Source organism: Mercenaria mercenaria, chromosome 8 (genome assembly GCF_021730395.1).
Source record: "Mercenaria mercenaria strain notata chromosome 8, MADL_Memer_1, whole genome shotgun sequence".
Taxonomy (NCBI): Eukaryota; Metazoa; Mollusca; class Bivalvia; order Venerida; family Veneridae; genus Mercenaria; species Mercenaria mercenaria.
In genome coordinates, this window is record NC_069368.1 from 70,348,221 (window position 1) to 70,492,399 (window position 144,179).

At 35.6% G+C, this 144,179-nt stretch overlaps 4 protein-coding genes across 5 annotated transcripts; all 4 read left to right on the forward strand.

Annotated features, from left to right (window-relative positions):
- The first annotated feature begins 4,151 nt into the window (after positions 1 to 4,151).
- On the forward strand, positions 4,152 to 34,787 carry LOC123566123 (SR-related and CTD-associated factor 8-like). Its single transcript, XM_045359997.2, has 18 exons — positions 4,152 to 4,501; positions 5,549 to 5,762; positions 6,462 to 6,607; positions 8,887 to 9,038; positions 11,076 to 11,278; positions 11,733 to 11,850; positions 12,551 to 14,108; positions 15,343 to 15,367; positions 17,688 to 17,764; positions 18,291 to 18,411; positions 24,099 to 24,178; positions 26,329 to 26,388; positions 27,226 to 27,335; positions 27,627 to 27,804; positions 32,082 to 32,179; positions 32,631 to 32,785; positions 34,078 to 34,207; positions 34,552 to 34,787. Exons 1-18 carry the CDS (start codon positions 4,399 to 4,401, stop codon positions 34,576 to 34,578), a joined length of 3,555 nt encoding a protein of 1,184 aa, XP_045215932.2. The 5' UTR covers positions 4,152 to 4,398; the 3' UTR covers positions 34,579 to 34,787.
- Positions 34,788 to 43,377: 8,590 nt separating this feature from the next.
- On the forward strand, positions 43,378 to 52,803 carry LOC123566121 (uncharacterized). Its single transcript, XM_045359996.2, has 2 exons — positions 43,378 to 43,517; positions 49,504 to 52,803. The coding sequence occupies exons 1-2, from the start codon at positions 43,500 to 43,502 to the stop codon at positions 51,925 to 51,927; spliced, it is 2,442 nt and encodes an 813-aa protein (XP_045215931.2). The 5' UTR covers positions 43,378 to 43,499; the 3' UTR covers positions 51,928 to 52,803.
- A 3,166-nt stretch (positions 52,804 to 55,969) lies between these two features.
- LOC123566120 (uncharacterized) lies at positions 55,970 to 77,350 on the forward strand. The gene is made up of 2 exons (XM_045359995.2): positions 55,970 to 56,071; positions 69,946 to 77,350. Exons 1-2 carry the CDS (start codon positions 56,054 to 56,056, stop codon positions 72,367 to 72,369), a joined length of 2,442 nt encoding a protein of 813 aa, XP_045215930.2. The 5' UTR covers positions 55,970 to 56,053; the 3' UTR covers positions 72,370 to 77,350.
- Positions 77,351 to 86,340: 8,990 nt separating this feature from the next.
- Positions 86,341 to 96,225, forward strand: LOC123566119 (uncharacterized). Of its 2 annotated transcripts, none has more exons than XM_045359993.2 (2): positions 86,341 to 86,476; positions 92,552 to 96,225. In XM_045359993.2, the coding sequence occupies exons 1-2, from the start codon at positions 86,378 to 86,380 to the stop codon at positions 94,973 to 94,975; spliced, it is 2,523 nt and encodes an 840-aa protein (XP_045215928.2). In that variant the 5' UTR covers positions 86,341 to 86,377; the 3' UTR covers positions 94,976 to 96,225. The 2 variants fall into 2 exon arrangements, with proteins under 2 accessions (XP_045215928.2, XP_045215929.2); XM_045359994.2 differs by having other exon boundaries at positions 86,438 to 86,563.
- Positions 96,226 to 144,179: the final 47,954 nt, after the last annotated feature.

A 144,179-nucleotide genomic window follows, 5' to 3' on the forward strand; every position in this document is an offset into this window, starting at 1 on the left:
TCGTTCAAACACTGGTTTCCGGAAATGATTTGTGGATACGGTAAATAAGCGTTAATACAGCAAGATCTTACCCCTGGTAATACATCTGTTTGTTTATTTACCACTTTATGACCGAAACGTTTTTAGTCAAAACATAATGCATTACATTCTTATATAACATAGTCCCCGACGACGGCGTTTATGTACAGAATACGCGGATAACTGCGCGTCCAAATATGTTCAGTTGGGGCCTTGTTTGAACGTGTGCGACCGATATGCTGTTAATCCGTTGGCAATGTAACATCTACTCCTTTTTGAAAAACAATTCCAGCAATATATCACAATGATTTAATGCATTCTCAGATTTTGAAATAAGGCTAGCAGTGAATACATAAGAAACAGTCAGACTGTCAACGATGATACTGAACCACTAAGTTAAAAAATTAGTAAAATTATAACTAATGTTGGTCATTTCTCTTTTATGCAGTTTTAATTCCTCTAAACCAAGTAATAAATGGTATGTTTCCATTGACATGCTCTTCGATGATTTCCCTTTGAAGATAAAAAACACATTGAATTGCTTTGAACTTGAGATTTCTTTCTTCTAAGTTCAGTTTCAATTCTGTTACTTCGAACAGGCTTAAAATCTAGCTATTTACTTATGATTAAACAGATTGACTAAATGAGTAAATGATTACTCCATATACAGCACTGTCTCCCAAATGGTAAAGAAACTGGGGTGGCGTTCGCTTGAGACAGAAGATATGCTGCCAGGCTACTCATGTTTTACAAAATTGCAAATGGACTGGTTGCAGTGCCAATGCCCTCTTACGTCACACCCCCATGTCCGCTTCACTACACACATGCATCCCTTGTCGTTCAAGCAGATTCTTACACCCTGTAACTATTACAAGTTCTCTTTCTTCCCAGCTACTAAAGTTATATAGAACTCTCTTCCGACCGAGGTTGTTCAGGTCCCTACCCTGGAACAATTCAAACAGTTTCCCAGCCAGCATTCTCCCAGATAGCAGACATGCGTTGGCCCAACGTTGGGCCAACGGCAGACTCTTCGTTGGCCCAACGAAGATTTCCAACGTTGGCCCAACGCCATTTTGCTAATTGGCGCAACGTTGGCCCAACGGTTGGTACACCGTTGGCCCAACGACTGGAATCCTACACATATCGTTGGCCCTCCGCTGGGCCAACAACTGGTATCCTGCACTTATCGTTGGTCCTCCATTGGGCCAACAACATTTTTTCGTCTATCATGGTTGGTCCAGCGTTGGGCCAACGCTATCCCAACGATTACGAAACTGAAAAAAAAAAGACTAAAACTAACATTATTTAGTAAGTATTTTATTTTCAAATAGTCGTGATTTTGTTAAACTTTAACAAAAAGAAATCTAACAGTTATTTAAAGTTTTTTTGCAATTTTCCTGAAGAAATATAACAGAATATTTCATCACTACAACATGTCAATTATTGATTCCAGCCTTTTATAAATCTAAATATGTTTCTTTTTACAGTCCCTTATTAAATCCCACTAATTTAAAAGTGAATAACTGTCTGTATATTAACTCATTATATATCCAAGTTCTGTTTAATTGTTTTCTTTTCTCACTGAAGTTGCTGCTTTCCTTTTTTTCTTCTTGTTTTTTCTTGTGCACCACAATGCTAGGCACTCCATTATTACTTTCTTGAACAGCACCCTGTAAAAAAAATCATAATATTGTTTAAACCATCTACGTCAAATTGATAACAATATAACAAAAGAAATGCACATAAACCTCTGGATATAAACTTGCGTAAAATGTATGAAATTTATTTTTGTCTGTATTTAACCGAGAAAAATATGTTAGAATTAACGAGAATATGAGTTATTTTATTTAAAGAATTTGATACTCAACACAAGTGCCATCCGCCGGCTTTAGATAAAAGTATTTAACGTATGTTTAAGTCACATGGATATTACTTGCATACAGGATTAAGAAATTCTCTGTTTACTTGATTCCAGTACAACCTTATAAAATATATTCAAAAACTTCTACTTACAGTTTATAGCTGGTAGACCGGGTTTTTGTTAAATCTAGATCTATCACATGTAGAACAGTTTCCTTTACTTCACATTATATGCAGCTAGAAATCTGGCCTAGAGAGCAAAATCAACCACATTTTCTGGGATTTCTTACATAACCCGGGTTAACGAGAGTTCATGTTCTGGAATACTCAACAGATTTATTGTAAACATGTATAAAATTAGATATTTGTTATAGAGTTAGTAGTGTTTTTTTTTTCTTTTTTTTAACTTTCTTTTTCAAGGTAGTAGATTTGAAATAGTTCAAAATGTCATTACGGCTGCAGATAAACTTTAGGTTTAATTAGCCCAGATTTAACTGATTACGAATTGGTGCAGAAAAGTATTTAATTATTAATTAAATATTGCATGTTACACGTACACAACGTGTATACCTGTAGGAGCTTGTGATAAAACATTCACCTGTAAAATATATAATTATTATATTATTATTTTTAATCGGCCAACGTTGGGCCAACGTTTGGCCAACGATGTTTTCTCTGTATAAGTCTTTCTCTGAAAATCTATATTGGGCCAATGCAGAGATATCTGTGAATGAAATTCAACGTTGGTTCAACGTTGGCCCAACAGCTGTATTTACAATACTTATTAATCATTGTTGGGCCAACATTGGCCCAACAACGATTATCCTTTGACGGTTTTTCGTCGTTGGCCCAATGACTTCATGTTTACAGGGCTATATCGGCCCGATATCAAACCGACGTTGTTGTCTATAACGGCCCGATATCGGCTTCAATATCGGCTGCAAATAGGAATTATGTCGGTCCGACATTGGAAGACGATATCGGGCCGAAATCATAATGACATTGGTCCGATATTTGGCCAACATCAAAATTATATCAGCCCGATATTGGCAGATCATATCGTGGTCGCGAAATAATGTGACACTCCGTGCTTTATCAAAGTTTTCTTAAAATATACACTTTTTAGATTCTCAGAGAAATTTCAGAACTAATGTGTATCGCATCATGCGTATGATGCTTATTTAATTTTATTGATATAATATTTATCACAACTTTATACTGCATGTTTTATACAATTATGTAAGCTTTCTGTATATTCTTAACACTATCAAAATTGCTCAATTAGAATTTTAAACATTTATATTTTCAATTTTTTGTAAAAATAAATATTTCTTTGGCGGCATTTTACATAAAAACACAAATGCATCTCATTTGTTACCACACTTTATTACATATAAAGTTTTGATAAATACCGTCTACAAATTTTGTTTGGAACCTAGTTTGATTTATTCTGGCATACATCATATTTGCTTAATAAATTAGCACATACAAACAATAAGATTACTTTTTCAGGTTTATCAGTAGTATTTTGAAAAATATAGTTATATCGGAGAATCCAATATCGGCCCGATGTCAATCCGACGTACGAAATAGTTACACTGATTGATGTCAATCTACCGATTTCAGGGGCCTCCGTGACCGAGTGGTTAAGGTCGCTGACTTCAAATCACTTGCCCCTCATCGATGTGGGTTCGAGCCTCACTCGGGACTTTGAATTCTTCATGTGAGTAAGCCATCCAGCTGGCTTACGGAAGGTCGGTGGTTCTACACAGGAGCCCGCTCTTGATAAAATAATGCACGGAGGGTCACCTGGGGTCTTCCTCCACCATTAAAGCTGGAAAGTCGCCATATGACCTATCATGTGCCGGTGCGACGTTAAATCCAACCAAATTTTTTTTACCGATTTCAATACTTTGCGACACTACAACGGCCCGACGTCGGCTATACATCGGCATATTTTGCCGACATTCCGACATTATACCTATATCGGGCCGATACAGTCATGCTGGCTGGGTTGTGACGAAATGTTCTATGTCTATATGTTCTACTGCTCAGACATAGACACAGACAAGAAGGCGTGACATTATCCATAGATAGATGTATAACAGAGCAATCCATTTTTTATACCTATCATAGTATACTGTGTCATCGGAATATCAGTAGCAAAATTTCAATTATATTCTGGTCGTCTCCGCATTTTTTCTGCCTTTAGGTTTTATTACTTTCCGTAGAAAAGGTTCATTTCTGATATTTTCGTTCCATTTCAAATCCGAAATGAAACCAGTCTATCGCAAAATGGACGAGTAGCGGAAAGGTTCATGGTCACTAGTGCAATTGTTATTAAATTTACTATGCTTTTCCATCATTAAAATTGAAGCAGTTAAGTAATGACAAGACTGTTAGTTGTACTCAACATGCGCTCGTAATAACGTTTATTTGTAAACGTTGAAATATCTGTTACTTGAGCAGATTGCAACTTGGAACCCAGACCAACTCTTGGACGCCAGAAGTGGCAGAACAATGTCGAAGCGTGGCCTCGGGTATAACAAATTCACGGGCCAGAGAACGGCAGGCTTAGGGTATCAACCACAGGAAGATGCTGGGAGTCGAATTAATCGGCCTGGTAATACGATTTTTCGCAGTGGAGTTGTAAGAGTAGCAACAACCTCCACTTGCTAGTTACGATTACAGATCTCTATAAATATATTTGACATTTTTGACATAGAATAAACCCCGTTTTAGGTATTAGCCACTAATAAATAACCATTTCCAGTTTTATGGAGAAGTGGGTATTGGCCAGTATGCTATTTAATAGCAGTAGTGTTTAGTATTATCCTTTTTTCAGGGTTTAAATTAGTCGAAGATTTTTGACGATGACATTCATGTGCATTTCGTCGTCAAAGCCAGTTGTTCTTTAAAATGCAACAGGTGTGCGACTCCAGTCTCGTTCATTTTATGAAAAAATGAATTTTTTCACAATTTAATTGTTGTTATCCCATCAGTTGGACCACTAAAAACAAAATGTTTGTGCAAGAAATACCATAAATTCTGTCGATGTTTCAAACCACTGCAAATTTGCTGTTATTTTTGTTGATCACCACTTTCAGAATGGACAAGAACAGAAATATTCCGTAATCCATGTGACTGATTTTTTACTTGCCAAGTTTTTCTGTGTCAAATTGAATCTTAATTAAAGAAATCAACTGATTTTTGGTTTTCCAAGTTTTTCCGTATCGAATTAAATCTTAATTTTAAGAAAGAAGTAAACTTTTCCCTTTTAAACTGTGTAGTTGCTGATGTTGGTAAGTATATTTTTAACTTAGCCTATTCTATTTTTAATCAAGGATTTTACGAAATGGTGTGTGTGCGCACCAGCAAGATTCTTGTTGGTGACAGTAAAATGATCAAATTCAAAATGTGATGCAGAATAAGGAAGCAATGAAATTTTAGCATAAAATCGTTATATGTATGTTTTATATCAAATTTTTTTTCGAAAAAACATTTGAATAATGTTACAATTATACGTAGATGTTACTTTTTGGGCAATATTCGAACAGCGAATTTACATTTTATGTAAAAGACCCTTATTTGAAAAATTCTTAGTACTGGAACTTACGTTAGTTAAATATATGTAACAAGATAATGTGACAACGTCTTTCTTAACTTGCAGTGAATAAAAATGTGTCACAGTCATACAGTGGTGGTACAGGATATTCAGTTACGACGTATCGAGACAAGATGATGCAGATGAATGATCAGGAGCGCATAATCGAGGAGAAAAAACGCGCAATTGAAGCAAAACTTATGGCCGAACAAATGCAAAAGTCAAAAGAGGCAGCTGCTGCTACCAGTGTTAAACAGCCTCCGATAAGTGCAAGTAAAAGGTTAGGTCTGTTAGACAATGTTGCTTATACTATCAAGAAAATACAAAACAATTGGTTGAAAAAGATAATTTTTTGCAAATGATTAATTCATAAGAATCTATTTGATCTTAAATTTAAAAATGTAATTTTAATTTGCCTTTGAAACTTTTATGACTTGATAGCACAAGTTTGATAGAAGCTTTCAGCACAGTACAGGTCTGTTTCAATTCATTTGATCTTTTTAATGCTCTACCAATGTTTCACTGGAGGAGACATATGCTTTGCCTAGTAAAAGACTTAACTACTTTTGAATATCATTATAATTTTAAACGAGTAGGTTTGTAGACCTGATGTCAGTTTGTGATTGTCTTTGTTTGGTTGTTTCTTACTGTTCATAAAGAAACGCTATTTTTGCATTCGGTGAAATGTCATCAGTGTTGAACATTGAAGCTCAGTATATTTAATTTTAAAGCGTAACAACCCTGGCAAAAAATATTTATCCATATATTCATAATTGAATCATCTTGCATCTTGGTCTCATTTCTATAATAATACAACGATGAATAAATGTGCTATGAACGTATATGGAGTTTTTGACCGACAAAAAGAAAATACTTCAAATGTTTCAAGTCCTAAGGTTTTCACTTTAACAAAAATTAGCATTGTTAACAATTGTATATAACTTAACAAAATCTTACCAACATGGTTTTTTAATTACAGCCTTGCAGTACGTAATGCAGAGAAGGCTAAGAAACCTGCTACAGAAACTCCAAAACCAAATCTCCTTGTGAATGATGGAAACTTCCTGGAAAGGTTCAAACAGATGCAGCAAGGGGCTACAAACAAAATGTCAACTCCAACTTCTGGTGGGGCTGGAATGAAATATTTTTCTCCTTCTTTAGGCTTTTTAGCTGGACTAAACGAAGTATACGGAGAGCTATCTTACTCAAACTGGTGGCAGTTATACTTACTTTTTGTGTAAAACTGGATAAAATTCAAATACCTTGATTGTTCCTCTTTCTTCCATCTAGTATATTCTTGATTCAGAAAAAGAAAACATTATTTCACAAAGGTCAATAACCAACCTCACAGGATCAAGTCCCGTAACTCTGACATGTATTTTGGGCAAATTATGCCCCCTTTTGGACTAAGAAAATCCTGGTTGAAGTTTTGCATGCAAGTTCCTATCTCCAAATCTAATGTAGATGTTGAATTGAAACTTCGCTTGTGTCTTAAGGGTTATCAAACTAGGTGATAGCATCAAGTCCCATAACTCTTGATGTGCATTTTGGCCAAATTATGCCCCCTTTTGGACTTGGAAAATCCTGGTTAAATTTTGCATGCGAATTCCTATCTTCAAAACTAATGTAGATATTGAATTGAAACCACTTCTGTCTTCAGGATTATAAAACTAGGTGATAGCATCAAGTCCCATGACTCTGACCTGCATTTTGGCCAAATTATGCCCCCTTTTGGACTTAGAAAATCCTGGTTAAACTTTTGCATGCAAATTACTATCTCCAAAACTACTGGTAATACAGATACTGCATTGAAACTATATAGATATTTTAACATTTAGGGTAATATTCCTGCTTCTGGGACAACAGTTGGAATAGTCCAGCATTGGCTGTCTTACAGACAGCTCTTGTTACTATTATTTGTTGAATATGGCGTACAAGAAAAGAATTTTATCATCATTTGCACTTGTAGATGGGAATATCTGGCTCTAGGGTAACTGTTTATGTATTAACTCTGCAGAGCCTCACAGCTGCCTGTAGTAAAATAATTACCCACAAACTGTATATTCCCATCTGCACCTACTATACAACCAGTGAAAGAATCACATGGTTCTACCCTGATGCCCGCTCAGGGCTTTCGGTAGGTTCTGAAACTCAAGAGTCATTGACTCTTCAGCCTAAATTTTCAAGGGTCAAAATCAGATTTTCAAGAGTCAAGATCAGCTTTTCAGGGGTCAAGCTACATGTATACTGTTATTAATGCAACTCCCACAGACTTTATCTAAAACTAGTACATTAGTCATAACAGATTTTCTTAAGTAATTCATATTTTAGTTGTCTTATTTTGCACATTGCCTAAAAGTGGGTGGGGTTTAGTGCTTTGCATGCTTTTATTATCAGCAAATTCTTCTAAATAAGAGCTGCTTTGGCAACAGTGATCATATTTTTCGTAAATGCAGACGTTTTATTGGCTTTTTATTAAGACTGTACTAGAAAAATCTTGTAAGAAATGATAAAAATGTCCGAAAATGGCGGTCTCGAAAACGAGTGACAAATACGGAAAACGAAAGTAACATTTGAAATTCTTGAAAAAATAACGTTTTAAATTTCATTTTCTTATCATACCACGTATAATTTCTGCTTATTTAATTTGTTTTGGCCCAAACAAAGCCTCGGCAATGATAATAAATTTGCTATAGACCGTGACGGCCGACCGGCTCATGTAATCGTATCGAGCACACAAAATAATTAACAAGTGGCACAAACACGATAATCTAAGGCTGCATTGTTTATCAATTAACTTTTACACATTGATCAATAAACACCTTTGATAATGACAAGGCATATTGTACTAAATACAAACCGCGAGATAATCACGTGTCATTTGGCGCGTGGCGTGACTGACATCTGTCGGTAGCTAATTAACATACGACGCTCCGCCTACTGCCATATTTCCGCTTGTACCGGCGAACAATATTGAAATTCACTGGGATTTTGATTGACAGGGGGCAGAACTATCAAACTTGAGACGCATCAAAGTAAATTTCCGCGAGTCAAGCCGACGCACGTGGCGTAATTTATGCGGGTCAAATACGAGTTTTTCTCGATTTTCGCGGGTCAAAACCCGGGACCTCGGGTCAACCGAACGCCCTGCCGGCGCTTGTGCCGGCAATAATGGCTTGAAGAGGGGACTGAGATCTTTCTCCACCCTCAAAGCTAAAAAGGTGTCATGTGACATGAAGTGTGTCATTGTGACTTTAAAACAAATCAAAAAAGACAAAGTCAGTTAAATCTGTAAGTGTAAAAAAAAGAATGTAGTGTTTCTCAGTTTAGTTTAATGCAGGCACTTTAACTTCTGAATTTATATGAGACATTATGAAATATTTGCATCAGTTGATTTTTTACAGACAAAAATAAGAAGGAAGAACCATCGTCAAATTCTGGAAAGAAAACACCAGATGTTAAAGCAGCTAAAGATGATTCCAGCAAGAAATGGTTTCAGGGCACCAGTTCTCCTAACACATGGAATTCAGGAGATATGTCCAGAAACAGACCTCAGGTATATAAGTTTTCCAGTATTGGCATATGTGTAGTATTTACTGTTGTTAAGGTAGTTCTGCACATTTTGATCACAATTTTTAGCTCACCTGTCACAAAGTGACAAGGTGAGCTTTTGTGCTCGCGCGGTGTCCGTCGTCTGTCCGTACGTCCGTAAACTTTTGCTTGTGACCACACTAGAGGTCACATTTTTCATTGGATCTTTATGAAAGTTGGTCAGAATGTTCATCTTGAAGATATCTAGGCCAAGTTCGAAACTGGGTCACGTGCCTTCAAAAACTAGGTCAGTAGGTCTAAAAATAGAAAAACCTTGTGACCTCTCTAGAGGCCAAATATTTCTCAAGATCTTCATGAAAATTGGTCAGAATGTTCACCTTGATGATATCTAGATTAAGTTCGAAACTGGGTCACATGCCTTAAAAAACTAGGTCAGTAGGTCTAAAAATAGAAAAACCTTGTGACCTCTCTAGAGGCCATATATTTCACAAGAGCTTCATGAAAATTGGTAAGAACGTTCACCTTGATAATATCTAGGTCAAGTTCGAAACTTGGTCACGTGCCATCAAAAACTAGGTCAGTAGGTCAAATAATAGAAAAACCTTGTGACCTCTCTAAAGGCCATATTTTTCATGGGATCTGTATGAAAGTTGGTCTGAATGTTCATCTTGATGATATCTAGGTCAAGTTCGAAACTGGGTCACATGCGGTCAAAAACTAGGTCAGTAGGTCTAAAAATAGAAAAACCTTGTGACCTCTCTAGAGGCCATATATTTCATGAGATCTTCATGCAAATTGGTCAGAATGTTCACCTTGATGATATCTAGGTCAAGTTCGAAACTGGGTCACGTGCCTTCAAAAACTAGGTCAGTAGGTCAAATAATAAAAAAACCTTGTGACCTCTCTAGAGGCCATACTTTTCATGGGATCTGTATGAAAGTTGGTCTGAATGTTCATCTTGATGATATCTAGGTCAAGTTTGAAACTGGGTCACATGCGGTCAAAAACTAGGTCAGTAGGTCTAAAATTATTAAAATCTTTTGACCTCTCTAGAGGCCATATTTTTCAATGGATCTTCATGAAAATTGATCTGAATGTTCACCTTGATGATATCTAGGTCAGTTTTGAAACTGGGTCATGTGCGGTCAAAAAACTAGGCCAGTAGGTATAAAAATAGAAAAACGTTGTTACCTCTTTAGAGGCCATATTTTTCATGAGATCTTCATGAAAATTAGTGAGAATGTTCACCTTGATGATATCTAAGTAAAGTTCAAAACAGGGTCACGTACCTTCGAAAACTAGGTCAATAGGTCAAATAATAGAAAAACCTTGTGACCTGTGTAGAGACCATATTTTTCAATGGATCTTCATGAAAATTGGTCAGAATTTTTATCTCGATAATATCTAGGTCAAGTTCAAAACTGGGTCACATGAGCTCAAAAACTAGGTCACTATGTCAAATAATGACGTCATACTCAAAACTGGGTCATGTGGGAAGAGGTGAGCGATTCAGGACCATCATGGTCCTCTTGTTTATACAATATACAATTTGATTTAATCCTGATTTTTCAAAACTTCAGAATATACTTAGAAAATTTGAAAAAAATTAAAAAGATAGGATTGTTTGCTTGATTTTCTGTTACACTTTAAAAACAGATATGCACATCGCACGCTGATTTTAAGTAATTATTTTGAATTAGTTATCATTGCCATTTCAATAAATGTACTTGTGAGTTGCCATTAATTCATACAATGATTTTCATTTCCGTATACTGAGTCCAGATTTAGTCTGAGTTATCCAGATAAATGCGGTTATGCCATTACTTTTGGTTCATCAAAAGTGCAGAACTACCTTAACACTGTAACATGACAACTTTACAAATATAGTGGAAATATGAAAACTGATGCTCAGATTTTGTTGGCATATGACCGCTGTATATAAATTATGTATTTAGAAACACAGCAATTAACCACACAGAAGATTGTAAAAAGAGATTTTGTACTAGAAAAACAGTTAATATATATGAAATGTATTAAACAGGATCGCAGTAGGTCAGAAAGAGATGACCGGGACAAGTGGAAAGAGGATCGAAGTAGGGAGAGGGATCGCTATTATCACGAGTCGCGATCAACCGGTAAAGAAACACGAGAGCTTGTACGAGAACCAGAAAATCCCATGCAGAAACAGTTCCGGGAACGCTGGGAAAGCCAGACAGGGAGATCTGAAAGACAAGACCTGTATAGGTAAGAAATACTATTACAAAGGTCTTCCATTACATATTTTTGTATCAGAATTTTTTAGAGACGCATTAATATTTCACTATGTCATTCAATGTTATGGAAGAATTTTTTTTTGGATTTGGAATGTCATATGCGAGGTATTATTGGACTTTCACATGTGATCATATGATAAAAGGAGTTTATTAAGGAGTTATAGCCCTTTATGTGTGTGTATCAAGCCATACATAGATAGTGTAAGCCTTTTAACTTACATTATTTGATTCCTTTGCCAGTTCATGTGCTCAGTACCAGTGAGAAAAAATAGTTGTCACTTGTGTCAGATGTAGGTTCTTGGGTGGAATTTGCTAGAACTTACAACAGGAGAGACTAGAAAACCAGAACTATGGAATAAACCACGTCCTAGCTTTAATACAGTTTGTAGGCATGATTTAAATGTTTGTATAAACCTTTATTTCAGGGAGGAGCGTATGAGAGGTGAAGAAAGGCGTAGAGAACGAGAATATGAACGGGAAAAAGACGAGCGTAGGAAAAGAGATAGAAGTAGATCACTGTCACCTGTCAGACGTATTACACAGGTAATAAACAAAACACACAAATTTTTCACTATTTGTACTTTATTGTGGTTCAAATTTTGTAAGATTTTCCACGTTTAATGTATTAATTTTTGGCTGATCTCCCAGTCCGATGGATCCAGTGAATGGTTTATGTCAGAAGAAAGGCCATACATGATGAGATTAGTTTCCAAAGATATATGTTAAAAAGGTCCTTGGGTAAAATTAAATATAGGAAACTTCTAACCTTTCATGGGTTGCTGATGCACTTGTAATACTGTCAGACTATGAAATCAGGGGTTGTGAGTTCCACTTCAACTTAAATAACTAACATTGGGATAAGGGTCCCTAGTATGTGTGCTTCACATCTACCGTGCTAAAGTACTATGGGAAGTTTCTGGAATTGGTGCATCTTTTGTATCTTGCACTGTCCTCCCATTGAAATTACGAACATTTTTGTTGAAGATTCGCACATATGAATTACTGGTTGCGACTAGAAATAAGCTTAAATACATTGATGAAATGTGTTAGTTCAAACTGTTAAACCACTTCTAAAGCGAAACCTCTATTACAACTTCCAGTGCTAATAAAGTGTAAGAATCCTAAACATGATAATAATTACACCAATGCGAACTGTATCTATAATAATATTTAGGATTTTAGTACCAAAGTTTGAAACAAATCTTACATACTTCGAGAATAATTTTCTTCAACAACTTTTCAGGAATCAGCCCTGGGTCTATCTCTCCAAGATAGTCTAGTCCTCCAGCAGTCTGTCACAGAACCAGTCAGTATTCTATCACAGCCAACAATGGACCAAATGCAGCTGGCTGCAACACAGCTAGCTGGTCAACAGCAGATCCAAACATCACAGGCACAGTTGATTGCTCTTCCAGGGAGTCAAACACAGGTTCAGCAGATGATTGTACAGCAACCAGGGGAGCTCATACAGCTCCAGCAGTTACCACCTGGTCAGGTTCAGGCACAACCACCATTGCAGCAGGTAGCTCAAGCCCCAGGGCCAGCACAGCCGCAGTTGCAGCAAGTTCAAGTCATCCAGCAACCTCTACAGTTGCAGCAGACACAAGTCCCGCAACAGATTATAGCCAGCCCTATGCAGGTTCAGCAACAACAGCAGCAGCCCTTACAAATGCCCCCATCACAACCAGCAGGACCCTTTACATCCCCGCCTCCTACTGTACAACAGCAAATTATTGTAGCCCCGCCCCCACAAGGTATGCCCCAACTACCACCCCAAATTCAAGCACAGGTTCAGTTACAGCCACCTCTTGCACAGTCACCCCAGCCTCCTTTAGGAGTGCCAGGTGCTCCAACCCCTCCTCCTGTATCACATGTACAATTAATCACACAGGCCCCTCCTCAGATGTCATTACCCCCACCTCCATTGTCATTAGCCCCACCCACAATGTCAGTAGCTGCTCCTATCTCTATGGGAGTTCAACCATTAATATCACAGGCACCACCAATGTCAATGGGAGGACCTCCACAGATAGGAATTTCATCATCATCAGGCATTTTTATTGCACAGTCGAGGCAAAATGTAAGCATGGCCCCTAATAGTGTAGTGCATGTACAGCCTCCTCCAACTTCAGTGACATTTTCAGAAGCTCCACCCCATGCAGTTCATCAGCAACAGTTTACAGTACCTCCCCCAGAAACTGTTGGTCCACCTCAGGTTATAGCCACACCCCCACAGGTGCTTGATGTATCTGTTCCTCCTCCTGCACAGAATCAACCAATGATGCCCCCTGTTAATCATAGTCAGCCTCCCACTTTTCTGCATCAGCCCCCTCCTTTGCTCAGTCAGGCTCCACCTATAGGCAGCCAAGCACCTCCTTTTGTCAGCCAAACTCCTCTTCCTTTTGCCAGTCAGTCAACAGTGGTTTATAGTCAAGCTCCTCCTGTTGTTAATCAAGCGCCACCCTTAATTCCAAACCCTCATCCGCCAGGACCGCCAAATATGCAGTTTGCTGCTCCCCCTCCAGGAATGATAAAACCTGAACCAGTTGATAACCAGTCAGAATTTACAACAGTGATGGGAGATTATGGACCTGTTTTGGTGAAGAAATTAGAAATTAAACAAGAAACAGTTGGTGAATATGGCCCAGGGCCATCAAGCAATAGTCAGTCAATAAATAATTATGGAAGTGGGACTGAAAGGGGGAAACAGGGGGAGGAGTATGATCCGTTCAGCAAAACTGACAGCAGCTTTTCTGAAGGGGATTATGACCCAGCAATACCAACAGAAGGTGACTCACCAGGTGGGTTATTATTATGTGGGATGATCAGAAAGTTTAATTTTTTTTAACTGTAAGCATATTTTTTCAGATTCAAAACTTTACTTGGTAGCCCTGACAGTCTTATCTGTAGGTGTCATTATTTTACTTTCGATTTCTAAGCACTGTGTAGAGTGATGGGTCTGACAATTACAGCATTTATCATGTGTCTTTATATTTTTTTTGTAAGCAATTTTCTGTCTCTTATGATTTGCATGTTCATTTTTAGCTCAACTATTAGAAGAATAAGTAGAGCTATCCTCCTCACCACGGCGTCGGCGTCACACCCTGGTTAAGTTTTTCGTACCAGTCCACATTTTGACAAAGTCTTTTGAGATAAAGCTTTGAAACTTTCAACACTTGTTTACCATTACCATGTCCAGTTATAGGCAAGAGTACATAACTCTGTCAAGCATTTTGACTGAATTATGGCCCCTTTTGACTTAGAAATCTTGGTTAAGTTTTCCGTACCAGTTCATATTTTGACAAAGTCTTTTGAGATAAAGCTTTGAAACTTTCAACTCTTGTTTACCATCACCATGTCCAGTTGTAGGCAAGAGTACATAACTGCTTCAAGCATTTTGGTTGAATTATGGCCCCTTTTTGACTTAGAAATCTTGGTTAAGTTTTTCGTACCAGTCCACATTTTGACAAAGTCTTTTGAGATAAAGCTTTTAAACTTTAAACACTTGTTTATCATTATGATTTCCATCTCTAGGCAAGAGTACATAACTCTGACAACTATTTTGACTGAATTATGGCCCTTTTTGGACTTCGAAATTTGTTCAGTTTTTCTTACAAGTCAGCGTTTTGTCAAAACTATTTGAACTGTGGCTTTGAAACTTTTAACACTAGTTTATCAACATGATTTCCATCTGTAGGCAAGATTACATAACTCTGTCAACTATTTTGACTGAATTATGGCCCTTTTTGGACTTGGAAATTAGTTTAATTTTTCATATAAGTCCATGTTTTGCCTAACATATAACTTAATATATTTGCCATCATGGTCACACATTGCCATTTAGTGCAAGACTAATCGAAATCCACAAATATAGGAACATTTTTTTGTTTAATCCATTTTTTTGTTTAGTCTGAAAATCTATGGAAATATTTTGACCCCATTTTTCAATCAGTTCTTCAAATAGTCGAGCGCGCTGTCATCCGACAGCTCTTGTTACATTTAGTCATTAGTCTTGTTTTACTTTCTGTTTTTCAGCCAAAGATGTTAAAGACAGCAAGGGGTAGGGATGAATTTTCTTGTTATTTAGTATTACTATGAAGAATATTTTAAAGGCATCTTGTATCATTAATTCAGTTTTTAGCTCACCTGTCACAAAGTGACAAGGTGAGCTTTTGTGATCGCGCGGTGTCCGTCGTCCGTCCGTCAGTCCGTGCATGCGTGCGTGCGTCCGTAAACTTTTGCTTGTGACCACTCTAGAGGTCACATTTTTCATGGGATCTTTATGAAAGTTGGTCAGAATGTTTATCTTGATGATATCTAGGTCAGGTTCGAAACTGGGTCACGTGCCATCAAAAACTAGGTCAGTAGGTCAAAAATAAAAAAAACCTTGTGACCTCTCTAGAGGCCATATATTTCACAAGATCTTCATGAATATTGTCGGGAATGTTCACTTGATGATATCTAGGTCAAGTTCGAAACTGGGTAACGTGCCATCAAAAACTAGGTCAGTAGGTCTAAAAATAGAAAAACCTTGTGCCCTTTCTCTAGAGGCCATATATTTCACAAGATCTTCATGAAAATTGGTCCAGAACGTTCACTTGATGATATCTAGGTCAAGGTCAAAAGGGTGGGTCACATGCCTTCAAAAACTAGGTCAGTAGGTAAAATAATAGAAAAACCTTGTGACCTCTCTAGAGGCCATATTTTTCATGGGATCTGTATGAAGTTGGTCTGAATGTTCATCTTGATGATATCTAGGTCAAGTTCGAAACTGGGTCACTTTGCGGTCAAAAACTAGGTCAGTAGGTCTAAAAATAGAAAAAAAACTTGGGACCTATCTAGAGGCCATATATTTCATGAGATCTTCATGAAAATTGGTCAGAATGTTCACCTTGATGATATCTAGGTCAAGTTCGAAAGTGGGTCATGTGCCTTCAAAAACTAGGTCAGTAGGTCAAATAATAGAAAAACCTTGTGACCTCTCTAGAGGCCATATTTTTCATGGGATCTGTATGAAAGTTGGTTGAATGTTATCTTGATGATATCTAGGTCAGATTCGAAACAGGGTCATGTGCGGTCAAAAACTAGGTCAGTAGGTCAAAAAATAGAAAAAACCTTGTGCCCTCTCTAGAGGCCATACTTGTGAAGGATCTCATAAAATTGGTCAAGAATGTTCACCTTGATGACAGCTAGGTAAAGTTTGAAACTGGGTCAGTGCCTTAAAAACTAGGTCAGTAGGTCAAAAAATAAAAAAAAACCTTGTGACCTCTCTAGAGGCCATACTTTTTTTGGGATCTGTATGAAAGTTGGTCTGAGTGTTCGGCTTGATGATATCTAGGTCAGGTTTGAAAACTGGGTCAACTGCGATAAAAAAACTAGGTCAGTAGGTTCTAAAATTATTAAAATCTTTTGACCTCTCTAGAGGCCATATTTTTCAATGGATCTTCTGAAAATTGGTCAGAATGTTCACTTGATGATATCTAGGTCAGTTTCCGAAACTGGGTCACGTGCGATAAAAAAACTAGGCCAGTAGGTATAAAAATAGAAAAACCTTGTGACCTCTCTAGAGGCCATATTTTTCATGTGGTCTTCATGAAAATTAGTGAGAATGTTCACCTTGATGATATCTAGGTAAAGTTCAAAACAGGGTCACGTACCTTCGAAAACTAGGTCAGTAGGTCAAATAATAGAAAAACCTTGTGACCTCTCTAGAGACCATATTTTTTAATGGATCTTCATGAAAATTGGTCAGAATTTTTATCTGGATAATATCTAGGTCAAGTTTAAAACTGGGTCACATGAGCTCAAAAACTAGGTCACTATGTCAAATAATAGAAAAAACGACGTCATACTCAAAACTGGGTCATGTGGGAAGAGGTGAGCGACTCAGGACCATCATGGTCCTCTTGTTTCTTTTTGTGGAAGGGAGATGAGAGAGTTATTGAAATTTGATGTCAGGGTTATAAAATGTATCAGTTGTTAAGGGAAATATAATATAGATATATTTGCTACATTATGGCCAAAAATTAGAAATAAAATGTTATTTATTGACAGTTTATAGTTAGGATGAACTTTTGAATATCAACATTTACAGAGACTTTGTTCAAATGTGTAAACTGAGATTCATGAATTTGTAAAAATGCATACCAGTGTATTTATTTCAAAATTCCATAAGGAATGTACTTTACAAAAGTTTAAGATAAGTTAGTTTGTACCGAAGACCACCTATAGTTAATGATAAATTTTGAAATCACTGCTGTAATGCCACAAAAAGACAAACAAGTTCCTTTAATAGGTTTAATGTGATAAAGATTTATGATTTTTTTGTTCCTTCTAGCAACTGTAAATAAAGTTACATTATGTAATTCTGTTGCTTTCAGGATCTCATTGGCGATGAAGAAAATAGAATTCAAGAAAGAGTCCATGACGACCAGCAATGTGTTTGAAGATGAACAAGGTAAATATCTAAAACATAACATTTAGATACAAACTTTCTGTTCATAGTCATCAAATTAGATTTATTGATGACATGTAGTTGAAATAAAGGAAAACTTTGTTTGGATTAATCTTGTGCTGTTGAAAGAAGTTTAACAAGCTGTCTTTATGTTGGGATGACTTAAAAAATTTGGCTGAAACATAGTGAGGAGGTGGGGTGCACTTAATTTATCTATACTGGGGTGTTGCATGCGTGCACGATTCATCACAATTTACTGCTGGGGTACTCCTGTTTATCACAGAATCAGGTTATTCAAGGTGTATTTCAACTTTTAAAAGGATTTTTGTAATAACAGATGAAAGCTATGTTTAAACTGATAAACTGAAAATTGTGCTGACGTTTGTTGAAAAAAAAGATCATAATTGTGTCAGCTGGTTGCTGATGTCCTAAATGACCTGATTCTCTATGGGAAAAGTATTAACGATTTTAGGGTTTAAGAAAAAAAAGGGGTAGATGAAAGGGCTAGGTACTGATTGGCTGCTTCTAGTTTCTCCCCCAGAAAACGAGACACGAGAACTGATTGATAACCTGGCAATGTATGTGGGGCAGAATGGAGACCATGCATTGAATCAGTTGAGAGAAGACCACAAGAATGATCCAGTTTTCAAGTAAGTATTTGCATGTTTATTTGTATAACTTTTTGAGTGATTAGTTTTGCCATGATGAAAATCGTTAATTACTTATAGGCTTATTCTCAAAGTCATATAAAGTGTAGTAACTATACCTTTTAAACTTTACAGGGTCACTTAGCACCACTTCAGAAGGATCCCTATTGTTTTTAGCTCACCTGTCACAAAGTGACAAGGTGAGCTTTTGTGATCACGCGGTGTCCATCGTCCGTCCGTCCGTGCGTCAGTGTGTCCGTGCGTGCGTCCGTAAACTTTTGCTTGTGACCATTCTAGAGGTCACATTTTTCATGGGATCTTTATGAAAGTTGGTTAGAATATTCATCTTGATGATATCTAGGTCAAGTTCGAAACTGGGTCACGTGCCATCAAAAACTAGGTCAGTAGGTCTAAAAATAGAAAAACCTTGTGACCTCTCTAAAGGCCATATTTTTCATGGGATCTTCATGAAAATTGGTCAGAATGTCCACCTTGATGATATCTAGGTCAAGTTCGAAACTGGGTCACGTGCCATCAAAAACAGGTCAGTAGGTCTAAAAATAGAAAAACCTTGTGACCTCTCTAGAGGCCATATATTTCACAAGATCTTCATGAAAATTGGTCAGAACGTTCACCTTGATGATATCTAGGTCAAGTTCGAAACTGGGTCACGTGCCATCAAAAACTAGGTCAGTAGGTCAAATAATAGAAAAACCTTGTGACCTCTCTAAAGGCCATATTTTTCATGGAATCTGTATGAAAGTTGGTCTGAGTGTTCATCTTGATGATATCTAGGTCAAGTTTAAAACTGGGTCAGTAGGTCTAAAAATAGAAAAACCTTGTGACCTCTCTAGAGGCCATATATTTCACAAGATCTTCATGAAAATTGGTCAGAATGTTCATCTTGAGGATATCTAGGTCAAGTTCGAAAGTGGGTCATGTGCCATCAAAAACTAGGTCAGTAGGTCAAATAATAGAAAAACCTTGTGACCTCTCTAGAGGCCATATTTTTCATGGGATCTGTATGAAAGTTGGTCTGAATGTTCATCTTGATGATATCTAGGTCAAGTTCGAAAGTGGGTCACATGCCTTCAAAAACTAGGTCAGTAGGTCAAATAATAGAAAAACCTTGTGACCTCTCTAAAGGCCATATTTTTCAATGGATCTGTATGAAAGTTGGTCTGAATGTTCATCTTGATGATATCTAGGTCATGTTCGAAACAGGGTCATGTGTGGTCAAAAACTAGGTCAGTAGGTCTAAAAATAGAAAAACCTTGTGACCTCTCTAGAGGCCATACTTATGAATGGATCTTCATGAAAATTGGTCAGAATGTTCACCTTGATGATATCTAGTTCAAGTTTGAAACTGGGTCACGTGCCTTAGTAAACTAGGTCAGTAGGTCAATTAATAAAAAAAAACCTTGTGACCTCTCTAGAGGCCATACTTTTCATGGGATCTGTATGAAAGTTGGTCTGAATGTTCATCTTGATGATATCTAGGTCAAATTTGAAACTGGGTCAACTGCGGTAAAAAACTAGGTCAGTAGGTCTAAAATTATTAAAATCTTTTGACCTCTCTAGAGGCCATATTTTTCAATGGATCTTTATGAAAATTGATGTGAATGTTCACCTTGATGATATCTAGGTTAGTTTTGAAACCAGTCATGTACGGTCAAAAACTAGGCCAGTAGGTATAAAAATAGAAAAACCTTGTGACCTCTCTAGAGGCCATATTTTTCATGAGATCTTCATGAAAATTAGTGAGAATGTTCACCTTGATGATATCTAGGTAAAGTTCAAAACAGGGTCAAGTACCTTCGAAAACTAGGTCAATAGGTCAAATAATAGAAAAACCTTGTTACCTATCTAGAGACCATTTTTTTCAATGGAATTTCATGAAAATTGGTCAGAATTTTTATCTTGATAATACCTAGGTCAAGTTCAAAACTAGGTCACTATGTCAAATAATAGAAAAAAAAACGTCATACTCAAAACTGGGTCATGTTGGAAGAGGTGAGTGATTCAGGACCATCATGGTCCTCTTGTTTGGGTTATGCTTCAGAGGTCAAGGTCACTTGGAAACTGAAAATTGTTTCTTGACTATGAAGTATAATACTATCAGTCTGATTTTTTTCAAATTTTCACAGATGAACAAGCTTGATGTGCAGATTACCTTAAAGGAAGCAAATTTTTGTCTGTGAATATTTTACTGCAGTTATGGCCGTTTGATAGATTTTTGCTATGTAGAGGATGGGGCAGTAAGTGGGGGCCTGTCCTATGGACACAATTTCTAGTTGTTGTTAGCTTACCTGAGCACAAAGTGCTCAAGGTGAGCTTTTGTGATCGCCCTGTGTCCGCCGTCGTCTGTCCGTCGTCCGTCCGTTGTCAACAATTTGACTGTTAACACTCTAGAGGTCACAATTTTGGCCCAATCTTAATGAAACTAGGTCAGAATGTTACCCTCAATAAAATCTTGGACGAGTTTGATATTGGGTCATCTGGGGTCAAAAACTAGGTCACCAGGTCAAATCAAAGGAAAAGCTTGTTAATACTCTTGAGGTCACAATTTTTGTCCAATCTTAATGAAACTTGGTCAGAATGTTACTCTCAATAAAATCTTGGATATGTTCAATATTTGGTCATCTGGGGTTAAAAACTAGGTCACCAGATCAAATCTAAGAAAAAGCTGCTTTACACTCTAGATACCACATTCATGGCCATATCTTAATGAAACTTGGTCAGTATATTAATCCTGATGATCTTTAGGTTAAGTTCAAATCTGGGTCATGTGGGGTTAAAAACTAGGTCACCAGGTCAAATCAAATATAAAGCTTGTTAACACTCTATAGAGGCCACATTTATGACCATATCTTAATGAAACTTGGTCAGAATGTTAATCTTGATGATCTTTAGGTCAATAGGTCAGTTGAGCAATACAGGGCCTTCATGGCCCTCTTGTTTTTTACTTTCTGTTCAGTTCATTGATCCTGTATCTTGGTATTCCTGATATCCCTCAAACACATTCAGCACAAACATACATATCCCAGCACCCCACTCTCTGTCCCTGTAATGTTGAATTATTTTTTGCTGGTAAGTGTCTAGATATTTCGTAACATGCCTCAAGCACACCCTGCACCTGCTGCTCCCCCTCTCCTCCAATGTATTTTAGCTCGACTATTTGAAGAATAAGTAGAGCTGTCCTACTCACCACGGCGTCAGCGTCGGCGTCACACCTTGGTTAAGTTTTTCGTGCCAGTCCACATTTTGACAAAGTCTTTTGAGATAAAGCTTTGAAACTTTCAACACTTGTTTACCATCACCATGTCCAGTTATAGGCAAGAGCACATAACTCCATCAAGGATTTTGGCTGAATTATGGCCCCTTTTGACTTATAAATCTTGGTTAAGTTTTCCGTACCAGTTCATATATTTTGTAAAGTGTTTGACATATGGCTTTGAAACTTTTATCACTTGTTTAGTATAATAATCTCTATCTGTAGGAAAGAGTACATAACTCTGTCATCTATTTTGGCTGAATTATGGCCCTTTTTGGACTTTGAAATTGGTTCTGTTTTCATACAAGTCCACATTTTGTCAAAATTATTTTACATATGGCTTTTAAACTTTGAACACTTGTTTATCATTATGATTTCCATCTGGGCAAGAGTACATAACTATTTTGACTGAATTTTGGCCCTTTCTGGACTTTAAAATTGGTTCATACATTGCCATTTAGTGCTAGACTTATCGAAATCAAAGAAATACAGGAACATTGTTTGTCTAATCTATTTATTTCTTTTCTGAATATCTGTGGAAATATTTTGACCCCATTCTTCAATCAATTCTTCGAATAGTCGAGCGCGCTGTCATCAGACAGCTCTTGTTTCCCTACTTGGTCCTAGTCTGCCTGCAAAACAATCGAATTATGGGAGGCAGAGCTGTTTTTGCTGGAAACATTTGCACTAAGCTGAAGTTGTGCATTAGTTACCATGTAACAGTTTCCCTGAAATGTATTCGTTGGCCAATGAATTGTTTACTGGTATTTACATAAAACAATCTGCCAGCTTGTTTGCTAATGGTTTATTACATTAAAAGAAATAATTACCTTATCTCAGCCAATTATGTATTGTGAATTATTCATTTATCATTGACTGCAATCATTTTACTCATGTACAATCATAAACATTTTCATAGCAGGATGTCTGCTTCAGTGTCGCATATTAGGTAAAAATACTTACTTATACAGTTACTGTAAAATCATTCAATTTCGTGGGCATGAAATTTCAATGTTTTGGTCAAAATGGTAATTACGTGGGGAAATGAATTGTGGATTTCAACTGAATGGATATTTTATTTGTTTGTTGGGATTAAATTTATTGGATTGACTCAACCACGAAAGCCACGAAAATTAGTCCCCCACAAATATTAATGATTTCACAGTAACTAATTCCTAGATAAAGGTATCCAGATAAGAATACTGGTCTGATACCTATTGACATAATTGTTTTGGTTCTCCAACAATAGTTGAATATTCAGAATAAATAGATGAACACTAAAGAAACCAAAATCTGCCCAATTGCTATTCCTGGACTAAACTACATACGAAGAGATTGCAAGTTTATTCTGCTATTCTTCAATCTAAAATTATACTGTGTAGTGTTGAGACTCATTTGTATGCATAGTTGTTATAAAGAATTATCTAGGGAAACTTCTTCTATTGGAGAGTCTTATTTGTATTCTCTACCCCAAAATAGTCCTCCTGGTGAAACGCCTGTGTACGTGTAGGAAATCTTGATACTTATAAATTTAGAAACTGTTTAGAATTTACATCACCTGCTCACAGCCTGTTCGTATTGTACTGACAGTTTAGAAATCTAGGAAGTGGTAACTGAGAATATTATGTCCCCTGTAAAGAAAAAGGAGTATATTGTTTTGCCATTGTTGGCCTGTCAGTCTGTAGACCATTTGGTTCTGGAGCAATATCTAGAGAATGCTTTGTCTCACATTGGTCAGACTTCATCATGTTCATAGAATGTCTTTGCTCAGTAGATGACCTTTCTTGTTATGGGAATTAGTAGGTCAAAGCAAAGCTGAAAATGGTTTCTTCTCAACAACTTAGGAACACTTTGTTCTGCAGTCAGTAAACTTGTCAGGATGATTGCCTGTTGTCGGTAGATGACCTCTATTGTTTTTGAGGTCATTTTATCAGTAGTGAAGGTCACAGCCTACAAAGTCATACCGCTTGCCTCCAACAAGCTATCATGGGTGACAAACAACTCTCGTTTTGGTTTGGTTTGGATGCAGTTTTAGGTCTCGTGGCAACTTTCCAGCTTTTAAATGATGAAGGAAGTGCTCCTTCAGGCATTATGTCAGCTATTGATGTGCAATTGAACCACTGACATTCCATAAGCCCGCTTGAAAGCTTTCTTGCATGAAAGAAATCTACAGTTCTTGTGAATTTTGGAAAGGAATCATTAAGTACTAGTGATTTGAAGTCAGCAGTTTTAAGCTTTTGGCAAGTGAGGCCCTTTATAGTTAAGTAAATGATCAAAATTAATCTAGTACATTTATGCTACTGGTATACTAAGCTAATTATTTAATGAACTTTTTAGATATTATCATAAATTCAGTTAAAACTGATGTTTAGTGCTGTGGTTTTAACATTTTATTGTTACCAATCATGTATTTCAGATTTTTGTTTGATGAGGAAAGTTCCGAGTACAAGTATTTTATGTTCAAGATTGATGTTGCAAGAGGGGTAAAAACAGAGGGTGAGTACTGGTTGCAAGGGTATAAATCTTTAGTTTGAAGGCCAGTCTCAAAATGTTACATTCCCATTTGTCTATTTTAAAACTGCTGGGGAACGACCAATCAGATGTTCGAGATTTCAGACTGGTCTCAAAGCTCAGTTTTTAGCTCGACTATTCGAAGAATAGTCTAGCTATTCTACTCACCCTGGCGTCGGCGTCGGCGTCGGCGTCGGCGTCACACCTTGGTTAAGTTTTTGCATGCAAGTACATACAGCTATCATTTAAAGGCATATAGCTTTGAAACTTATTTATTCTTTTTCTAGGTCAATTACCAACCTCACTGGGTCAAGTTCCATAACTCTAACATGTATTTTGAGCAAATTATGCCCCCTTTTGGACTTAGAAAATTCTGGTTAAAGTTTTACATGCAAGTTACTATCTCCAAAACTAATGTAGATATTGAATTGAAACTTCACATGTGTCTTCGGGGTTATAAAACTAGTTGATAGCACCAAGTCCCATAACTCTGACCTTTATTTTGGCCAAATTATGCCCCTTTTGGACTTAGAAAATTCTGGTTAAAGTTTTGCGTGCAAGTACATACAGCTATTACTAAAAGGCATATAGATTTAAAACTTATTTTTTCTTTTTCTAAATCAATTACCTACCTCACTGGGTCAAGTCCCATAACTCTGACATGTATTTTGGCCAAATTATGCCCCCTTTTGGACTTAGAAAATTCTGGTTAAAGTTTTACATGCAAGTTACTATCTCCAAAACTAATGCAGATATTGAATTGAAACTTCACATGTGTCTTCGGGGTTATAAAACTAGTTGATAGCACCAAGTTCCATAACTCTGACCTTTATTTTGGGCAAATTATGCCCCTTTTTGACTTAGAAAATTCTGGTTAAAGTTTTGCGTGCAAGTACATACAGCTATTACTAAAAGGCATATAGATTTAAAACTTATTTTTTCTTTTTCTAGATCAATTACCTACCTCCCTGGGTCAAGTCCCATAACTCTGACATGTATTTTGGCCAAATTATGCCCCATTTGGACTTAGAAAATCCTGGTTAAAGTTTTACATGCAAGTAACTATCTCCAAAACTACTACAGATATTAAATTGAAACTTCACATGTGTCTTCGGGGTTATAAAACTAGTTGATAGCACCAAGTCCTATAACTCTGACGTGTATTTTGGGCAAATTATGCCCCTTTTTGGACTTAGAAAATCCTGGTTAAAGTTTTGCGTGCAAGTACATACAGCTATTACCAAAAGGCATATAGCTTTGAAACTTATTTATTCTTTTTCTAGGTCAATTACCAACCTCACTGGGTCAAGTTCCATAACTCTTAACATGTATTTTGAGCAAATTATGCCCCCTTTTGGACTTAGAAAATTCTGGTTAAAGTTTTACATGCAAGTTACTATCCCCAAAACTAATGCAGATATTGAATTGAAACTTAATATGTTTCTTCGGGGTTATAAAACTAGTTAATAGCACCAAGTCCCATAACTCTGATATGTATTTTGGTCAAATTATGTCCCCTTTCGAACTTAAAACTCTTTTGATATTTAACATTTTGGGTAATAATTTCCTGCTTCTGTGACAATATTTCGAATAGTCGAGCTTGGCTGTCTTACGGACAGCTCTTGTTTAACTCTGGAAACAGCAAGAGTAAAATGTATTCAAACCATACATAGGAGAGCCCACATGTCTTTATTAACAAGTTACAGTAAACTTCAAATGTTAAACTTATGTTAAACTTTGAAATGAAAGTACTTAAGAGGTCTGTAGAGCCATGTGGTATCTGTTCACAGGTGATGTGTAGCAAAAGGCAGGGCTCTGCTTTAACGACTAGTGATTTTACCTCATTTCCAACCTGTGCCACCTGTATCTTTTCCAACAAAGCTGAGAAGTCACCAGTTGACATTTAAAATGTTAAGACTTGAATTGAAGCCCAGCAAAGCAGATAATTGTAGTTATGTTTTATGATGAAAAGGCAAGTGGAATAAACTTATCGAAACAAATGAAGATATATGTAGTAAGGTTGCAATTTTGAAAGATTTTGAAATTTTTTTATTTTTTTTAAGTCTTTAAGTTTTAGATAGATGTGTTCTTTATAACTCAATATCAATGAAATGAGTTACCCGTATGTCTTTCAGATGTACCAAAAGGGCAGAAAAGGAAACGTAGAAGTCGCTGGGGACCAGAAGAAGAAAAAGGTATTATTTATTATTCTGTTAATTATTTGGCCTCACCAACTTAAAAAGATGTTCACTGGATATGAGGTTTGTTTTCTTCTAGAAATACAAAAGCAAAAAACAGAAAGGAAAATACTTTTGTTGGCTTGACTTAAACTACAGTCAAATCTCGATATCTCTACTTCATCGGGACCAAGGGAAAAAAGTCGAGATATCGAAAAATCGAGATAAACGAAGTAAGGTCAACTTAGGTCGGTAGGTGGGGTAATGAAGTTTTGTGTTGATAAATATACATTTTTTTTAGAAAAACTGTATATTGGCGCTGATGTTTTTTTTACCTTGCACTTGTTTTTAAGATACAGCCTTGAAATTTGGATGACAAATACAGTTTTGCACACTGATCTTAAAACTGACTTTCAGTGACCATGAATTTGACCTACTGACCTACTTTCTAATATTTTAGCATAAGTTTGCCATTTTAAATGTGTGGCTCATATTACTCAGGTGAGTGATTCAGGGTCATGATGACCCTCTTGTTCACAATTTCAAGTTAATTTTAATGCAATTTCACCCTATCTCTGTTATTACAGAAAAGATTTGATTCAAACTAACAGTAGTTGTATCATATGGACAAACATCTATTTTTCTCTCACTGTAGTGTGATTTTCTTGTAATCTCTGTCATGGTAAAAAAAAGTGTTGTACTTCCTGTTTTAAGTTTTTCTCTTTTTAAACGATACTGAAAAGAAAATTTATTAAAAATGCTATTTGCTGCCAACCCCAGTATTTTTGTTTTATAAATAGTAAGATAAATATCTTATAAACTGCACTATATTCTAGCTTGATATTTTTGTTACAGCTCAGCCAGTACATGTTCATACAGTAACCCTGCAAGAATTTTCTCGACGCATGGTTGGGTCAGACACAATGAATGCCGAACAGATTGAGCAAATTCGAGAGCAACGTGAGGTCAGTGTTTTATCAAAATGTACAAAGAACTGCAGTATGCATGGCTAAATAAGATTAGTAAAGTTCATGTATCCCATAGCTGATGGGAATGATTGGTGTTAATGGGGACCAGTTTATATTTGGTTTACCTATTTGAATGGCAAATGACAGATATCAAATCTCTGTGAAAAGTATTTTCCGAGATTTCAAAAGACAAAGCCTGAATTTTAATTGTTGAAATATTTTGTATAGCAAAAAGTCAGGCAGTATTTCTTTTGAGCAAAAGATAAAATAGTTGTTACTGAATTGTAGATAAACATGATGTACGAGCTGATACTTGCACAGAAGAAAGCCCAGGAAGCTGCACTCATGGCAGAACTACCAGGGGTCAAGGTCAAGCCAAAATATGAATATGATTCTGATGAAGAAACGGACGAAATTGGAACCTGGGAACATAAAAACAGAACTGCAGAAATGGATGCTACTAAAGGTTAATTGACATTTGTATTCATAACGTAAATGACAAGCAGCAAAATAAAGGAATCAGACATAAACTTACAAAGTAAATGTAATAGTGACCTCTGATTTGATTTAGGCAGCTTTTTATTAGCTCACCTGTCACAAAGTGACAAGGTGAGCTTTTGTGATCACGCAGCGTCCGTCCGTCAGTCCGTGCGTGCGTGCGTAAACTTTTGCTTGTGACCACTCTAGAGGTCACATGTTTAGCTCACCTGTCACAAAGTGACAAGGTGAGCTTTTGTGATCGCGCGGTGTCCGTCGTCCGTCTGTGCGTCCGTAAACTTTTGCTTGTGACCACTCTAGAGGTCACATTTTTCATGGGATCTTTATGAAAGTTGGTCAGAATGTTCATCTTGATGATATCTAGGTCAAGTTCGAAACTGGGTCACGTGCCATCAAAAACTAAGTCAGTAGGTCTAAAAATAGAAAAACCTTGTGACCTCTCTAGAGGCCATATATTTCATAAGATCTTCATGAAAATTGGTCAGAATGTTCACCTTGATGATATCTAGGTCAAGTTCGAAACTGGGTCACGTGGGTTCAAAAACTAGGTCAGTAGGTCTAAAAAAACAAAAACCTTGTGACTTCTCTAGAGGCCATATTTTTCATGAGATCTTCATGAATATTGGTCAGAATGTTAACCTTGATGATATCTAGGTCAAGTTCGAAACTGGGTCACGTGGGGTCAAAAACTAGGTCATTAGGTCTAAAAATAGAAAAACCTTGTGACCTCTCTAGAGGCCATATTTCTCAATGGATCTTCATGAAAGTTGGTCAGAATGTTCACCTTGATGATATCTAGGTCAAGTTCGAAACTGGGTCACGTGGGGTTAAAAACTAGTCAGTAGATCTAAAAATAGAAAAACCTTGTGACCTCTCTAGAGGCCATATTTTTCATGAGATCTTCATGAATATTGGTCAGAATGTTCACCTTGATGATATCTAGGTCAAGTTCGAAACTGGGTCATGTGGGGTCAAAAACTAGGTCATTAGATCTAAAAATAGAAAAACCTTGTGACCTCTCTAGAGGCCATATTTCTCAATGGATCTTCATGAAAATTGGTCAGAATGTTCACCTTGATGATATCTAGGTCAAGTTCGAAACTGGGTCACGTGCGGTCAAAAACTAGGTCAGTAGGTCTAAAAATAGGAAAACCTTGTGACCTCTCTAGAGGCGATATTTTTCAATGGATCTTCATGAAAATTGGTCAGAGTGTTTACCTTGAAGATATCTAGGTCAAGTTCGAAACTGGGTCACGTGGGGTTAAAAACTAGGTCAGTAGATCTAAAAATAGAAAAACCTTGTGACCTCTCTAGAGTCCATATTTTTCATGAGATCTTCATGAAAATTGGTCAGAATGTTCACCTTGATGATATCTAGGTCAAGTTCGAAACTGGGTCACGTGGGTTCAAAAACTAGGTCAGTAGGTCTAAAAAAAGAAAAACCTTGTGACCTCTCTAGAGGCCATATTTTTCATGAGATCTTCATGAATATTGGTCAGAATGTTAACCTTGATGATATCTAGGTCAAGTTCGAAACTGGGTCACGTGGGGTCAAAAACTAGGTCATTAGGTCTAAAAATAGAAAAACCTTGTGACCTCTCTAGAGGCCATATTTCTCAATGGATCTTCATGAAAGTTGGTCAGAATGTTCACCTTGATGATATCTAGGTCAAGTTCGAAACTGGGTCACGTGGGGTTAAAAACTAGGTCAGTAGATCTAAAAATAGAAAAACCTTGTGACCTCTCTAGAGGCCATATTTTTCATGAGATCTTCATGAATATTGGTCAGAATGTTCACCTTGATGATATCTAGGTCAGGTTCGAAACTGGGTCATGTGGGGTCAAAAACTAGGTCATTAGATCTAAAAATAGAAAAACCTTGTGACCTCTCTAGAGGCCATATTTCTCAATGGATCTTCATGAAAATTGGTCAGAATGTTCACCTTGATGATATCTAGGTCAAGTTCGAAACTGGGTCACGTGCCTTCAAAAACTAGATCAGTAGGTCTAAAAATAGGAAAACCTTGTGACCTCTCTAGAGGCGATATTTTTCAATGGATCTTCATGAAAATTGGTCAGAGTGTTTACCTTGAAGATATCTAGGTCAAGTTCGAAACTGGGTCACGTGGGGTTAAAAACTAGGTCAGTAGATCTAAAAATACAAAAACCTTGTGACCTGTCTAGAGGCCATATTTTTCATGAGATCTTCATGAAAATTGGTCAGAATGTTCACCTTGATGATATCTAGGTCAAGTTCGAAACTGGGTCACGTGGGGTTAAAAACTAGGTCAGTAGGTCTAAAAATAGAAAAAACCTTGTGACCTCTCTAGAGGCTATATTTCTCAACGGATCTTCATGAAAATTGGTGAGAATGTTCAGCTTGATGATATCTAGGTCAGGTTTGTAACTGGGTCATGTGCGATCAAAAGCTAGGTCAGTAGGTCGAAAAATAGAAAAACCTTGTGACCTCTCTAGAGGCCATATTTTTCACGAGATCTTCATGAAAATTGGTGAGAATGTTTACCTTGATGATATCTAGGTCAAGTTTAAAAGTGGGTCACATGCCTTCAAAAACTAGGCCAATAGGTCAAGTAATAGAAAAACCTTGTGACCTCTCTAGAGGCCATATTTTTCAATGGATCTTCATGAAAATTGGTCAGAATTTTTTATCTTGATGATATCTAGGTCACATGTGCTCAAAAACTAGGTAACTATGTCAAATAATAGAAATAATGACGTCATACTTAGTTCAACACTGGGTCATGTGGGGATAGGTGAGCGATTAAGGACCATCATGGTCCTCTTGTTTATGGGATCTTTATGAATATTGGTCAGAATGTTCATCTTGATGATATCTAGGTCAAGTTCGAAACTGGGTTATGTGCAGTCCAAAACTAGGTCAGTAGGTTTAAAAATAGAAAATCCTTGTGACCTCCCTAGAAGCCATATTTTTTAATGGATCTTTATAAAAATTGGTCAGAATGTTCATCTTGATGATATCTAGGTCAAGTTCGAAACTGGGTTACGTACCGTCAAAAACTAGGTCAGTAGGTCAAATAATAGAAAATCCTTGTGACCTCTCTGGTGGTTATATTTTTCATGGGATCTGCATGAAAATTGGTCAGAAAGTTCATCTTGATGATATCTAGGTCAAGTTCGAGACTGGGTCATGTCCGGTCCAAAACTAGGTCAGTTGGTCAAATAATAGAAAAACCTTGTGACCTCTCTAGAGGCTGTATTTTTCATTGGATCTGCATGAAAATTGATCAGAATGTTCATCTTTATGATATGTAGGTCAAGTTTGAAACTGGGTCACGTGCAGTCAAAAACTAGGTCAGTAAGTCAAATAATAGAAAAACCCTGTGACCTCTGTAGAGGCCATATTTTTCATGGGATCTGCATCTTGATGATATCTAGGTCAGGTTTGAAACTGGGTCACATGCGGACAAAAATTAGGTCAGTAGGTCCAGTAATAGAAAAAACCTTGTGACCACTCTAGAGGTCATAGTTTTCATGGGATCTGTATGAAAGTTGGTCTGAATGTTCATCTTGATGATGTCTAGGTCAAGTTTGAAACTGGGTTACATGCGGTCAAAACTAGGTCAGTACGTCTAAAAATAGAAAAACCTTGTGACCTCTCTGGAGGCCATATTTTTCATGAGGTCTATATGAAAATTGATGAGAATGTTCACCTTGATGATATCTAGGTCAAGTACAAAACTGGGTCACATGCCTTCAAAAACTAGGTTATTATGTCAAATAATAAAAAAACCTTGTGACCTCTCTAGAGGCCATATTTTTCAATGGATCTTCATGAAAATTGGTTAGAATTTTTATCTTGATGATATCTAGGTCAGGTTCAGAAGTAGGTCACATGAGCTCAAGAACTAGGTCACTGTGTCAAATAATAGAAAAAACGAGGTCATACTCAGTTCATGTGGGGGCAGGTGAGCGATTCAGGACCATCATGGTCCTCTTGTTTTTTCTCTGACTTGTTGATTTCTAGAGATACATACAGTTCTTTCTTCCTTTGTGTAACCTGTTAAGAGATGTCTGCAATCTGTATTAAGCTTGGATATGGTCCGTTTACATAAAATGATAACCATTCCTGGCTTTTGTGAATGTTTTTGAAATAGTAAAGGCTTGTTCAAATAGGAATCTTGATTTGGAAGTTAGATATCTGATATATATTCTGTTTCTTGAAATAATGAGTTTTATAACAGGTGTTGTCTCTGTATGTTGTAGAATGGGCCGAGGCTCTGACGGAGGCAGGTAAAGGAAAGCATCATATTGGAGATTTTCTTCCTCCTGATGAGCTGGAGCGGTTTATGGAAACATTTAAGGTATGAACATCTACACTTATATTCAGTCATCTGGTTCATTAGCTAACTATTTAACTGCCAGGTCATGTTTCAGGTTTCTTGTTGACATTCAGTCAGTACTAGTAAGATGTCTAGGAAAACATGTTCACTTTTCAAAAACAGTCAAACTGTTGGTAAAGACACAAGGAAATTATAAAAAAAAGAGTTTTTGTAGTTATAGGTGGTCTCTCCACACATAAATTTACACTCTGGAAACACATGAAGAGAAAATGGTAGCCTTTATAAGCAGGTTTTATATTAGTTGCTGTTGGCCTCATCACAAATTTGACAACAAATAGCAGGGATTAAGACATATTTTCAGATGTGGTATTACATTGGGAAAGCATAAGCTTTACAAAAACATTGTTTTATGTAGTCTGAAGAACTGTGTTCAGAGCTGTCTGATTTTAACAAAGTTTTTATCCCATTTCAGGCATTAAAAGAAGGCCGGACACCAGACTTTAGTGATTATAAAGATTTTAAAATAACCTGTGAGAATATCGGGTACCAGATGTTGCAGAAACTTGGTTGGCAGGAAGGTGAAGGTCTTGGTCCGGAAAGTCAAGGAATTTTAAACCCGGTCAATAAGTAGGTTCATTTATCATGTTTTTCACTCACCTGAACCACATGTTCTACATAAATGTCACTTTTGTTGCTTACCTGAGACAAATGAAGGCTAAGAGAGCCAATGTGTTTTGTCACCATCCATTGCTCCATTTAATAACCCTGTTTAATGGAAGAGCTTATGGTCATATAATGTTTTATAACCCTGTTTAATGGAAGAGCTTATGGTCATATAAACCAGTCTGTCTGTCCTTCCATCAGAAAAACATATTTTATTTAATTGACTACAGTATCCTCTAATAATAAATTCCTAGAAAGTAATGGTTGGGCTTTGGTGTGTAGAGATGACTACTATTGTTGTTCTAAGAAACTTACGGGAAATTGATCATTAAAAACATACCTGTCATGAGTAAGTTTTCCCTGTTTATATGATCAATACTGTATCAAGAGTACTAACTGCAAAACTATCAGGGGTGTGATATAGTGTCTTGGGCTTTCTGAAATTCCATGTCCGGAGCTCAAGGTCTACCTGAAAATTCTGTCGGTGTACTAATTTTTTCAAAGAGGGCCCACTGGACTACTTTGAAACTCTATGGCTGGTAGTCTGGCAGTTTAGTGCTCACATCGATTTTATTCTTTGAAATTTAAATGACTCGCACAAAGGTTGACAGTTATTTAGCAAAAATCGACAAGTTCATACAGTATTTGGTATAGAAGTCGAACAGATTAGAGCAAGTTTGGTAGCAATATTGTGTATGAGAGTTTTTCAGGGGTCATGTTCTTTCATATAAGGTTTTTGCACAGGACTGATCAAGGTTTTGCTGTAACTCTGTGATTCCAGCAGGTATGCAAATTTGGATTCCATACCTCATGTTTTTATTTCGATATAAATGAGATGTGAAACCAAAATTTGTAGTCCTGTTTGGCGCCATATAACCTAAACTGTGTTTGTGCGCCGTAAACCCAAATAAATAAATAAATAACTGATCAAGTTCTATGGTCCTACCATGAAAACACAAGAAAGGATAATTTATGAAAGCATGAGTATGTCAATTTATAGATATATTGTAAAATCATTAATATTCATAGGGGTTTAATTTTCATGGATTTCTTTGACAAGTAAATCCACCAAATTTAATTCCAATGAACAAGTAAAATTCCAATGAACAAGTAAAAATCTAACTTATTTTACGTTTAAAATATGAAGTCTACGAATACAAGTTGCCATGAAATAACAGTTTACTGTGTTTTGTCCAAAAATAACAATTTTTTTGGCCCAAGAAATTAAGTAATTTCACAATATATGTTATTTTCAGGGGCAATGTGTCAGTAGATGGTAGAGGTATTGGTATTGAGAGACCAGATGGCCTTTCAAAGGAAGATGATGAATTTGATGCTTATAGAAAGCGGATGATGTTGGCCTACAGATTTAGACCAAACCCCTTGGTAAGTATCTTAAAGTTTTGTTCTTCTTCTTGAAGGAAATCATAAGGCATGGAGGGAACTTTCCAGAGTTACCACACTTTTCTGCTTAACCTTAATATATAGTTTTTTTCTCTTTGTAATCTGTGAAAGGCACAACTTATTTGTTCATTGTGCAGTTTCTAGGAAAGAGAAACTAGGATAAGTTTAAAAAAAATATATATTGTTAATGTTAGCACTGAAGAAAATGTAAAATTACTTGTGATATATGTCCCATTCTTCATTGTAATCAGTGGTACTAATTAGATTTATGAAAACATTTTCTATTGCTTGGTTATTTATTAATTATATGATGGTTTTATTTTCAGAATAATCCAAGAAGACCTTACTACTAGTGTTTTCCAGTGATGTACTAGTTTTTTTTATTTATTCATAATTTTAAATCTGGTAGACATTGTACAAGACATGATTGACCTCTTCCCATAACAGCAAAAATTTTGTAACAATTGTTATCGTTAGGCTTATTGAGAACTTTCTGTTCTCAACATAAATTTGTACATGATTTCAAGATTTAACATTGTTCTAATAAATGATTCACATATAAGACTTGTTGTTCATATGAGTTGTGTGAAAGTCTGTGGGTTTGTAGGTAGATTCAAACTTAAAATAAATGTTCCACCTTATCACCCACATCATATGACACAAGGTGCATAACTCTGACACCAATTTTTCATGAGTTATGCCCCCTTTTACTTAGAATTTAAGGTTAATTGTGATGCTATTTCACTATATCTCGGTTATTACTAAATGGATTTGATTCAAACTTCAAATACATGTTCCACCTTATCACCCGCATCATGTGACACAAGGTGTGTAACTCTGACACCAATTTTTCATGAATTATGTCCCCTTTTACATAGAATTTAAGGTTAATTTCGATGCATTTTCACAATATCTCAGTTATTAGGAAATGCATTTGTTTCAAACTTGAAGTAGTTGTTCCACATCATCACCCACATCATATGACACAAGATGCATAATTCTTACACCAATATTTCCTGAATTATGCCCCCTTTTTGCTTAGAATTATACTTGTATAGTGTTTTGATACACTTTATCTGTACCTCTCTTATTATTTGAAACTTCTTAACACAGACTCAAGCTGTTGTGCAATATTCATCCACCATTGGAGTCATTAAACACTCCAGTGACAGTTCTTGACAGATTTAAATGTTTTTGTTACACAGGTGTGACATCATAAAATACAGGTAAAGTTTGACTTTGTCTACAAACCACCAATTTTATATGTAGTTATGGTCCGTTTCCAACTTAAAATTTGTCAAACTCATGGTTGCCGGACAATAACTCACGAAAGGCTTGACAGATTTAGATAAATTTTGGTACACAGGTGTAAAATCATAAAATATGGGTCAAGTTCCATTTAAATTGCACCTTTTTGTGGTCATGTCTTTCTTATGGTTGCCATTCTTCTGACAAGACCTTATTGTGGGGGTATTCGTCACTCCTGTGACGGTTCTAGTTAGTTTTGTTGGCATTGGCATTATTCAGAATTAAACTAGTTTAGCTTTGTATGTTGAGAATGCTAACATTTTGTGATTATTCAAATTTGTGGTTGCAAGGGTACTGGGCAGAAGATGCCCATTTTTAGCTCACCTGTCACATAGTGACAAGGTGAGGTTTTGTGATCACCCTTCGTCTGTCATCAGTGTGTCCGTGATGCATGCGTCAACAATTTCTTGTCTGCACCATAGTGGTTTCATTTGTGATTTTATTTTAACCAAACTTGCACACAACTTGTATCACCATAAGATCTCGGTTCCTTTCTTGAACCGGCCAGATCCCATTATGGGTTCCAGAGTTATGGCCCCTGAAAGGGCCAAAATTAGCTATTTTGACCTTGTCTGCACAATAGCAGCTTTATTTATGATTTGATTTTTACCAAACTTGCACACAACTTGTATCACCATAAGATCCTGGTTCCTTTCTTGAACCGGTCAGATTCCATCATGGGTTCCAGAGTTATGGCCCCTGAAAGGGCCAGAATTAGCTATTTTGACCTTGTCTGCACAATAGCAGCTTCATTTATGATTTTATTTTAACCAAAATTGCACACAACTTGTATAACCATAAGATCTCGCTTCCTTTCTTGAACTGGCCAGATTCCTTTATGGGTTCCAGAGTGATGGCCCCTGAAAAGGCCAAAATTAGCTATTTTGACCTTGTCTGCACAATAGCAGCTTCATGTATGATTTGATTTTCACCAAACTTGCACACAACTTGTATCACCACAAGATATTGGTTCCTTTCTTGAACAGGCCAAACTCCCATCATGGGTTCTGTAGTTATGGCCCCTGATAGGGGGGTGGGGCTTCTTTTCCCTATATGGCTATATAGAAAACTTTGAAAATCTTCTTCTCAAAAGCTACTGATCTGTTTTCAAAATAATTTTACACAAATGTGCCTTGGATGACCTTCTACCAAATTCCTTGAGATAATTTTGATTCTTCGAAAAACATGGCGTCCTGCAGGAGACACTCATTATCCCTATATGGCCATATAGTAAACTTTAAAATTAAATCTTCTTGTATGAAACTTCTGGCCTGATTTGAGAATAATTTATTTAAAGTTACTTTAAGAAAATTTCAACTATATTTTCTCATAATTCTTTTGATTGATCTTCATTATGATATTTTGACCTTGAAGACTAATGTCCTTAAGTGCAGTGATAACAGGTGAGCGATATAGGGCCATCATGGCCCTCTTGTTCATTTTGGGATTAATTTAGACTGGGGGCAACATTTCAGTAAATTAATTTGTACTAAGAAATCGTTTTAGAATGAAGTTTAAGTAATGGTAATCTTTCCCTTCTATTTCGTGGTTTAGTATTGGATCTATTTCAGCATCAAGTGGTTCACAGATTAAAATGTTTTAGTAACTGGATCAATCTGTAACATAATTCAAATGAAAGCCACTTTGTATCAAGATGTGAAGCATTTACCTCATAATGATTTGTAGTTAGTTTATACTTATTTAAGCTCAATTGTGACGAAAGCTTCAAACTTATTTAAACCAGTACTGGTGTCCTATGAGAAGGCGTGGACGTGACACAGTGGGGATCGAACCCACGACCCCTGCGATGAGCGGGCGACACGTTAACCACTAGACCTCCACTTTAATTTTAATATGTAGTTGCGGACATGGCCAGCTGGACTTTTCCAATCTCGTGTAACATCAGACAGTTGCTTCTTTTTAAGCACGGGACCATCGTACACAGTCGTTCGCCACTTTCATCATTCATGAATGATGAAAGGTCCTACACACATCGTAAAAGAATGGTAGTTCAAGTATCTAATCGTCAAACAATTATTTGTATTTTTTTTTGCATACTGCAGAGTAACACCACATTTTTAACTTACAAAACAGCAAAGTACCCCACCACATGTAAACTGAACAGAACAGTAATGTATATAGCAACATATCAAATGACGTAATTATTTACAACATGCAGGCAGTCTGAATATTTTTTTTAAAAAATGGCATCGATCAACTTAGGAAAAAGCAGCTTAATGAGATAGTTGCCAGGGGCTTTATGCGAAGTGATCGCTGAAAAATACTGTTTTGGTGAGCAGAATTATTACTTCTTTTACAAATGTTCAGTGGAAGTTTAAATTTTAGGATCTTTTATGTCTCCTGTCACAGCGACATACAGTATATAAATCAGTTGAAATCGACGGATGAAAATGAAGCAACTTCTTGGTTCAGGATTTCAATCTGTAAAGGGCACCTCGTATCGCAATTTACGATGCTCAGTACCTCGAAGCGTAGGCACCGGAGCCTCGCACCTAAAAAATAAGTGAAATCTCAAAAACATACATTGTAAGAAAATATTTGCAGTTGTTTTACAAATGCTTGGGATTGTTGCTTCAGGTAACTTGCTACATGTTTCTTATGAATACATGTCCTAAAAGAAAATTTTAACCAGTAGATTGTATAAAATAATGAAAACAATTGACATGTGTTAGCTGATATGGCCGTACACATATTTTTCCGCATTCTTTTTTCCTCATTTTGTTTTCATTAAGGACATTTGTGCCAACACCGTCTTCCTAGCATATATAACTTCGATTACATATGACATGTGAGTCATTTGAACAGCTACAGCAAGATGTAATTTGAATTTTAATGAATTTGCAAATCGGAACCCTTTAAAACTACTGACCGGAGTCCTGTAAGTGCACTCCTGATACTACATGTACTTTCAAGTTTTTTTTTTACTTAGCTTGCATACATACAACACTAAGGTTGCACTCTTTCGGCGATATATGACCATTTTGGGTCGATTCGCCGTAAAAACCCAACTCACTAAGGTTGCACTCCTGCTGTGAGCTGCCTATTTTCCGTTTTACTTTCCTTTGGTGTATGCAGCCATAGGTGAAAACTGTTACTAACGCAGAGATTTTTTGAGTTAGAAAATGGTAAGACATATTTCTCTGTATATAGAACGCATTTAAAGTATGTCCAATTGATTCATGACAACGGCGCGGCTCAGAAAAGTGCCATCGTTCAAAAAGTTTCTGAGAGATGAAAAAGAGGCTTTTTTACTAGACCTTAGTCTTTGAAAGATGCTGGCTGGGCGCAAATATTTGTCGAATGAAGCACTTGGGTGTGGTACTTTTCAGTGTGATCGTACCAAGGGGAGACTTCTCTGCAGCATTCACCTATTGGATTTCTGCATGAATACTGTACACAGACTGTGTACCATATTCATTTATTTACAGAGTGGCCCTCGTACTAGCCATTTCTATCAAAATCAGAAACGCGCATGTAACCATTCGGATAATACTTGTATAATACATTTTAGGCACCCTCCCTGCATTAATGTGCTTTCACAGTTTAGTTAACCTATTTTCAATATAGTTTAACTACCCAACTATAAATTTAATAAATTTAAATGGAGCATAGGGAATTCAACATTTTTGTAACTTGTCAAAATCTAAATATTTCACGCTTATGTACCAATTACAAATTAGCTCAGAGGTAAAGCATACTGTTTATGTTCATCAGATCTTTTGCCACATGGGTTCAAAACTCAGTTACGGCAGTTAATTTTCATTTTATTTTGTATAATTTTTTTTTTCCATTTTATCTATGACACAACACAGAGAAATATCTGCAGCCGACATGGCAGATCAGGAAAGTTTAATGTCATATCAAATATGATATTAGTTGAATTCTTGTACTAAACATATAAATAGTGAATAATGAACATAAGCTTTATGAAAACAAACGCAAATACAAACACTTAGAAGAAAAAAAACTAACAAAACGGGAACGAAATTGAAAACGGATAGGAATCACGTTATCATTGGGGATTAGTATATTCATTCAATGGAATATTCATTCAATGGAATATTTAGACATTAAGGTTTCGATGGAGGCCTTGAGAAACAAAAATCAAACAACACCAAATCATAGAAAGAAAGAGTTGTTTGACAGGAAAATTGAACAGCATGTAAAACATGTATATTACTTTACGAAACAAGTGTCAGTATACTGATATAAACATTGAATTCCGGAAAAGGGCTGCCTAAAGGGGCTCCACTTCCGGACAGTTAAACGCCTTTAAAAACTCACCATTTTCAAAGAACAGTTACACATGTTCGTTTTGATGCATTTGCAATAGCGTGCGAGTGGTGAAATTTCGCATAACAAGGTGGAACACAGTTTTCAGCAATTGTTTATCTTTATTTCTTTACAAATGGCATTCATTTTCAAAGGGAGACAACTGTTCCCGATTATTTTAAGTACAAATGGCATTCATTTTCAAAGGGAAACAACTTTTTCCGATTATTTTAAGTAATCTTTGAGAAAAAGTTGTCTCCCTTTGAAAATTAATGCCATTTGTAAAGAAAAAAAGATAAACAATTGCTGAAAACCACAGGCACTTGGTTGCACTGATAGTATTTTTCTTATATTGGCCTGTACCTACTGTTTGTTGGTTTTAATACGTGCACCAGTGCTCCCTGTATTCAAAAACATTATTTACTGTAAGTGAATCCCTTTTATTAAAAAAGTTAAAATTTTAGGTTTTGGTATATTATTACATATAAGGTATATATCTGACGAGGCAACGGAAGTGTATGACCGGTGTATGACGGGTAATGAAAAGGTTTTGAACCACTAAATTATTTCCGGCTTTTGAGAGTTGATCAAGACTGTTGTCTTTTTTTTTAAACTATGTAATAAAAATATTACACAAGGTCAAAAACAAGCTCACAACATTAAATTATAGAAAAAGAACTTATTCACAATGCACATGTCAGATATTTAATTTATAAAAATTGAAAATGTATTTCTGTATGAAAGGTAGGTATATACTTCATAAGTGGCTGCAGGCAGGTATTAAAAATCTCTCTCTCTCTCTCTCTCCCTCCCTCCCTCCCTCTCTCTCTCTCTCTCTCTCTCTCTCTCTCTCTCTCTCTCTCTCTCATAATGTCAAGTCATCTCTCGACTGATAGAGACATGGGATACACGTCGACTTGCTAGTTATGTTGAAAAAGAGTTCTAAAAGACTGTTGGGTCCGACATCAGCTAAAATGAAAAGGCTTAAGGAATGTTAGCATGGTAAGTGTGATTAAAAAAGAATAAGCATTAAAAGATAAAAAACCCATAGCACTCTGGTCTAGTACATATACTTTATGGTTGCTACAACCACTTTGAAAGCTGCAAGGTCAGGGTGGTCAAGATTATTCCACAGTACATCTGAAACTTTGTGGTCAGGTTATTCTACAAGGTCAAGGTTATTCCATAGTATTACTTAGGGACAAGATAGTATATGCATATTCTAGCTGTGGACGGACAAGTATTTGTATGCTTATGTTTTGACGTTTTCGTTTGTTGTTGCGATGATTATGAAATTAAGCGTTTATTAGCATTTAAAGATATTTAAGTGGTATTTTACATCTGTCACACTATTTTGCACTGACAATTAACTATAAAATATAGCCATGGAGTAAATATTTGGTTTTGATGACAGCTTTGATTTTTGTGACATGTAGTGCCTAATTTAGAAGGATTAAACTCCATGTCCCACTTATTTTCCCATTGTTCTAGCTTGTTAAGATTTTCCTGGAGGATTTTGTTTCCATCCACAGAATTGATATCATAATAAGGTATATATATACTACATTATCGTCGGAAGATTACCAGTAGAACATCAACAATTTCATCATTAAGTTCCTGGAGGCAACTGGACAAAAATGGTCTGGTACTGCAGCTTTGTCTGGTTTTAGGTTAGCTAGCAATTTGAGAATATCCATTTTACCGATGGAAATTTAAGATATTATGGAGGCAATGTTCAGAAGGCTATAGAATTTTAAGTTTTTGAAGTCAGTTTTGTCTAAGATAAAGTGCTGATTTGTTTAAATACGGATTTATAATTTTAAATTTGAAAATGAAATAGATTATTATAGTGTTTGTGGTCTTAAACCAGTGAAATGTCAAAAAGGTTATTCCATAACCCTACATATTGCTGGTAAGTAAATATTTACACAGACTATCATCATAACTGAGGAGTTACATTTACATGCTCTTCACCAGTGTGGATTATAAGTCCTGCTTTGGTGTAGAAATCTTTCGCTTGAAAAATTTATCCTGGTACATGGAAGGTTGGTGGTTCTACCCAGGTGTCTAATGAAGTTATACCTGCAGGCACACCTTATGTATTCCTCCAACAACATCAGATGTTTGAAAAATACCATGTCAAGAGACAGGAAAAAATAACTGTACAGCAATAGACCAAATCAGTTATTACCATTCATAATTTTATCATGTCCAAAACATTGCGCAATGATAATTATTTCCACTTTGGTGATTATTACATTTCACTCGGACTTTATCGTAGACCCCTTTGTAAAATCTCAAACTTTAAACTAAAATAAAGGTATTAAATCCATATAATATTTGAACAAAATTTCAAAGTTTTGTTGTTTGTAGCATCGTCTGAAGCATGTGCATTGAAAAATCTTGATATCTAAAATAGTGTGATATTTATTTCTAGTCACTTTATTTTCATTGTAAATATACTTCGTTATACTCAAGTAGAAACTGGCATGTACTCGAAAATGCAGCTCTCTGATTGGTCAGTTAGAATCCCTAACGTACGGTGATGTCATGTTAAAATTATAAATTTCTGGAGGTCCATCATGAATTCTGTGAAAAATTGTAATGATAATTCTTGTACAATCTTTGTCGACGTGTCTGTGTTATGGTTCTGGCTCTGTAGGCAAAAATCGACACGTACTCCAGTTCGTTTTACAGTCTTTTCCATTGATCTGTTTTAGTAATACAGAGTTAATATGTAATATTAACGCATGAAATAAGTTAGGTAGTTCTAGTTACCACGCCACGATAAATTAGTGGCTTACTACCGTTTGCAAAACCAGTCGACCGTAGTTCCGTTGCCGATAATGGCCGATAATGGCGGAGTGCAATACCTTATCTTTATATCTATCCTGAGACCAAATTTTTAAGATTCTTTAAAAAGCGAATTTTCAACATACCATCAGTGCAACCAAGTGCCTGTGCTGAAAACTATGTTCCACCTTGTTACGTGACATTTCACCACTCGCAGGCTATTGTAAATGCATCAAAACAAACATGTGTAACTGTTCTTTGAAAATGGTGAGTTTTTAAAGGCGTTTAACTGTCCGGAAGTGGAGCCCCTTTAGGCAGCCCTTTTCCGGAATTCAGTGTTTATATCAGTATACTGACACTTGTTTCGTAAAGTAATATACATGTTTTACATGCTGTTCAATTTTCATGTCAAACAACTCTTTCTTTCTATGATTTGGTGTTGTTTGATTTTTGTTTCTCAAGGCCTCCATCGAAACCTTAAACATATTGTCTTGGTCTAATATGTGTCACTGTCAGTTCGTATTTCTCAAATTTTTCATGCAAATGGTGTATAATTACCAACATAGAAATTCTGTGGCGCATCTTTAACACGCGCGATAATAGTTTTTATGCACATCACTAAAGGCGCTTGGACAGTACAACAATCTTACATAAAAATATGCCCTCAACATTTAACATGACCCGCTTATGAATGCCTGTATCAATATTTAGAAATGCCATTTTATCAGGTGTTTGCCAAGGGGTTTTACCTGATTTGTTTGACAGCTTTTTAAAGCAACAAATTACAAAGCTATTCAAACAACTCGATGCAGCGTAACAAGGAAGTTAAATACGAAAAGAAATTAGATTTATGAAGTGAATCATCACGACTAGACAGTTTATGTTTGGATTAACAAAGGTATGTTATTTATTATTTAATTTAGAAAGTCTTATTATCAAAGTTTCTAATACTCATGATACTGTTTAGCTGGTAACATGTGATACGCATCGGTAAACTTCATGAATACGAGCACATCAAGAACGCATAATCGTAAAGAAACGTGCAAAAACGAAAGCTATGATCTAAGCGGATCTGTATTCCACCCACTTATCTCAATAAGGAGGGATGGAGTCCGTTCCGCGGGCTAATCATGTGTTCTTCCCTTTGGTGATTCGGTAAAAGCAGTATAACGTCCTCCGCTTCTGATTTATATAGAGAGGTTGACAGTAACTTGCGGAAAAAGGATAGTATTGGAACAAAATGCATGGACACTGGTTAGGAAGACCCACCACATATTAAATGTGGCCCGCTCGCTTAGTTCAACAGAGAGACCGCAGGTATACAGAATGCGAGGTCGTGAGTTTGATCCCCGGGTGGGGCGTAGGTTCTCTGTGACGATTTGTTAAAAGACGCAGTGTCGTAAATTATTTATCCTACACCTTTGATTCATATGGGGAAGTTGACAGGTACATAATACAGAAACGCTGGTTAGGTTAACTACCGGCCGTTACATAACTGAACGCCATTAAACCCAAAACTAACTATCAAACAAACAGAATAAATGTATTATTTTGTTTCCATGAAGGTAATAACATGATTTGCATAAAAAAGAAGTACAAGTACCTATTTACAAATGGACAAATCTTATATACAGCCAAAGGCAACGTGTAAGGTATTTCTGCACGTTCAACACTCCGACGGGGTTCAACACTCCGTCTCTGTCTTAATTTATTGAAAAACAAGTAGGTTGTTCATTTCGGTATCATTTTGTAATTGTACCTGTTTTATCATTATTGCCAATTCATTTTAATGCAAAATACCGTTCAGTGGTTTCTGTTGCTTCGTCAGCAGTTTTAGTTGATTCCTGGAGACAGTCTGTAGTTAAAAAGCAAATACAAATATATCAAGCAAAGTAGAAGTCGGCGGGGGTTTAAACTTAGTCAAGGCCAATAATAATTTTTTCATCCTTGTTCATCCGTACCCCCACTATGCTCGTTTTCATGTCATGGGAAAATTTGTAAAATAATATTGGATTTCTTATTTTCGAAGTGATGATATTACATATTTGCTTTTTTCTTTACTCTAAAACGCTCGAAATTCGCTCTCCGTTGACACTGAGAAACAAAAATTTTCCGGGGGATACCCCCTCCCGCACTTACCCCAGTTTCGACCCCTCTGGAAAATTTCCTGGATCCGCCCCTGCCTTGGATAGTCTTCTTTAAAAATTGAATTCCGTGCAGAACTCTGGTTGCCATGGCAACCGAAAGGAAAAGCATTAAAAATCTTCTTGTCCAAAACCACAGGTCCTAGGGCTTTGATATTTGGTATGTAGCATCATCTATAGGTCCTCTACCAAGATTGTTCAAATTTTCCACCTAGGGTCAAATATGGCCCCACCCTTGGGGTCACATGGTTTATATAGACTTATATAGGGAAAATTTTGATAATTTTCTTATCAAAAACCACAGGTCCTAGGGCTTTGATATTTGGTATGTGGCATCATCTGGTAGTCATCTACCAAGTGTTTAAATTATGAAGGTCACATGGTTTATATAGACTTACATAGGGAAAACCATTGTCAATCAATAACTTGAGAACCACTTGACTCAGAATGTTGAAACTTCATAGGACGATTGGGCATGCAGAGTAGACGACCCCTATTGATTTTTTGGTCACTCCATCAAAGGTCAAGGTCACATGAACCAGAACATGGAAATACATTTCCAATCAGTAACATGAGAACCACTTAACCTAGAACCTTCAAACTTCATAGGGTGATAGAACTAACAGAGTAGATGATGAACCCTATTGATTTTTTGAGTCACTCATCAAAGGTCAAGGTCACAGGGGCCATCTGTCCGTCACACCTCATTTTCGTTAAAAAAACTGGAATACCATTTGACCTAGAAGCTTCAGACTTCATAGCGTGATAGACCTTACAGAGTAGATGAACACGATTATTTTTAGGGTAACTAGATCAAAGGTCAAGGTCACAGGGGCCTGAACATGGCAAACCGTTTCTGATCAATAACTTGAGAAGCACTTGACCCAAATTGTTTAAACTTCATAGGATGATTGGACATGTAGAGTAGATGACCCCTATTGATTTTGTGGGTCACTTGATCAAAGGTCTAGGCCACAGGGATCAGAAAATGGAAAACGGTTTCCGATCAATAACTTGAGAACCATTTGACCCAGAACCTTCAAACTTCTTAGGATGATATTACTTACAGAGTAGATGACTCTTATCGTTTTTGGGGTCACTTGAGCAAAGGTCAAGGTCACAGGCGCCTAAACATGGAAAACTCTTTTCCCATAATTAACTGGAGAACCACTTGACCCAGAATGTTGAAACTTCATAGGATGATTTGAGATGCACAGTTGATGACCCCTAATTATTTTGGGATCACTCAATCAAAGGTCAAGGTCACAGGGGTCAGAACATGGAAAACCGTCTCCAGTACATTACTTGAGAACCAATACTATACACTGCCATATGGCCTCAACAAGACTTTATACGCAACAGCTACAGACAAATTGTCAAAACTACTGATAAATCACTTAGGGACTGCTGACATGGCTTTGAAGGGTTAAACAGGTTTGCAATAGGTCCAGAATGTTTGTGGGATGATTGGATATGCTGAGTAGATGATCCTTATTGCAACCAACCATCAGTGTCTCTTTGACTTTTGCTCTTGTCCCCTATTGACTACTATGCATTGGGAGAGACAAAAGCGTCTAGCTGGTATGTAGCATCGTGTAGTAGTCCTTTACTAAGATTGTTCAAATTATCCCCTGAGGTTAAAACTGGCCTCGCCCCCGGGGGGGGGGAGGTGAGGGGGGAGGGGGGCACAAGCAACTAAACTCAGGTGAGCGATATGGGGCCATCATGGCCTTCTATTCTTGTCAAGTTAAGTTTTGCATGTAAACAGGTAACTACATAGCCAGATGTTATCAAACTTCATGTTTTGCATGTAAGTAGGTTTTCAGAAACCACTAGGCCCAAAGCGTTCAATCTTCACACATGTCTTCAGCATCATGAGATGACCTCCCAGGAAAAGTAACATAACTCTAGCTTTTTGTAAAGATTATGTCCCTTTCAAATTAGAATTTCGGGTTAAAATGTTGTATGTAAGAAGCTGGTTTCTCAGAAACTACTGGGCCAAATGCTTTCATACTTCACATCATGTCTTCGGGGCCTCCAAGGATAACTCGAGCTTTTATTCTGTTAATATGTCCTTTTTTAACTTGTACTTTCAGATTAAAGTTTTGGATTTTAAGCAGGTTTCTCAGAAACTACTTAGGCCGAAATGCTTTCAGACTTCAAACATGCCTTCAGCATGATGAGATGACTAGGGGATGAATCCTGAATTTAAGGTCTTATCTAGACAAGCTGGGCAAAAGCACCAAACCTCCCCACAATTGTACATTATGCATTGAAACTAAATTCTAAAAGGGTACCCGGAAGTCCGTTGGATCAGAAGGTTATTTATATATAATAGCAATATCAAAATGGCCGCCATGAAATATCTAGAAGAAGGCCGTCTTCAAAAGGATAGTCTAAATGTCACATTTATTTTTTTAAATCGTCGACATTACATACCAAGTTCAGTTGTGCGTCAGTTTTATATGATAAAATACTTTTTTGTACCCCCCGACAACAAAGTTGTAAGGGGGGTATACTGGTTTCAGGTTGTCTGTCTGTCTGTCTGTCTGTCTGTCTGTCTGTCCGTCTGTCTGTCTGTCCGTCTGTCCGTAGACGCAATCTTGTGCGCACCATCTCTCCTTATCCCCTTGACAGAATTTAATGAAACTTCACACAAGTGATCAGTACCAACAGTAGTTGTGCATGGGGCATGTTAGGTTCTTTTAGAAAAAAAATTTGCAGAGTTATGGGACTTTGTTTTGTTTTTTTTGTTACTATACTATATACATAGACACAATCTTGTGCGCACCATCTCTCCTCATCCCCTTGACACAATTTAATGAAACTTCACACAAGTGATCAGTACGAACATTAATTGTGCATGGGGCATGTTAGGTTCTTTTAGAAAAAAAATTTGCAGAGTTATGGGACTTTGTTTTTTTGTTACTATACTATATACATAGACACAATCTTGTGCGCACCATCTCTCCTCATCCCCTTGACACAATTTAATGAAACTTCACACAAGTGATCAGTACCAACAGTAGTTGTGCATGGGGCATGTTAGGTTCTTTTAGAAAAAAAATTTGCAGAGTTATGGGACTTTGTTTTTTTGTTACTATGCTATATACATAGACACAATCTTGTGCACACCATCTCTCCTCATCCCCTTGACACAATTTAATGAAATTCACACAAGTGATCAGTAACAACAGTAGTTGTGCATGGGGCATGTTAGGTTCTTTCAGAAAAAAAATTTGCAGAGTTATTGGACTTTGTTTTTTTTTGTTACTATACTATATACATAGACACAATCTTGTGCGCAGCATATCTCCTCATCCCCTTGACACAATTTAATGAAACTTCACACAAGTGATCAGTACCAACCCTAGTTGTGCATGGTGCATGTTACATTCTTTTAGATAAGTATTCTGCATAGTTATGGGACTTTGTTTTTTGTTACTATACTGTATACATACATTCTATATACATACAGTCCACATAATTATGCAATCTTGTGTGCGTCAAATTGCAATGTACTGTGTCAGTGCATGCGGGGGGTACATTCATCACCTTTAGTGATAGCTCTAGTTATAAACTGCTGGAGTTGATTTCAAGACGACCGCTGACACGAAAATATCTTGAAAGAAAATAGTGTATTGATCAATTTCAAATCGAATTCTCAGGAGACACCTGACGGATTCTTATCGAAGTTGACTCAAATCCAAATGCAAAACTATCAAGCGGTAAATGAACTTTTTACAATTAAATAGGTAAAGGTGGTCTATCACATTTAAGCAACATGTCATGATATTTTTCAGTTTTCGTACATTCTGTTAGAGATCTATTTAAGAAACAGAAAGGCCCCCCTACATAGAGTAAGATCACTGCTAGAAGTGTACCAGTATGTTATATCATTTTATGAAGTTTTCTGATGATCCGTGATCAGGAACCCTTTTTCATTTTCTTTTGTTATTACCTATTATCTATATTTATTGAAAAATTGGCGACTTTTTTCCAGTCCTAAAAATCACATAACCACTATAGACATTCACAAAGTTGTATCTTCTTCTTGGTTTGAAATAATTTTCGAATAATGTTAGCAACAACAATATAATACACAACACACGCGTGAACTGATGTTTTTGTCTTATCAAATATACTCATTAGATTTATTGGTTTGTTTGATTGTTTTAAATGTGTTTAATGCCGTTTTTCAACAGTATTTCAGTTATGTAACGGCGGACAGTTAATCTAACCAGTGTTCCTGGATTCTCTAACAGTACAAACCTGTTCTCCGCAAGTAACTGTCAACTTCCCCACATGAATCAGATGTTGAGGATGAATAAGTTCAGACGCAATGTCTTTTATCAAATCCTCACGGAGAACATACACCTCGCCCGGGGATCGAACTCACGATCCCGCGATCCGTAGATATGCGCTCTCTCTACTGAGCTAAGCGGGCGGGTCTATACTTGAATAGAATTTTTGTAACATTTATGACTTGTTATTCTAAATATAGCGTTTTATGTCGCTTTTGTATGAAATACCAAAAAAAAAAAAAAAGAAATTTGCAACTGTATTGTCTTTTAGTTAAACCAACCCAATCCTATCACTTATCTTAGCCAATGTTTGAGAGTGTTCAGCACTTTTAAACTAACACATACAAATATTTATAAGTTTTTTTATCACAAGAAGTCCACATGTAAAACAAATTTATAAGATAAGTAACTTGTATATATTTTATTTCATTTCCAGGACTTCACAATGCCTTCCGTTGTACTTGCCTTGGCACTGTCCATCAGTCTATTAGTAGAATGCACAGATATACACGGGAATGCAATAATGGACACGGCATTTGAGAAAGAGCGGGATAATTTGCACGTGGCTACCAGAGGTTACAACAAGGGTTTGTCGGTACCTGCCAAAAGTATTAACATAAAAAACAACTTGAACACAACACCAAGAAATAACGTTTTCAGAAAGAAAATTAAGACACTGAAAGAAACTACATGTAAAGTTGAATTAGAAAGCGAGAGCATCAAGAAATTCAGACACATAGTCTATTATTCCGAAGCAAATTTCGTTTATTTGAAGCTTGTACCAGAGGCGGATGTAAATATCACAGGGAGCAAGCTTATTGTTGGCGAAAACGTGTGGGTATGGACGTTTTATGGAAAGGAAGGGGGTCTCGAGTTTTTGAAATGGCCTATGGAATTTGGGATTTGGTCGATGGGTTTGCTGTCTAGTTACGTCAGTAAGGAACCAATAACGATAAAACTGTCACATGTATCTGGGAACTGTTTAAATTTAGAAGTCGGAGAAAGGAGTAGTGACGAAGCTATCAGCAATGCATTAGTAAATTTGACTACAATAATGCTGCAGTTTGGCGAAAAATACGGACCAAGTTTTTACTGTTATAAATCTAGAGTTTACATTGAGCCACATTTCGTTTACATGTTGTGTAAGCATATTGTTTGTCCCATTGAAGCCATCAAGTACAACTGTTGTTCTTACTTTTACAACACAACATTGCAGAGAAGAGAGGTTAACTGTAATGAGCAGGAATTTAAATATGACCCAGTGAACTGGATTCTACCCACTGTAGTGTCTATACTGTTGTTTGGGTTTTGTCCAGTTTTTATTCTATACGTTGGTCACTTGGTAGCAGACGAAGGCAGAGGTCATCTAAAGGGAACCTTGCATAACGTTATAGAAAACACCAGGGATGAAAGTATTACTACTACGGAACGACTAGTTTTATTGGACGAACACCATTACGTGACCCTTCCCAAAACGCTTTGTTTGCCAATGAAAAATTGTTTCTTTAATGCATATTCAAAGGCTTCAGTGCCTTGTCAGATTATTTTCAGCAGGGTTTGGCGAATAATTTTACCATTTCTCAGTTTGGTTATCATAGGTTTGCAAGTGTGTCTGGATTACTGGTATCTATATTCATTTGTCGAAACAAGTATTAAGAAAGGGGTTCCCTTGGGTTTCCGGTCTGTGTTAGCAGGCTATAAAGAGAGTAAACTAAACTTTTTACCATATCTAGGTGGTCCCTTTGTTGCTGTTGGCATATATATTTTCATAACGAGTGTATTGCTGGTGATCCCTGCCTCTGTGTCGGAACTACTTTTGAAAGGTCTCCAAAGCAACAATGTAGATGAAACGTATTCCCCTTTGTGCATGAGACTTAGATCAATCGAATCGTTTGGTTCAATAAGTATCAGGAGAAGACATGGGTACTTCAAAATGTACAGTGTGTTTCTGGCGCAGTTCTTTATGCTTCTCAATAGTAAATTCTGGATGCACGTAGTTAACGTGCAATATGAACGTTGGAAGAAATACTGTTGCTCGAAACTATGCCTTCTGTTTATACCGGTTTACATCATTGTTTGCATCATTGAAATAGCATTTTGCGTTATAATATATGGTTATCCCGTCATTTCCTTTGCTCTTATGATCATTAAAGCATATTGCGGAAAACTTTGGAACCCAAATGCCAATCGGAAATTTCCACTGAGAATTTTTATTTTTGTATTTACGGTTGTTCTGATAGTGTCTGTTATGTATTTTCTTTTTATGTTTGCCACAATTTTCATGGATGCTTGTCTGTTTTTAACCAGGGTAGTCGTTTTCACATTCACTGGGATAGTTATCTACCCTAAAGTGTCCTACGGATATCTTATTTTCACTTTCACTGTTTTCTATTACATCTGGGAAAGTATTCAGGAGTATTCTAACGTTTACCAACGTCTGCTGAAGGATACAATCGCTACATGTGAGAGTTTACAGAGAGCCAATGACTCGGAAAAACTTGTTATGAGAAGCGGGGATTACAAGGCGATAAAAGAATCGCTGTTTGAACACATCATTGAAAACCATTTTCCTAGGCGGAAGCAAGTGTTCCTGTCAGTTCTGAAAGTCGGCGTGATTCTAACTATTTTGGGACTGTCTATAAATGTTCTGTCGGAAACCGATGGATTCCGTGAACTCCATGTCATAATGCATGTTGGTACAGCTCTGTTTGTTTGTGCTTTGCCGCAAATTCTGAAATCTATGTGTCGGGATCATGGTGCGAAGTTTAAACAGAAACGATTTCGGAGAGAACTTGCGGACACTATTACAAGCTACACAGGCTATCGTTCTATTGAGTCCTCTGACAGCGATCTAGATTGATAAATATGATTTGTGTCGCTGAATATTATATGTCTTATTAGTTATTGGACGATTGCTTAGTATTCCAGCAAAAGAAAACCTGTTGTGAGCAATAGATTATCACCAGGAGTTCACCGGTGTTAATTGTTTTAGAGAAACTGTATATATGGGGTGACTCATAAATAACTTGTAATATGTTACATTATTGAAGACAGACTTTGAAACTTTGATCGTTGATTGACTACAAAAGGGTAAAATTTTGACGGTTTATGTAGTTTGTAATATGTGATACTTCTTGACGACAAATTTCAAATCTGGGCAACATGACAATTTTGATTTTTGAGTGCGGTTTATATGATAGTTATATAATTTGTTATATGACAAAATTTTTAAGTTATTTTTATATTGTCGACATGGAAATGTTGATTTTGGAGTTCAAAGGCATATCGGACAGTTTTCTATATGTATGTAGGCAAACATTTTCTTACGGATCGAATTACTTTAAACTTTGTGTACTGACTGAGAGTCCATTTTAAAATGGAAATGTGTATTAAAATCATCGGTATCCGGGCTTGATAGTGAATTACTTGCCCTTGAAAAAAAATATTTTTTTCTGTAGTTCCGACTTTCAAGGGCAGATAATTCATTACTAAGGCTGGGTACCTATGATTTGTTCTATTATATATTTCTGTTTTTGATTTGATTCTCTGTCAGTAAACACAGTTAAAAGAAGAAATTCTGTCCGTAAGACAATTTTGCCCCATGTCAATATAGACACTGTGACAAATGTTCTTAACTATGAACATGACAAAATGATACCGCAAAGTTCTGGTCTTTCCCATGGACCGAATTTCTTTTAACTTTGTATACTGACTGCAAAATGAAGTCTGAAACAGATATTTCTGCAAATTATATGGTAATTAATGTCATCTGGAAACAGTGATACATTTTTAACAGTTATTCTCCCAAATACAACATGACGATATTGTTTGATGATTTATATAATACATTTAATATGATAAGATATGTACATAGTATAATTGGATAGTTTATTTTCAATATTCCATTAGGCCAAATGGCCCATGAGGACATACAATACATGATATATGGCAAGACAGTTTACAACCTATACATACAATTGAAGTTGATGTGCGGAGAAGGTTTAGAATACATTTCATGTTAATATCCTTAATGCGTGATCATATCAATGACTATTCCAAAATAACTAATATTGAATTACAAATCCATATATTTTACAAACCACTATTTATTGCATGACAAATTTTTAAGACCATTTTTGTATGAAGTCTGCTTTTGTATTTTGTTTGTTGGGTTTAACGTCGGCGGCACCGGCACAATTCAGGTTATATGGCGACTTTCCAGCTTTGATGGTGGATGAAAACACCAGGTTCCCCTGCGTGCATCATTTCATCATGGGCGTGAGGATTTAACGCCCCAAGTGAGGCTGGAACCCACAACGGTGAGGGGCAAGTGATTCAAAGTCAGCGACCTTAACCACTCAGCCAGGCTCTTCTGTTTTTGTATGCATAAGTATTTTATTACTAGGTGAAATAATGATTGACACTTAAATGCATGAAACTTTCTATTGTGGGAATGGGCAAAAATTGTGAGAAAAATACTGAGAAATATTGAGACCTATACCATATTGTAGTCATTCCGATGAAAGTCACTAACAACTGGTTACAGTCCAGTGTGCACCCGTATCCATCATTCATCAGCGGCCAGCTTTTTTGAACATAAAATATCAAATACTTCAATGGTCTAACCCTTTATGCACGTCACTATAAGCGCATTTATTCTACTTTTGTTGGATGTGTACAACCTAAATCACTGCCGATATCTTATATTGAAAATATGCAATAAATGCTTTTGAATGCCTGTGTCAAAATTTAGAAATGCCAGTTTATCAGGTGTGTGTATGGCACGTCAATTGTCCAATAATGACGTGAACCCAGGTTCACGGTCGAAAAACTAGGATTAACGATCGATAAACTAGGTTTTTCGAATGTAAAACCAGGTTTTTTGAATACTAACCTATATTTTCGAGCGAAAACATAAGATAACGGGCGTAAACCATAGTTTACGCTCGTGAACACAGGTTTACGTTCGATAATCTAGGTTTCTCGATTGAACTATGAATTTCGGTCGTTATCCTAAGTTCACGAGCGTGAACCTATGTTTACGGGCGTAAACCATAGTTAACGAACGTGAAACTATATTAACGACCGTGAACTTAGGTTTAAGACCGTGAACATAGGTTTACGACCGTAAACATAGGTTCACGCTCGTGAACATAGGATAATGACTGAAAATCATAGTTTTGTTCAAAAAACCTAGTTTATCGAACGTAAACCTAGGTTCACGTTCGTAAAGTATGGTTCACGCTCGTAAATCCAAGTTCACGGTCGTAAACATAGGTTCATGCTCCTGGGTTCACGAGCGTGAACCATAATTTACGAAACGTGAACATATGTTTACGACCGAAATTCATAGTTTTTTTCGAGAAACCTTGTTTATTGAATGTAAATCTAGGTTCACGCCCGTATACCAAAGTTCACGGGTCGTAAACATAGGTGATAATCCTAGTATATCAATCGTAAACCATGGTTTACCTTCGATAAACTAGGTTTCTCGATTGAACTATGAATTTCGGTCGTTATCTTATGTTTACGAGCGTGAACCGGGGTTTACGAGCGTGAACTGGGGTTCACGAGCGTGAACCATAGTTTACGAACGTGAACCTATGTTTACGACCGTAAACTTGGATTTACGAACGTGAACCTACGTTTACGAGCGTGAACTATGGTTTACGACGTTGTCCTATGTTTTCGCTCAAAAGAATAGGTTAACATGCTTTTACGTTCGAAAAACCTTGTTTATCGATCGCTAATCCTAGTTTTTCGACCGTGAACCTGGGTTCACGTAATTATTGGACAATTGCCATACATGTCACGTCCGTAAACTATAGTTCACGGTCATAAACCTAGGCTCACGGTCGTAAACATGGGTTCACGTTCGTAAACATAGGTTCACGGCCGTAAAACCATGTTCACGCCCGAAATTCATAGTTGATTTTATAATCCTAATATATCGACCGTAAACCATGGTTTACATTTGATAAACTAGGTTTCTTGATTGAACTACAAATTTCGGTCGTTATCCTATGTTTACGGTCGTTATCCTATGTTTACGCTCGTGAACCCCAGTTCACGCTCGTAAACCATAGTTAACGAACGTGAAGCTATGTTTACGACCGTGAACTATGGTTTACGGCGTTATCCTATGTTTTCGCTCAAAATTCACGTAATTATTAGACAATTGGCGTGCCATACGTGTGCTAAGGGACTTTACCTAATTTGTTTGACAGCTTTTTAAAGGTGGATAATCAGATTTTGGCCATGTAACGGATTTGTTCGAAACTTTAGCATCTGATCATTTACACTCATTTATGTTCACTTAACACTTAATACAAATTAGATTTTCACTGGAGGTATTTTTAAAATTTCATTTTCCTATCCTGGTTGCCCAACCAAGATAGAGTTATTTTATCATAAGTATAAATTTGATAAACATACTTTGCCTAAGGAAATGTATAAATATTAGACAAATTGTAATATATTTGTAAAATATTTGCATTAAAATTATGTATTTAGATGGAATTCATTAGAAACGCAAGTTTGAAAAAATATTATTACCTCCCTTTGCCTATCTTGGTGTTGTGCAACCAAGATAGATTGGAAATAAATGAATTCAGAAGCTACACACAGCTTTAAAACTTGCATTTTGGTTCAGATTGTTCAATAGTTGATATGTCTATCAAATGCAAATGTAAAACTAGACATTGTATCGAAATAAAAAGAAATACCCAGCTTTTTATATACTTTCATATTAAAGGGGAGTAATTACAAAATTTTATAAAAATAATAAAATATACATTTCAAATAGGAATCTAACTCTATGTAATCGGTCTCTACCAGAATATACAAAAAGTAAAAAATGTCATTAAATGTTGTTAAATGTGATTGACCACCTTTAAAGTAACATTCAATAATCTCAATACAAACAACGCAGTTCAGCGTAACAAGGAAGTTAAAGGATGATATTAGTCATCACGACTTGACAGCTTATGTTTGGATTAACAAAGGTATATTCTTTTATTATTTTATTTAGAATGTCTGATTATCAAAATTTCTAATACTGTTTAGCTTGTAAAAGTGGTTACACTTGAAATGCATCGGAAAACTTCATAAATTAGAGAGCGCATCAAGAATGCATTATGGTACAGAAACGCACAAAAACGAAAGCTATGATCTAAGCGGATCTGTAGTCCGCCCACTAAGCTCAATAAGGAGTGCGCAGATTTACGGATCGTGGGGTTGGAGTTCGATCCCTGGGCTAGGCATGTATTCTCTGTGACGATGCGATAAAAGCAGTATTGCTGAAGTCATTTCGTCCTCCACTTCTAATTCATGTGGAGAGGTTGACAGTAACTTGCGGAAAAAGGATAGTATTGGAACAAAATGCATGGACACTGGTTAGGTTAAAGACCCACCACAGAATAAATGTGGCCCGCCCGCTTGGCTCAATGGAGGGGGCGGGGGGCGCAGATCTACGGATCGCAGGGTCTTGAGTTTGATCCCCGGGATGGGACGTTCGTTCTCGTAACGATTTGATAAAAGCCATTGTGTCTGAAATCATTCGTCCTCCACCTCTGATTCATGTGGGGAAGTTGGCAGTTACTTGTGGAGAACAGGTTTGTACTGGTACCGAATCCAGGGGCACCGGTTAGGTTAACTGCTCGCCGTTACATAAGTACAAGTATCTATTTACAAAATGGACAGACATATATTAGGCCAAAGACAAGATGTAAGATTGTTTTGAACGTCTGGGTCAATATTTTTTCTATTATAAGAATTTCATTAAACCCTGACTTTTCAAAACTTCAGAATATACTTAGAAAACTTGGCAAATAAAAACGACAGACCCTGTCGTTTTTATTTGCCAAGTTTTCTAAGTATATTCTGAAGTTTTGAAAAGTCAGGGTTTAATGAAATTCTTATAATAGAAAAAATGTGCTCGATTTTTTGCTAGACTGATATGAAAAGTTTTGACCGCACAAATTTTCATAATGGAAAAATCATAATTTTGATAACATTTTCGCGAATGGAATTTTTCCTTCAATGTAGATTTTAATGAAACTTCTCACAGTCGTTAATATGGCTATAATCTGGTGAAATAAAATGTATAGGGTCGTGTGCTTGTTCTCGAGATATTTGTAATGTATTTATACACTCACATTTCTGTGAGATCTGATATTAAGACATCTTTTTTAATTGTTTAACGTGTCAGATGTTTTAATATCATATTTGAACTTCAGAAAGGTAGTAACGTTGCCGTTGTAATAAACTCGCCTAATATCTGTCATTTCCGCACGCCGAATCCAGGCTTTATTCTACGTTTTCCGAATAAAGGACGTTACGTCATAACTTCCGGTTTATCAGTTGTGCAGAACTACCTTTATGGTCCGAGAGCTCACGGACTTTTATTGCAACAATTGAGGCCAAAAGAAGTTTATACATTTTTGAAAACAATATTTCATATCCTGCATGAAAACCCATTTCTTAAGTGTCAAAGCCGTGCCTATCTATATTTTGTTCACTTATGTTTGTGATAGGGGAGGTAAAACTCACTTGTAAAAATATTAGGGGGTAGGGTAAAGTTTTCGCCTACTAGTTTTTTCACTGATTAATTACAGTAACTATCTGATTGTCAGTAAATGTATATATGTCCAACAATGACAGCAATAAGAAATTCATCAAAAAGGACTGAAGGGCAAACTGGATATTCAAGGTCAAAGGTCATATTTATGTAAAAATCACAAAAATTGGCATACTTGAAATTCATTTTTATTCTTAATAAATAGTTTGTAATCATAAGTCACTCATATTTATTTATGTAATGTGTGTATATCAGCCAAAATTAGAAATGCAAATTTTATTGCAAAAAGTCAAGGTCACCCCTAATAATTGAAGGTCAAAGTTCATTTTAATGCAAAAATGTGAAAATTATTACCTTAACTTTTTCTAATCTGTTTAATATGTCTTCACTTTGTTAGTCAGTGAAGTTAATTCGTTTTAATGTCTGTATGTCAGGCAAAGTCAGCAGTGCAAATGTAACCCTAAAAATGCCAAGAGTAAAGCTAATATCAAGGGTCAAAGGTCAAATTTGTGTGAAAAATCGCATGAATAGCTTCCTGTTTGAAAAACAACAGATATGTATTAATCATTATAAGTAATTGCTCGTGATTTATTTAAATGTATATTTGTCTCACAATATCAGTAATACAGATATCGTCTAAAATCAGACAAGTTCAAATGTAATATTAAGGGTCAAAGGTCATTTTCAAGTAAAAGAATGAAAAAAATAGCTCTTTAACTTTTCTCTTTTTTAACAATATCTTGTCGATATTAGTCAATGATATCAGTTCATTTTAATGTATAAGTGTTAGGCCATGTCAGGTATGCACATATAATTTCAAAACATTCAAGTTCAATCATAAATTGAAAGGTCAAAGGTCAAAAAGTGAGTAAAATGTTGCAATAATATCACCTATTTGTATATATTTTTATTGTTTAAAAGTATTTGTTTTGTCATTTCAGTAACTAATCGTTGTTCATTTTACAGTATATATGTCAGACGATGTCATAGAGGAGACAATAAGTCAAGGTCACACTTGGTATTAAGGGCAGGGGTCATTTTTGTGTAAAAGATCAAAATGTAGCATACTTACTCATTACTTTGTTAAAAAATAGCTTGTTGTTATTATTCACTGTTAGAAATTTATTTTAATGTATACATGTCAAGCAAGGTCAGTAATGTAGGTTTTATCCTAATAAGTCAAAGCCAGCCCTTTTTATCCAAGGTCAAAGGTCAAATTTGTGTGAAAATTCGCAAAAAAACCAGCATTTTTGCAATGATTTTTCTTTATTGTTTTAGGGTGTTTTTGTCAACACTAGTAACTGATCATTATTCATTTTCAAGTATATATAACAGGTGATATCATTCTTCCTTAATTATGAAAAATCAGTTATTGTCAAACCTGACATTAAAGGTCAAAGGAGAGGGTCTTCAAGAAACTTGCCATTATGAAAAAATGGCTTGAACAAGATGGAGAGCAAATGAAAAAATCCTACGGCAAGTCTACACAGGCACCGTTCGGCCCATAGCAGAGTACGCATACACCTTATGGGTAACTGCTTCCAAAACCAGTACAGATAAACTGGACGAGGTTCAAAATTCAGGCCTGAAGATAATTCTCGGAGCAATGAAAACAACTCCAATAAAAGAATTGTAAAAGACATCCAACTTTGAGCCATTAGAGACAAGACAGGCATACAATAGCTCTTGTGCAGGCAGAGAAGGCAATGAGACTTCCTTCACACCCACTCCTTTCAAAACTCGAGAGCAGAACTGAAAAAAACATACTGAAACGACAGAATCTCAACGATATCGTCAAAGAACTGCAGAAATGAAAAACAGAAGCACTGGACACAGAGGCAGAGCCGCTTGTGCCCGATGAATGGGTTCCTAGGCAATGTGCTCCAGATATCAGATTGGAGGTACCAGGAGTAGAAGAAAAGGGAGAACAACATCAGGCCCACCAACAATCTTTTACGCTAGAAATGATCAATGACCGCTATCCAGCACACTCTTGGATCCAAGCATATACCGATGGATCAGCGGAAAAGCAGTTCAGAATGCTGGAAGTGGTGCCTACATCAAATTTTCTCTCACTCTCTCACTCAGTCGGCAAGAGATTCTCAGACTTTAGAGCCGAGACGCAAGCCCCCACTTCGGCCACACCCCAACTGTATGAGCGAGGAGAAGATGGACAAAATATTGTTTTCCTGACAGACTCCAAGTGAGCTCTTCAGACTCTCAGCAGGTCCATCAGACATCTTAACGAGACAGCTGCTGGAAATGTAGGTATAGCCGGAGATGAAGCTGCGGACAAACTTGCAAAGGAAGCAACCAAGGAAATACAGTTCCAAACCTCCAACTTCATACAGAGAATCTCAGATTCTGCAGAAAAACAGATTTTCGTAAGAATTGAAGAACATAAATGATGGAGGCTACCTGCCAAATCATGACAGTCTGCACAAGCTAATCAGGCACAGCCAAACAACTATCCTCCGTCAGCGCACTTGACACTGTGGCCTGAGAAAACATATGAAGAAGTGCGGTGATGCAAAGACACCAAAATGCCAGTGCGGATCAGAGGAACAATACCATTCCACATCCTGCAGAGCGGTTTCTATCTGGAAGAAGTACGCCAGGCTGTTTAGCCCATAGACATCCAAAATGAGACCAAGCCGTGGGGAGATGCCAACGACATGCAGAAGCGGTGAAATTCACTGCCGTATCTAGTGGCAAAGCAATGCCTATCTATATTTTGTTCTGGAAATTTGATGTAGGCACCACTTGCAGCATTATGAACTGCTTTTTCCACTGTTCCATCGGTATATGCTTGGATCCAAGAGTGTGCTGGATAGCGGTCATCGATCATTTCTAGCGTAAAAGATTGTTGGTGGGCCTGATGTTGTTTTCCCTTTTCTTCTACTTCTGGTACCTCCAATCTGATCTTTGGAGAGCATTGTCTAGGAACCCATTCATCGGGTACAAGTCTCTGTGTCTAGTGCTGCTGCCTTTCCTTTCTGCAGTTTTTTGACGATATCGTTGAGACTCTGTCGTTTCAGTATGTTCTTAGTTCTGCTCTGGAGTTTTGAGTGGAGTGGGCATGATGGTAGTCTCTTTGCTTTCTTTGCCTGCACAATGGCTTTGTACTCTCGTCTTGTCTCTAATGGCTCAAGGTTGGCTGTCTTTTCCATTTTTTCTATTGGAGTTGTTTTCATTGCTTTGAGAATTATCCTCAGACCTGAATTTTGAACCTTGTCCAGTTTATCTATACTGGTTTTGGAAGAAGTTACTCATGAGGTGGATGCGTACTATGCTATGGGCCGTACGGTGCCTGTGTAGACTTAACGTAGGATCTATTCATTTGCTCCCCAACTTGTTAAAGCCATTTTTTCATAATGGCGAGTTTCTTGAAGACCCTCTCCTTTGACCTTTAGTGTCAGGCTTGACCTTGACTAATTTTTCATAATTAAGGAAGAATGATATCATCTGTTATATATACTTGAAAATGAATAATGATCAGTTACTAGTGTTGACAAAAATACCCTAAAACAATAAAGAAAAATCATTGCAAAATGCTGGTTTTTTTGCGAATTTTCACACAAATTTGACCTTTGACCTTGGATAAAAAGGGCTGGCTTTGACTTATTAGGATAAAATCTACATTGCTGACCTTGGTTGACATGTATACATTAAAACAAATTGTTAAAGTGAATAATAACAACAAGCTATTTTTTAACAAAGTAATGAGTAAGTATGCTACATTTTGATCTTTTACACAAAAATGACCCCTGATCTTTAATACCAGGTTTGACCTTGACATATTTTCTCTTCCATGACATTGTCTGACATATATACAGTAAAATGAACAACGATCAGTTACTGAAATGACAAAATAAATACTTTTAAACAATAAAAATATATTACAAATAGGTGATATTATTGCAACATTTTACTCACTTTTTGACCTTTGGCCTTTCATATTATGATCGAACTTGAATGTTTTGAAATTATTTGTGCAAACCAGACATGGCCTAACATTTATACATTAAAATAAACTGATACCATTGACTAATATCGACAAGATATTGTTAACAAAGAGAAAAGTTAAAGAGCTATTTTTTTCATTCTTTATTGAAAATGACCTTTGACCCTTAATATTACATTTGAACTTGTCTGATTTTAGACGATATCTTTATTACTGACATTGTGAGACATATATACATTTAAATAAATCACGAGCAATTACTTATAATGATTAATACATATCTGTTATTTTTCAAACAGGAAGCTATTCATGCGATTTTTCACACAATTTTGACCTTTGACCCTTGATATTAGCTTTACTCTTGGCATTTTAGGGTTACATTTGCACTGCTGTCTTTGCCTGACATACAAACATCAAAACGAATTAACTTCAGTGACTAATAATGTGAAAACATACTAAACAGAATAGAAAAAGTTAAGGTAATAATTTTCACATATTTTGCATTAAAATGAACTTTGACCTTCAATTATCAGGGGTGACCTTGACTTTTTGCAATAAAATTTGCATTTCTAATTTTGGCTGATATACACACATTACATGAATAAAGATGAGTGACTTATGATGACAAACTATTTTTTAAGAATAAAAATGAATTTCAAATATGCCAATTTTTGTGATTTTTACAAAAATCTGACCTTTGACCTTGAATATCCAGTTTGCCCTTCAGTCCTTTTTGATGAATTTCTTATTGCTGTCATTGTTGGACATATATACATTTACTGACAATCAAATAGTTACTGTAATTAATCAGTGAAAAAACTGGTAGACATAAACTTTACCCTACCCCCTAATATTTTTACAAGTGAGTTTTACCTCCCCTATCACAAACATAAGTGAACAAAATATAGATAGGCACGGCTTTGACACTTAAGAAATGGGTTTTCATGCAGGATATGAAATATTGTTTCCAAAAATGTATAAACTTCTTTTGGCCTCAATCGTTGCAATAAAAGTCCGTGAGCTCTCGGACCATTAGTTTGGAGCACGGACACTGTTATTACACTGTAAGTTATAGTTTGATTTTGATGCTCGAGTGTACAGTTGATAGATTCGTCTGTTAGTTAGGGAAATTAGCATGATTTGCTTTACCTTATATAGTTTAGGACCACTGCCTATTATAATCATTCAGAATTGCATAGTGGTTACACGGTGACCTGTCGTTGTTTATTGAAAACAGTAGGTGTTATTCATTTCGGTATCATTTTGTAATTATACCTGTTTTATTATTATTGCCAATTGTACAAGTAAAATTCATTTTAATGCAAAATACCGTTCAATGGTTTCTGTTGCTTCGTTAAGTGGCAGGGGCCAGTTTCGCATTTGGCCCGGGTACGTTTTTTAAATAAAATAGACATGTACTTTACAGGCATATATATTCAACTGGTTATTTATGATGTTTATAGAACTAAGGATTCCTGCGTACGAGTGATTATTGTGTAAAATAAATATGTGCATGTATCGATTTTCCTAGCTCCATGTAGACGGCCGGGTCTAAAACTTTACCTGAGGTAACGGAAGTCAGACGAATTGGAAACGGTCCTCCATCCATCCAGCTTCAGCTCAAATTTGCAGAAAAAGTAAACAGTTACGAGATACTTTTCTTCCCACCATTATTTTCGTCTGGCCACATGCTTTAAAAATATGCATGTGTTTTAGGTCAGTCATTTGCAGATAATACGGTACAGGTCGCGCAAGGAGTGCATTTTGGGCCATTTTTGTCCAAAAATTTAGTGTCCTGAAACCTGCGTTTTACTCGTTTTTATCACAGAAGCAACAGAATCGGCAGACTGAAAATGTCACATAATGAAGTGCTATGTCTATGCGAGACATTCGCTCAACAATTGCCTTGAATTTGTCGAAATTGGATTTTTAGCTCACCTGGTGAGTTTTTGTGATCGCTCGATGTCCGGCGTCTGTCTGTCGTCAGTCGTCTGTCGTCTGTCAACATTTAGCTTGTGTATGCGATAGAGGCTGTATTTTTCAATTGATCAGAAATTTGGTCAGAATGATTACCTTGATGAAATCTAGGCCGAGTTCGAAAATGGGTCATCTGGGGTCAAAAACTAGGTCATTAGGTCAAATCAAAGAAAAACCTTGTGTATGTGAAAGAGGCTGTATTTTTCAATTAATCTTCATGAAGTTTGGTCAGAATGATTATCTTGATGAAATCTAGGCCAAGTTTGAAAATGGGTTATCTGGGATCAAAAACTAGGTCACTGGGTCAAATCAAAGAAAAACCTTGTGTATGCGATAGAGGCTGTATTTTTCAATAAATCTTCATGAATTTTGGTCAGAATGATTACCTTGATGAAATCTAGGCCGAGTTCGAAAATGGGTCATCTGGGGTCAAAAACTAGGTCACTAAGTCAAATCAAAGAAAAACCTTGTGTATGCGATAGAGGCTGTATTTTTCAATTAATCTTCATGAATTTTGGTCAGAATGATTGCCTTGATGAAATCTAGGTCAAATTCGGATATGGGTCATCTGGGATCAAAAACTAGGTCACTAGATCAAATCAAAGGAAAAGCTTGTATATGCGATAGAAGCTGTATTTTTCAATTGATCTTCCTGAAATTAAGTCAAAATGATAACCTTAATGAAATCTAGGCCGAATTTGAAAAGGGTCATATTGGGTCAAATAGTAGGTCACTAGGTCAAATCAAAGAAAAACCTTGTGTATGCGATAGAGGCTGTATTTTTCAATTGATCTTCATGAAATTTGGTCAGAATGATAGCCTTGATGAAATCTAGGTCAAGTTCGAATATGGGTCATCTGGGGTCAAAAACTAGGTCACTAGGTCAAATCAAAGAAAATACTTACTTATACTCAAGATTTTTGCTCCAATTTTAATGATAATTGGTCAGAATATTTTTTTTTCCATGAAATCACTAGGTCAAACATGTTTACTCTGTTTAATATGTTGTGTTATGGTGTTTTTCTCAGGTGAGCGACCTAGGGCCATCTTGGCCCTCTTGTTTATGATTTTTTTCGCACTGGTATCAGCGCAGAGTTGTGGAGTTTTCAAATTTACTGTCCCTTGCCCCCTTAGCAGTTTTAGTGGATTCCTGGAGACAAAGTCTTTAGTTAAAAGCAAACACAAATATATCAAGCAAAGCTTTGCAAATTGTGCTTTATATGAAATATTGCATACTTGTATTTAAAAATAGATATTATAAATCGCAGAGTACATGAAATTATATAACGCTATGTTAAAGATGAAAATTTATGGAATAAAATACTAAAATAAAATTGCGACGCTGTCGGATATTGAAACCACACCCACCAAATACAAAATACGTTTTGTACTTTAATGCTATACGTATCTGCATTATCACGGCTGTTAAATCGATGCGATTTTGTACCTCTAAGATTTAAATCGTATTGAATTATATTGATTTGTAAACAAACTGTTCTGTCCCGTGTATCTCAAAATGTACTTGACCTAGAATCATAAAACTTATATAGCACGTGAAGTTGTTTGGGATTTCACTAAGTGGAAAATATACATAAATCGCTTAAAAAATTTGTGAAGAATATTTTACCTAGAGCGATGAAACAAGTACAGTGACAGGAGTGAGGGACATCTGTGTCCTATGTACACACAGCTAGTTGTACCTGTCATCTTGTAGTATTGCTGTATTATCGGAATGATTTATAGCTTGACTATTTGAAAAATAGAGCTTTTGTAATCACCCTTTCGTCGGCGTCAGCGTCCGCCTCACAAAATGTTGAAGTTTCGCATATAAGTAGGTTTCTCATAAACTACTTGGCCAAATGTTTTCACGCGTCAGGCATGTCTTCGGCATCATGAGATGACCTCCCAGGACAAGTTAAATAACACTAGCTTTTTTTTTGTCAAAATTATGTCCTTTTTTAACTTAGAATTTCAGGTTAAAATTTTGAATGTAAGCAGCTTTCTCAGAAACTACTGAGCCAAATGCTTTCATACTTCACATATGTCTTCGGCATTATACGATGATCTCCCATGACAAGTTAGATAACTCTAGCTGATATTTTGTCATTATTATGTCCCTTTTTAACTTAAGTTTTGCATGTAAGCAGGTTTCTCAGAAACCACTAGGCCCAAATGCTTTCAAACTTCACATATGTCTTCAGCATCATGTGATGACCTCCTGGACAAGTTACATAACTCTAGCTTTAAGTTTGTCAAAATTACGCCCCTTTTTAACTTAGAAGTTTAGGTTAAAGTTTTGCACGTAAGCAAGTTTCTCGGAAAATACTTGATCAAATGCTTTCAAACTTCACACATGTATTTGATATCATGCGATGACCTCACTTGACAACCTGGCTTACATTGTAACAAAATTATGCCCCTGTTTCAACTTAGAAAATTTTGATAAAGCTTTTGTATGCAGGCTGGTATTAGGGGAAATACTTCAAATAGTCGTGCGCGATATCATTAGGCAGCTCTTTTTATGAAGTTTATATTATGGAAAATGTATTTCACTAGGTTTTGGTTGGTCTCTAACTGATAGTCGTTACATAACTGAAATACTGTTAAAAACGGCGCTTAGCCAAAACAAAACGCCAACCAAATAAATAAGGGGACTCAAAAGAGATAAAAACGTAAAGTGCAGTAACTATACACATTTGGTATTTGATAACTTTATGTATGGTAAGAGTCTATTCCACGTCTGTTTAAATGAAAATAAGCAAGACATATTTGTTGTTAATATTAACAAACAGTATCCTCGTGGTTCAATTCCTGCGCGTGTGAACTCTGCACCGTGGTTTATCAGATGATGAACCACGTGAAGACCTTGTATGTTAAACTGCATTGATAAAGTTAACATATAATCAAGATCTATGCGTTGTTTATCATCTGATTTACCATGGTAGTTGAGATGTGTGAGGTTGAACTACGAGGATGTTAGCCCGAGTTATGGTATTCAAGCATGGTGATAAAATTATGTTAAAGTAGTGACGATAGGTTGTCATGCGTGTACTTTTATCTAGCGATGATTCAGCGAATTCAGTAAACATGTTATACTTATCTGTGTAGCGGCATGTAATAAACTAACGCATATAAGGAAGTATATACGAGTTTTAATCATTTGAAAAAACTTGGCTGGCGTTTGTAATTTAGAGATCATGCAAATGCATTGAATATTGTCATGTTGTGCAGTTTAATTCAGTATAAAAAATAGAAACTTCAATTATATAAAAGATGGAAAAATAGCATTTGACTAGGGGATAAATCCTGGATTTAAGGTCTTATCTAGACAAGCTGAACAAAGCACCAAACCTCCCCACAATTGTACATTATGCATTTTAACTAAATTCTAAAAGGGTCCACGAAAGTGCATGGGACCAGAAGGTGTATTTATACTATAATAGCAATATCAAAATGGCCGCCATGAAATATTTATGCGCAAGAGGCCGTCTTCAAAAGGATAGTCTAAATGTCACATTTATTTTTTTAAATCGTCAACGTTACACACCTAATTCAGTTGTGCGTCTATTTTATATGATAAAATATTTTTTATAAACTACTGGAGTTGATAGATTTTCAAGACGACCGCTGATACAAAAATATCTTAAAAGAAAATAAAAAGTGTATTGATATATTTCAAATCGAATTCTCAGTCCGTCTTGCCGAAGTTGACTCAAATCCAAATGCAAAACTCTTAAGCGGTGAATGAACTGTTTACAATTAAATAGATAAAAGTGGCCGATCACATTTAAGCAACATTTAATGACATTTTTTCGGTTTATGTACATTCTGTTACAGATCTATTTAAGAAACAGAAAGACCCCTTACATAGAGTAAGATCACTGCATATTATTTTATTATTTGTATGAAATTTTCTGATGACCTACCTTTAATTTCAAAGTACCTGTGACCTAGGGGACCCTTTTTTAATTTTCGTTTTGTTATTACCTATTATCTATATTAAAAATTTGGCCATTTTGTCCAGTCTGTCTAGATCCAACCTAAAAATCACATAAACAGAACGGAATGAATGACATCAAAAAGAAAGTACCGTTATGAAGTCACTTAACCATCACTTCGCGGGCACGGACAGACGGACGGACGAAAAGACGGACGCACACGCCATCACATAATACGTCCGTTTTTGTTTTTGTTTTTCAAAACCGGCGTATTAATAAAACGCGCCGTAGTTGCGTAGATTGGTCGCAATATAGCAGTTTACCCAGAATTCTTTCGAACAAATATTTTATGCAGATAGAATAGATATTTACGTTTTACTCAAAGTTATTATAGTTGCATCGAACAAAATTTTGTAGGATTGAATAAAAATATTAAATTTTTGAACAAATATTTTGTGATATACAATAAATATTTTTGTTTTATTGAACAAATATGTTTATTTTGCAATAAATATTTTGTAGGATTCAATAAATAATTTGAAAACAATGAATACATATTTTGTCGCATTGCAGATGTTTTAGTTTTACAATTTATATTTCAAAAGATAGAAAAATATATGAAAACATTGAAAAAATATTTCGATTTTACAATAAATCATAATTTATATTGTATATAAATTGATTTATGTTTTACTATAACACTAATCCCTTCTTACAACCAAGGTACAGGTGGCCAGTCTAAATATTTCTTTCTTGTATCGTTAATTGGATTAAGATGTGCAGACATCATTTCTTTCTCCCTTTGTTTCTACCTGTGGTCAAACACGCATTCATCACGGACAGGATGCATGCAGTCTGCACAACACACTAGCAGCAACCAATGAAATAGCTCGATTAAATTCTGATGAGACGGAACCGCTCCGTCAGCGTGGGTAGCCATTTCAATCAAGGAAGCGCTTGTGAATACATGAAACGGATATTTTCTTTTTGATCAGGATTTAGATTTGTATTTGTATCTTTTACTCTTTTAAAAAACTTTTTCCCTTTCCGCCCCTCCACCCACCTGGCTACTTGTACCTTTAGACTTGCTTCTTTTGTACGTTCTCTGTAAAAATATGGGTTTTTGTGTTAGAACATAATGTTTATCTTGATATCTTTGTTACTTTTCTGTCATATGTATCTGTTAATTTCCGTTTATATCCTGTATTACTTAAGTCGGTGGTATTGTTGTCCAACTTTGTGTCATCTTTTCGATACTATGACTAAGTAATTATGTTTTCTGTCTAATCAAGTATTGGGTATTTTCATGTTTATTAATTGAACACATGTTTTAGTTATGAACAAATGTTTAAAAATAAACACGTCTGGCATTGCCAGACATTTTCAATCGTGGTATTGTTGTCCAACTTTGTGTCATCTTTTTGATACTATGACTAAGTAATTATGTTTTCTGTCTAATCAAGTATTGGGTATTTTCATGTTTATTAATTGAACACATGTTTTAGTTATGAACAAATGTTTAAAAATAAACACGTCTGGCATTGCCAGACATTTTCAATCAACTTGATGCTTTTGTGTTCAATTTATCACTAGCTTATTTGCTCCTCGTATGACACAAATAAACAAAGAGGTAACTCTTCACCAGGGCAATAGAAAAATATAAAATATTTTAAGACATTAAATAAGTACATAAAGATAGGAAATAATTATAGAAGATATAATATTGCAACACACTACACGCCATACTTCTTCTTGGTTTGAAATATGTTCGAATAAAGTTAGCAACAACAATATAATACACACCACACGCGTGAACTTTCTCTGATGTTTTTGTCTTATTAAATATACTCGTTAGTTTTGTTTGTTTGTTTTGGGTTTAACGCCGTTTTTCAACAGTGTTTCAGTTATGTAACGGCGGGCAGTTAACCTAACCAGTGTTCCTGGATTCCCTACCAGTACAAACCTGTTCTCCGCAAGTAACTGCCAACTTCCCCATATGAATCAGAGGTTGAGGACGAATGATTTCAGACACAATGTCTTTTATCAAATCGTCACGGAGAACATACGCCTCGCCCGGCGATCGAACTCACGATCCCGCGATCCGTAGATATGCGCTGTCCCTACTGAGCTAAGCGGGCGGGTCAATACTCGTTAGCAAACTTGAATAGTGTTTTTGTAACATTTATGACTCTTATTCTAAATATAGTGTTTTATGTCGCTTTTGTATGAAATATCAAAAAAGTATTGTCTTTTAGTTAAACCAACCCAATCCTGTTATTTATCTTAGCCAATATTTGAGACTGTTCAGCACTTTTACACGAACACATACAAATATTTATCAGTTTATTTTATCACAAGAAGTCCACATGTAAAACAAATGTTTAAGATAACTAACTTGTATATATTTTATTTAATTTCCAGGACTTCACAATGCCTTCCGTTGTACTTGCCTTGGCACTGTCCATCAGTCTATTAGTAGAATGCACAGATATACACGGGAATGCAATAATGGACACGACATTCAAGAAAGAGCGGGGAAAATTTCACTTGACTACCAGAGGTTACAACAAGGGTTTGTCGGTACCTGCCAGAAGTATTAACATAACAAACAACTTGAACATAACACCAAGAAATAACGTTTTCAGACAGAAAATCAAGACATTGAAAGAAACTGCATGTAAAGTTGAATTAGAAAGCGGGTGCATCAAGAAATTCAGACACATAGTCTATTATTCCGAAGCAAATTTCGTTTATTTGAAGCTTGTACCAAATGCAGGTGTAAATATCACAGGGAGCAAGCTTATTGTTGGCGAAAACCTCTGGGTATGGACATTTTACGGAAAGGAAGGTGGTCTCGAGATTTTGAACTGGCCTATAGAGTTTGGGATCTGGTCGATGGGATTGCTGTCTAGTTACGTCATGAAAGAACCAATGACGATGGAACTGTCACATGTATCTGGGAACTGTTCAAACTTAAAAGTCGGAGAAAGGAGTAGTGACGAAGCTATCAGCAATGCATTAGTAAATCTAACCACAATAATGCTGCCGTTTGGAGAAAAATACGGACCAAGTTTCTACTGTTATAAATCTAGAGTTTACATTGATCCACATTTCGTTTACATGTTGTGTAAGCATATTGTTTGTCCCATTGAAGCCATCAAGTACAACTGTTGTTCTTACTTTTATAACACAACATTGCAGGACAGAGAGGTTAGCTGTAGAGAGCAGGAATTTAAATATGACCCAGTGAACTGGATTCTACCCACTGTAGTGTCTATATTGTTGTTTGGGTTTTGTCCTATCTTTATTCTATACGTCGGTCACTTGGTAGCAGACGAAGGCAGAGGTCATCTAAAGGGAACCTTGCATAACGTTATAGAAAACACCAGGGACGAAAGTATTAGTACTACGGAACGACTAGTTTTATTGGACGAACACCATCACGTGACCCTTTCCAAAACGCTTTGTTTGCCAATGAAAAATTGTTCCTTTAATGCATATTCAAAGGCTTCAGTGCCTTGTCAGATTATTTTCAGCAGGGTTTGGCGAATAATTTTACCATTTCTCAGTTTGGTTATCATAGGTTTGCAAGTGTGTCTGGATTACTGGTATCTGTATTCATTTGTCGAAACAAGTATTAAGAAAGGGGTTCCTTTGGGTTTCCGGTCTGTGTTAGCAGGGTATAAAGAGAGTAAACTAAACTTTTTACCATATCTAGGTGGTCCCTTTGTTGCTGTTGGCATATATATTTTCATAACGAGTGCATTGCTGGTGATCCCAGCCTCTGTGTCGGAATTACTTTTGAAAGGTCTCCAAATCAACAATGTAGATGAAACGTATTCCCCTTTGTGCATGAGACTTAGATCAATCGAAATGTTTGGTTCAATAAGTATCAGGAGAAGACATGGATACTTCAAAATGTACAGTGTGTTTATGGCGCAGTTCTTTATGCTTCTCAATAGTAAATTCTGGATGCACGTAGTTAACGTGCAATATGACCGTTGGAAGAAATACTCTTGCTCGAAACTATGCCTTCTGTTTATACCGGTTTACATCATTGTTTGCATCATTGAAATAGCATTTTGCGTTATAATATATGGTTATCCCGTCATTTCCTTTGCTCTAATGATCATTAAAGCATACTGCGGAAAACTTTGGAATCCAAATGCCAATCGGAAATTTCCACTGAGAATTTTTATTTTTGTATTTACGGTTGTTCTGATAGTGTCTGTTATGTATTTTCTTTTTATGTTTGGCACAATTTTCATGGATGCCTGTCTGTTTTTAACCAGGGTAGTCGTTTTCACATTCACTGGGATAGTTATCTACCCTAAAGTGTCCTACGGATATCTTATTTTCACTTTCACCGTTTTCTATTACATCTGGGAAAGTATTCAGGAGTATTCTAACGTTTACCAACGTCTGCTCAAGGATACAATCGCTACATGTGAGAGTTTACAGAGAGCCAATGACTCGGAAAAACTTGTTATGAGAAGCGGGGATTACAAGGCGATAAAAGAATCGCTGTTTGAACACGTCATTGAAAACCATTTTCCTAGGCGGAAGCAAGTGTTCCTGTCAGTTCTAAAAGTCGGCGTGATTCTAACTATTTTGGGACTGTCTATAAATGTTCTGTCGGAAACCGATGGATTCCGTGAACTCCATGTCATAATGCATGTTGGTACAGCTCTGTTTGTTTGTGCTTTGCCGCAAATTCTGAAATCTATGTGTCGAGATCATGGTGCGAAGTTTAAGCAGAAACGATTTCGGAGAGAACTTGCGGACACTATTACAAGCTACACAGGTTATCGTTCTGTTGATTCCTCTGACAGCGATCTAGATTGATAAATATGATTTGTGTCGCTGAATATTATATGTCTTATTAGTTATTGGACGATTGCTTAGTATTCCAGCAAAAGAAAACCTGTTGTGAGCAATAGATTATCATCAGGAGTTCACCGGTGTTGATATTTTAGAGAAACTGTATATATGGGGTGACTCATAAATAACTTGTAATATGTTACATTATTGAAGACGGACTTTGAAACTTTGATCCTTGATTGACTACAAAAGGGTAAAATTTTGACGGTTTATTTAGTTTGTAATATGTGATACTTTTTGACAAATTTCAAATCTTGGCAACTTGACAATTTTGATTTTTGTGCGCGGTTTATATGACAGTTTAATAATAATTTTCTTATATGAAAAAAAAAATTAAATTATTTTTATATTGTCGACATGGCAATGTTGATTTTGGAGTTCAAGAGCATATCGGACAGTTTTCTATATGTATGTAGGTAAACATTTTCCTACGGACAGCATTTCTTTAAACTTTATGTACTGACTGAGAGTCCAGTTTAAAACGGAAATATGTATAAAAGTTATAGGTATCCGGGCTTGATCTTGAATTACCTGCCCTTGAAAATATTATTTTTTAATATTTCCGACTTTCAAGGGCAGATAATTAATGACCATGGCTGGGTACCTATGATTTGTTCTATTTCATATTTCTGTTTTTGATTTGATTCTCTGTCAGTAAACACAGTTAAAAGAAGAAATTCTGTCCGTAAGACAATTTTGCCCCATGCCAATATAGACATTGTGACAAATGTCCTTAACTAAGAACATGACAAAATGATACCTCAAAGATCTGGTCTTTTCCATGGACCGAATTTCTTTTAACTTTGTATACTGACTGCAGTTTCCTTGCAATGATATTGAATTATTTGCCATTGAAAATTGATTTTTTAGTATTTTCTCATTTCCAAGGGTAGATAATTCAAGACTAAGCCCGAGTACCTTTGATTTTTGTGCCCACATGAGTGGTGGGGGAATATAGATTTGGTCTTGTCCGTGCGTCCGTCCCTCCGCCCGAAGTTCGTGACGCGGCTAGATCAAATGAAAACGATGGGCGCACCTGGAGCGCAAATGTGTCCATTTTTTAGCACATGTGTCTATTTAGCTGAGAGTTGTGCCATTTATTCAAACACTTCTGTACAGTCCGGCGGGGGAAGGAGATTTTTGACAGTTTTTGACAATATCGCCACAATTATAGTGTTTATCGGGAACAAGTAACTGTTAAAACACTTTTTATGTAAAGGGCTACCTCTTAAAACAAAGCGTGTGTATTTTCATAGAATTATTCAGGGTTGTTTCTGAAAAATCGGCCGAAACCCTAATGCAACGCCGTTTCGAGTGGGTCGCTATGCAACGCAATCAAGTGGATACCGTTCTGTGTCTTGCTTGCGAGGTCTTATCCGTCTTAAAAAAGTCTTTAAAGCCTGACAATGTATAAATTTAGAGAGTTTTATACCATTATAATGATCCCGTCATTTCTAATATATTGTACTTTTACACTTTTATGCTCACTTAACATTTAACATATTTTTGCGGACATTGTCAAAAAAACATCAACACAAAGACATAAAGCAAGGATGAACATCGATCAATAATTATCATTAAGTAAATAATAGTATTAAGTTGTAAAAACAAGAACCAGTTAACGGATATTTATCTCCTCCACAAATGGTACTGAACAGCATACCAAAAGCGGGTTGACTCTTTAAATCAGTATAGTAGTTACAGTTTTTAGTCCCTTAAAAACAATGCATTGCGATTTCATTACTGATTTGTTGTGCATTTAAGCTTTTCATACAAAATAAATAAAATTTGGTCTATGATAAAATTATTGATCAATTTGTTTGTATATAATGTCATTCATATTCCTGGTGAAGCGTTCATTTATTTTCAGAGAGATAAATCACAGAGAATGTTAAAATTGACCAGGGAAAAGACATGACATAGAGGATATTTGTTTGTTTCAGTGTAAGATCGAAATATATTCCACCGAGTGAACACTATAATGCAATATTTTCACGAGTGGCGCATGGTGTTCACGAGTGAAATATATTTCGATCTTACACTGAAACAAACAAATATCCTCATAATATTTCGATCTTACACTGAAACGAACACATTTTCTATTTATTGTATGCATTTTTAATGTTTTTAACCAAATCTTATTCAGTTTGTCTGCGCAACGTCAAGTGCATCGCAACATAACATCATAATGTCGTGACGTCAGGATGCTTTGTAGAAAAAGGTATAAATATTTCTACTACGTTTCCTGATTTCTTTTACATTTTATTATGATAAAATGTAAATATATATGATATTTTGTTATTTTTATATATGTTTACCTTTGCTGAAGAATATTTTGCAAAAAAAATCCTGTCATTTATAAGGAGTAAATTTTCTCATATACATCGGCAATATATAAGAAAATACTATTGGTAAAATCCGAGTAATTTTAAGCTTTTGCAATTATTAAAAAGTGAAAACGCAACAGAAATCCGAAATCTTTCGATATACTTCTATAAAGCTTTTCATTTTAGAAATAGGTAGTCTAATGAATATTGTTAGAAACAACAAAGATACTTACATCTAGAAATTTTTATTAAAGACCCTTAATTGTTTTAACTGTTGTTGTCAAAATGTAATATCTTCTGTTTTTAACCAGGTTTTCAACGAAAACCTGAGTTATTAAACTGGGGTATGTCGTTGGTCGGGCGGGCGGGCGGGCGGGCGGACGGCGGCGTCAAACTGGTGTTTCCGGTCAATAACTTTTGTTTTGGTAAAGATATTTGAATAAAACTTGGTATGTATGTAGCTTATATCAAGACAAAGGCTGGGATTGATTTTGGGGTTTCTGGGATCAAGGTCAAGGTCACTGTTACTTAAAATAGAAGAAGGGTTTCCGGTCAATAACTTAACTTAGGAATGAGCTATCATGATGAAACTTGGTGTATAGAAAACTTATATAAAGTTGTAGCTTGGGATTGATTTTGGGGTTTCTGGGATCAAGGTCAAGGTTATTGTTACTAAAAATAGGGTTAGGGTTAGGGTTAGAGTTGTGCTTTAAAGTGGTGCACTGTGATTCAATATACTTTTTTATACGCCCGAAGGGACGTATTATGTTATGACGCTGGTGTCCGTCTATCCGTCCGTCTGTCCGTCTGTTCGTTAGCAATTTCGTGTCCGCTCTGTAACTCTGTAACTCCTTGAAGGATTTCAAGGAAACTTTACACAAATGTTCACCACACCGAGACGATGTGCAGAGCGCATGTTTTGGATGTCTCGCGTCAAGGTCAAGGTCACACTTAGGAGTCAAAGGTCATATCAGTTTGTTTCGTGTCCGCTCTGTAACTCTTGAACCCCTTGAAGGATTTCAAAGAAACTTGACACAAATGTTCACCACACCAAGACGACTTGCAGAGCGCATGTTCTGGATGACTTGCTTCAAGGTCAAGGTCACACGTAGGGGTCAAAAGTCATATAAGTTTGTTTCGTGTCCGCTTTGTAACTCTTGAACTGCTGGAAGGATTTCAAAGAAAGTTGACAGAAATTTTCACCACATTGCAACGATGTGCATAGCGCATGTTCCGGATGACTCGCTTCAAGGTCAAGGTCACACTTAAGGGTCAAAGGTCATATATGACTTTGCTTTGTGTATATTAATCTGCATTGCAGTGCTCTTGTTTTTATTTGGCAGATCTCTTTTTTGTACTTACAATAATTTCTTTTTTAATTACTTCCCTTTTATGTTACTATAAATAGCTTATTTTGAAACTTTTGTATTATTGGCAGTAGGGAAAAACCAAGACCACTTTTCTATGGTACAACATGGATGGTACCTCCAATGTTAAGGTGTATTTTTACATACCTGTACCTGATAAGGATTTTTTTGTAGACTTTGAATATTTTTTTTGTGGACTTAGCTTTGTTTTTTGAAGTTTTCCTTTTGTTGTTCCAGTCCTTTGGGGCTACAACAGTCAAGTTCTTAAAATTTTGCTCCCATCCTATGATGTAAACCTTCGGGCGTATATTGCCCCGCTTGGCGGCGCTCTTGTTATTCTTATGAAAAGTGTTGAAAACCTGGTTTCGTGGCATTGCCGCGTTTCTTGTTGTCATATGGTATTGTATTGTGAAAGGCAAAACTTTTTCATGTTATTTTGTCTCTCCCAAAAAGCAATTTCTGCATTTTTGAAACTAATGATTTTAGGGTTTGAATTTACGGGGTATTAAATAGGAAATGTCTTGCCATCGTCACGTTTTTTTGTTTTTGTTTTGATTTTTAGATAAACTGGATACATGCATTTATCATGCTATGCTATGAGTAGATCTTGTATGATTTAATTAATGCATAATAAAGATTCTTCATCTTCTTCTTCTTCTGATAAAGCTCAAAATTTATTCATTGTTAGGCTGTAATGACTGTTTTTAAGACGGATTAGACTTCGCAAGTAAGACACAGAACGGTATCCACTTGATTGAGTTGAATAGCGACCCACTCGAAACGGCGTTGCATTAGGGTTTCGGCCGAAACAACCCTGAATAATTCTATGAAAATACACACGCTTTGTTTTAAGAGGTAGCCCTTTACATAAAAAGTGTTTTAACAGTTACTTGTTCCCGATAAACACTATAATTGTGGCGATATTGTCAAAAACTGTCAAAAATCTCCTTCCCCCGCCGGACTGTACAGAAGTGTTTGAATAAATGGCACAACTCTCAGCTAAATAGACACATGTGCTAAAAAATGGACACATTTGCGCTCCAGGTGCGCCCATCGTTTTCATTTGATTCGTTATTTGTGACCATGACTGAAAAATGGGTCCAGATGAGGAATTTTGACATTTTCAGTTTTTTGCATATTTAGAAAGTATATTCATTCAGAAGTAAATCCTGAAAATATCAGATGAAAAGCTTCAAAATTGTCAATTTTATGACAGATTTTGTAACATAGATATTAAAAATGAAAACAGTACATTTCAGTTATCCTTTCTTTCTAGTTTATTTCTCACATACTGGTAATGGCTAACAATTCTGAAATAAATATATCTTTTGTTACAATTGCATGATATAAGTAAGATCCCTTCTTAATACACAAAATGATAATAAATTAAAATCTACAACAATTTCTATAAAAATATTTCTAAAATTGTGTTACCATGGCAACAAATATATTAAAATCCCTTTTCTATGATAAAACTTTAAAAAAAGCATGTTCGCTTGAAATAAGGATTGTAAAAAGCAAAATATTTTAAGGCATATGTATTTACAAAAGTAAACTGAAAATTACCCATGAAAATAGTAAGAATGTTTGGTTTTATGACAGTTTTTGTAACATGGGTAATAACCACAAGAATAAGATAGATTTGTCATTGTTTCTTCATAACTTGTCTTTTACATGCTGGTAATAAATGACTACCTTGGAAAAAAAGAACCTTCTATTACTATGAAATTTTATTTTTGTGACGCTTACTTAAAACAGAAAAATACAGCTAATTTAAATCTTTCATATTTTCTATGAAAGCATTATTCAAATTGCGTTACCATGGCAACAGATGCAATGAATTGCTTTTTCTACAATAGTACTTAAAAATAAAAGCTTAATTTAAAATAATGTTTCTTATAAGTTGAATATTTAGAGGTTTATGTATTCAAAAGTAAAATTTGAAAATTTTATGTGAAAAGATATAAAATGTTTGGTTTTATGACAGATTTCGTAACACGGGAAATTACCACAAGAATAAACTATTTCAGTCGTTGTTTCTTCAGTTTGTGTTTTCACTTATTGGTAATCACTGGCTATTTTTAAATAGATGAATCTTATTTTATAAAGAATATTTAGATATTCACTTAAAGTGCAAACATCTAGCTGGCTAAAGTCCTTCACATTTTCTATAAAAACATTATTAAATTATGTTACCATGGCAACATATGCATTTGATTCTGTTTTCTACAATAATACTTTAAAAACGAGCTAAGTTTGGAAAAGTGTTTCAGATAACTTGAATATTATAAAGTGGTATGTATTCAAAAATATTATCTCAAAATTCCATGTTAAAAATTTAAAATATTTTGTTTTATGACAGTGTTTGTAACATGAGTAATAACTGTAAGAATAAGACATTTCTGTCATTGTTTCTTCATAACTTGCCTTTTACCTGCGGTAATAAATTACTATTTTGAAATAAATGAAACATATATTACTATTGATTTTTTATTGTTTATGCTTATCTTGAATACTAGAAAGTACGGCTAATTAAAAAATTTCCATATTTTCTAAGAAAATTGTGTTACCATGGCAACATATGTTTTAAATTCCCTTTTCCTACAATAATACTTAAAAACAAGAGCTTATTTTAAAAAGTATTTCTAATAAGTTAAATATTTAAAAGTACAAGTATTCAGGAAAGAAATCTGAAAATTTCGCATAAAAACTTTAAAACAGTCATGTTCTGTAACAAAGTAGTTATCGTAAGAATAAACATTTCAGTCATCCCTTTCATCATAGTCTGTTTTTTCACTTGCTAGTTATAACTGACAATACTGAAGAAAGTGAACATTCTTTTATCATTACATTATATACTGTAGATCCCTTATTGAAATACGAATCCATAATTTCAATAAAATATAATTTGAATTATGTTACCATGGCAACATACATACTAAATTCCTTTTTTCTAAAAATACTTTAATAATTAACACAACAGCTTAACTTTTGATGAAGATTACACTGCTACAAGCTCTGGTGAAAACTAAATATTTATTTCCAGCCAATACTTTAATGTAGGTAACTGAAACTACAACCTTTACTTGATGTTTAACCTTAACAGCTAAACACATCTACATGAACAGCAAAACAGGCTAAAGTGTTGTATATTAAAACGTTTGAATTCAACAACAATTTCTATCTTTTATATTCACTTCCTTTTTTTTCAGTTCTCAGAAAAATCCTCCTCAATCCAATTTCAGTTCAAGTGGTTTGGGACAAACAGAATCCTTTGACTTTTCAGACAAATACTATTCTCTTATGAGTTGATACAGGTACCATTGTCAGGCTTGTGTCATTCCATGTCAATAATATTCGTTTGGCAAGGGGGAGTAGATTTAAGTAAGTTAACTGGACTGTCACTTTTAAGACTAACAATCCAGGTGTTTCTGCAGACATGATAAAGTGGTAATACTTGGTTATCTTCTTCAAAAGTTTAAAATATTGTGATAAGATATTTCTCCACTGGAAGAATGTGACAGGATTTAAATCATTGTTGACCAACTGTGTTGTTATGACATTTCTTTGATGACTGACACACTGTGTCATCAATATCATGTATTATTAAAGGTCTCAGAATTCACCCTCCTCCACAGATTCTTCTAAATTCAAAAGTGCAAGTCAGATTCAAACTTTGCATGGTCTGTGATCATTGTTGAATATTCAATCGATCTGTGATATCCTGTAACAAATAAGTAAAACATTTTATTTTAAATAATTAACCTGGGAGTCGCTTTATTTAATAAAAGCAGGGTTATCACTATTTGATAATAGATGATTCTTACAACCAATGCTCTAAAATATTGACAAACAGACTGACAACAGCGTGCTGTCAGTATATAAAATGTACTTTGTTTGTAGATTTTGGTAACTGCAAATAGGATGTTCTAAAACACACTTTTTGCATTTATTGTGTTAACCCTTAACCTGCTAAATTTGTAAAATGGACTACTCCATCTTTAAATAGACAGTATCACTTATAGCTTATAGGGGGTTCTAATAGAAAATTTGCTGACAAAGTATCAAACACTGCAGATCATGATCAGACTGCACAAATGTGCAGGTTGATCCTGATCTGCACTGGTTGCAAAGGCAGACATAGCTGCCTCATGCAGCCTAAGGGTTAAAAGTATACACTGTTTTAACAGCTATCAAAAATAATTGTTACCTGGTAAAACTCTCCACAGACCATACCACAGCAAGATGTTATTTCTATTCTAGCTAGCAGCATTGTCAAAAAAGCGGTGAATTTTAACGGGTAGAAATTCCTTTAAACCGTACTTACAAGACCGGACATTTGTAGTATCGGCCATATTTCTCCATTTATTCGGCGTAAAATTCACCGCTCAAACAACGTTGGAACCACTTGATCTGATAAAGCTATGGCCAGTGTGAGTTAGGGTTGATATTCTTAATGCGTGATCATATCAATGACTATGCCAAAATAAATAATATTGAATTAGAAATCCATACGTTTTACAAACCATCCTATATTGTATGACTATCTTATGACAAATTTTGTAAGAAGTCTGATTTCGTATATTTTTGATGGGTTTAATGTCGCATCGTCACAAATTTAGGTCATATGGCGACTTTTCCACTTTTATGGTGGAGGAAGTCCCCAGGTGCCTCTCTGTGCATTTTTCTATCACGGGCGAGCATCTAGGTAGAACCACTGACCTTTCGTGAGCCAGCTGGATGGTTTTCATACATGAAGAATTCAACGTCGGTCAAGGACAAGTTATTCGAAGTCAGCGGCTTTAACTAACCGGGCACGGAGTCCCCTCTGTGTTTGTAAAATTTTTGTTTCAGAAACAAATATATCACGGATGTATGTGTAATAAATGTTAATCATACATATTTGTCTTTATTAGCAATGTTATCATATATATTGACCTTGTCGAAACAAAACATATGATCAAATGTGTGGGAATTTAGCCAGAGCGACCAGAACAGCCAGAGTAGCCAGCAAACCAACCCTAACCATAACCCTGGATACTCTGACTACTCTGGCTGCTCTGGCTAAGATTATGCAAGTCATGGTCAAACGCATTACTCAAAACAAGTTAACTGCTATCGATGTGTTTGTGAAATTACTATTACTTTTGAAGCTTAAAACATGTCAAGAGTAATGGTATGTACTCTGCTTAAATATAAAATCAAAGCCTTGAGATGTCTGGTGGTTGCGGGTTTTGCTAGAGTTATTTTCATTTAAAATGCCAATCTATAAACATACAAGTATAAGAAACAAATACTAATGTGCCTCATATCTAAGATAAACTCTGCCTGACCTTACTTGAACAGCTGGAAGTCAGTGATGTAACCATGGACTGGAATACCTAATCATTGACAGATCTTATATAATCTAAATGGCCAGTGTGAATGGATAGAGGATGAATAAGAACTGCTTGATCATTGATAATTCATCCGCATTGTTCATGAATGGGACTACTTTGTGTAGCACATGAACAAATTCCTTTGGATATGATTTGGAATCAAATAAAGATGCTACATGATTGTCAGAAATACACTTAGCTTTGGTAGCGGGATAAACCCGCAACCAAAAATGGTTATTTTATTTTAAGCACCTACGTTATCAGAATATGTGCCGTAGATGTATTAATAAGATCGCCAAAGAGGAGAATTATTCAATATGATGATCAGCAATATTAAACTTCCCGATATGCATTGGAATCCTTAACTGCATCAACAATCGTTTCATTGCTAATTTAACCTCTTACATCGCTACTTATGTATATAATCTTCCTGTGCCAGATATTTTAGGCAGATGAATTTACGTGCTAGTTTGTGCATAAAATACGCTGTTATCCTTTTTTATGGAACAATTTTCTTAATGGATATACAGCACTGGCTGGAAATAGTAGATAAAATAGATACTAGTATAGGGATAATGGTAACATTTATACTTATTCCCCTTGTCAAAAGTTCATGTAAGAGGTATCAAGGAATTGCTGTGATTTTGTAGTAATATATATAGTATGCACAGGTTCAAATAATATTGTAACAAATAAATTTCATGTACAAAAAGTTTTATGATACATATTTAAGATCACGCGTATCATCTATATATTGGTCAAAACAAGTATACTTATATGTGTACACATACATATATACATATCAATTCAAAAGGCTCAAGTAATGCTATCATAATTTTGTCGTCATGTTAAATTTAATCACTTGAGATATTCATCAAACTAGCATGCGCTATATTATAATCAATCATTCCTTATTGTTGGAAAACTTGCAGAAACGAAGAAACAAGATCACTTTAAGAAAAAGACCTGGGAATTGATTACAAGTACAAGTAAACTATTAAGAACTAGCAGATAACCTCTAAGCGCTTTGCACAGAACCAATGAACTTATCTGAACCTAGTACTGTCAGTATATTCGGATCTATCAAAAAGCGCAGAAAATGCTCTTTTGGGCAGTTTTTGAATAGATTTAGCTGCTAATGTCAGGAATCTCTAGTAATAGCATATCTTTCGGGGTTGTGTTGTGCCATAGTTCGCAACCATACAGTGCAACCGGGATTGTAACCTTTTCTAGCCAGAACTAAAGGGTTGACATCTCCAGGGACGGATTCAATCGACAGGACTTAGAAAAGGGACGATTTGGTTTTCCTACAACGTGCATTGATAGCACTTGAGCTGCAGAAAGATTTATGATGTTCTATACCTACATGATTCGTGCTATAGCACGAATCTACACTGGACGACCCAAAGGTCATGGAATATTGTGATGACTGTAAGCCCACAAAGACAACAAGCTTAGATTTCGTGTCGTTAAACTGGTACCTCCAGAGCGAGGCATAATATCTGACTATTGAGGCATTTGAGCTGAGTGACGTCATGTTGGGGCAGACTAATGTGAGGTCATCGGCAAGAGTAGGGTTGCCGCATGCCAGTTGCCCAATCACACACTCGTGTTTTCTTTGCTGTAGCTTGTTAAGTAATTCGTTTACGTACAAAAGGTACAGCCAAGTAGACTTGATCCCACCCTGTCTTACCCCTGGAAGGAAGGGAAGCTTTAGGATGTTATGCCATTAACAAGGACGCAGCTTTTTATCTGTGAGTAGCTTGCGTGAATTGTTCTTACAAATTGCTTGCTTACTCCGAAGTCTATCAACTTGACTAATAGCCCATTGTGCCATACCGTATCGAAGGTTGCTCTTGCGTCCAGGAACAGGGCAAATACCTTGTTTGAATATTCTATACAATGTGCTATAGTTTCTTGGAGATTAAACAAAAGAGTTATAGAACCTATTTGTTCCTGGTACGCATTCTGTTGTAAACTAGGGAATTGTTTGCCGTTGCATTCTACCCAATTTTTTAGTCTTGCATGAGCAGCACTATCCAATAATTTGCTAATCACAGGCAGCAGGGTAATGGGACGGTAACTGTTTGTACCATCTTTCAGAACAGGGATGATAACACATAATTTACACTGGTTAGGGGCGTACGGATACCTGAGTATTAAATCAATCAAATACTTAAGATATTCCAGCAATTTTTGACCACCATTTATGAGATGTTCATATACGATGCCATCAAAACCTAGTGCTTTCCGCCGTTTAAGGCACTTCATATGTTCTGATAGTTCGAGTATATCCACTTCTTTGTTTAGTTTATCACAAGAATGATTGACATTTTCTTTTAATAAATTTGAAATACGCGTATTAATACTCTGATAATGTGCGTAATAAAGCTGTCGCTATCTATAGGCGTAAATACCTTAGAATAATGATCTTTAAATGCTTTTGAAATCTCATTTGGATCCCTGAAAAACCGTTTTCCGTAGAGATTTTAGTTATTAAGCCTGTTCTGGGATTTTTTCTTTTTATTGACCAACTGCCGATATAAGCGCATGTCACATTCCGCGGCATTGTTTAGTTAGTCATAATATTTTGACTCGCATTCAGAAATGGAAGCCTTTTGAACATTTCTGTCACTACGTTTAACGTCCTTGTATGATCTAAATAGGTTATTAGTAGGACTGCGCGGTCTGTCAGGAGAAACCCATTGCCTCTGTTTAGCTCTCTGTATTGAATAATCTTTACATTATTTGTCCAATAAGGTTTTGAGTGGCTGTAAAAATGGAATGACGGCAATGTTTCAGCTGCAGCGGTTTTAATGGAAGATACTTTGTGACAGTACAAGGAATCAATGACTACTGACGGGGAGGTAGTTTTGTCTAATGCATTGGTATCAAAATTTTTTAACAGCATAACAGTCTGAAATGCAACCTCGACTTTTATGAGTCTTATTTTCATGTGAAATAAATTTTGGCTCAACACGCTATTATTGCTATATAACTCTTCATTAGAAGTGTGAGCCAAGCACAACGTTTACGTTTGAAGGGAATTATAGCTTTTTAATAGCATCTTTCTGCGCAGCCGTCATTATCTATGGAAAATTAGAGTGAAGTGAAAATTTGTTGAAACACTTGACAGACAATCTTAAGTATGAGGAATTATTAAGTTTTATCAGAAATTAAATGTTGATACTGGTTTATGTTGTATTGACATGTATCATGCCTGACCGATATCATCCAAATTGCAATTTGTGGCTGTGTTTTGACAGCACATTTTAGTACAAGTATTAGACAGTATTGTTCATATAATGTTAGGCAATTAACTTTGTATTGATAAGACACTATCTCCTTTTAGATCATGTAATATTCAATTATAGAAAGGATTAAGATTTTTTAAACTTTATTTTAACTTCTAGCAGATATAATCAATTAGGCTAGGTTTGCGCCATTTTTGCATACTTTTTTGGCCATTTTTATCTTTACAATACAATTATCTTTACCAGGAAAACAGGGAAAAAATCTATGAAACAGTTTTTTTCAAAATTAAAAAAAAATCTTTACTATGAGAATTTTTCATTGAAAATAATTCACATAAGTGAATATGAAACAAGATTCTTTTCTGTATTTTATAACTTAAATTCCATGGAAATTTTATTAAATTCGGTTCAGTAATAAGAAAGTTGATATTTTTTAAAATTCAGTAATTTGTGTTGTTTTTTTATCCCCAACGTCAAATATCTCTGTTACTGTCAAAGCTATTGACTTGAAACTTGAAATACTTATTTACCATCAAAATCTACACCAGAAGAAACAATCCCCATAACTCTGATTGAATTTTGACAGAATTATGCCCCTTTTTAACTTGATAAAGTCAAATATCTCTGTTACTATTAAAGCTTTTGACTTGAAACTCAAAATAGTTATTTACTATCAAAGTCTACTCCAGGAGACACAATTCCCATAACTCTGCTTTTAATTTTGACAGAATTATGCCCCTTTTTAACTTAGAATTTTTTGTTAAAATATTTTATAAAGTCAAATATCTCTGTTGCTATTAAAGCGTTTGACTTGAAACTCAAAATAGTCATTTTCTATCAAAGACTACACCAGGAGACACAATTCCCATAACTCTGATTTTAATTTTGACAGAATTATGTCCCTTTTTAACTTGGATTTTTTTTTACTGGCAAAGCTCTAATTCAGAGTCAAGCACTGGGAAAAGTCGAACGCGCTGTCTTACGGACAGCTCTTGTTGACAGTCTTGAGACGAAATTATGTCACTTTGATTTTTCTTGGTAGAAATTTTGCACGATCGAGCTTCTTCCACCAGACGACTTTTTACCAGATGATGATGTCAAGACCCGGAAGTTCAATACCCGAGGTTCGCTTTAGTGTACTCGTCTGGTTGTGATTTCCGAGCGCAGAGATCTTTCGTCCCATGGTTTTGCCTTAACCGCCAATACGTTTATTTATGTAGTCAACTGTGACAGCTCAAGGATACAAACACCTACCAACACCGGACACGGGGAGCCAAAAAGGAGTCAGCTTTTTCACGGTTTAGCGGGTCTTTATACTAAGCTATGTTTGAAGTAGAAGGAAACACCTGTGATACGTCACGAACTGTAATTTACAGGACTGTACACTGAGCTCAGATTTTTTTTTATTTTCTGTTTTCTTTTCTTCTAACAACATTTTTTGTTCTTCATTTATTGTACACAATCATTTTCTTTAAATAAACTTGTAAATATTGTTAGGAGTGTTAAGTTGTTCCGATAGTTGCTGTCCTCGGTTCGTCCATTCTGTCACAGCCCCATTGTTTTTTTCAGCACATATTTTCCCATCATTTATGTGAATTTGAAAGCAACAGATAACGCATGCTAATCAATAATCCCAATACAAACAAATGAAACGTATCAAGGAAGTTAAATACGAAAAATATATAGATTTAAGAAGTGAATCAGTACGACTTGACAGTTTTGTGCTTGGATTTACAAACTTAAAGGTATATTCTTAATTATTTAATTTAAATTGTTTGATTATCAAGTTTTTGATATTGTGGAGCTGGTAGAAGTGGTTACATTTTATAATGGTGAGTTTTAAAAAGTTTCCTTAGTGAGATAAAGGCCACTTTATTGCATGAGGATTGGCTCAGTGCTGTTTTTAAGATCAGTTTTATTTGTTTTATTTTTTTTCTCAACAAAAACACTGAATTATATTAATTACAGTCGAAACTCGGTATCTCAAACTAGCTTACCTCGAAATTCCGCTTAAGTCGAAAACATTTTCAAGTCCCGTAAAATTTTCTTCTTTATATATGTAATTCAACTCCGGTTACGTCAAAATTTGACTTACCGAGACTCCGGATATGTCGAAACGGATTTTCAGTCCCGTCAATGAAATTCAAGTGCATTGTAAACTCGGCAAGTCGAAGTGAGGAAAATATGCGATAAAACTTTACACATCTCATTGTGAATGTGGTTGGTTTTTAACACCTGTCCGTGCTTATTACCTAAACAGAGAGCCGTGATGCCGACATAACAAAGGTGGGGCGATAATCAAAGTGAGATGATGTCATACTTGTTTGCACGGGCCATAATGATAATTGTTTGATGTAAACATTAGATTTCTTAATCAGCGTTCATTTTTTGAGACGTTATGAAAATTGCTTTTAATTTAAACTAACGAATTAATTAGTTTGAACAGCTGGGATCTTTGATTATAAGGATTAATTAGAGGTAATCACGATGAGAATGTACAGAAAATTAACTTCTTGGGGGAAAGCATCATTCGTTCAAAATGTCATATCGAAATGCTGTCAATCCCCCGGGAGAGAAACCTGGTACAAAAAGGAACTTTACTCAAAAACATTTGAGGTTAGTATCATTTTCATTCTTCAAAAACTGAAAACTTTGGTAAACACAAACTGTACGGAATCGTGAATGTGTATAGTGCTGACAGCGTATACACAGCATCACGGAAACAACTTCTATTTTTTATTAATACTTCTCGTAACTAAACCAACATTTTCCATCATTTCGTCTATACGTCCCTTCTCATAACTTGAATTTCGGTTATCTTGAAATAAAAAGTACGGTCCCTTGAAATTCGAGATATCGAGTTTCGACTGTATATTATAATTATAATACATTCACTGTTTGATGTTGTCGTCTTAGGTCTAAGTTATAGTTGTAGTTAAAAGACTTTTTTATACATGAATTGGTTTTCATTTACATTCTGCTGGGTTTAGGACATTGCGGCCTTACCTAGTAATTACTGTGTAGGTTAGAACGAAATTTGTGTAAGAACGAAATTTGCGAAATTTGTCAAATTAATTTGGTCATGTTAAGGTATGATAGGAGCTACAAGTAGAATAAGTTGATACACATTAAATGACATCATTCATATAATAAGTAGTTAAATTTGTTACTCAGACGTTCTTGTAGATTAAGTATGTCTCCCACCACAGTGTGGTGTAGGAGACATATTAATTTATTCCCCTCTCTCTCTCTCTCCCCCCACCCTCTCTCTCTCTCTCTCTGTGCGCGTGCGCGTGCGTGTGCGTGTGCGTGTGCGTGTGTGTCTGTCTGTCACAAATCCTGTCCGCGCTCTTAAGTCAGACATTTCTCATACTGTCTTCACCAGACTTCAACAAATGTGTTTGACTAAGTCCTCGGCCAAGTTCGATAACTAGTCAAATTGGCCCAGGCACAGGAATTGTGACTCTTGGGTCACCGAAGGTCGGTCTTTTTACTCTTGTTCGCACTCCAAGTCGAACATTTCTCATCCGATCTTCAAAGGGCCTGAACAGGGCGTGTTTGACCATAAGTCTAACTAGCTAAACAGACCAAGGCACTTCGTTGTGGCCCTTGAGTGAACGAAAGGCGGCTTTCTTACTCTTGTCTGCGCTCCAAGTCGAACAGTGCTCATTCGATCTTTACCAAATGTTTTTGACCTTAACTCCTCCGCCAAGTTCATTAGCTAGTCAAATCACCCCAGACACTTCAGAATTATGGCCCTAGAATTACCCAAAATCAACCTTGTAATTTTCAAGGTGTGTTTGTAGTGAGTGGACAGTATTTTATTCTTAATAATGTAAGAATTGGAAGTATTCAGACACTGATTGTTGATTATATTTTGTGTTGGTCATATAAAACTATTTAAGCACCTATATGAAATGGTAATCAATTTGATTTTAGAAAAGTATAGCCTTGAATACCAATTTTAGAGTGCCATTTAATACGTAAAGTAAATATCTTATGTTTTATTTTTTTTTTGGTCCATATGTGTTTCTTTTATAATAAATAGTTTCTCACATTTCTTTAAGAAAGGTTTTCATGAATATTTTATGACTATGGATGTATATGTAATGTCATGAAAAGTGAGACTAAATGAAATATTGTATTGTACTGTACTGTACTGTACTGTACTGTACTGTAAAATGATAAATTAGGAAGCACATTAAGAATGATACTCGTAAAGAAACGCACAAATAAACGAAAGCTGTGATCAAAGCGGATCTGTAGTCCGCCCACTTTACTCAATAGAGAGCGTAAATCTACGGATCTTGGGAATGGGGTTCGATCCCCGGGATAGGCATGTGTTATTTGGGACTGTTTACAAATGGACATGTATATAAGAGGCCAAACCCAATATGTGAAGTAGTTCTGCATGTTCTGATCAAAATCATTTCTACAAAGTAGAATATTTTTAAACCCTGATTTTCAACACTTCAGAATATACTTTCAAACTTGGCAATAAAACGACATGGTCATGTAAGGATTGTTTGAAAAAAAAAATGACCTCATAAATTTTCGTTACGTGAGTCTATGGGAAAAATCACAAATTTGATAACATTTTCGCGAATAGAATTTTTCCTACGATGTAGATCTTAATGAAACTTCTCAAACATTAGAAATATATATGTAATAGTCTTGCCGTTGTAATAAACTCGCCTCATATCTTTCACTTCCGAGGGCCGAACCTAGGTTTACTCTACGTTTCCCGGATAAAGGACGTAACATCGATTTATCGGTTGTGCGGATCTACCTTAAGTTTAGAGCATACTGTTTCTACAATGAAAGATATAGTTTGACTTTGACGCGTGGGTGTTCAATTTATAGTAGGGAAATCAGCATAATCTCCTATACTTTATTTAGATTAGGACCACAGTCTGTTATAATCAGGCCTGGAACCAGGGCTGGACTCAAGTTGCCCGTGCCTCCCCCACCTCTAGTTGGCTTAGAAGTTACTCGTACCCAACTATTTTGGCAAAGGATTAATATTTTTTCAAAATAAAGACAAAATGCATTAAAGGCCACAGTCTTATACATATATTTCAGAAATTTCCAAGGGGAGACCTTTTGACCTCCCTTATACTAACGGAGGGCGCCTTCCCGTACCTAGCCCCACTCGGCGATACGCACCTCGCTACCGATGCCTTTGTTTCCCCCCACGCCAGTCTCAATTTAGAAAACAAAAATCTATCAAGCAAAGCACTAGATACAGAAACTACTAGACCTAAATGCTCTAGTTTTGATTTTGTCGAAATTATACCCCCTTTTAACTTAGAATTTTAGGTTAAAGTTTTCCATGTAAGTAGGTTTCCCTGAAACTACTTGATCAAATGCTTTCGTACTTCACACATGTAATCAGCATCATTTCGTGACCTCACTTGGCAAGTTTCATAACTCTGGCTTATACCCTTTTTCAAACTATAAAATTTGATAGAGATTTTATGTAGGCTGGTATTAGGGAAAAAGGCTTAAAATACTCGAGCGTGCTGTCAGTAGACAGCTCATGTAAGTTTATATTTGGAAAAATGTAGGTCACTAGATTGTGGTTGTTCTTTAACTGCTCGCCGTTACATAAATGAAATACTTAGCTGAGCCAAAACATCGACCAGATAAATAAGGGGATACAAAAAGATAAAAAAGCAAAGGGCAGTAAGTAAATGAATGGTAAGAACCAGAGTCTATTCAGCGTCTGTTTCAATGTAAATGTGGATAATTCTAACTTAGTTCGATTTTTCTGAATGAAGTTAACTGGTAGGAGAAAATCATGATGTCAGTTAAATCTACCGGAACGTATGAAGTTCAACATATTTTTTAATGAGCCATGAAAATGATAATAGATATTTTATAGACCACATTTGAAATAATATATATATGCTTTTTGTGTATTTCTCAATGTAGTACGTTCTTTACATAAATATATTAAAAAACAAAATCCTCGTGGGTAAATTCCTGCGCGTGTGAACTCTGTGCTGTGGTTTATCAGATGATGAACCACATGAAAGAACAACATTGGTATAGTTAACATATAATCAAGATCTATGCGTTGTTTATCATCTGATTTACCATGGTAGTTGAAATGTGTGAGGATTGAACTACGATGATGTTAGTTTGTGTTGGCAAATATCCAAACAGAACGATAAAACATGGTATAATAGACGATAAACCACAAGTAGGCATTGTTTATTTCTATTCTAACATATTGTTTACAGCATGGTGATAAAATGATGTTAACCATCCATTCGAGTAGTAACGATTGTTTTCTTTTCGCCTGAAAGACTTGATCTAGCGATGATTCAACATGTTATACTTCATTATACAAGCTGACGCATACAAGGAAATATAAAATGACCTATATGAGTTTTAATCACTTGAAAAAAAAACTGGGTTGGCGTTTGTTATCGATAGATCATGCAATGCATTAAATATTTTCATTCAGAATAAAGTTACAAACTTCAGTTATATAACAAGAAGGAAAAATGGGATTTAACTAGAGGATAAATCCTGGATTTAAGCTCTTATCTAGACAAGCTGGTCAAAAGCAGTAAACCTCCCCACAATTGTACATGCAGTGTAACTAAACTCTGAAAGGATCCACGAAATAAAGTCTATTTATATTATAATAGCAATATCAAAATGGCCGCCCTCACAAGAGGCCGTCTTCAAAAGGATTAGCCTAACTGTCACATTTATTTTTTAAAGCGTCGGCTTTACACAGCTAGTTCAGTTGTGCGTCTGTTTTATGTGATAAAATACTTTTTTTTTATAAACTGCTGGAGTTTCAAGATTTTCAAGACGACTTCTGACACAAAAATATCTTAAAAGAAAATAAAAAGTGTATTGATAGATTTCAAGTCGAATTGTTTACAGTTAAATAGATAAAGGTGGTGGCTCACATTTAAGCAACATATAATGACATTTTTTATCAGTTTATGTACATTCCGTTCTACATTCTATTTAAGAAACAGAAATACCCCGTTCATAGCGTGAGATCACTGCCAGAAGTGTATGCTATATCATTTTATTATTTGTATGAACTATTCTGATGACCTGCCTTTAATTTCAAAGTACCTGTGACCTTGGGCACCTTTCTTTAATTTTTAATTTTGGTTTTGTTATTACCTATTGCCAGTATCGATTTATTATTTTCAATAAATTTGCGATTTTGTCCAGTCTGTTTAGATCCAACATAATAACCACTTAACCACTATGGATATTCACAAAGTGGACATTCACAAAATCGTACATTCTTCTTGGTTTGAAATAATTTTCGAATTATGTTAGCAATAACAATATAACACACATCGTTTTGAATTTTCCCTGATGTTGTTTGTCTTGTCAAAATAACTGCCAACGTCCCTACATGAATCAGAGGTGGCGGAAGAATGATTTCAGACGCAATGTCTTTTATCAAATCGTCACCGCGAATATACACCTCGCCCGCGGATCGAACTCACAATCCCGCGATCCGTAGATATGCGTTCACCCTACTGAGCTAAGCAGGGCGGGTCTATACTTGAATAATATTTTTATAATATTTTTGACTGATATTCTGAATATAGCGTTTTATGTCGCTTTTGAATGAAATATCAAATAGTGTTTTTTGCATAGAGAAGTTTTGGTTTAACCAACCCAGTCCTATCACTTATCTTAGCCAATGTTTGAGACTGCTCTGCATTTTTAAACTAACACATACAGATATTTATCAGGTTTTTATTACAAGAAGTACACATGTAAAACAAAGATACAAGATAAATAACTTGTATATATTTTATTTATATTTCCAGGACTTCACAATGCCTTCCATTGTACTAGCCTTGGCACTGTCCATCAGCCTATTAGTAGAATGTACAGATATACACGGGAATGCAATCAGGGATACGGCATTCGAGAGACAGCGTGAAAATTTGCACTTGGCTACCAGAGGTTACAACAAGGGTTTGTCTGTACCTGCCAGAAGTATTAACAGAAAAAACAACTTGAACATAACACCAAGAAATAACGTATTCAATGAGAAAATTAAGACACTCAAAGAAACTGCTTGTAAAGTTAAATTAGAACGCGAGAGCATCACGAAATTTAGACACCAGGTCTATTATTTGGAAGCAAATTACGTTTATCTACATCTTGTACCAAATGCAGGTGTAAATATCATAGGGAGCAAGCTTATTGTTGGCGAAAACCTCTGGGTGTGGACATTTTATGGAAAGGAAGGTGGTCTCGAGATTTTGAACTGGCCTGTAGAATTTGGGATCTGGTCGATGGGATTGCTGTCTAGTTACGTCATAAAAGAACCAATGACGATGAAACTGTCACATGTATCTGGAAACTGTTCAAACTTAAAAGTCGGAGAAAGGAGTAGTGACGAAGCTATCAGCAATGCATTAGTAAATCTAACCACAATAATGCTGCCGTTTGGAGAAAAATACGGACCAAGTTTCTACTGTTATAAATCTAGAGTTTACATTGAGCCACATTTCGTTTACATATTGTGTAAGCATATTGTTTGTCCCATTGAAGCCCTCAAGTACAACTGTTGTTCTTACTTTTATAACACAAAATTGCAGCACAGAGAGGTTAGCTGTAGAGAGGCTGAATTTAGATATGACCCAATAAACTGGATTCTACCCACTGTAGTGTCTATTTTGTTGTTTGGGTTTTGTCCGATCTTTATCCTATACATTAGTCACGTGGTAGCAGACGAAGGCAGAGGTCATTTAAAGGGCACCTTGCATAACGTTGTAGAAAACACCGGGGACGAAAGCATTAGTACTATGGAACGACTAGTTTTATTGGACGAACACCATCACGTGACTCTTTTCAAAACGCTTTGTTTGCCAGTCAAAAATTGTTTCTTCAATTCATATTCAAAGGCTTCAATGCCTTGTCAGATTATTTTCAGCAGGGTTTGGCGAATATTTTTACCATTTCTAAGTTTGGTTATCATAGGTTTGCAAGTTTGTCTGGATTACTGGTACCTATATTCATTTGTTCAAACAAGTATTAAGAAAGGTGTTCCTTTGGGTTTCCGGTCTGTGTTAGCAGGGTATAAAGAGAGTAAACTAAACTTTTTACCATATCTAGGAGGGCCTTTTGTTGCTGTTGGGATATATATCTTCATAACTAGTGTATTGCTGGTGATCCCTGCCTCTGTGTCGGAACTACTTTTGAAAGGTCTCCAAAGCAACAATGTAGATGAAACATATTCGCCTTTGTGCATGAGACTTAGATCAATCGAAATGTTTGGTTCAATAAGTATCAGGAGAAGACATGGATACTTCAAAATGTACAGTGTGTTTCTGGGGCAGTTCTTTATGCTTCTCAATAGTAAATTCTGGATGCACGTAGTTAACGTGCAATATGACCGTTGGAAGAAATACTGTTGCTCGAAACTATGCCTTTTGTTTATACCGGTTTACATCATTGTTTGCATCATTGAAACAGCATTTTGCGTAGGAATATATGGTTATCCCGTCATTTCCTTTGCTTTAATGATCATTAAAGCATATTGTGGCAAACTTTGGAATCCGGATGCAAATCAGAAATTTCCACTGAGAATTTGTGTTTTTGTATTTACTGTTGTTCTGATAGTGTCTGTTATATATTTCCTTTTTATGTTTGGCACAATTTTCATGGATGCCTGTCTGTTTTTAACCAGGGTAGTCGTTTTCACATTCACTGGGATAGTTATTTACCCTAAAGTGTCCTACGGATATCTTATTTTCACTTTCACCGTTTTCTATTACATCTGGGAAAGTATTCAGGAGTATTCTAACGTTTACCAACGTCTGCTCAAGGATACAATCGCTACATGTGAGAGTTTACAGAGAGCCAATGACTCGGAAAAACTTGTTATGAGAAGCGGGGATTACAAGGCGATAAAAGAATCGCTGTTTGAACACATCATTGAAAACCATTTTCCTCGGCGGCAGCAAATGTTCCTGTCAGTTCTGAAAGTCGGCGTGATTCTAACCATCTTGGGACTGTCTATAAATGTTCTCGTGGAAACCGATGGATTCCGTGAACTCCATGTCATAATGCATGTTGGTACAGCTCTATTTGTTTGTGCTTTGCCGCAAATTCTGAAATCTATGTGTCGAGATCATGGTGCGAAGTTTAAACAGAAACGATTTCGGAGAGAACTTGCGGACACTATTACAAGCTACACAGGCTATCGTTCTGTTGAGTCCTCTGACAGCGATCTAGATTGATAAATATTACTTTTGTCGCTGAGTATTGGCGTGCAGTTATTTGATTTGTTCTTGACTTACATGTCATGAAAGTAATTGGACGATTGCTTAGGATTCCAGCAATAGAACAATAGATTCTCAACAGGAGTTCCCCTGTTATAACAGACGGTGTTGATTTTTTAGTTAACTTGTACATGAGCCGCACCATGAAAAACGAACATAGTGCATTTGCGACCAGCATGGATCCAGATCAGCTTGCGCATCGGCGCAGTCTCGGTTGCGCAGGCTAGTCTGGATCCATTCTGGTCGCAAATGCACAATGTTGATTTTCTCATGGTGCGGCTCATATAAAGAGTGGATCATAGATAATTGTAATATGTTACGTTATTGAAGACAAACTAGCATTTTTGATCGAAAATTTTTGACTCTCTATATGGTTTGAAATATGTGTCGACAAATTTCAAATCTTGGCAACAATAACTATTGAGTGCTGATTATATAATGTTAGATATAATTTTTAATATGCAAGCATTTATACATTATCTGATATATTGTATATAACTTGTAGCATGCAAACATTTTTCATAATATGATACTGTTGATACATTGTTATATGCAAATTATATGATATTGTACATAACTTGTAATATGCAAACATTTTTTACATTGTATGATACTGTTGATAGCTTGTTATATGCAAATATTTTTACATTATATGATATTGTACATAACTTGTAATATGCACACATTTTTTAAATTGTATGATACTGTATATAACTTGTAATATGCAAACATTTTTACATTTATATGATACTGTAAATAACTTGTAATATGCAAACATTTTTACATTTATATGATACTGTATATAAATTGTAATATGCAAACATTTTTACATTACATGATACTGTATATAACTTGTAATATGCAAACATTTTTATGACGCGAAGTTTTAGTTATTCTCATATTGTCGATATGACAAAGTTGGTTTTGAAGTTTAAAGTTTATAATGATTTATATAAACTGTAATATGCAATTCACTTAAAAAATGACAAAATTGTGAGCAGTTACACTCCCATCAGCATATACTGGACAAAGATATTTGAATTGCTTTCCTATTGGCATCATGACAATGATGACTACTGACTGCAAATTGTATGATAATTAATGTATTCTTGAAAAGTGATACATTGTTAACATTATCCCAAAAACAACTTGACGATGTTGATGGACGGTTTGTATAATACATTTAATATGAAAAGATATTGTACATAGTTTGAATTGATAGTTTATTTCCAATGAGGACATACAACATATAATATATAGCAAGGCAGTTTACAACACATAGATACAATCGAAGTTGATGTGCGGAGAAAGTTTAGAATACATTGCATGTTAACTGCCTTTGCGACCAGTGCAGACAAAGATCAGTCTGCACATCCGTGCAGTCTGATCATGGTCTGGTCTGCACTGTTAGCCATTCAGTCGGTATCCTTTTGGTAAGCACCCCGTTAAACAGTTGATGGTACTGTCCAAATTGAAAGTTGGACAAGTTTATTATAGAAATTTTGCAGAGTAAGGGTTAATATTCTTAATGCGTGATCATATCAATGACTACGTTCTAAATCCGCGATATACTGTATGACAAATTTTTATGACAAGCTTTGTAAGAAGTCTGTTTTTGTATATATTTTTGGGGGGTTAAACGTCGCACAGGCACAATTAAGGTTATATGGCGACTTTCCAGGTTTAATGGTTGAGGAAGACCCCAGGTGCATCTCCGTGCGTTATTTCATCATGGGCGGGCCACCAACCTTCCGCCAGCCACTTGAATGGCTTCCTCATATGAAGGATTTAACGCCACGAGTGAGGCTCGAACCCACATTGGTGAAGGACAAGTGATTCGATGTCATCCACCTTTACCACTCGGCCAGCCACGGAGGCCCCTCTGTTTCTAAAACAAATATATCGCGGATATTTGTGTAATAAGTGATTACCATATTTAATTGTCCTTATTAGCAACGTAATCATGTATAACGAACACAAACATATTACTCAACAAGAAATATCATTAAAAATGATGGTCGGCGAATTATAATAAGGAAAAAAGTTTATGAATTTTTCATCTAACATTCATCTTTCATCTAACATTTTTCAAATTGCAAAACTAAATACCGCACTTAAACAATTTAAATGGTTCTCTTTTAATTTTTCGCAAAGGTTTCGTAGGGTTGCAATTTGTTTCGTTTATCCTTAGACGAATAATTACAGCAGTAGTTTGATGAAGATTCATGAAGCGGTTCATGAGAAGAGGTCATTAAACGTGTTTATATTTTTAGCTAAATTGGTCCCTATCCCCATTTGTAACAAAATAGCAGGAGACCTTACGATATTGTTACACATTGAGTTTGATAAAAATCCATTACATTTTAGTAGTTAATGCGAAGAAAGGCATATCTACTTTTAGCTATAGTGGTGCCTAATAGGGTCCAAGTTCCTATATAAATAAATTTGGAAGAGTACCTTATAATGATGCTCCAGACCAAGTATGACAAAGATCCACCAAGCTGTTCATGAGATGCTGTATAAAGGCATTTCTAGTTTTAGCTCTAGCAGCCCCTAAAAGGGGTTAAATGTCCCAGCTGAACAAAGTTGGCTGCGGGCCTAATAAAGATGCTAGAAATCAAGTTTGATTAGAATACATGAGAAAAAATCAATAAAAGGATTTTTTTATTTATTTCTAAAATAGGTCAACTGATCCCGCTTTAACAAATGCATATTCGCTATTCATGAATCTTTGGACAATGACGTCACACCTATGAAAATGTGAAGGTCAAGCATAACATACAATTGTAATTATTTCAATATTTCTGTTTCAGAAGCAAAGTTTGACCTAGTCATATCACATAGATAAACTTATGCAGCGTACCTCTATTTTAGAGTAATGAGATTCAGTCATTATATAGCATGTATATAATAAAACAGATTTCAGCTGAGTTCAATACATGTATTTGCATACAATACTAAAAAAAAAATTCATATATAATAAATCAGTTAAATAATTTATAACAAATATATCAAAGCAAACAAATACTCATTTTAATATGCAATCAGAATAAGTCACAAAAGCAAGAAACCTTTTCATATACAGACGACAATTGTAACAAGGAAAATCTTTTAAAAAGCACTTCTCTACATAAAAGACTCTTATCACACCCTTATCCATGTGATACGCAGACCGTATTCAGCTCTTTCTTTAATTTGATATATGTTGGTATTTGAACAGGTTCTTATCATATTTATTAAACTTACTTATCATTTGAGATATATCAATATTCTTGCTAAATATACTAAGCCAAAGTTAGCTTTAAAACTGTGAACAGCGTCGTTTAGGATAAACGCTTTGTCTACATTTCACTCAGCGTAGCACAATCAACAGAGTGAAAGTAATTGACACTCTCGTCCAATCAGGCAGAGTGTTGCATAAATCATCCATTTTGATAAATTATCTATAATGCGTTATCAAGTACTTTGATTTGCAAACTGAAGTCACGTGGCATAGGTAATGAAAACGAATTTAGACGGCGTCGCCGAAAAACAAGTAAACATATGAGTTTTATTTTATGACAACAAATACATCTTACTTTAGAAACATGTTATTCCTCCATGTCATGACTAAGTTGTTTGGTTAAAACAGCATGACTATTTAGTACATGTAGATTATAGATGTGGTTTGTTATATTGCCGCTTTTGAATAGAGGTAACTATTTTATTTCTGAACCGTTCAGTTAAATGGTCACAAAAGGGAATACACTATTAAATTTTTATCCTTTGTTTAAAGCAGTCTGAACAGGTACGTTGATAACTAAATGCACTAAATGTATGTATGAAATTAGTGTGAAATTATTATTACAATTTCGAAGCTTAAAACATATCGAGAGTAATGGTATGTACTCTAATAGTTATTTTAATTTTAAGCACCTACATGAATAAGTATTTTATTACTAGGTGAAATAATGATTGACACACTAGTGCGGGAAACTTTCTGTTGTGGGATATGGGTAAAAGTTGTGAGAAAAATACTGAGAAATATTGAGACCTATACCGCATTGTAGTCTGAAGTGGGTTATCGAAATTTCTATGTATCTCTTTCTAGTCACGCGATTGGAAAATGTTATGTTAATATCAAAATATTAAAAGAAAATAACTGAGGCAGAAAATGCATGACTGTGAATAATTGCAGGTGACGTCCTCGAAAACGATATAATAATTTAGGTATAACTTTATTTAGTGAAAGTAATATTCATTTTAGCAGACAAAAGGATTTTTATGAAAAACAAAGATGAAATTTATCATGCTTAAAATGAAACAAATCCGTGAATGTCAGAAAATGACTAAATAAAGATATTTAGTCAACACAATTCTGTTTAATGGCGCTGCATGTTCGAGTAAAGATTGAAATAAACCAAAATAAAATCGAATAAATAAATAGAAAGCATAATTATATAAGATATGTATCTATTTATCTTTGTTTTCTGTATGAGTGTGTCAGTTCAGGTTAATATTTCGGCACAGTTAAATGTTTAGATCAAGAGAATGCTGTTTCTAATGCATAAACAGTTTGAAAAGGCAAAATGTAATCGTGCCGATTCTCTTATTAAAATCAAAAGATCCAATAAACACATACTTCAACCTAAGTCTGAGTTTACTTAAAGCCAACTCCGAAATAATTGCTATTTATGTATATTTTAGTTCAAACCTAGATGGTCATGACTCATGATGCCACCGTTACCTGAGGAACTTTATAGTAGTACCAAAATAATAATAATAATAATAATAATAAAAAAAAAATAAATAAAAATTAAAAATCGGTGCGAGACTCCTCGTCGAAATACATTTAGTCGAATACGTCTGTTTGCCAGTTATGACATTAGGCCTACTGCGACAGTTCGTCGAAGCCTATAATTGTTTGGTGTTCATTTTCCTCTTTGATCTTGTCTAACGAAAGAGAAGGAAAACGCCAAGATAGGCAGTTCTTAAAGCCCACTGGAACTTGATATTTGCCTGCTGTCGTGATTCGTCGTTGTTGTTTTTTTTATGTTTTTCTTTGTCGGCTTGAGCGTCACACCGACACAAGTAAAGATCATATGGCGACACTTCCGCTTTTCCTAGTATAAAGAAAGACCCCAGATGCCCCACCTTGCATTATTTCAACACAAGATCGCATCTTGATAGAACCTGCGACCTTTTATAAGTCAGCTGGATAGCTTCCTTACATGAATAATTCAACGGGTAAGTGACACTCGTCCATGGGGCTCCTGATTCGTCGAGTCCTTTATGGTGTTTTGCTGTTGCTCTGCTTTCTGCAACGCGTGAATGGTTCGTTAATAAAATCTTTAAGAAGATAAGAAGATGCTTTGGAAGCATGAAACGCAACTATGCAAAATAATAGAAAACTTGGTTTGATTAAGTATGTTCACGAGAGGTCAAGGGATTTTGAAATAACTTGGCATAAATATTCCCCATAATGAGACAAGATCCAGACCCCTAGCTCTAAGATCAAGGTCACACTTAGAAGTAGAAGGCTAACATGGTCTGTTTCTTGTCCAGTTCATCCATTACTCTGCCATCGATTTAGGGAATTTAGAATCACTTGGCATAAATGTTCCTTATAATAAGATGATGTGTCACGCATAAGATCCTGACCCCTAGCTCTAAGGGCAAGGCCACACTTAGACGTTAAAAGTTAACATGGTCTGTTTCTTATCTGGTCCATAACTCTGCCATTTATCAAGGGATTTGAAAACAATTTGACACACATGTTAACCATATTGGGAAGATGTGTTGCACATATGACACGGGTCTCTCAGGTAAAGGTCAAGGTCACAAATGATTCATACCTAAACTATATTTTACACAGACAACTGTAGCATTCATGGGCATGCTTCGGGGGCTTTTGTCACAAATAGTGGCAGCTCTTGTTTCTCATATAATTATTTGCCTTCAGTAACCATTGCGTGTTTTAGACATTCAGCTGTAGGGGCCTGTTTTTATGTATGCTGTTGTATATACTGTTGTATAACCTTGGAACATTGTGGGATACAGAATATGTGTATTTTTGCCGAACTTACTTGAATAAAACAATCCTATTACTTTGGCCCCATATAAACAAAAAAGACGAGAAAATTTGACTACTTAACAAAGTAAAAAAAAAAAAAAAAAAAAAACTTTATTGTCTGGCCTTTGATGTCACAATATTAAAGACTTATCGGTTCTCTTGTAGTATCACATTCGCTTACACCTACTGCCAGATCACAGTTATAAGTAAGTTAGGTTTTTTAGCTCACCTGTCACGAAGTGACAAGGTAAGCTATTGTGACCGCTTGATGTCCGACGCCCGTCGTGCGTCGTCCGTTTTGCGTCGTGCGTCGTGCGTCGTCCGTCAACAATTTCTAAAAAAAATCTTCTTCTTGAAAACCACTGGGCACCAAACTTCACAGGAATGATCCTTGGGTGGCCCCCTTTCAAAATTGTTCAAAAACGCTGGTTGCCATGGCAACCGAAAGGAAAAACTTTAAAAAATCTTCTTGTCCAAAACTACAAGGCCTAGGGCTTTGATATCTGGTGTGTAGCATCATCTAGTGGTCCTCTACCAAAATTGTTCAAATTATCCCCATAGGGTCAAATATGGCCCCGCCCCGGGGGTCACATAGTTTATATAGACTTATATAGGGTAAACTTTGAAAATCTTCATGTACAAAACCACAAGGCCTACGGTTTTGATATTTGGTATGTAGTATCATCTAGCAGTCCTCTATCAAGACTGTTCAAATTATCCCCCTAGGGTCAAATATGGCCCCGCCCCAAGTTTTACATAGACTTATAAAGGAAAAAAAAGTTTAAAATCTTCTTGTCTGAAACCACATGACATAACCTTTTGAGATTTTGTTTGTAGCATTGTCTTATGGTCCTCAACCAGAATTGTTCAAATTGTACCCATGGGGTGAAAAGAGGCCCATGCCTTGGGGGTCCAATGTTTTATATAGACTTATATACGAAAAAAACTTTAAAATCTTCTTGTCTGAAAATACGAAAAAACTTTAAAAATCTTCTTGTCTGAAACCACATGACCTAGGCTTTTGATATTTGGTATGATGCATTGCCTAGTAGTACTCTACCAAAATTGTTCAAATTATGCCCCTAGGGTTAAAAGAGGTCCCGCCCCTGGGTCACTTAATTATCATATGAGTTATATAGGAAAATTCTTGAAAAATTATCTGATCCTATTTCTAAGACTGTTTAATAATAATTATTATTAAAAATTAAAAATATTTGATAAGTATTATGATGTAACTTGACTATGGCCTTGTGCTGCTGACCTACTTTCTTGTTTTTTAAGATACAGCCTTGAAATTTGGATGACATGACCATGTACAGTTTTGCACACCGATCATAAAACTGAATTGCATTGATTGTGAATGTGACCTACTGACTTTCTTAATATTTTAGCATCAGTTGGACATTTGAAACGTGTTGATCATATTACTCAGGTGAGCGATTCAGGATCATCATGACCCTCTTGTTTAAATATATACAGTATGCATATTTGCAAATATTATAGTTCATTTAATATTCTCATTCATTAGTGTTTCTATTTACTCCCGAAATAAACCATGGTATGCAGGAAAGAAATTTGTTAGAAGAAGATCCTTATTAAAACGGTCAATGAGAAAATATTTCAGTGAATACTATTTGATTTACGAATATGCAACTAAACTACAGATATGTTTTTCGAAAATCGCCTTGTTTATATTTATCTATATAATAATAATAATTTTACAATGTTTTGATTCATAAACATGTTTTTCGTTGTAAGATGTGGATATCAAAAATACTGTTACTTAATCGGACATATGCAGAATTTCATAAAGGGTACACTTTCAAAATAGAATTCTGTACCCTGTGGAATGGACAAACCGAGAATGTTGAGGGAATCTTAAAATTAACAGATTAAGTTAGTGGATCCGTGGCAACAACAGGCAAATTATGTGGTCTCTGGATGCAATTCCAGAATTCTCTGGGTTTTAACCATGTTGGACAGGACTGATTCTGCCTTTGTGGCCAGTGTAGATCATTATCAGCCTGCATATCCGTGCAGTCTGATCACGATTTCCACTGTTCACCATTCAGTCATGTCGTTTTAGTAAACAACCCTTTTTACAGTAAATCTTACTGTCGAAATTGAAAGATGGACAAGTTCATTATAGAAATTTAGCAGGGTTAAGGAAGTCGCGTGGACGTTGAGCTACACTAACGTCACAAGAATGACGAATTTCTTCACGAGAATACGCAATCACACGGAAATAGCCGAATGTCAGTACGAATGCACTAACTTTATAGACAAAATTCATCTCTATACATTAATAACTTTTATTTGTTTATTTACAGTTCTATCAAATTGAAACAAGGTCTTAAACTTGCATAAGTAGAAAACAGATGAAGCAAAACACATCTCTTTCATTTCAAAAATACTAAATGCAGTATGCATCATATATCGACTTGTATAATAAGTTCTCTAAATAGTATAGAAAGTAATGATACTTTTCTATACACACTAACTGCTTACCATTCTAGAAACTTCTCTTTATAAAGTATATAAATAGCGGCAGATTAAAAAAAAAAACATATAAAGATCTGCACAAGTTTTGTTGAAAATAGAAGTCTTAAAATCAGGGTTATTTTAATGCAGTAGCATTTTTTTCTAATGCATATTTGAAATGTCAGTATAACCCTTAATCTTCTACAACCAAGGACATAATCCTTTGTTTAGGTATTTTGCTAAAAGCTTATTCCTATAATGTTTTAATGTTCACTGTTTAATTATCGGAGTTTGAAGATTCGGTTGATTCTACATTGTTACCGACGTAGTTAATGATTGTGTTTGTTAGTTCTCTGCGAATCGTCGTTTTTTAAACTTTCTTCCATGTCCATGGCACATCATTTTCGGTATTTTCGGCAACGAGCAGGCAGATGAACAGAGCTGTTCCTACATGCACAGTAGTATGCAGTTGTCAAAACCCGTCAGTTTCGGTCAATATGTTAATAAGAAGTCCCAAAACAGTCAAAATGATAGCAACTTTAAATAAAGAGATAAACACTTGTTTCCTCTTTGGGATGTGGTTTTCTATTACCTGTTCAAACAGCGATTCCCTGACACCCCTGAAATCTCCCTTCTGGATCACAAGAAGATCTGTGTCATTAGCCCTTTGTAAAGAAAAACAAATATTAATGGTGTCTTTCGAAAGGTCTTGATAAACAAGGGAGAAGTTCTGGTTAGTCTGCCAGAGATAATAAATGACGGTGAGAGTGAAAATCAGATACCCATAAGATACTTTTGGGTACACAACTACGCCGGTGAACGTGAAAAATACAACTCTTGTGAAAAATAGGGTTGCATCCATGATTATTGTGCAGAACATGTACAATTAAAAGAACACACAAGCGATCAGAATGATTGAAACAAAAAATATACAAGGGTTTTACACAAAAACGTAGCCTCTATGACATGTGCAGCCTGCCGCAGTATGCTTTGATAACAGTCAAACCAAACGAGACAATTGGAAAACCGTAAATCACTATACATAGGAATATTTCAATGGTACAAAAGACGATATATAATGGAAAGAAAACAACGCAAAATTTTGAACAGTAAAAATATTGCCAACGCGCCTTTTGTACACAGAACATAAGCTTCCAGTATTTGCTGTTGATAAACATTATACAACTTTACATAGTTATGCTTTTTCTGAATGCAGACGGAACCAAAATGCTTGATGGAACGAGAGCGAAAACGCACGGCTGATACAATTTCATTTACGTCATTTCCGGGTAGACCGGAAATTAGAAGGGATGACAAATTGCCAGGGATGATAATAAGTATGCTTGTGATAAACAAATACGATCCAATAGCAATATAAAGACCTCCGAGATACGGAAGGAAATTAGTTTTACTGTCCCGATACCCAACAATAAGGGAACGAAACCCTATAGGTACACCTTTATTGACGCTCGTTAGAATATAAGAATGAAGAAACATGTAGTCGATGCAAACTTGCAGTCCAATAACTAGCAAGCTGAGACAAGAAAGCAAAATGCGTTTAAATCTTTTTAGAACAAACTGACAGGGTCCAGTTTCTTTTGACATTAAGAATTCTCGGCATTTCCTGATTGGTGAAAACAGAGTTTTAAATAGAGTTACATGTGCGTGCTTATTAAGCCAAATAATTTTGTCCGATAAAATGATACTTTCGTGAACTTCCAGTGAATTGTTTTCTGAAAAAAAAAATGGGATAGTTTTCATTCCGATCAAACAAAATGTGAGCTGAGTAAAGAAAAAAAACAAAGGAAAATACACGAACAACACCATTGAAACAATGATTGGTAATATCCAGCCAACGGTTTCATATTCAAACACTCGCCTTGTGAAATGACACGTGATTCCCTTTTCTGAAAGAATGTTTGGTAATAATTGCTGCAACAGACGTATTCAAGGGCTTCAAGAGGGCACACGATGTGTTTGCAAAAAGTATACAATAAATCTGGTTTAATTATTTTTCTTCTTTTGTAACAAAAATAACTTGATGCATATTTCTTTTCTGATAAGTTCATCATTACCAGTGTGAAGTTCAAGAGGGCATTACTAATAATCTTGTCATCTTTGGGTCTTCCTACTTCTAAATTTGAGCAGTTTCCTGATACTTTCTTGATTATAATGTCTTGTGGGGTGGTAAGAGCGTAACTAGTTAACAGTCCCATCGACCAAATTCCAAATTCTATTGGGCAGTTCAGAAACTCCAACCCGCCTTCCTTCCCATAGAAAGTCCAAACCCATAAATATTCTCCAACAACGTGTTTTCTTCCTCTTATAGTAACATCAGAAGCTGGGTTCAATTTAAGGTAAACAAAGTTTGCTTCAGAGGTATATACATTGTGTCGGAACAGGCTAATGCATTTTTTTTTACATATTTCAAGTTTACAATCGCCGCCGTCGTCAATGACCGTGCTTATTCCCGCATCGTTAGGTTCAAATATGTCTGACATAAGGTACCATCAGGAAGATGATTTGACGCGTACTTTATCATGTGTAGTCTTTTTAAAGAAGATATCACTCTACTGGAAGATGCATAAATATCAGATGTAGTTTGAACAGATGACAAAGTGCTGACTAAATGTTGTGATGCATGATTTTAACATATATTTGACAGCTCAAGGCTGAGGGGTCTTCGTCAGAAATTATTTGTGGAGGAGGGACCAACACAAGACTGCACCTGCAACAAATATAATAGATAATTATTTTGTCTATATACTACGTGTTTTTATAGTTGGAAAATCCTTTGTCAAGAACCGTGATGCATCCAGCAGCCAAACAAAATAAAGAAAATTTACAAGATTGTAACTATGGTATTATGGTTACTATAAAATGATCGATTACAATGGCATCTCAGTGAGGAAGACTTAAGTTAATGAATAATAAATAGTTACTAACTTGCAATGAATACTAGTATTATTATAGAAAATTTATTGGTAACTATTACATGTCCTTACAGAAGGATAACCGTACTGCAAGTGCACTTGTCTAGGTCATCTAGTCATACGGGCATATGCGCAAGGTTAGCATGGTTTGGTAAAAGAGAATATAATGGGAATAACGGAACTATTGTTAGCCCCGAGAAGTAAAGGAAGTATTTTCGATTCTTTGCGATTTCCCGAACTTTGAACAAACTTTTTATTGTTAACAAGTATTCTTACGACAATAATAATTTTCGTCAGGTGTTGATGCAGTTTAGTGGATACACCATTTCATTGTACAATTATTAACAGGGAAGTTCCATGTGTCTTTACGGAACCTTAAAAATGTATTTGGCTCTGTGTCAAGAAAAGGCAACTGGTTTAAGTTATTAAGTATGAGTTTTGATGTAAAATACTTAACATATTTAAAGCTATTAATGAATTCAGTTGTGGAATTTTGTAAAAGTCAGATAGATTTATTTCGATAAAAGTGAAGAAAGCATGGTAGTAACAACATAAGAGACCTGCTTGATTTGCATTCGCCGCTGGCGTATCGGGGTAAACTGGTCACATGACCGGCGTACGCCTATTGGATGAGCGAATCGAGCAATCCGGTTAAATAAATATGGAGGCTATTGCTGTGACAGCTGTCTGTAGATACAGAATTAATAAGTGATACAAGCTTTAAACGGTCCTGTTTATAGATATAAAACAATTATCAAAAAAGTGTTTTGTTAGTTTACGTGCATTCTTATTTTTTTTTAAGAAGAGAAAGTATGATTTGTTAAATGGATATTAGTAGATATTGCAGAAAGTTAGATAGGTCGGGAATAGAAAAGAAGAATGAGAGACAGTCTCAGGGTAGCTAAATAATCCCTTACTTTCGGATATGCATGGCTGTACATGAGTAAATAAAGTCATGTTATCCTGATCAGAAAGGTCTGGGTTACCAAACAGAAGTGTACATGTTAATATCGAATTTCCACATATTATCAAAAAGATTGTTTCGACAGTCGGTAAAAAATCTACATTCAAAGAAGAAGTGTAAGTTTGTTTCGATCCAGGGGAGATATTTCCAAGAACAGATGATGATTCAGTACACTGCATTTAGTGCGTAACCGCGAATGGAGCACTTGGAGTTTCGTTTGTTTTCTGATGAAATAATACTCTCGAAAACGTCGCTTGTTTTAGTTTATATTTATTACACGTACAACAGCGGTGAGAAACGAATTGAAATAGAAGGTTGTTCTTGCAGGTACGCCATGAACATATTCCGAGTCTCTTGAATTGTAGCGAGTATCACCTGAATCAGGAAAGAGGGGATAGATAAGCTGGGCCTTTTTCTTTGATATTCATTGATAACCATTATGACACTCGAATTCATCAGCAGCATTAATTTAAACGAACTTGAATGAGACAAAAGTCACGTATTTGTTTTAAAAGGTCATTTTCGCTACCTACAAAAAGATATTGTCAAGTATCCCGGTCGATAATGCACAGTCAAACAATTAAAACTGAAACTGTTATCTATTTTAAGTAGTCTGTACATGTTAGTTAACACGCTTGAAATAGAACTAAATGACATACACTCTAGTTTCTATTCATGACATGAAGGAGTTAGTGTACAGATTTGTGCGTTTTTATAATTCCAAGCACAACATCGTACCATTACGGGCATATTACTGGAATCATAATTGTTTAAAAAATCTTGCAAAACCGACACTTCTTCAACTCACCGAAAGCCTGAATGCATGAGCATTTCTGCTGTCTGTTTCATTTGTTTAGTCAACCTCAGTTTGTTTCAACGTTTGCTGAAGCTACTACAGTGCCACACAAAGAAAACTCCAGGTGAACAAATTCACATGCTGAACAAAATTTCTATAAACTTTAATGATTCCACGTCAAAACACTTCTTAAGATATGCGTGAAGTTTCAGGCCCTAGGTGCCCTTAGACGAAATCAAGGACAATAACTCTGGCCTGTCTGATTGCAATCTTAAGCAAAACTCCAGCCCAGTTACGCAACGTCAGTCTGTTGGTCACTGGATAGAGAATGCTACAGTTAGAATGATATATCATGCAGTATAAACACAATGTTACTTTGACACAATCAATGAGATTATAGCAACAAGTTCTGTCAGCATTTGTAAACTTATACAACATCTGAATTATTTTACCAAATGAATATTTTATCATGTATTACAAACAAGACTGAAAGAAATACATTGGTGGGACTTAATTAAAAGACATCATTTGATAAAATAGTTCGTTCAAAGTTGGATATGATATTGATACTTTTTCCGTTTGTTCCAGAAATTAAAATGGATCAGTTTTTCTAGAAGCTATGACACGGGAAGGGGTCATCATTATTATTCCGTTCGAATGAATTGAGATTTTATTATCAATTTAAGGTTAGATTTAAGGAACTGATAAAAACAACAATTTGGTGCTATGCTCGCTCAAAACGATCACAATGTTCGATACATATTTGTACCGCCGAGGTAATTAAAATTAATAAATTGTTTTCGCTCGAGAAATAATAGTACGGTACCATTTAAAAGGTGGAAACTTCTGGTTTCGTGAACTAGTTGGATTGTTTTTTTGTGTGTGTGAATTTTAAGGCATTTAAATAATGTTCAACAGCAACAAACACATATGAGATTATTTGAAATGGTTTATGTGCCAATCACCATTCAGATTACTATATCTGTTACTTATCCATCGTTGTTGAAACGAAGACAATCATTTACTATGTATAGCTACTTTTGGGAGTTTTGAACATTTCTTTTAATGTGATTATATATCAAGAGATTAAGCACATTTCTTATATGTTGGACTATGAAATCCTCAGATCAGTAGGTGAGTGTGAGTTACTAGAACTCTGGATTCTTCGAGTTCTTGTTTGTTTCTCGATGGTTAGTTGGTTGTCTCTTCTATATAGGGAAGAAATATATCTGCCAAGAATTCAGGAAGAAAAAGCTCTAGCTTTATAAACTGAAATGTAACATTGTGGAATGGTCCAAAATATAGTTCGTAATGTCGATGAAATATGGTATAATGAGTCACGTACTAGTAAGAATGCAAAATGTTTGAGTAAAGAACAATATATAAAGCCGGATGTTATCAAAATGTTATGAATTATGAATACTGAAGATGAGACTACTTGCGTTAAGATGGCCAAAATTTGCTAGGTGAAGAATAACTACTTTGCTAAAAATGTTTGCTAGTTAAGGGTTTTGCAACATGAAACGGTTATTGCGTTTTAATTTAACCTCGTTGCAAACATTTTAGTTGTACATTGTACTGTAGTATCGCCTCGGTAGCCTAGTGGTAGAGCGCCCGCTTCGAGTGCGGGAGGTCTTGGGTTCGCGTCATACCAAAGATGTAAAAATTGTACTAGCAGCTTCCTCGCTTGGCGCTAAGCATTAAGAGGACAATGTAGGACTGGTCAGCCTGGTGTCAGTACAATATGACAGGATTGGACATTGTGCTCACTGCTACAAGTAGACACCGTCCACTGAAAAACTGCTGAAAAAGTTAACCCGAACACATAAACATACATGTGAAAGGAAGTAAAACTAAATAGTTATTTCTACTTGAAAGATTGGTTTGCCCTTGACTACACTCGTTGTTCATTTGCCATCTCATAAACAATTTTTTTTTTGTCCAGGGAAAGACGGGAATATCTATCCCTGGCACATAACCGGCCCATTGAATGTTTCCCAGACTAGGTAGGCAAGAAATGCTTATTTCTAACGTTTACAGACTTATATAGAATACGTTACTTTTATACAAAATAAGGTATTCTTCTATCTGCCAACGTTTACAAGAATACGACAACCAAGCCTAGTAAAACTGCATATCCTATAATATTTGCTGAAATTCATAACAAAAATATTAAGTTAAGGTTAATTTTGGTGTAATTAAACCCCGATTAATAAAAGGTATTATGAAAAGTATCCATGAAAATTTTTGTCGCGCATTCAAGCGAGGAAGAAACAAGACCAATCGCCCAGTCTGTAAATCGATCATTACATGACAGTACACATCTTCAATGGGAAATAAGAAAATACAATTCAATTTTGTCTGAGATATTTTATTCAAGTGATAAAATTAGATACATTTTCAGAGATTGAGAGGTAAAATTATGCAGTGACAATAAAAGTAAAAGATTGCAACATAGAAACAGAGACAGAGATATTAGTACTAAAAGCGAATAAAAAGTCTGGTCCCAATTTCATGAAAAACTTAAGTAATGTCTCATTTTAAAATCGTGCTACTGCTTAAGTTATCGTTATCTAATGTTGATTTTGTTCTATAACTACGTATTTACAGCTAAATTATTCTATGGTTAGCAGTTTTTGTCTGTAGAACTTATTTCAGTCATGTAAATATGATATTTATATTTGTGCAAGATATAACGAACTTAAGTACTTGCATAAGTACTTGTGCAATATATAACGAACTTAAGTACTTGCATAAGTATATTTCTCATTTCTTTACGTAGTTTTCTGTAAAATTCAGAATTGTTTTGTTTTGATCTATGAAACGGTTATGATATGGATGAAAAAGTCAACATTTAGGACGCATAAAGGGCCAAAAAAAAAAAACAAAGACAAATAACAGGGAATGCCGCGTACCAAAAACGCAGCCTCCCCAAAACGAACCACCCCCCTCCCCCCACCACACACACACAAAGCCAACACACGAGGACAAAACGAACAAACAAAGGAACACAGTGGGGCACCGCCTTGGAACGGTCAGTGGCAAAAACACCACTGGGGAGCTTAAACCGTTTTATGGTGCGCACCCAACCTCACTCTTACCCCAACCATGTTCCAAAGACACGGGAGAGTGTAAATAAAAGTAATCCCCTCCAGGTGAATCTCTAACACACGATATGGAAACAAAAAGGCACGGCATGTAAAACACAAAAATGCTCGTGTATAAATATATAAAAAGTAAATTTTAAGAACCAAAAACGTATGTACTCAATGCCTTTTCAGAAGACAGAGCAACAAGAGAAACACCCTTACGGGCCCGACGAAACAGGCCAGAAGACAGATATCAAAACAGTTCAGTCCTGGTAGGATTTAAAAACTGCTTATCATAGAGTCCTTCCCCTCTTCCGTCAGACACAATCAAAGAGGGAAGCGTAGTGTCCAACTGTAAACGGGTTGAACACTAAACATGCGGTATGTCTCAAAACAGTTTGGTCGTGACCTCTTTTAATAAAACGTTTTATAATTTTACCAAATACATTTGGAAAATTACCATGACCCAAGATCTTACGAAGTTTGTAAACCACATCCCCATAAATAAACGGGTTTAGAAATACCTTCTCGCAGAAATGTCTTTAAATTACTATTGAATTTTAAAACTAAATCAGAATTACGATAGTAAAATATTTACGCAATTTGTAATAACGGTAGCCTTGCTGAAGAAGTTTACTTGTTTATTCGAAATAACAGACTTAGCTGAGCAATTACTTATTTTTTTTTCGTGAAACTGGGACCTACATTGCTTTAGTCAAGTAAGGAAAACGTAAAATGAATGAAAATTTATGTTAGATGAAATGAATCTTATCTAATTTCAGGCCAAATATTGTACATTGTAAGAACAGATTTCTGGCGATATACATCAGAGACACAGAAAACAAGCATTAGTTAGAATTTAAACAAATAAAATCAACTAAAAGTTATACTTTGCGACTTTAATTTTTATGAAAGAACCACTACTGGGTACTATGAGCGTGCATATAAGTACAAAATTGTATTATCTGTTAAGTGCAATTCTGAATGAAGTACTGGTATATCAAGTGAAACCTTTATATTTCGTTTATATTAAATTTTTTTTGTTCCAAAGTGCTAGTCTATACTTCTATCATTTTTAAAGTTTACAGGTTTACCCAAACATTTTACAGAAATATTGTAATTAACACTCCTTTGTCATGTTTTTGCAATAATTTTGTAAAATATTTTCTGGAAAAATATATTCGTTTTAAACTAATTAGAGGGAACAATCGGGGATAGGCTGGAACTGATTGACATTTCAAAAAGCGAATAAGCTCCGTAATGTTCTTCACCTGGCAGCATTTTATAAAACGATCCAAACGGTTCCGACGTAATATATACCTAACAATTAAAACTTAATGAAATTAACAAGAAAACGATAACAAAATAGAAGAAGGTAAAATAAATCGGATCTTGCAATATCTACATGCCTTGTCACAGTTTGTTACAGCGAATGAACTCTTCCAATCATCACAGAATGCGGAATATTCATTCACTAGTGTCCCACAGTCATCCCTCTGGTCCTGCACACAGTAGGCACTATACTGTGATACATTATTCATAAGTATATATAAAGTAGATACTTGTAATACATTACCGAATTAATTAACTAGATACTTAGCACAGTTTAATCTTAATGAAATAAATATTACGAAAATACAAATGTATATAACAAACTGCCCAATTAAGTAAATGAACATGAAAGTAATTAGATATTTTTAACGAAATAAATATTACGAAAATACAAAATTTGATGTGTATAACAAACCGCCCAATTAATTACATGTACGTGAAAGTAATTAGAGATATTTTCATTTGTTGAGATGAGTAAATTTTGAAATTCTGAATCTTTAAGGTAAATTTTGTTTCTAATTAATGTTGTGTCTTACCTGAACGGTCGTACTGACAGACAAACTTGTTCTTTTGCCTGCAACCTTCGTCTCTCCAAAGGCACTTTGAATTTATACTAACGCATCCTGCCGCTTTTTTAGCTGTTTGATAGAAAAAGGACTTTTTTCAGTTTTGCAATAGAAATTTGTTTTGCGCAATAGATAAAAAGAAAATACTCCAAAAGATAATAGGTAACAGTAGATTTCTCGGAAGCACAAGGCACCAAAACACAGCCCCAGAGCAACGCATTTACATAGTAGGCCCACAACAAAAAGAAGGCTGTAATGGAAAACTATTTCAGACGGGTTGCTTCAAACATCGAATAAGTACATATTAATTTATGCTAAATATTGATGGAGGGGAAGGAAATGGGAAGGGGCGAATTTGTTCGGGGGGCGGGGGGCGGGGGGAGTGTGAATCAGAACGGAAAGTTGAACAAGGACGAGTATACAAGGGAATGCCATGTTCTTTAAAAACAGTCGCACTACAACGTAAACCACAATAGCGCAGACACTCATTTACCAAAGATAAAGACACAACTACGATCAACTGAATAACATAGAAAAACGAACAAGCAACATATAAGAAAACAGTAGGGCACCGTTATAGACTCACAAGCATACAAACGCACCCACACAAGGAGGAAAAACTGTATGGCCTCTAGTTTGCTCTTGACATTACTTAGCACTGCTACTGCTCTCTAAGAAAATAGGGTCAAAGTTTCTTTAAGAAATTGTCCAAATGCTTAATCCTGTTTTACTGTTAATGCGTTTATTATTCTTGTCAAATGGTAAACAACAACGCTAAAACAATGATACGATACTCCTAAGTTAAATTCAACTTGACGTCCATTATAAGTTTACTTAGTAATTTTGACACCAAGAAAAATATCAACGGGGCATCTTGACAAAATAATACCGAGATTTGCATTGCTATATATAGTGATATAGGTATTAATTGATAATAATGTTAAAAGAAATAATAATTATTATCTTCAACATTATCATCATTATTTTTATCATCTTTATAAGAAACAACGTACGTTCTGCCCAATTTGTCCAGTCAGGCACTTCCCCGTCGCTCGAAGTGTATTCAAATGTCAAATCTGTCCACAGCTCCCTGCAGCCACTGTTATAATGCAAATAGAAAGTTATGACGTGAATTCATATTCGATAAAATACAAGCAACTTTTCAATTACAAACAAAAACATGGGATAACATGATGAGACACGAAATTTAACTTTATTGTTGACAGCTGGAATTGGTGAAAACATGTAACTAGATGCCCACAGGCAACATGTCGAGCCCGTCAGCTGTCAAAAGGACTTGGAGTTGCACATAACACCCTGTCGCATTGAGGCAAACATTTATGCTAAATAAAAAAAAATTGCAAAAAAATACAATATAAGTTATTTGTTGTAACAACAAAGGGCAGAAAATCTAAAAAAAAAAAAAAAAAAAAAAAACTAGGTCCACACGAAAATCCTTACCAGTACAGATTGGTCAAAATACACCTGAAAATTAGATGTAACATGCATGTTGTACTACAGAAAAGTGGTCTGGATTTTTCCCTACGAAGTTACAATATAAGCTATTTATAGTAACAACAAAGGGAAGTAATTCTAGGCACTCCATCTCATGATGGTGAACAATTGTGCCAAGTTACATCAAAATCTCTCTATACATGAAAAAGAAATTCTCCGGACAAAGTCATTCTTGTATCTGACCTTTGACCTCTAAGTGCAGTGTTTTTCCCACCAATTTGGGAATGGGGCCAGGGCCTTTACAATTGGGAAAAATGCGTCGGAAAATGCCTTATTTGGGAATTGTTAAAACTAATATCTTCTGTCAAAATGTCACATTTAAGAGAGAATCATTATGCATTAATGCAAATTGTCTGTGTTTCAAATGTTTATAGTTTTAGTCTTGTTTGAAAAAAAAAATATCATTAACTTTGGGAATTCTAGCCTTGAAATTGAGAAAGAAAAAAGCATACTATTTTCCATTGGGATTGGGGCCTTATTTCGGCCCCAAATTGGCTAGAAAAAAACAACACTGAAGTGTGACCTTGACCTTAGACCTAAGGACCTGGTTCTTGCGCAAGACACTCTGTCTCACGGTGGTGAACATTTGTGCCAAGTTGCATCAAAATCCCTTCATGCATGAAGAAGAAACGCTCCGGACAAAGTTGTCATTCTTGTATCCTTTGACCTCTAAGTGTGTCCTTGACCTTAGACCTAGGGACCTGATTCTTGCGCATGACACTCCGTCTCATGATGGTGAACAATTGTGCCGAGTTACATTAAAATCCCTCCATGCACGAAGAAGCAATGCTCCTGACAAAGTCTTTATTGAATATGACCGTGACCTCTATGTGTGACCTTGACCTTTGAGTTACGAACCTGGGGCTTGCACATGACACTCCGTCTCACTGAGATTAACATTCATGCCAAATATAAATGAAATTGCTCCATGCATGTCAAAGTTATGGTCCGGACAAACAAATCCGGACGGACGCATGTACGGACACATGCACGCACTGACGCACGCACGCACGCACATACACCGAACAGCCATTTGGACAACTATGTCTTCGCTTCCGCAATCGGGCTCGACAAAAATTCTTCGCAGTATAATTATTAATTAAGAAATTAAGGGAAACTACATTGATATATGATTATTAGCTGATCTTTCAAGTGAAAAAGAATGTGAAAAATTTTCACAAAATTTTAGTAAAAATGCCAAATAGCTATTAAGATATTGGCAAAAAAAAGAACAAAACAAAACAGAAAAAAACAACAACAACAACAAACAACAAATTTTGTACAGAACTTAATGTTTAGAATCTAAATCTAATTTACATAATAGCGCTTTTTGCGTTCTGCTAGAAAAAGATTCTCGTAGAAAAGTGCATTTAAATAATACAATGTATTATGAAATAACTCAATGTTGATAACCCAGGCTTATCTAAAATAATCTTTCATTAATATTATATCATCGATCTATTCATAATATTTAACCATGCACCCGGGAGTTATACGTCCGTTCTAGTAGTTAAGTTTTTCCGGTGGAGGTCGCTTTATGTTTTTGTCTGTCGCCTATTCTTAACTTTCCTTTTTTACGAGTTGAACCGAGGCCTTTTTCTCGACCCAGGATCAAAAAACTGCATCCGTAAATTTTGTAGCTGACTCATAACTAGTTGTTGATTGTAAAAATGGCACTAAATTTATTGATTAATTCAAAAGGACCTCGGACATTTTCCTATTCAGATTGCCCATCCGATTAAGGAAAAAGTGACATAGGGATAGACTTCTGAAATTGCATAGTTATGATAGTTGAAGACCATTTCTTGATAAATGCGACTTCATTTTACAAGTTTATGAACAAAAAAGAAGACTTTGTGGACATTTCTCATTCTCTTTTCTATTAAAATATGAACATAAATCATTTTTACGTTTTAAACATCTTTCCCACCAGTGACGCAACAAAATAGTTCACATGCCTTTGTAAGTAATTATTATATACGTATGCTGCAAAAATGGCACTTGGTCACAGGTGGGAAAGTGTTTAAAATTGAAAAAAAACTACGTACAGGGTGTCAGCAAATAAATTTTTACATAAATATTTGACACTTATTGCATGTGTTTCCTAAACCTTACATATATACAGCTTTATTCATTTTTATAAATATTTCAAGCACAGAAAACACTAAACTAAATAAATAGGGGACATAGAGTCAAGCTAGAAAGCAGACAGATCCTTATAAGTATATCTTATGAATTTTTTTCAATCAGATCTGTTACCTCTTGACAGTCTAAGTCCGTCGACTGAGTGTCATCAGGATTGAGACAACTGCATCTGTCGTAAGTCAAGAATTAAGCAAGTGGCTTCGACATATTACATATGTGTCTTCAACGTAAACATGACAAAGAAATACAGACGAACTTCTATGGAATAGTGCCACTTAGGTGCAATTTTTTTACCTTTTGTAGGACACAGTTGAAGCAAACCTAGAATGCATTTTAAGAGCAACATTTGCTTTTATTCGATCCAGCATCCTATACCATAACAAAACTACACTAGACACCATCTCATTAACTAACCTAGTTGCTTCCAGAACTTGCACTGACACCCATAGAACTAATACTGACTCCCCAAGAATTAACATCAATTCGCTGACACGTCTGAAACTTATTTCGAAACCAACCGACATACTAGTAAGGACCTCAAAGAACTAACACAGACACCCCAAGAATATCTATATAAATGTTGATACTAGCTAGTGAAGTTCTGTTCCACTGATATAAAATGCTAAAAGTAAGGCATCCCTGAACCCGCAGTGGAATAGGCAGTCTCCTGCACCCCTCCATTTCAACTGAAAAAGGCCAACTACGCCAATGTATGGCCAGCTACACCACTGCATCTACTCAATAATAATCCTCCACATAATGCCCGGTCAGTATTGTACATGTGTATAAATACAGTATAGCAATAGATGTATTGAAAACAAACAATAGGATATGATCAATGCATCAGTGTTATCATGGGCACTCGGGTGGAAATAACTGAAGTACAGTTAGGGACCAAATATTTTGTTCCACTTTTATTTTTTCCGTTTCGTTTATTTTCAAAAATGTCAATAAAACTGATACGCTGCATGGTATCAGTTTATTTATTGTGTTAAAATATTTCATAGTAGACATACCTTAAATACCAATGCTTATTTTAACTAAAAAACACATTTTAAATTTTTCAAAAATATGACCCTTAGTTAAAAACTGTTCGAATTTCAAGAAAACGAATGTAAAATAAAACTATTTTTTGTGACAGTTTGATAGGAATATAACTTATTTATCAGTATTTGAAGCTGTTATATAAAACTATCAGCTACTGAAGTCAAGAAACAGCATTGAACTTAGGGCAAAATCCCTAGCATAATGTCCGATGTCCTTTGCTTTTTATCATAAAATAATACAAAAATGTACTACATCCTTTTAGTCTACCAACATTGTTGGAAATAAATTGGTAGTGACTATGTAGCTTTAATCACTCAGAGTTAACACTTGCAGTTCGATTCAGACTAGTTGAAGACCCTAGTATCTATCATACGTTACACGAAAAAGCTGGAATAAGACTGACCACTTCAAGATAAGCAGCATAGGTTAACAAAAGTACTCATGCCACCGGAATATAAGTACTATATGGTTCTACTTACCCATTTTTTTCGTAGAAATTCTTTAATAAAGCCTTCGTTGAACTTATTTGGCCGGAGAAGTGAGCACCCTTCACATTGATCTTGACAGAACCGGCGAGCAGGCTTGTGTAGTTTATTTTCTTCAAACAGTTTGTAACATACTCTTCCGAAATTTGACCAGCCATCTCTGCAAGCTGTAAGTTTATCCAGGTTTTATGAGTAACAATATAATTTCTATACTGTACATAACAGCTAACCCACCATTAGTTATTTTTTGCCAGTAATTTTAAAATAACCCCAAAAGTACAATTTTGAAATGCAGTAAATGCTGTGTTCACAATTTAAAAAACAACAAAAACGAAACAAATTACCCTGTCATAATAATGCCTCCTTTAACGACTTCAACCCATCTTTGAAGAAAATTCGAAAACGAATAACCTAAAACATCTAGAATTTACATGCGAAAAGCATTATGAGGGAAGAAAATGTCGACAGAAACAATATAATGGCGTTGTCAAGCCCCTATCGTAAAAGAGCGTGTAATATGTGAGTGAAATTTAAACATTTCCTAGAAAGTAATCAAAATCTACGCATTCTTATTCCTATAAATATAATATTCATTTTATAAAAAATGGATTATTCAAGTGTACTTTTAAGACCTTTTAAAAACTGGCTTTGGTAGTAGAATTAATAAAATCATTTTTTTTTTTGCGTTATTTAGTACTATTGAAATGTTGATACAATATATGTTATTAATTTTCTAAACAATTTCCAAAATAGCAAATGACGTGTTAGCTCTTTGTTTCATCGTAGTTGTCTATGTATACATGCAGACTATTCAATATCAATTAAAGATCATTACAACTGATAAAATTGTTGTACAAAAATTATCCTTTAATATTTTTCAATTATTACAGTATAATTTACAAGTAAAACACAATTGCATAGACATAGTCAATAAGACAGTAATTGCATTAAAAACGAAACGTGTACTGCAGTACACATGATAAACACACAAATTAGCTTGCTTCCGCATACATATTTCAATGGCGTCCAATTTCCGTCAGAGAGGCATGTTATTTCCCTGACATCAGTATCACGTTAATTACATACAACAGTGGCTTTCTCGCTAACACTATACTCGGCTTTTAAAGAATCCTGTCTAGAATCAGGTGGTAATACTGGTGCAGCGCAGACTGTCGTCGAAACTAAAAAAGAATGACATCGATAAAAATCCACAGGCTTGAGTTATTTTTAGCTTTTGGTATTCATTCTTGTTTGATAATTAGCACATTTCTTAAAGATTTTGGGTTGAAAACATCGGCAATATTCCTGAATTTTATTATTTACGGCAAGTCGTTTCAAAATTTATTGAGAAATGCTGAAAATACAGAGATACCACTTGACAGGCTGTGAGTTTCAGATAACGAGACATTTTCCCAGGCAAAAATAGAGTATAACATATTGAAGAGATAGAATTCTAATTCCGAAAGGTGTATATGACCTTTAGGAGTGCTTTAAAGGTAGCTCTATATGTAATTCGAATCCTAGCAATTTATTTGGAAGATCTAGCTTTGTCACAAATTGACATACGGGCTTTATTTTATCTGTAGTGTAAATGCAGGTATTGCATCATCTTTTAGTAAATTTTTGAGTTATTGAGGTAAATGTCAGATTTCACGCATAAAATACCTCCCATGTTTTTCTGTATTTCATAACTTAAATTTCCATGTAAATTTTATTAAATTCGGTTCAGTAATAAGGAAGTTGATGTTTTATAAACTTCAGTAATTTATGTTTTTATCCCCAAAACCACTATAATGGGCCTCAAATTGTCAATTTCAATCCGCGCCAAAGTAGTCAGATTTCCTGGCTATATCGTGAATCCCGTGGAAATACAAATAGTCAAGAGTTTACGCATAGGCCGTGATTCCCATGAAATTTAGTATTTGGCGGGACATTACCCTTTAAATAGACTGGACTAGATATGCCTTGCGCACACCACCTTGCGACATTATAGACGAATCTATGTCTGAATTATTTTCTTGCTAGAAATTTATGCTCGATCGAGGTAAGAAATTTATTTGTTAGATTTTTGTATGATTTTTGCATTACGATTTTTATTTGGTAAATTTTTGTTCATTCTACAGAATTCTGTAACATTTACTTTTCGGCATGTGATTTTGGCTAGTTTCGGTATGTCAGGATAATTTATTAAATTTTTCAGACTTTTGTAAATTATTTAGAAATAGGAGTCTAAACGTTTCGTTTATATAAGATGTTAAATTTATACTGAAATTTGTATCGTGATAATTGTAAAGCACTGTTTCAAAAACTTATGTCAAACATTTTGTTAATTATGGAACGCCATTACTACATTGTATTGTTATGTATAAATCTATATGGCAAGTCTAGTACCATGTATGTAATATAGTATTGTAATTTGTAATTGTGTGCCAGTCTATAGCACATCTAATTAATGTCCGTTGTAGTGTATGGCATTAGATATTAAATCGATACCAACTATGATATAACGTTTGATTTATATTGAATTTTGTTAATTTGTAGTTGTAAATAATAGCTGAAGTTTATCATGTCCGTATCTATAATGTTTCATCATATACTTTTCATATCTTTTTCATACTTTAACTTTAGTCTTTTAAGTAAGTACTTTTTGTAATAATGGAAGTAATTAGTGACGTATTTTAATCATGTGACGTCTGAACTTAGTAGCACATATATTTTGTATAAGTAGCACGTATCATTTATGGGAGCCTACGGAGGTATGGTGTACCCAAAGGAGCAGTTTTATGCCCTGACTTTTTTGTTTTGCTATGGTGCTTACCATATGTTATATATTTTAGCTTCTTCCGCCAGACGATTTTCCTGCTGATGTCATAACCCGGAAGTACAATGCCCGAGGTTCACTTGTCTTCACTCGCCTTGATGTGATATTCCCAGCGCAGAGCTTTCGTCCCATGGTTGTGCCGTAAACCGCAAAGACGCTGATTTTTGTTATCCTCTGAAGTCAGCTCAGGGATGCAATCACCTACCACCATAGGGAGCCAATACGGAATCAACGTATTCACGGTTTAAAGGGACTTTATTTCAAGATACGTTTTGATATTGTTTGTGCTACTTAAAGTTCGCAATTAAATTCAAGAACTGTGACACGTCACTTTAGAATGGAACTGTAAGATCTTTTGTATCCGGAGATACTGAACTTTGATTTTTTTTCTTTCTTATAATCAGTTTTTTTTTCATATCATCAATGCATTGTTAATAATCATCTTATGTAAATAAATTTGTAAATATTGTAAAGGGTGTTGATTTGTTTTGATGGTTACTGTCGCCGGTACGGCCTTTCCTGTCACAATGGTGTCAGAAGTGGGATTGGTCGACCAGACACAGTAGCTATTCGAACATTATTAACACCCATTTAACTGCAGCAATAATTTGTAAAGATTCCTCTTGTTTTGTTCTATTATTACACATAATAGTTTTATTCATTTTTCAGAGTGACGGCTTACCTCAGACAAGACAAGACAGATCCGTAGCTTCAGCTAACCAGCTTTTGTGGTCACAGACTGATAGACAGTTGTATACGACACTTGGATTCTGGGGTGAGTTCGTTCCTTTTATTTTTCTTTTGGGTTTATTTTGTGTCACTCTATGATTAAGCCACCATATATCTGTGCTGAGAGTGACCGCCGTTGACAAGGAGAGTTATCCTACTCACTCTTAACTGGTGCGTCGCCCTACTTCTCCCAGTGATCCTATTATATATTAGTGTACTGTATACATACTAGATACAGTATTTTAATTTGTGTGTTTTAGCAAGCTTGTTTACTTGCATATACTTTAACCTACTCTTATGTTTTAGTGCTACACAGTTGTGTTATACTTATACTTTATCTTAGGATAAAGCACTTTGGTTTATTTTTGTTTTATTTGTTACACTAAAGTGTTAACACCAGTTACAGTTGATTGATATTTGATAAGGCTAGGGTATTGTTGCAGCCTACTGTCACTGTACATTGTTGATTGTTGCCTATGCAACCTTGATTGACACATAGTATAGTATTTTGTGTTGGCTCCAGTGGTGACTGTTAGAGCCTTAGTGTAAACTAGTGTAGTCTAGTATTCCCTCACGATTGTTTAACTAGTGTCTCAGGTTGTTATAGTAGCTGTTGTACTGTAGTGTTATATAGTGTTAACGTAGTGTACTCATTTAAACATGACTAGTGTAGTAGAGTTAACGAAGGTAGGAAAGGAGTTAGGTTATGAAGGAGAGGAGTTACGTAACTTTGTTAAGGAAAAGCATGCTAGGGAACGTGAGGAAAGACATAGTAGATTAGAGGCAGAGAAAGATAGGTTAGAAGCAGTGAGAGAAAGAGATAGGGAAAGATTAGAGTTAGAAGCTAGGTTGCAGAAAGAAAAGATAGAATATGAACGACAAAGCAGTTTAGAGACAGAGAAGGAAAGATTAGAGTTAGAAGCTAGATTGCAGAAGGAAAAGATAGAATAATAAACGACGTAGTAGCTTAGATGCTGAGAAGGAAAAGTTAGAGTTAGAACATAAGTTAGAACTAGATAAGTTAGAAATGGAAAAGGAGAAGTTAATGTTAGCTAGGAAGTTAGAAACAGAGAAGGAGGAAGCAGAAAGTAGGAAATTAGAAACAGAGCATAAGTTTAAGACAGACTTAGAAAAGATGAGTAAGGAAAAGGTAATGGTTAAGATGTCTCCCTTTGATGAGAAAATTGATTCCATGGATGCGTACTTGAATGTGTACGAAACGTACGCTGTTGCGCAGGATTGGGATAAAGAGATATGGTCACTTAACTTACCGTTCCTTTTAAAGGGTACGGCAAGAGAGGTTTTTGATAGGCTTCCGTTGGAAGATAGAAAGGGTTATGAGAAACTGAAAGCCGCTTTGCTACGTCAGTTCGAACTCACTGACGATGGCTATAAGAAAAAGTTTAGAACTGAAAGGCCTCGGGATAATGAGACCTTTGTGATGTTTCTAGCCAGAATAAGTAGATATTTAGATGGTTGGCTTAGATTGAGTAAGGTAGAGAAAACGTACGAAGGATTATTAGATTTTATACTTAGGGACCAATTTTTAGATGTATGTAATAGAGAACTATACCAGAATTTGAGTAGTAAGAAGTTAGTTAAAGCTAAGGATGTAGCAGAAGATGCATATTTGTTTGCAAAGACTCGTGGAGGTCCCAAGTATGTCGTGAATCGAACCAATAAGGACCGGAGCCACAAACCATATGAAATACCCCAGAGACAGTATCCTAGTAGTCGTAATGTAGGCACTAGTAATAGAGGTAGTAGCAATGTTGCTAATAGAGGTAGAGGTTATCAACCCTTTGGTGTACTGAAGTGTACTAATTGTGGTCGTATAGGGCATAGCTCATGTTACTGTAGGAGTGGAAAGTACGGTAATAGTGTTAATGCAGCAGCAGAGGTAGAGGTAGAGCAGATGCAGGAAAGTAGTAAACGGGAGAATAGAAATAGTAAGGAAAATAGAAATAGAGGTAGAGGCCGTGACCGATCTAGGAGTAGAGGTAGAGGAAGAAATAGAGATAGAGATAGGAGTAAGTCAAGTAGGTCAGAGAGTGGAAATAGTATTATAGAACTCAGTGATGTTGAGGAGTTAGGTATGCTTAGTGTAAGTACATGTCCTACAAAACCCGGTACTTGTAATGGTAGGGATGTAATCGCTATGCGAGATACAGGTTGTACATGTGTGATAGTGAAACGGGACTTAGTAGAAGCAAGTCAGTTTTTAGAGAAAACACGTAGATGTAAGTACATAGATGGGAGTGAACATAGGCTAGATGTAGCTAGAATAGATATTGATTGTCCGTATTTCAAGGGTACAGTAGAGGCGTTGGTTGTAGATAATCCTACCAATGATGTTATTATTGGTAATGTAGAGGGAGCTGTAGAACCTCAGTTTAGTAGTTTAGCGTCAGCAGTAGAAACTAGGGCGCAAGCCAAATTTAAGAAGCAAGTAAAGCTTAAAGTTCCGTCTCAGATTTTAGATATATCTAGAGAGGAATTCTTAGAAAAGCAACAGAAAGATAGCACTTTAGATTTGTGTAGAAAGAAGGCTGAGGAAAGTACGATTAAGCAGTGTAGAGGTAAAGGTTCAGTTAGGTTTGAGATTAGAAATAGATTGTTGTATAGAGAGTATACCGCCCAGAATTTAGACAAAAGTAGACAGTTGATTGTACCTAAATGTCTTAGAGAAACTGTGATGAAAGTTGCACATGATTCGTTATTGTCAGGCCATTTAGGTGTAAGGAAAACTAGTGATAGGGTATTAGGCGAATTTTACTGGCCAGGAGTAATGGCAGAGGTAGGAGGTACTGTCAGTCATGTAGTATTTGTCAACGTACTATAGCTAAGGGTAGAGTAAGTAAAGTTCCGTTAGGAAAAATGCCTTTGATTGATACTCCGTTTAAGAGAGTTGCTGTCGACATCGTTGGTCCGATCGAACCTATGACTGATAGGAAAAACAGATACATTTTGACTATGGTAGATTATGCTACTAGATATCCAGAAGCTATAGCACTACCTAGTATTGAAACTGAGAGAGTAGCAGAGGCATTAGTAGATATGTATAGTAGATTAGGAGTGCCAGAGGAAATGCTTACCGATTGTGGATCGCAGTTTACGTCAGACCTATTTTAAGTAAGGTTGGAGTAGCTATTGTAGAGTAGGATCAGAGAGATTATGACAGATTAGATCCGAATGAAAGTAGTGATGAGTTTTCGAGTAAAGTAGAAAAGGATATAGTTTTGTGTCCTATGAAGCAGGGTACAGAAACGTACAAAGATGTAGAGATAAATCCACAGTTACCAGTAGCATGTAAACAGGAAGTAGTAGATTTGTTAGACAGTTTCTCAAATGTATTGACAGATATTTATTTTGTATGTGTATTTTTATTGATATTTTTTAAGTTTATCTCAAATTTCGGCGCCATTGCAATTCCGCTCAAAGATTTGACGAAAAAGGGTCAGCCAAATCTTGTAGAGTGGGGTGAAAGTCAAGAAAAGGCTTTCCAGACTTTGAAGGCTAGCTTAATGGGTCCGCCTATTTTGAAGTTGCCAGATTTAGATCAGACTTTTATATTGAGAGTAGATGCTTCAGATGTAGGTTTAGGCTCAGTATTACTTCAGGAAAGTGATGGAGAGAAATTACCTGTAGCGTATGCTAGTAGGAAATTGCTACCTAGGGAGCAAAAGTACTCAGTGATAGAGAAGGAGTGTTTAGCGATACTATGGGCAGTAGCTAAGTTTCACCGGTATTTGTTCGGTAAAGACTTTGTATTAGATACAGATTGTATTAGAGACAGATTATCAGCCGCTCACTTATTTGAATAAAGCGAAACTTAGCAATTCCAGGTTGATGAGATGGGCACTGGCATTGCAGCCATATAGGATCAGTATTAGAGCAATTCCTGGTAGAGAAAATGCAGGCGCAGATTATTTGAGTAGAGTGTAGACAGGTGGCTATATTATATGGTGTACAGATAGTGACAGTGTTTTTTATGTGTGTGTGTGTGTGTGTGTGTGTTTGTTATTTTCAGTGTCATTTTGTTTCATCTAAGAAAATTATAGATTTTCTTTTTAAGGGGGGACGTGTGTCACAAATTGACATACGGGCCTTATTTTATCTGTAGTGTAAATGCAGGTATTGCATCATCTTTTAGTAAATTTTTGAGTTATTGAGGTAAATGTCAGATTTCACGCATAAAATACCTCTCATGTTTTTCTGTATTTCATAACTTAAATTTCCATGTAAATTTTATTAAATTCGGTTCAGTAATAAGGAAGTTGATATTTTATAAACTTCAGTAATTTATGTTTTTATCCCCAAAACCACTATAATGGGCCTCAAATTGTCAATTTCAATCCGCGCCAAAGTAGTCAGATTTCCCGGCTATATCGTGAATCCCGTGGAAATACAAATAGTCAAGAGTTTACGCATAGGCCGTGATTCCCATGAAATTTAGTATTTGGCGGGACATTACCCTTTAAATAGACTGGACTAGATATGCCTTGCGCACACCACCTTGCGACATTATAGACGAATCTATGTCTGAATTATTTTCTTGCTAGAAATTTATGCTCGATCGAGGTAAGAAATTTATTTGTTAGATTTTTGTATGATTTTTGCATTACGATTTTTATTCGGTAAATTTTTGTTCATTCTACAGAATTCTGTAACATTTACTTTTCGGCATGTGATTTTGGCTAGTTTCGGTATGTCAGGATAATTTATTAAATTTTTCAGACTTTTGTAAATTATTTAGAAATAGGGGTCTAAACGTTTCGTTTATATAAGATGTTAGATTTATACTGAAATTTGTATCGTGATAATTGTAAAGCATTGTTTCAAAAACTTATGTCAAACATTTTGTTGATTATGGAACGCCATTACTGCATTATATTGATATGTATAAATCTATTTGGCAAGTCTAGTACCATGTATGTAATATATTATTGCAATTTGTAATTGTGTGCCAGTCTATAGCACATCTAATTAATGTCCGTTGTAGTGTATGGCATTAGATATTATATCGATACCAACTATGATATAACGTTTGATTTATATTGAATTTTGTTAATTTGTAGTTGTAAATAATAGCTGCAGTTTATCATGTTCGTATCTATAATGTTTCATCATATACTTTTCATATCTTTTTCATACTTTAACTTTAGTCTTTTAAGTAAGTATTTTTTGTAATAATGGAAGTAATTAGTGACGTATTTTAATCATGTGACGTCTGAACTTAGTAGCACATATATTTTGTATAAGTAGCACGTATTATTTATGGGAGCCTACGGAGGTATGGTGTACCCAAAGGAGCAGTTTTATGTCCTGACTTTTTTGTTTTGCTATGGTGCTTACCATATGTTATATATTTTAGCTTCTTCCGCCAGACGATTTTCCTGCTGATGTCATAACCCGGAAGTACAATGCCCGAGGTTCACTTGTCTTCACTCGCCTGGATGTGATATTCCCAGCGCAGAGCTTTCGTCCCATGGTTGTGCCGTAAACCGCAAAGACGCTGATTTTTGTTATCCTCTGAAGTCAGCTCAGGGATGCAATCACCTACCACCATAGGGAGCCAATACGGAATCAACGTATTCACGGTTTAAAGGGACTTTATTTCAAGATACGTTTTGATATTGTTTGTGCTACTTAAAGTTCGCAATTAAATTCAAGAACTGTGACACGTCACTTTAGAATGGAACTGTAAGATCTTTTGTATCCAGAGATACTGAACTTTGATTTTTTTTTCTTTCTTATAATCAGTTTTTTTCCATATCATCTATACATTGTTAATAATCATCTTATGTAAATAAATTTGTAAATATTGTAAAGGGTGTTGATTTGTTTTGATGGTTACTGTCGCCGGTACGGCCTTTCCTGTCACAAGCTTAAGAAAGTAAAGAAGTATCAGTATTTTGATAGCGAGGACAGAGAAAGCTACGTTATAAAATTTAACTGAAACTCATTGACCTTGAGATGCAAACACAAACTTTTGGCCAGTCAGAAACGCTCGTAGTCATTTACTTCTAAGGGAGAGAGAGCACTTGCCAAGAAAATGTTTGAGTGTACCACATAAAGACATCTATTTACGATAAAATTAAAGACAACTTAAGGTAGATTCAGTCAATGCAAGACTGATAAGTCTAATGCTATCGCTGTCTCTTTTGAAGAAAAGAGTCATCAGCCAAGGAACAGACATACTTAGCGGCTCTTAAAAAATACAGCTACATAAACTTAACAGATATCACTATAAATGTAGCAAAACGGTCACCGTACTAGATATAGGGATGACATACGTTTGTGTGTATTGACGTCTGCAGAAGCCCGCTAATCAACGCTACTACCAAATCATATATTTTGGGGTTTTAAACAGCTGTTTTTCATTTCTCGTCATAACAAACTTAAAACTTCAGTAAACTGGAACACAATTTCAAGAATAAACATTTTATATGCATGTTATTTTTAGGAAAAACGTGTTGAACTGCTTCCAAGATGTATATGAATTCTGTTGTATCTGAGAGATATCATATAAAAACATACCGATGGTACTTTTGATTTCTAAATATAAATAATCGCACAAGTTACAAGCTACTAAATATATCCTAGGTTACCGACGAACTTTTTTCCTAACGCTAAATTCTAAAAAGAATAAACAGGGGGAATGAGAGCCGCAAATTGTTTATGCAGCACAAGAATAAATATTTGACCCTGAAACAGCATTTCACAAATAAAAATCAGGTATTAACAGCACCTGACTTGCTTGGTGATACACGATTTCTCTTCTGTTGACACATGTTCGGATCCAGTTAAAAGTAGTTTTATGCCAGCGTAGACATAACATATTTTATAGATGATTATACTAACTGCTCGGTAAAGGGTCGTTGCAAAGGGCACATGCTTTGCGACAGTCTCTCGATTCATTATCATTCGTCTTGCAGTACGATGGGTTACCATCAATCCTCTCCTTACAATTGTTCCCTGTGTTCTTGCATTCGCCTGAAATAATTTGGTTGTACTAAAACTTAATCATTATGCAATTGCTAATCTCCCAGATCATTAATACCTATGTATTAGGAAAATGCGTTTTTGTACGATTGGCTTTCCTCTTCTCTATATGACTGCGTCATAAAGTATTATCATAAATAATTTGTTATAGAAAATTTAAGCACTATAACTTGTTTATAGTGTCTTCATAATCAAATATTAGTGTCCCACCCATTGAAATGTAAAATTACATTCAACGAGACTTCTATTGCCCTTCGGTATTTTTTTGCAATATCTTTCATAATACAAATAGTATAATCTGAAAAAATTCTTGCGTTATTAGAACAAAATGTTTTATATCAAGTATTCAAATTTCAACGAAATTGAAAAAAGGCTGAAATATTTTTTAATTCATTCTATTACCTAAACCAAATAAATATCTATAATTAACAAACGAAGGAATTTCACTATAGGTAGAAAGTTATAACATGAAGACCTCTTTTTCATGAATTATTTTTTTAAAAAATGTGACTTAATATTTGATTACATATTATTTACATATTACAAATAATTCAATATCGACCTCTCATTATCTTTATGAATAATATTTGGAAATTAACTAAAAGCAAATTATTCAGGTGCAATTTTGTGACTTTTAAAATATATTTAAAGATTGTAAAAAGAACACGCGCATTAATTTTGTTAAATTCAATATCTTATCTACCACATATTTATCTGAATACGAAAACAATCATAAATGCACTACTTGTAATCTGGAATATATTGCCAATATCATTGAAGTACAGTGGTACAGAGGTAACATAAATGTTTCTATATTAATACGTGCGCACGTAATTACTAATACGTGCACATGTACTAGAATAAAAAAACATCACCGCACGTATCAATACGTGCGTACGTACTAGTATAAAAATCATCTTGCAGGTATAAATATGTGCGTACGTAATAGGTTATACGTGCACAGATGTTTTATACCAATACGTACGCAGATGGTTTTTAAAATAATACGTGTACGCGTATTAGCTACTACGTGTGTATGTATTAATTATACGTGTGCAGATATTTTTTTAACTAATACGTGCGCAAATATTTTCTATTACGTGCTCACGTAATAAGTTTTACGTGCAAAGATGTTTTCTCTACTAATATGTGCGCCTGGGATTACAGGTGCTCTCCTTAATTGGTTTGAAAATTAGCTTTCTAACAGACGTCAACGAGTTGTCCTTCCTGGAGTTAAATCAAACTGGGCTTATGTAAAAGCTGGCGTTCCCCAAGGATCAATCCTTGGTCCCTTACTATTCCTTGTCTTCATAAATGATATTGTTGATGAAATAAGATCATGTGTTAATCTTTTTGATGACGACACAGGTCTCTACGTTATAGTTGAACAACCAGATACAGCGGCAGTTCTTCTTCAGTCTGACATTCAAACAATATCTTCGTGGGCAGATAAATGGCTCGTCACATTTAATCCTTCCAAATCCGAAACTTTGTTGATATCAAGATAACGAAATGATCAATCACACAATCCTCTTCAAATGTATAATCAATACATACCCGAAGTAACTGACCACAAACATCTGGTTGTATTATTGTCAAGTGATTGCTCCTGGCATTCTCAAATCAACTACATTTTAGAAAAAGCATGGAAGAGGGTTAACATTATGCGCAAATTGAAATTCTCGCTTGATCGCAGATCTCTTGAAATTGTATATCTCTCTTTCATAAGACCTTTACTTGAATATGCTGATGTTGTGTGGAGCAATTGCACTAAATATGAACTGGACCAACTTGATAAAATTCAAAATGAATGTGCAAGCATTGCATCTGGTGCGACTAAGCTCATCTCAATAGAAAATCTATAAAGAGAAATACATTGGGAAACCCTCTCAGAAAGACGCTATAAACATAGACTCATCTTGTTCTTCAAAATAAAGTCGAATTTGACCCCAACATATCTGTCTTCTCTCGTTCCTGACTCAGGTGACACATGCTACAATTTAAGAAACTCAGACAACATCCACGGTATACCCGCAAGAACAACACTTTATTTCAATTCATTTTTGCCTTCAACTATACGTGATTGAAACCTCCTTAACCCTGATACTCGCAACTCTCAAACACTGTCTTCGTTTAAACGAAATTTAAATTTAAACAAGCGACGTACACCACTGTACTATTACGCTGGGGACAGGAAGTTTCAGGTTCTCCATACACGTCTCCGTACTAAATGAAGTGCACTGAATTATCACCTGTTCCTTAGAAATATTTCTCCTACATCATTATGCCAATGTGGCAGAATTGAAACTAATCATCACTTTTTTTTTTAAATGTACACTTTACAATGATTGCCGGAACGATTTTCTTAATAATCTGCGGAATTTTAATATTGACTTGGATACTGTTCTTTTTGGTAACCCATCCCTTCTGATCAGGATAACATGATTATATTCTTCTACGTACAGTCCTTCATATCGGACAGCAAGAGATTCTTATAAGTCAAATGATCCCTTTTCTTTATGACAAACTTCAACACTTCTTTCTTTATCTTTATAGTATGACTGTCACGCAATAGATATCATTTCGTTATTATTACTTCACTTTACAACACCTCTATCTTCTTTTACTAGCCCTTTTTCGTCTTTATTTTTCTTTAACAATAAATACTGATCTGACAATTGTTTTCAGATAACATAATGACAACATTATTTCTTTTTTCTTTCAAGTCCCATTTTAGCTATAAACTTACAGTATGTCTACAAGTTAATTGTCCGCGAAGGAGAAGAATTCTATAAGACTTGTCTTCCATTCTTATCCTTTCCTAAGTTACAATATTCACTGTATGACTATGTATCAATGTATATGTTTACTATTTGGAAATAAATATATTTAAACTAATATGTGCGCTAATGTTTTTATACCTATTAGTTCGGTGATGTTTTAAAACAAATATGTGTGCACGTATTAGCTATAACGTGCGCACGCAATAAGTTATACGTGAGCAGATGGTTTTTCTACCTTATGTGCGGTGATGTTTTTTATACTAATACGTATAAGTTATTACGTGCGCAATTATTAGTATTTAAACACCTATGTTCCCTCTGTGCCACCATAGCCGCCTTATAGAAGGGAACATTAGACATTTCGATTATATACGCTTTCAATATTTATCGACTATAAAAATACATCATTTTCCAAAAAAGATTAAAATAAAAGAAATAACAGTTTTTAGTTCGTATAGATGAGCTACTTATAATTGTTTGAACAGTAAGATACGACTAAAAAGATTCTTGTTACTGACACGTCTTTGGTCAAGATGTAAAACATTAAGGAAGTTGGTCTACTAATAATTGCTCCATATTTAACCCATACTTAGCTATTATGCATATTTCACCTTGAGGATCGGCGGTGTTTAATACTGTTAGTGTAAAAAACAAAAACAAATATGACTCCGCATACCATAATTGCATGCATCACAATAGTTCCTAACACAATCCTCCGCCTTTGTATAACACCACGGCCCCCTGGTATTGTCTGGATTACGACAATAGGTCTTCTCCAAATTGTTATCTGCGTCTCTGGAAGTTTTCATACTTATTAGAAACAAGAAAAAAATTCTAACACTGGAATATATCGTGAGGGAGTCCCTGTGTTTGCTAACCGAATTTATTCGTGAGAAGAAATACTTGCAAAGGCGCTTTTATTGTTATAGGTAGTCCTTTAAATTACATGTTGGATATATATCGCGATACTCTACCTCGGGTTCTAATTCTAGCGAGTTTTGAGCCTTACAAAACGATCTAATTTTATAATATTGTTGATCAATGGTCAAAGAATGAGACTACAGGCTACGGGCGTTATTTCCGGACTGTTTCTTTGCAAAGAGTATTGTGATAATTGGACAACAAATATTTTAAGCTACAAAGGTTAGTGTAAGAAATGCGATAAGAATATTGCAGTAGACTCGAAACAGACTGTGTTGGTTTCCGTTTTTACGTTTAAGTGTACTTTCCATACGCACAAAATATACAAGTATCATGACTATCATATCATAAACCGCTTCATCTTTCCGTAAAAGTAGGTGAGCATTGCACTTACTTACTTATATTTGAACAGATGATGTCTACACTGCCTGACCGCATGCCATGGCAAACACGGACTCCAATCCGCTGCAAATCTAATTTTACCATTGTAGTGTTCCCCTCCGTTTGTTAAATTATAGCAATATTCGTTCTCTGTTTGCAAACAGAAAACAAAAAAGAATTAAGTGAATTTTTACAAAGCCTGTAAATGGAAAGTGTAAAAGAAATACACAAGAAATGTGCTGGTAGTTGTTGTCTGGTCATTTTATAAAGATCGAAAATATAATGTAAATCATCACATCGATCTTAATTTATGGCGGTTGACTTCGAATCACTTGTCTGTCACCACTACCACAACTACCAGTTGGAGCCATGCTTGGTTAGTATAACTATTTCATATAAGGAAGCCATCGAAAGGTCGGTGGCTCAACCAGTTGCCTGTTCGTGTCTGAAACAATATCCTTAAAGTCAGATTGGGTTTTAACTCTCAATAAAAATGCAGGACAGTCGCCATATGTCCCAAAGTAGTTTTATGTGGTCAAAAAATACACCCGATACAAGCATTACCATTCCTAAATGTTGCCTTTGCTGTAAACTTTGAAGAACTGTCGGCTTTCTGTGTGAAACTAAACCCGATGATGTTTTCTATCACTTGGTATTGACTTTTTTAAGATATCACCACAATACCTTGAAAATAAATAGCACAGCGTGACTTATCATTTCTGATTCTTATATCATGGATTCATTTAATGTTTTCTAAACAGAGTTCCGCAAGGAACAGAGAACGGCTTTGCAAGTTGTATAATTAAGTCAAAATTATATCTGCTTTTGATTTTTATTGCGTTCTCTGCCACGAAAATATCTCTATTTGAAAGGACTTCGGACACTATCATATGCTTCTAGCCTACAATTTAAATGCAAATTTCTCATTAAGTATTTAAACAATACCCAGATCGTTTCGAGTCAATGATAAACCAATGTATTAGTTAATTTATTACAGCAGAAACTGATTTGTATCTGTTCTTATCAAAATGTTTTTCTTATCTTATCTGGGCCAGGGTATATTTTCTTGAAAAAATAAAATGTTTAACTTCCGTAAAAATATAATGTCATCACTTTACGGAAGTTTTAAATATATGAATTCCAGTCGAAAAAAGTGCCAAAATCTGTTTATTTAAGGAAAAAATAACATTTTGAGGTTAAAATCCTATAAATAAATTAAAAAGAAAACGATATTTTTGTAACAACCTGTACTTGATTTATCTATACACTGTTCATAATGTAAAGTTACTGATGCATTACATGTGTGAATCAGGTATACATGTATAAGTGACCGGTCAGTTTTATTAGTGGTTCAGGTAGTTATTTAAGTACATGTACATGTCTGTATAGCTCTGTTATAAGTGATGGCAGATATTTGTGTGCTGTATAACATTAATACTAAGAAAAGGCAGTAATCTGATCAAGGCCGTAGGGTGGGTTCTTGCTTGGGATAAGTGCCAGTGGCACAGATAATATTTGAGCCGCGCCATGAGTAAACCAACATAGTGCAATTGCGACCGGCATGGATCCAGACCAGCTGCGCATCTGCGCAGTCTAGTCAGGATCCATGCTGGTCGCTAACGGTTTGTCTAATTCCAATAGGCTTTGAAAGCGAACAGCATGGATCCTGACCAGACTGCGCAGATGCTCAGGCTGGTCTGGATCCATGCTGGTCACAAAGCCACTATGTTGTTTTCTCATGGCACGGTTCATTTCGCTTAAACATTTAATAAAAATGTATCCGAAATGACAGTTCTTTCTGAGGCTTGCCTAAGGAAGCTGGATCGGAAAAAGTTAAATCGGGATAAGTCTGACAACAACCCATCTATAGATAATGTTGTCTATTCAGGGCTGAATTTGTGGGCAAAACATATTCGAAATGTGTCATTTGTAGGACTAAAGTAGAAGCAGGTCGCTGCATAAAAATTCCACCTGAAACTCGGCTGGACCGTTTAGTTCGTTTTCGCGTCTAGCCGGATTTGTATATGCCATCTGCATGGAAAGCGACTTGACACATCACTTTCGTGGCGTCACATTAAATGTGAAACCGTCACTGATATGACCTGCCAAGAAGCTACTTGACCTATGCATCACAGGCATATCAATGCCAATCGTTATTTCTGTTGGATAGACTATAGTCAGGATCAGATTAACTGCTGTGCACATATTGCCTCTTTTTTGTTGTGTTTAGGCCTAGTCCGCCGCTAAGAACAATCTTCAATTCAGTTTGCACAGAAGGAAGAACATGAAGTAATGAATGCGTGTGACATTTAGTATGTGTCTAAAAGAAATAAATATAAATACAGAGAAGAAGATGAAGAAATAAAGAAATGAAAAATATATATGCAGAAGATTACCTGGTGTGTTGCTAGTATTTCACAGCACACATTTGCCAATCTAGTGCAGCAAACAACCAGGATAAGCCAATGAAAATTTAACCCAATGAATAATAATGAATTCACAGTATTTGCTTTTCTTAATACTATACATGCATAACATGCCTAAAGTGCCCTTTCATTTCTATAGTATTTGAGTTACAAACAGGTGTAAAAATATGTGACTATCAAATTATTAAAAATGAATATAAAAAGTATTGGTTACTTTATATTTGGGAACACCCTGTAGTTATATTTTTTGTTTAAAGTACTTCTCCACCCCTTGCATCAACACAATAGTCACAGAAAATGTGTATAATTGATATCTACATATGCTGGCCAAATATGGTTTTGATGCACGGGGGGGGGGGGGGGGGGGGGGAAATGTTGTTTAAAGCAAAATAGCTTTTATATGTATATAACAGGGTATATATGTAATTCTATTAAGAGCAAAAATTACCATTTTATGACACAAATATTGAAAAATTTGACTTAAAGAAATAATCTCAAATATGTATTTAGATGGTATATGTAATTAAATACTTATTTCTCAGTGGTTTATTTTTCACTCTTGGAGTAGGCAAATTCATATAGGAAGTGTCCGAAGTCCTTTGACTAACACACTTATATTGTCTTTAAATTTTGATACATTTCTTCGATTACGTTGTTTTCTTACTTGAAATTTGCCCATGCGTCAATACTTCTTTCCATACTGCGCTTATGTAAGTCTGTAAATTCTAGCATTCAAAAGAAATCAATTACTTCAGTATGTTAAATAAACTGATTCTTACGACACACCATACATTCCCAGTCGATATGGTCTTACCGCAATCTCGTCAACATATTTTCCATCACGTTTACGCACGTCAATGGTCGGAAAATCAAGAAATATTCTCGTGTTTTCCGGACTCTGAAAATGGTGAGTAATAACAATATAATGCCATGTTATCACCAAATGTCTGATGCTGTATTTTCGATTGCACTGTCAGTTTGCTCATTAGATGCATAAGAATTTTTTTTTCGTTTTCAGTAAGATTCAGATCATAGAATAAAACAGATTTTGTTGCAAGACGTTACCGGAACTCTTTTCCTTTCATTTACATAATTACAAAAATGTACAACGAAATTTATTTGAATCTTCGTATTTCAATTATTACGTAAGAAGTTAATCTATCTGGTTTGCTTAATACTGTCGGTTCAACATGAGTGCCAATCGTGGCGGAAATGCTACCCGAAGACTACTCTGGACTAGTATGAGGACTGGCTTATGATCTACACACGGCTTGCCTGTAGAAAGACCTAGTTAGCGGTCCGTTTATTATGCTAATGTTCAACATAACCGAGGCTGAAAGATTTGTGAAATACATATATTGCTTATATATGTAATATACTTATATATATAGCACTTATATATAGTGCCATGTGGCGGCTGTAAAAAGTCTCCCGTACTTGGATTCAGTGTTGTTATATTTTCTGGTCCTTTGTGACCATGGAGTCCATTCAACATATGTGTAATAGAGTTCCGCTTAAGCCGGTGCTAGGGGGCGTGAGAGGTGTTGCACATTTCATTACCTCTCATGAACAGACTAAATCAAACCGAGTCTGCTATTATTCTTTTTGGTTGCATTCTTTGCTTCCAAAGGTTCTGTTTACTGATTTTATGTACCATCGACCGGTTGCGCAAAAGGTCAGAGACCACCAAATAAAAATAGTACATTACTTTCTACATCTGAAGTGTATTGAAAATAGTTTCATGAAGCGGGATTTTGCTTTTTCGTTGTTTTCAAACAAAACTGTTGTCGTAATACTGACCCGTCCGGACGGACCGAAATAAATATTTGACCGGCCGATGATATAATTCGAACCTGATATCGCCATTTTCAGGTCACAGAGTACATAACCTTTATAAACCAATAACACGTGACATCTTTGTTAACCCCTGTAATGTGCGGCGACTGAATCGTTATTTCAGGGTTTTCGTATGTAAGATCTATCATACCTCCACAGGGATAATCTACAATAGATTAACGTTTTACTATCTGAAAGCAGTAATAGTTAATCATTTTTACAGAGAAATAGAGAAATAAAGTAACCGTCAGTAATAACTAACTTCAAGGTGATGTATATGGAGAAACAGGTTGATAGGCCCCTTGATACATGAGAAATACAACAGAATTACTGTAAGATCTTTTGGAGTGGCACAAATATAACAGTATGCTAAAATAACCAATTGTTGAAAATAGGGATACAAATAAATTTAACACAATGCGGAAAAGCGATAACACGATTCGAAAGCACGACTTTAACATCACACTTGTCTTCTCTTTTACGCATCGTATTATCTAACTATCGCCCCATCCGGCCAAAGAGCGATATTACGAAAGTAGGCCTACGATAGTGCAATGTTAAAATCGCGCTTTCACAACGTGATATCGTAACTTTGTCTGATATTGCGATAATACTATACTTAAACTCGGAAAAACGATGTGAAGAGCGATATTGATATCTTGTGTCTGCATTGTGTTTTCGCATCAAATTATCGGGCTAATCATCGCGTCTTCGCATTGTCGCCCCTGGCGAAAAGACAAAATAGCAATGGCTAATAGCAATAGCGGACCACTATAGAAAATTGAAGAAAACTTTACGATCATGGAAACATTGATACACATACAAGTGCAATGGAAAAAGAAGCAATATGGAACATTTCCATGATTTATTATGCCTCCCTCCGTAACTTCTACAGGTAGAATTGCACCAGAATTTCTGTCAAAGCAAGTTTCATTAATAATGTGAACGGACGGTATGGAGGTATGAGTAAAGTCTCACCTTTTTTTTAAGAGACTTGATCGAGGATGTCCCGTCTAAACCCTCCGGACATCTACAGGCACATTTGTTATCTACATTTGCCTTGTAACCATCATTTGCGAAGTTGAGATTACAGTGATCTGAAACACAATCAACAATTTTAACTGGTACATCGCAATTCTAATAATATGGACCCAAAAACCAAATTTGACAAGGCAGAAAGTAGACACTTTTTTTCATTCTGTCACACAAAAATGTTATAGTTTCAAGTACAATTTCCCTCATTTAACAGAATTGTGCAACTGTTTACCTTCGATTATTTAGGTAAAAAAATGAAATTGAAAATTCTAAGTTAGCAGTGATATCTAAATGAGAATTAAATGAAAAAGATATCTTCCTTGAGGTCTTATACAACTTATAGATGTAGTGCTATCCCTAAATCATTATAATGCTGTCACTTTCCGCTAAGACTTTAAGAGATTTTTCTTCTTAAGCAATTCACGTAGTCGTTGAATACATAGTAAAATGGCTTGTAATACATGATATTACTTAGACTGTTTATTGGTATATTTTTCTTAGGTAGTTAGTAGTAGCATCGAAGTTAATATTTCAAAATGTATTTTCAGGCGATGATTTATATCTATACCGTAAAGAAATAACCGCAATTGAATTGTCTTGAGTCTGAATTATTAGATGGCTATGAGGACTGCTTGTTTCCTGAGGGAATATATTTGTTTCGAAATAAGTACCGCTCTTTGTTGGCAAATTTTGAAACCTGTCGGGTGTCGGGATCCAGGAACGTGATTGTTGGTTCTCCGTTGCTGCTGAATGTCTGCATTTTAAAGAAACAGATGAAATCTGAATTATATACTCACTTTTCTAAAAAAAAATCACTGCGGTAAAGAACGATACAAACATTTACATGTACAGCATTTTATTTGCTGAACACTGATGCCAAACTCAAAAAGTATGCTTTCAAATCTAAATTAGAAAATCAGCTAGTCAATAAAACTTTGAAAGGACATCGGACCCTTATATCGCAATGGGCCTATTATGGAACTCTCTTAAAGTTCACTTTCTCATTTTAAATCCGGTTTTAAACACAACTCGGATTTAAAACCTGATTTTAATGCAGTCTTTGCAAAATCTGGTAATTATTTTGTAAGATCTGATGCATCGTTTCGTCAGCTCAGAAAGTGGACTTAAATCTATCTTTAAAAATAGCTTGCAGTACTGTTTATCCGTATAAATAAAGAAGTACGGTGCAAGTAGATTTAGATTAATAAATTTACATTTGAAATGTCAATATGGTGATATATCTGTAGAAATCAGTTTATTTTTATGTTACTTTGCTGAAATTCTAAGAAACGTGTTGGATCTGAAAAGTCTTAATACATAATACGCAATAAAATCGTTTTTAAATACCATAAACAATTGACATCATTATACGCAAATTGTCTGATATTGAGAATACTGTGTATATAAATTAACTGTTCCTGCAAAAATATTTCAATAGTGTATACCATTCTTTGTTTTAGTTTTATTGTTAGTTCACAATTACTGCAAACACACGCGGCTCATAATAAGTACTTACAACACTAAATACCAGTTAATTTAATATGCAAAATACGGGATTGTGCGTCTGAAAAATACGAGAGAATTAACGTTTAATCCTGGCACTACCCTTTATTTCGTTAAAATTAGGTTGACGTGTAAATTTTGCAAATGACTGGATAGAAAGGTCAGAAGAACACAAACACATCATTGGCAAAATTTAGAATAGTTCGAAACGACGCGAGGCCAAATCGAATTACTTTCTTAAATTTTCTGACAACCTGAGACGTGGTTCTCCATCGCCAAAGGACTGGTGGAAAACTCTTAAATCTTTCACATTGTAGTTCTAAACCAAATAAGAATACCATTCCCCCACTTCAAGATTCTAATACCAATCAGATAACATACTCTGACCTTGATAAGGCTAATCTTGACGATCAGACGAATATTGACGATAAGGCACCTGGTCTTGGTCCTTCCACCTCCTTGTCCTTTCTATCTGATCTAATACTATACCCAGTCGAAACTGAAGATGTCCTAAAATCATAACAAGTTGACAAAGTAGCAGGACCAGATGGTATCAGTAACAAACTGCGGCGTAAAATTTCTCATGAGCTCACCTTCCCTCTTTGTGAATTATTCAATGCATCTTTACAAACTTGTACACTGTCGTCCTTTTTAAAAGAAGCCCATTTAACTGCTATTTACAAGAAAGGCGATGCTTAACTGCCATTTTTGCTCTGAAATACATCTGAATAGGGGTTCGAACTCCTGGTATTTAAGCATGTCTTTAACCGTCTTCACGATATCAACTTTCTAAGTAAAGCTTTTGACAAAGAATGGCACAAAGGTCTTCTTTCCGAACTAGAACATTCAGGTATTACTGGATCTTTGCTTTCTTGGTTTCGGAGTTATCAGGCACCCAGTCATCATGGGCTCATGTTAAAGCAGGTGTTCCACAGGGTTAATCTTAGGACCTCTGCCACTTTTCATCTTTATTACTGGAATAGTACATGAAATACGAGCTTATATAAATCACTTTGCAGACGACACTAGCCTCTATATAATAGTAGAACAACCAGAGTCAGTCGCCACTCTTCTCCGATCTGATATCCAGGCAATCTCGTCCTTGGCTGATTAAAATTGTTTGTGACATTCAAATCCATCGAAATGAAATCTAAATCTCCTCTTGAAACCAGAAAATGTAATCGTCTGCAACATCCACCTCTACATGTTCAACCATGAAATACAATGGGTACTTGAGCATAAACACCTCGGTGTTTTTTATCTAGTGAGTGTACATGGCATAAACATACCGACCACATCACAGACAAGGCATGGAAATGGGTTAATATCATGCGCAAATTAAAGTACTCTCTAGACCTTAAATCCCTACGAATTCGATCAACTTGAAAAAATAAAAAAACGAGTGTGCACAAAGCTCAAAATCATTAAAGTACGTCTTTTTTTTGTCAGATATACCTACAAGGCAGATAGTGAACTACATACAGAATGTGGGAAGTCGGTAGTATCAGAGAAACTGTTTTACAACTGAATACGTAAATTTAAAGTTGGTCTCGCAGTCCTAAAATGGCTTGTCCTGACAGGCCCGAAACAGCAGTAATGTCAAATAACATTGCTTCTGTAAGATGCATGGCACACTGTGTCCGAGATAGCGTCTTTCCCTAGCATGCCAACGGGTAGATTATCAACAAGCATTTGGGTTTAAGAAAGGTGATGGGTGCCTCACATGTTGACGTAGCAGGAAAAAGCCAACAGGGTCAAATGTGATGAAAAAAGGCTGAAAAAGTTCTCAGGTTTAGATGATCGCACAATATCACAGCTCTTAACAGGAAATGAGACCTTGATATATGAGCCACAGCGTCGAGTTGACAACAGACAATGGCTGCAAAAAAGTGCCCGTAGACAAATAATTGCAAAAAAAACTTTAAGTGTCAAGGTTATGTATTTCATCTATTTCTACACCGTCAAGAAAGTCATTCACTGGAGGTTTCTTAGAGACAAAGTGAAAGTGAAAAGTATTAATGAAAATAGAAGAAATTCGTCCAAGGACTGGTCTTGATCTATGACTACGGTGTGGCTCAGAAAAATGCCGTCGTTCAAAAATTTCTGAAAGATGACAAAGAGGCTTTTTCACCAAAGCTCACTTGGGTGTGATACATTTCAATGTGATCGTACCAAGGAGAGGCTACTCTGCAGCGTTCACCTGTTGGATTTCTCGACTGCGGAAGTGCATAGATACTTTGAAGGGATAAACTAATATAAAGTATGTACACAGACTGAATATCATATTCATTTATTTATAGAATGGTCCTCGTACTAGCTATCAAAACTCAGCATTGCTTCAGAAACGCACATGTAAATAGGTTTTCCATTTTCAAGTCAATGTGATAAAAGTAAATCACGAACTTTCGTTGTCAGTGAAGTAATAGTAATAAAAAAGTTTTAAAGACCCACAACAACCTTTAGACCTTCTTTTTCCTACCGCATGAACTTCATCAAAATCATTCTGATAATACTTGTATAATACAGCTATACTACAATATGACAGGTGGACAGTTTATGCCCTCTCTGCATTAATGTGCTTTCACAATTTAGTTAATCTTTTTTCAGTATAGTTTTAACTACCTTACCCTTAAAAAACAAAGCGTGGTCTGAAGTTTAATATATCAAAGATAATATTAGTAATTCATGTACTAAACATATAAAACGAAAGTGAATAATAAACATGTGTTACATAAAAACAAATGCATATACAAGCAATACAAGAAAAAAACGAACAGTACGGGAACAGAATCGAAAACGGATGGGAAAAAGCAACAAATTCTCTGAAAAACAAATCCTTATCAGGATTCGAACTCGTGCAAAACGATTTGATGATTTGCAATTGGTATCTTCATTTTATCTGACTAAGCTATTTTGCCATATACTTATCGGTTAGTCAAAATGAAACAAATAATGATAATTTCTAGTCATGTATTGCACATGCAAAAGGAATTATCATTTTATCACGCTTTTAATCGCATTCATTCATTCAATGGAATGTTTAGACATTAAACATATTGTCTTGGCCTTATATGTGTCACTGTCTATTTGTAAGTAAATATGTGGCGCGTGTTCAAATAACTATATTCTTTTGTATTTCCATGATGCATGATTTGCATGAAAACATTGAGAATAAGTACCTAGTGGCATCTGATAGGCCAAGACAATGTGTTAAATGTCTGAACATTTTGTTGAATGAATGCTGCAGTATTAACAGTATTTGATGTATTGAGTTTACACCTTACTTTTTTTGCTATAGGGTTGTGAAACACACGTGAATTCAGAGAGGGCCTGAATTGTCCACTTGTCATCTTGCAATTTTCTGTATTGTACCAGTGTTATCAAAATCATTTTCACGAACTTTTTGTGGGAGGAAAAAAGTATGTTAATAGGTTGTGGTGGGTCTTTAAGTCTGAAAATACCCGGTACTTTACTTAAAGCTTAAGGGAAACCGGTGCCAGATATTTGCCGAAAAGATTACCTGGCTAGTGAAAATGTAGATGCCTTCACAAAATATACTTTTATTTTGTTTTATGGAACAATTTTCTGAGTGGATATCTGAGAAATTGCATGGAGCTACTTTTTTAACATATGCAATGTGAAGTTACTACAGCTAACATGCAGTAATTTTCTCCAATTATGTGTCGCGTTTTGCAATACGCCGTGATCTGGGCAACGTATTTTCAATACCGAACGTTACCTTACACATAATTGCTTTAAATGCATAAAATGTACGAGAAGAAATGTATCAGAAGTTCCGTGAAAGTCTTAATAAATCATACTATTAATTAATGACACTTTTCAAATGCAATATACGATTCCAGTTTGTTTTAAGCTGCGAGGCTCCTATGCCCTGCGCTCCGAGGTACTGGGACGGTAAAATGCACTACGAGGTATCTTTTATAGACACCGTGTCGTTGCTTACACTTCTGCTACGACATTCAGATGAAGGCCAATAAGGACTAGTTACGGTCCAATGTACATGCGTATTCATTACTCATCAGCGGCCAGCATTATTGAACATAAAAATGAAGTATCAAATACTTAAATGGTCGACTCTTATTTCTACTTGTTGGATCTGTAGTCCGCCCACTTAGCTCAATAAGGAGAGCGCAGATCTACGGATCGTGGGGTTGGAGTTCGATCCCTGGGCTAGGCATGTATTCTCTGTGATGATTCGATAAAAGCAGTATGACTGTAGACATTTCTCCACTTCCGATTCATGTGGAGTGTAACGGAGTAGCCTGGTCGGTGTACCTGAAGCGTTCTTTAAAACAC

Bases quoted from the DNA above. Each gene is read 5' to 3' on its own strand.
- LOC123566123 (XM_045359997.2), top strand. From the start codon at position 4,399: ATGTCGAAGCGTGGCCTCGGGTATAACAAATTCACGGGCCAGAGAACG. The intron at 18,412-24,098 runs GTAAGTATTTGC...CATGTATTTCAG, and splicing joins AAGAATGATCCAGTTTTCAA to ATTTTTGTTTGATGAGGAAA. The intron at 32,180-32,630 runs GTATGAACATCT...ATCCCATTTCAG, and splicing joins GGTTTATGGAAACATTTAAG to GCATTAAAAGAAGGCCGGAC.
- LOC123566119 (XM_045359993.2), top strand. From the start codon at position 86,378: ATGAAACGTATCAAGGAAGTTAAATACGAAAAATATATAGATTTAAGA. The intron at 86,477-92,551 runs GTATATTCTTAA...TTATATTTCCAG, and splicing joins TTGGATTTACAAACTTAAAG to GACTTCACAATGCCTTCCAT.